Source organism: Seriola aureovittata, chromosome 2, assembly GCF_021018895.1.
Source record: "Seriola aureovittata isolate HTS-2021-v1 ecotype China chromosome 2, ASM2101889v1, whole genome shotgun sequence".
Taxonomy (NCBI): Eukaryota; Metazoa; Chordata; class Actinopteri; order Carangiformes; family Carangidae; genus Seriola; species Seriola aureovittata.
In genome coordinates, this window is record NC_079365.1 from 26,195,717 (window position 1) to 26,326,327 (window position 130,611).

The 130,611-nt window shown below is 39.6% G+C and overlaps 4 protein-coding genes across 7 annotated transcripts; 2 read left to right on the plus strand and 2 right to left on the minus strand.

The window, feature by feature from the left end:
* Window positions 1-219: 219 nt before the first annotated feature.
* Window positions 220-2,042, minus strand: wu:fb55g09 (uncharacterized). Its single transcript, XM_056363216.1, has one exon. It carries the CDS (start codon window positions 1,586-1,588, stop codon window positions 875-877), a length of 714 nt encoding a protein of 237 aa, XP_056219191.1. The 5' UTR covers window positions 1,589-2,042; the 3' UTR covers window positions 220-874.
* Window positions 2,043-4,756: 2,714 nt separating this feature from the next.
* nisch (nischarin) lies at window positions 4,757-30,075 on the plus strand. Of its 4 annotated transcripts, XM_056403123.1 has the most exons (28): window positions 4,757-4,949; window positions 6,317-6,400; window positions 7,377-7,559; window positions 8,992-9,040; window positions 9,878-10,041; window positions 10,160-10,255; window positions 11,065-11,160; window positions 11,258-11,410; window positions 11,907-11,975; window positions 12,443-12,628; window positions 12,782-12,910; window positions 13,296-13,409; window positions 15,101-15,317; window positions 17,124-17,242; window positions 17,679-17,797; window positions 18,700-18,975; window positions 19,754-20,040; window positions 20,858-21,069; window positions 21,292-21,755; window positions 22,376-22,560; window positions 22,686-22,749; window positions 23,349-23,487; window positions 24,147-24,297; window positions 24,698-24,817; window positions 24,947-25,108; window positions 25,430-25,602; window positions 26,077-26,249; window positions 28,126-30,075. In XM_056403123.1, exons 1-28 carry the CDS (start codon window positions 4,869-4,871, stop codon window positions 28,451-28,453), a joined length of 4,593 nt encoding a protein of 1,530 aa, XP_056259098.1. In that variant the 5' UTR covers window positions 4,757-4,868; the 3' UTR covers window positions 28,454-30,075. The 4 variants fall into 4 exon arrangements, with proteins under 4 accessions (XP_056259098.1, XP_056259107.1, XP_056259117.1 ...); XM_056403132.1 differs by lacking the exons at window positions 17,679-17,797; window positions 18,700-18,975; window positions 19,754-20,040; ... (9 more) ...; window positions 26,077-26,249; window positions 28,126-30,075 and having other exon boundaries at window positions 15,101-15,325; XM_056403142.1 differs by lacking the exons at window positions 15,101-15,317; window positions 17,679-17,797; window positions 18,700-18,975; ... (10 more) ...; window positions 26,077-26,249; window positions 28,126-30,075.
* A 7,513-nt stretch (window positions 30,076-37,588) lies between these two features.
* Window positions 37,589-106,151, plus strand: stab1 (stabilin 1). Its single transcript, XM_056395170.1, has 70 exons — window positions 37,589-38,206; window positions 41,306-41,433; window positions 42,078-42,193; window positions 44,563-44,648; window positions 44,955-45,024; window positions 45,215-45,310; window positions 46,205-46,318; window positions 46,734-46,921; window positions 47,768-47,904; window positions 48,087-48,214; window positions 48,845-48,921; window positions 52,038-52,160; window positions 56,107-56,244; window positions 57,137-57,208; window positions 57,475-57,588; window positions 57,689-57,742; window positions 58,658-58,738; window positions 58,852-59,010; window positions 59,123-59,185; window positions 59,651-59,743; window positions 60,123-60,209; window positions 60,306-60,417; window positions 61,169-61,355; window positions 63,232-63,325; window positions 64,052-64,210; window positions 64,732-64,827; window positions 65,526-65,621; window positions 65,888-65,935; window positions 66,060-66,193; window positions 66,963-67,074; window positions 67,725-67,802; window positions 67,927-68,028; window positions 68,137-68,241; window positions 68,826-68,960; window positions 70,205-70,333; window positions 71,977-72,030; window positions 72,355-72,468; window positions 72,772-72,967; window positions 73,602-73,697; window positions 73,800-73,845; window positions 74,794-74,873; window positions 74,981-75,106; window positions 75,457-75,530; window positions 76,792-76,863; window positions 77,372-77,491; window positions 77,593-77,640; window positions 78,255-78,335; window positions 78,604-78,750; window positions 79,523-79,657; window positions 79,766-79,825; window positions 81,101-81,277; window positions 81,629-81,718; window positions 82,606-82,752; window positions 84,143-84,199; window positions 84,295-84,463; window positions 84,976-85,125; window positions 88,212-88,316; window positions 89,039-89,155; window positions 90,098-90,230; window positions 90,379-90,439; window positions 90,736-90,880; window positions 91,899-92,032; window positions 93,477-93,642; window positions 94,070-94,176; window positions 94,751-94,870; window positions 95,519-95,653; window positions 95,903-96,007; window positions 100,028-100,177; window positions 101,243-101,347; window positions 104,670-106,151. Exons 1-70 carry the CDS (start codon window positions 38,159-38,161, stop codon window positions 104,736-104,738), a joined length of 7,650 nt encoding a protein of 2,549 aa, XP_056251145.1. The 5' UTR covers window positions 37,589-38,158; the 3' UTR covers window positions 104,739-106,151.
* LOC130181222 (E3 ubiquitin-protein ligase TRIM35-like) lies at window positions 52,171-56,050 on the minus strand. The gene is made up of 2 exons (XM_056395184.1): window positions 55,080-56,050; window positions 52,171-54,943 (listed from the first exon to the last, which is right to left on the minus strand). Exon 2 carries the CDS (start codon window positions 54,924-54,926, stop codon window positions 53,526-53,528), a length of 1,401 nt encoding a protein of 466 aa, XP_056251159.1. The 5' UTR covers window positions 54,927-54,943; window positions 55,080-56,050; the 3' UTR covers window positions 52,171-53,525.
* Window positions 106,152-130,611: the final 24,460 nt, after the last annotated feature.

Sequence of the window (130,611 nt, forward strand, 5' to 3'; positions counted from 1 at the left end):
GTTTTTCTTTACTGCTCCACTCAACATATTGTCATGTAACCTGGTATTGCGATGCATGTGAGCAACACTGGGTATTTATTTTTTACATGGTTTGACTGTGTCACTCTGAGTTCCCCTGATGACTCAGTGACACATTGACCCTGCTGACTCTGCTAACGCTTCAAGAAAAACTCATCACTCTCATTTATATCCACAAAGACAAAGATCACTCAGCCCCTGTTACATCAATAAGATATTTATTTGTTTGTTTTGTCTTTTTATTTTGTACAGTAAAAGGCCTTTTTGTTAATGACAGTCTGCATCAGCCAATCCTCTGCAGTCTAATCCAGTCAGCACGATTCTGATTGGCTGTTTGGGCTCACTCCCACCACCGAGCCCATCTCCCTTTGTGTGCAACAACAACAACAACAGAAAGGCAGCACTTTACAGCACCGGGACACATTGTACATGAACCAAACATGAACTGTAAAAAAAATCCATCTTAATAAAGTCATTTAATCTTGCATTTAGTTAAAGTTAATTCTTAAACCCAGAAAAATGCTGACAGGGTGAGATAATTCCACTTTCTCTCTGTGCTGTTTTGCTTGTTGTTTTCTAAAGATCAGTGCTAGTACCTCAGTAAGGCAGATCACTGCAGGAATGTTAAGAAAATGACACTTGATTTAAAAGACATATTTTTAAAAAGTTTATTCCTGCTGGAAACTAATGGAATTATCTCAGTCTGTGAGCAGATTCTTCAACTTTTAAGGCTAAATGACTTAAATAAGGGCGAGATGTTTTTATTTTCTGTGAACATGAAGCAAAACAAACCTGTTAAGTCTGAGGTTTGAGTCTCACAATGCTGGGAACAAAATGGCTCCCTGAAAGTTTCCCTTCAGGATGTCAGGATGTCACAGAACTCAACAAAGTCTCTCTGCATGAAATTCTGGCTCTGCATCAGGTCGTCTTCAGAGGGGAAATACTGCATGCTGTCCTCCTGCAGACGCAGACTGTCCTCCTGCAGACGCAGACTGTCTTTGTGCAGACGCAGACTGTCTTTGTGCAGGCGCAGACTGTCTTTGTGCAGATGTAGACTGTCCTCCTGCAGTAGCAGGATCTGTCCTGGTGGCGTTGTTGAGCCGTGTGGGTTGGGACTGTCTAGGAGGGCTCCTCTGGCATTCTCCAGGACGCCCAGGTATGAGTCCATGTCAGTGAGCTCCATGTCACTGTCCGAGCTGCTGCCGCTGTCGCTTCCCACTGAGTCGGAGCGCATGTGCAGCATCTGGTACTTCTCGTGCATCAGAAACTGGTTGGTGTTCTTGGGTGCCCTCATCCCCCTCGCTCTGTTTCCCTTAACGTTAATGGGTCGGAGCGACATCACCGGCCTCTGGAGGTGTCGGGGATGATGGAAATGATGACGTTGAGGGTGTTGATGGTGGTGATTGCGCCCTCTTGGCCTCCCTCCCCCTCCTGTCCTCCGCCCCTGTGGGCGCCCCCTGCAGCTCTTGGACCAGCAGTGCTTCCTGCGGCTGGCAGCGTCCCTCTGTGGAGCCTCTTTTCCATCCTGCTGCTGCTGGCAGCTCCTCCTGCTCATCATCTCTGAGAGCATTTTCTTGTCTTTCTTTGCAGTCGCCTCCCTTCCTCCCTGCCGCTCTCCTTCACATCCTCCTCCCCGCACGGTGGCCCACACAACAACAAAGAGAGGCTGGTTTCTGTTTTTCTGGCTCAGATCACAAATGACCTCCCTCTAACTCAGAGTCTACCTTTTCACTATTCTGTCGCTTTTTTTCTTGACCTCTGGCTTTGGCTGGTGCATAGCCTGCTCTTCCTCCCCCTGCAGAGGCAGCTTGCCTGATCGGCTGGCTCCCTGTCACGCCCTCCTCTGATTCTCTAATCTCTCTTCTTCACCTCTCTGAAAGGCAAATCAGCTCCTTACAGCTCTGATTAGTGAACTGAGGTGAGCTGTTGAGGGGTGTTAAGCGCCTTCTAGCTGATTTAAAGCTGTTTTTTTTCAGAGTTTTAGGCCAGTTGCTGTAGTGCACTCAGCTCTGACCAGCACTGACTGTGGCTCTGCCTTCCTCTCAGAGCCTGGATAAAGAGCTGGGAGGATCCATTCGTAGGTTTACCAGAAGGAGGGGGGGCAGTGTTTGCAGGGTTCTCCACAGACTATTAATAACAATGTAATATGACAGATTTTTATAACATATAATTTCTACATATTAGTATAAGCTATTTGAACATAGATGTCAGCCTGCAGGTGCCCCAGATTGCGTTCTGTGGTTGTTATAAGCATTAAGCCGCTCCCTGCAGCAAGATGGTTCACTCCGCCTCAGTTTTAGCAGCTGAAATCTGATCCACAGCTGCTGCTGTTACTGCCCCCCCCCCCCCTCTGACAACAGACACACTGTACAGCAACAACATTCAGCAGCACTGAGCAGGACGACAGTGGTAGCCACCGCAACAGCACTAACAGTTGTGGGTTAGTTATTGTGTCATGCATAATCGAGTACCCAGCTCATGTGAACTTAGAATACCATCACAGAGGTGAAACTTTCGTCTGAAAATAACCCAGTTTCTTATATAACATTACATTACAAACAAAACACTTCTGTCATTTTCTGTCCCAAACTCTACAAACTAAATGTGGTGTGGGTCTGTGGACGGCACTGTCCGTGAGTTGGTCCAGCACTTTGGTCCAGACTGAAATATCTCAACAAATAGGCCTAATGGATGGATTAATATGAAATGTTTTACAGGCATTTATGGTCCAGAGCCAATGCACCTGACTTTTATTATGATCTCCTGAATTTTCATCTGGTTCCACTATGAGGTTTACATTTGTGGTTTTAGTGAAATATCTATTAACAACTATTTGATAATTTGACATGAAATTTGGTTCAGTGACATTCAGCATAAATTATAATGACTTTTGTGATCCCTTGGATTTGCATCTAGTGCCATCATCAGGTCGAAATTTTAACTTGTCCAACACTTTGACTTTTTTATGACCAAATACTTGCAACACTATTTTTTTTTACTTGTGTTTAGTACTAATGTTTATAAAATGGTAAACTAAGATGGTGAAAATGTTATACCTGCTAAACATCAGCATGTTTACATTGTTATTGCAACTATTTTAGCATGCTGATGTTAGCATTTATCTCAAAACACTGCTGGTCCTAAATACAGCCTCACAGAGCTGCTCGGCCGTCGACTCTTAATCTCATTTAACATCATCCAACCAGAAAAACTCAAGGTTATTTTGCTAAATCGTGCAGCTCTTAAATCAACATATAATGAGCACTAAAACATGAACTATATCTCTAGGGTCATCTAAATCACATGACAGTCTTTCCTCCTAAAGGAAACCGTTAAAACTAGTTCTTATATCCATAGCTACCACCAGCACAGCTGCCTTGCAATTAGGATCAGTTCAAATATATTTACATTAATGAAGTTCAATTATGTTCAAAAAATCACAGATCATGAAAGACCATAACAAGTCTTTAAGTTTGCAGCTGCACTACTGACCCCATGTGGCTGTGATATGTAACACACAGAATAGTTAGAATAGAAGGAGGTGGGTCCATGTTCAGTCCATCCTGCATAGTTGGATGGATTAGAATAGACTGCCTTGCTATACTTAGAGCCTTACCGTTAGTCTATCATTAAATGCAACATAAACTGGCAGTAAACAGTCCAAGACATAGTGAGTTCAGAAAGCTGAATGCATTTATTGTGAAAATGGAATTTAATTTGATTTATCATTGTAATGGAGTTCTGAATCAACTTAAGAACAGAGTAGAAGATGATTACATCAGCTAATAACCTTGCTAATGACACATACAGTACACTATGCACTGCCTATTTTGATCCAAGAAATCATCACCAGCATCAACAAGGTCATAATCCTGCTAATATTAGTTGCCGGAGCAAGTTGAATTTATTCGGCATACAGCTGGACAAAGTCGTCTCTTTTAATGTTATTTATAAGTGACAACTATTAAAAAAAACATATTATCAAATCACATATTAGGCAATCGGTTATTTTTGGGTAAAACACTTATTATCAAAAAACAAAATAAGAGTAAATTAATAAATTAAAATCATAAAATATAAATTACATAAAGATGGAAATGACTGACACAGCTTATATGTCTTCACAGCTTAATTTGCTCTTTGATGAGGATACAGTCTTAATATAAGAGCTCATATGCAAAAAAGTTGTAGTTTTACTATTTAAAACGCATTTTTATGTAGGCTAGTAAGTAATAACGCCGAAAAGGACAATTAGTTCTACTGGACGTGTCAAATGAAAAACTCTCAACTCAACGGTTAACCATATTTTATGCCCATTCAGTGCCTATTAAGAAGAATGTGTGATATTTCTGATGTAGCCTACTTATCTGTCTTCATGATATTCTCAAAGAATTATGGACTACTGCTGTCAGATGGCAAGATATCAAGTCTATGACCTCATGTTACATCTTTGTTTGCCACTGTCACCGCTGTTACTGAGCTGCTGTTAAATAATAAATAGATATTTGAAAGATCGTCGAAAGTCTGTCGTTTTATTCCTTGATTCCGTTTAAATTGGCCTTTATTTTAATTACTTAGTCGGATTGTTCATGCAATGTTCGTATGTTTGATAAATGTTCAACATTCAAAACTGATTTTAATGAAAAGAAAAAGTGTTGAAGTAACTGTCACGGAGCGACTGTAAATAAAGTTTCTTTGAATGTAAGTCAGCTGCTTCGGTTCAGGATCACAACAAACATGGCGTCGGGAGGCGGCTAACTGAGGGCAAAGGCTGCACATCCTCCAAACCCGTTTTAGTTAGACGTTTTTGCACTAAATAACAGATCATATTTGTTTGCCACGATCTCAAGATGGAGTCCGCCCCTTTTCCAGCGGAGGTGTCGGAGAGAAAAGTGTGTGTTGTCGGGTCGGAGCTGGTGGAAAACTACACTGTAAGCTATGTTCGGTTTAACGTCAGTTAGCTTAGCTTGTAGCTAGTTTAGCCTTGGGTCTGTTCAAGTGACAGCGAGTTATTGTCGAGGAAGTTACCCTGTCAATAAATACAAATTGTTTAGTCATTATACTTCTGTTTTATGCTACCCCCCGTGTCTTTATCCTCCTTATGCTGGACTAAAAAGAAGGACAGGACTAACAAGCTAACGGCTAACTGCCGTGCTAACTGTTTCAAACAGTTTCAGAGTGATCACATCGTGTCCTCTGAAGTCAGCAGACCTCACAGACCACTGCGGCTTGTATTTCTCTGTCAGGAATTATACTTGATGTCTTTATGGTGTAATACTCTTTACTGTTAGGTCTGACAGACAGTAACCACCGACACTGCTGATAAAAATCATGATCGCGGAGCCCCACAGCTCCACTTATTTTCTGACCATAAGTTAAACCAAGTCGCTTGGAAGCAATTTTCTCCCAAGAAAAAAAAACAGTTGGGTTTGGGATGTTAATTCTAGCACATTCTGACTTTCTACGTTAATGATGGGGAAGTCAAACATTGACTTTCTAAGTTCAAAATGATAAGCTAATCAGTGTGTAAGTCATAATTATGAGGTGAACTGAAAATAAGGATGCTTTCAAAAATAATGCCACGAGTTTTTATTTATTAATCAATTCTTAGTCAGTTTACGAAATCAGTTTTATGTTGGGCCACACCCATTAGAAAATAGAATAAAGTATTCAGTGATGGCGACTCTCTAGTTTATCTGATTTGGCAGTTAAATTTGCCGTTTGCATCAACATAATCAAAAACGTTGCATCTCAAGTCGGTCTAACTATGGACCAAATGTGTTGCAGTTGTCATCAAGACTGAAGACAAAGCAAACTGAAAGGTTTTTGCAGTCTTAATTATTTGCCCCAGACAGCTGATGTTTGTCTGTGTTGCAGTTCAGACTCTGATTGATCTCTGAACCTTACAACAAATCCAACTTCCTTATTTTCCACCAGTTTCTCTCTCTGTCTCTCTAAAGCTTTGGGATAAGTGTGAATTTTCATCCTTCATGGTCAAACGTGACCCCCAGGGGAAATTTGCATGTACTCGATTTATTCCATCATGTTGCCATTTAAATTTGCTTCACACTGAGTCTGAACACACCTTTAAGAAAAATATTACTATTTAAATCAATTTGAAGTAAATTATTGTTGGCTTAAAATGGTCCACTGGAAAACTTTACCTTCTACACTTTAAAAAAAATAATGCCATGAACATTTATTATTTAATCCATTGCATCTCAAAAACCAGCTGGATCACAGCAGTGTTTAATTCAGTCAGATTGTAATCACTGTGTGTCCTGCTTTGGTGTTTCAGGTTTACATCATCGAGGTGATGGATGGAGAGCACAGATGGACTGTGAAGCACCGCTACAGTGACTTCCACGACCTCCACGAGAAGGTGAGAGACCATTCTTGTTTTGAGTTCAGTTTGGTGCTGAATGAAATAGTGTTTCTTACCGACTGAGGATTGAGAGTGTCAAGTTTTTTAATGCTGCAGAGCGCTAAACATTAATAATCAAATGTATTCAAATACAAAGTGTTAGATTTTTAGAGTTAAGGGCCAATAGCAATAATTGTGTGTTTTGCAGTTGCAAAAATGTAATAAATAAAGGTTAACCTTTCTGATTTTTTTCCTACTCTTAATACAACCATTGCAAACAATTTTTAGTTACTGTAAGTGTGGCTCTTTTCTTCTCGATCTTGGTGTTAATTCACCCCCACAGCTGTTGTAAGAAAAGGCTCCATGTGACTGGACATAATTATTGGCTGAAGTTCCATTATCGGAACACTAGTTAATAATTCATATTTCTCATTCATCACAGGATAATACATTAGCCACTGATATATTGTTCATTGTATGTTTCGACACAGCATAGCACCACAATGCATTACATCAATATCTGAAATTCACTGTTGGAGTACATTGTTGAATAATTTAGACCAAAAAAATGTTTACTAAATGTGGACTGTGATTGATTTTCAATCTGAGAAATGGTTTTGTAAAAGTGTAAAGAAGCTATGATTTGTATTTACTGTGCTAAAACATAGAAATGACGACAGCAGGAGTTTGAGTTCACAAGTGAAACAGAACAGAAAACAAGTGTTTCAGACTGCTGAGAAAAACATCTGTGGGTTTGTACTTCCCAAAGACAGAAATGGAGAGACCAGACTAGGTCTATAACTATTATTCTTTTTGATTAATCAATAAATCTTTAGAATGGTAATGCCCGTCACAATTTCCCTGAGCCCAAGGGCTGTTGTTTTGTCTGACCAACAGTTCAGAATCCAGGGATATTCCATTTATCTATCTAATTGACGATCAAGTAATTATGAAACTAATTGTTAGTTTTATCCCGATGTGTGTTTCCCTCCAGCTGACTGCAGAGAAGAAGGTTGACCGACGGCTGCTTCCTCCTAAGAAAATTTTAGGAAAGAACTCGAAGAGCTTGGTGGAGCGGCGGCAGAAGGAGCTGGAGCTCTACCTGCAGACGCTGCTGCAGCAGTTCCCACAGGCCACGCCCTCGTCGCTCGCCTGCTTCCTACACTTTCACCTCTATGTGAGTACGCCTGAGGCTGTTATTACCTATAACCTCAGAACATGTACTGTTATCATTCTAGTACTACACCTGTACTCACTCTACTGGTACCTCAGTCATAATGGCATGTGCTTGAGTATATGCTCGCATACTGCAGCCAGCAAATAGACAGCAAGCAGCCAGATGTGACGGTTGAACATGTGAATCCAAAGCTGAGGTCAGGGCTTTGTGCAGACCAGTTCTTCAACAACAAACTAGGAAAACCGTTTCTTTCAAGTCCTGGTTTTGTGTACGAGGTTAATATCATGTTGAAACAGGAAAGAGCCTTCCTCAAACTGTTGACATAACCGTCTTTTTTGAAATCTGTCTCGTGTGAGTCTCCTAACTTTGTTGAAGCACAATGATAAATTCCTGGAGTACCCCTTTTAAAAGGCCACTTTATTACTTTAATGTGGTTCTCCTATGAAGCTATATTCCTTTATAAAAGCAAAAATGCAAACCATTCGTTGGTGACTGCTTCCCCAGTGGGATGATTTGCTTCTATTGTGTTGTTAATATAATTGGTAACTGAATATCTTTTATGTTTTGGACTGTCGGACAGAGGATGCTCTCTTTTGCTAAATACTGTAAAACAGTCTTTACTACAGTAAAAGCTTTTTCATTTCAGTTGCCTCAGTTGTGTCTCAACTCAGGGTTGTGGTGCAACACGGTGATCATGTCAACACTGGCTGAGCAGCAGAAAACAGTCATAGGATCATCTCATAGGATTAAGTGTAAATGAAGGAACAATTCTATGCTTGTATTGTGAGTAAATGATGATTATTCCCTCTGATGAGAAGCACTGCTCCAGTTCGGTTCGGCTTTGTGATGATCAGTGACTGTGATCACATGACGAAGACAGAACAACAGACCAATGTTGTCTGAGTCCTCAGAATTCTGCAGATTAAACAGCCGAGGGAAAGCCCCTTCTCATGTGATGTGAAATGATCAACACATGACAGTCCTGGACGATTAAGATCTGGATGTTTATTATTCAGCTGCATTAATGCTGTCTCGCCATATAACTATAACCTCTTTGAAAAAAACAGTGGAATTGGTTCACTGTCTGAGGTGAGGTTCAGGCCTCTGCAGGTGTTGCTCTGGACCCTGCTCTTGTGGTTTAAGTAATCCAGGTTAATGTCACGTTATCCAGATAAGTAATCTGGTTAATTATCAACCATCTAACTTTTCAAACACAGTCAGAAGTTTTGATTTGTTTTTCTTGGATGAAGCAATCTTCAAAAACAGTGTATTGCAAAACATTTGTCAAGAAAGGCGACGAAGAGTAAAGAGTTGAAACCGCGATCATCTGTTTGTTGAGCAGATAAGAAATTAGATGATTTAATTTAGTCTACAAACGTAACTTTTATTTTGAAGTGAATCCAGGTTTTAACAGACCTTTTGTCTCTTTCAGGAAATTAACGGCATCACAGCAGCACTGGCTGAGGAGTTGTTCCATAAAGGTTAGCTTCACCTCTGACCTTTGACCTGTTTTCCCTCATGTAGTGTTTCGAGAACTGTTAAAAATGAATGAAGCTGCTTCAGTGGAGTGGTGTGTCTCCTCCCTGTGTAGCTGCAGAGGCTCTCTCACTGAAGCTCTTACTGATAACTGTTATGAAACACCAACTAAGTGAAGTGTGCCAGAGCGTTCTGGCACAACACTCCTTGGCCTCGGGGAAATTGTGATGGACATTACCATTATAAAGATTTATTGATTAATCATAAAGAATGAACAGATTCATTATAGTTATAGACCTAGTCTGTAACCTAGAATGATCTGGCACTTCATTTATTCATCAGGGACAACACATATCAATTGACATCTTTTGGGTGTTATTGTGGTAGACAGTCAAATGGCTGGTTTTCCTCCAAAAATCACTAAAACTGAGTTGACTCCTTGCTTGCACAATGACATGGTGTGAAACAGCTGTCTATAGAAACAGCTGTTAAGTTTAATTTCTCCATATTAGACTCAGCACTTTTTGTTTTTTGGGTTGCACAGAAAACATTTAGATACTAGTTTTAATAGCTTATTATCTGTTGCAGCTGAATAGTGTTATGGTGTGAGTAGTTTCCTCTAAATAACTGTTAAAATTTAATTTCTCCTTGGTCGCCTACACTTCATGTTTATACAAATATAACTTGACTACTATATAGAAAAACTGTTGCAGGTGTTTTAAACATCTGGTTTGTAGCAACACCAGTCGTGAAAACTTAACTGACTACTCTGCAAAAATGTGAAATGTTGAGATGTGTTGTGTCTTTGTTTGTTTGTGTGTTTGTCTGTGTGTGTGCTGCAGGTGAGCAGTTGCTGCAGGTTGGCGAGGTGTTTTCTCTGCGCCCTCTGCAGCTTTACTCCGTCTCCCAGCAGCTCCGTCTGGCCAAACCGACCTGCTGTAACGGAGATGCCAAAACCGACCTTGGGCACATCCTCGACTTCACCTGCAGGCTGCGATACCTCAAGGTCACACAACTCTTTATTTAGCTCAAACCCACATCGTACAGTTTATTGTTTTCTCCTGAAGTCCCTTATAGCAGCAGAGGTGTTAAACTTTCTCACTGGTTTTGTCTCTGTTGGTCAGATCTCTGGCACCAGAGGTCCAGTAGGAACCAGTAACATCCTGGAGAGCAGTCTCCCCTTCGACCTGTCTGTTTTCAAATCATTGCTGCAAATTGAGGTAACTGTCTGTTTGTCCTCAACAAAACTCATGTTTGATGATGGCTAATTAACACAAGGTCTTCCCACATTTTATCCATTTATTCCAGACTATTATCCCAGTTTAGTGCCCGGTTAATTCATTTGTGCATATTTGCAAAACAGTGCTGGAAACTTTGTGATGTCACAACAACCTGTGTTTCTTGCAGGTGTTGGTTGTGGTTAATTTCATTTTTGTATGAACACAGAGAAAAGCTCTACTGGCGTTGATTGTCATGTCAAGTCAGGGTTAAGTAAAATTGGATGTTTCAATATAGCTGATATGATAACTTCTCATTTTGGATTCTCATGCCCCCAGATAAAATCTTGAGAACTGAAAACATACTTAAGGTGTATTCTAGAGTTGTTTGATTTGTTTCAGTGTGATGATTGTAGAAAATGTTTTTCAGCTCGACTGAGGTGAAGAAGTTGCTTAATAGATAAAGAAAACATGTGATAGGCTGATGGAAACGCACTTTAATCTTTAATACTTTACATTGATGTTATAGCTCCTGCTTCGTCAGCTGTAGACAGAGCAGCAAAAACAAAGAACACATGGGGCGGGAAAGTGATCTAGGACACATAACCTACTACTTATACATACTAATAAACACTGTTCCTGGTTCAAGTCTGGCTACAGACTCAAGATGCATGTCATGTCTTCTCTGTCTGCGTAGTGGTTGATATAGACGAGACAAAGTCATGTCATCATATTAACACAAACGTGATCACCAGCAATTAAATGACATGATGTATCAGAAGATCATAAAACCTGCTTCTGTCTGTCTTCAGGTCAGTGAGTGCAACTCTCAGCAGATTCAAGGTTTGTCATCTCTGAGGTCGAGTCTGGCGACCATGAGTATCCACCGCTCCACAGAAACCATGATGGTAAAGTTGAGATTAAATACTGTAGTATACGTGTTTATGCAGTGTATTGTCTGTTGCATATTGATTTGTTTATTGTGATGTGTACGCTGTCCTCCAGTCGGTCCTTGTCCCAGAGGCGAGCGAGTTCTCACAGTGGGAACCCGAGGGGGCGGAGTCTGGCTGTCCTGTCACCGCCGTCATTCCCACGTGGAAAAACCTGACCACGCTGGACATGAGCCACAACTGCATCAGCACCATCGACAGCTCAGTGGTGAGACACACACCCACAGACAAACTGCAGCATGAGTTCGGTCGGTAATGGTTTTAAAAGTCAGCACAGGTATTTAATTTTTTTCTTCACAGGAGAAATACTGACTGACTCCAGTTTGTCTGTCTCACACTCTCAGAAATAAATTATCAATCTATATATTTGTTTTATTTTTGTCAGTGTTTAATACAATGATACAACAAGTCAATATCTGGAGTGAAAGGAAACATATGAAGCCTCCAACCCTCAGATTTCAACCCTCTACCGGTCTAGACAAAAATAAAAAATACATGATGGTCAATATAAATACTCAGTACAAAGCTTTGCTGGCTCCTCTGCCGGCACTCATCTAGTTCTTGCATCTGGAGGTCAGCGCACTCTGTCCTTGATATCACCCACTCTGTCTTTGCAGCTGGGTATATGAATAAAGGAATAAAGAAAAGTTTATGCTCCATCCATCAGTCTCTGTGCGCTGACACTGAATTTTTCTGTGTTGCAGAAACTGATTCGTAAGGTGGAGTTTCTGGATCTGAGTTACAACCAGCTGTCCTCGGTGGAAAACCTCCAGGTATGTGGCGGCGTGATGAAGAACGCATCAGCTCTGTAAACTCATCACACCGTCAGTATCATTTCTAGGGCTACAACTAATGGTTACTTTTATTGTTGAATAATTTACACAAAAGAAATATACACAATGAATCCGAGGTGACGTCTTGTTGTGTCCAGTTTATGATCAAAGAGACTTGAGATGGGATCAAGACTTTCTGAGGAACACACACACACACACACACACACACACACACACACAAGAGCGACATGACAATGTTTTCATTAATCAACCCTGTGAATTACAGTGTACATACAGATGTCGTAGTGTGAATGTAGTTAGAACATCACAGTATTTACTTCACAGTCAAACTTGCACTCAGCCGCTGCAACACGCAGCGGGTCCTGCAGTTAAAATAAAGACAACCTTACAGATATGTTGTCTGTCATTATAAGCACAGTACAGAACTGGTTGTTTTGTGGTTGCAGCACCTGTACAACCTGGTCCACGTGGATCTGTCCTATAACAGCCTGCGGGTCCTTGAAGCTGCTCACACCCGTCTGGGCAACATAAAAACCCTTCGCCTGGCTGGCAACCAGCTGGACCGACTGACCGGCCTCACCAAGCTCTACTCTCTGGTCAACCTGGACCTCAGCCACAACCAGCTGGCCCAGGTAACTGTACCAAGGATATCCTGATGGTTCTGTGGTCCAAATGACATAGATACATAAACAAAATTGCATCACAAGAAAAAAAGAAAACTGTTGAGCTCTTGTAATAAGTCCTCAATTTAAAGCCAGTGTGTGTGTGTGTGTGTCTGTTTCCAGTTGGAGGAGATCAGGAACATCGGCTCGCTGCCCTGTCTGGAGAAACTCAACCTGTCCAGTAACCCCATGTGCATCATCCCAGACTACAGAACCAAAGTCCTGGCCCAGTTTGGAGACCGCGCAGCAGAGGTACACCACCAAAACCCCCACATCGTTCACATTACTACTGTACTCTTATTACTATTACTACTCCTGCAGCAGGGTTACACAGCCAGCAACAGAATACTTCTCTCTACTGTTAATATAATACTGCTAATATCACGACTGCAAAGACAAATGACCAACACTTGCTGCTAATGCTGCTATTACTGTAACTGCAAATACCACTACTGCCACTAATATGGCAGCTACTCATATTACTACTAAAATCACTAGTATATGTTCATTATTAGTGTAATAATACTACTGCTACAACTGTTTATGCTACTTTATGTTTATGCTGTTATTGCTATTAATTCTAAAGTTGTGTGTATGTGTTGACAGATGTTTGTTTATCCTCTTGTCTCTGCTTCAGGTTTGTCTCGACAGTAAAGTGACGACAGAGAAGGAGCTGGACACAGTGGAAGTGTTGAAAGCCATTCAGAAAGCCAAAGAAGTCAAAGACAGGATGAGCAGCAGCGACAAGAAGGTAAACTCTTGTCACGCTGAAGCCTCCTGTCTTCATTTATTTAAAAATGTTTTAGATTATTTTGCATTTTAACTGTATATTGTTGATACTGTTTTGTAGTGTGTGACTGTGTCTGTTGTTTATAATTATTTTTGTATCAGTATTTTGATGCTGCCCCGTGGCTGCATCTCTTTTTACCTGGTTAAATAGTGAAGAATGAAAAGCGGTCAGTGTTAGTCAGTGTTACCATGATGATATGGTCAGTTATATTGACAGTTTGCACATTAAAGATTATTAAATAGTTCAGATATGTTAAGAGTTTAGATAATTAATTGATTCATTTTTCGTTCGTATTTCCAGTGTAAATAAGTCATTTTTGAATCTCTTTTAGGACTGTGGGACAGCAGAGCTATGAGGATTTTACTTGACAGCACTGAATATTTTATTTTAACACTGACACTGTCAAAGGAAATGAACTCATGTTGTGCACTGATTTGGCAACTAAGACTTCAACGTTTGAACTCTCATGAGCAGTACACAACCACTGTTGGATGTTAATCTTTGTTAGTCGTAGACTATTCTCGTAACTTTCAGATTAACTAACCCTGAAAGCTGCTGTAGTGGTTTTATAATCCTAACCTGATCATAGACCAATCAGAGATCACCACAGGACAAAATTACCAATTACAGGTGACTAGTAGTGGTTCTGATATCAAGTTAGTGACTAACATATCTGAAGCCTGAAGATTTATCAGCTGTTACTAAAACCATCAGAGCGTCCTGATTTATTGGCTACCTGTGCTAACTACATGCATGTTTGTTGGAGTCAGAATAGCTCCAAACCAATAATTAGACCTTTTTAGATAAGAGAGACTGTGCACATCAGCAGCAGAGTTAATATGTAATGAAAATACAGTCAATAAGTCGAACAAGTATGGGCATGAAAACATGTCTGATTAGGTGTGTGAGGTTGGGAATCTGACTTGGAAACCAAATATAAACTGATCTGTGAAATTCATCATCGAAATCTGTGTGTATTTAAAATGTTTAAACATAGCCTGCAAAATTGTGTTAAATGCATCCACACACAATCAGTGAAGTTTGTTTTAGATAAATCCTGTCTTATTTTGAGGCCTTGCGTGTTCTGATTTACTTTGACTAGCATGCGCTCTAAATAACAGTCAAGCCACATGTTGGTCCAACTTTTAAGCAGTAAGTGCTTTTATTTTGAAGACTGGGCAGACAGTTGGAAAGTGATCTTTGTCATTCTTGGTGGTTTTACTGTACATCTTCTGAGCCACAAATCTTAATGAGGTCGCAGGAGAAAACAGCTGTCCACAGATGTTTTCAGGGGTTCACAACAGAAACAAGCTCCACTCATGTTTTTTTATGGATTTAAAGAAAACTCTGAAACCTGTCATGGTTCATTAGGTTGTGTTTAAACTTACAACAAACAGATTTAGCTCTTGAGCTTCACAGTTTGATGATGCATGTGATTGTACAACTTGAGCCGAGGCTTTTTGTTTCAGTGGAACAGTCTGTGTCTTTTAAATTGGCTGAAAATCAGTTTTGACATGTCTTTAGAAAGTGCGGCTGCCTGTTGCTCTGCTGCTGATGGAGCTGCTGGTTGCAGGTGTTTAGGATGTGATCTGCTTGATGATGTAGGTGACTGCAGCTCTCTGAAGGCTTCCTCCTCTCTGTCCTCTCGTCAGATCAGTGAGGAGACCAGGTTGTCTACTGCTGCACCTCCTCACCTCTCCTCCTCCTCCTCCTCTCCCCCCTCCTCCTCCTCCTGCTGCTCCTCTGCTGTTGCTCCTCCCGCTGTCACCACCACCTCCTCCTCCTCCTCCTCCTCCTCCTCCTCCTCTTCCTCCTCTTCCTCTTCCTCCTCTTCTTGTCCGGCCCAGCAGGCTACCTGCCCCAGCCAAGGTAATCATGTATGTATCAGGCTGTGCAGGGCTGAGGGAGGGATGGGGGGCGGTTGTTTTTATTTTTGCTGTAAGGCAGCAGCCAGACAGGAAAGTGTGAAACTGTTCCCTTGCTGTTTGTCTGGAATGTGAAACAGGCGATTTCCCAAAACAGCAGCTGGATAAATCCCAAACACTGGAGTAGCTATTGGAACAAGAACAAACTGACGATTATTTTCATTACTGACAAATCTGCCAGTTGTTTAGTGTTTAGTTACTCAGAGACGGAAGTGACGTTTTGTTCAACCAGCAGCTCAAAACCCAAAGACATTCAGTTTACACTGACACAAAACACAGACAAGTCGCAAATCCTCTATCCTCAATCCTCTAATTAATGATTTTTTAAATAAATTTTCTGTTGAACAACTTATTTATTAATTGGCTATTCATGAACCGCTGTAGCCCTCTCTAATTTAAGTCTTCGCTCCAATTCTTTCTCTCTGTTTGTAAAACTGAAACATAGAGTTCAATCCCTGGTCACTAAATGTTTACCGTTGAGGCCGTCAGCCTCCCAGACTCTGACACATCTGACATTTCACTAACCACATTTATTAGATATAAAACTTTTATGTTGTGAAATAGTTCCTCTGCTCTTCATCACTAAAGTTTAATGTTTTATTCTATTAAAGTGTTTTTATGATGTTTGGGAAGGCGGCCAGGAAACCCTGCATATCTGTTTAGCCTAGCTTAGCACAAAGACTGACTAGCCTAGTTCCATCTGTCTGTCTTACGTGTTGTATCTTTTTTTATTGAACAGCTTTAGAAACAGAAATGTAAAAAATTAAAACATAGTTTGTCTGGTTGCTGCCTTCAGTGAAGATATTCTCTAATTTGAGATAAACGGCCTTTGATCAGTCCAGTGGATTTAACATGAAACTTAATGTTTTCTTCAGATAATGATGATTAGCATTATTGCAGATAACAGACGTGTTTTTCCACTGCAGCTATGTGTTGCTGTGAGTCCAGTTAGGTAGATGACTGCATCAGGAACTGTAAACATTGGGGATTCATGCTTAAATTAAGAAACAGGAAATCAAATGCTGCAGTGGGAAACAATCACAACGTGTATACCAGACGAGGCTGATGAAGCTAATCTTCTTCTTTCACTCCTGATAGAGCACGTCTTGTTTTATCCTCTAACCGAGATGTCCTCAGCTTTATGTTTCATGTTGCAGATTCTTTACTACTACTATAACTTTAAAAATGTCGATCAGTTACAGGAGAATAATTAATCAGAGACAGATACTCACTAATGTTTGGTGATCATGTGACAACCTGCTGATGCTCACTAACCTCCTTTTGATAAACTGTTGACTAATAATGTTTGTTCTGGCTTAGTGCAGGCTGCGTACTGTGTGTTTAAATCTATAGAGTAAAAACTGAATGCAAATCGTTTTTAATTGAAATTTGTGTCTGATTCAGTCAAAATGTTCATGATGAACATGATCTATATGAATGCATGAGTGTGTTTTCTATAGAGGCTTGGAGCAGCCATGGAGGTTTATAATTTTAGGCCCATTATTCTCTTATCAAAGTTAATTAAAAACTTAAAAGTAATATTTTTTTCAGTGTAGACATTCAGCGTCTCATGCTGGCAAAGAAGAACATTGTCAGGAAAATCGGTGAAATACTGAAATTATTGTGCACAGAATCAAATCATTTCAAAAATAACTACATCAGCCCTGAGCAGTGTCACATCAGTCAACTTTCTGCAGTCTCTGCAGATGTTCTTGTCAGCGTCACTGATCTGTTTGGTTTCCTGTTGCAGAAGTGATGAGCAGAGAAGAAGCCGCAGTTCCCCCCAGTGTTCTCCCTCCTGTGGACGCTGCACCTCCCCCTGAAAGCTTTAACACCAACACACACCTCCTGTCTGCTGAACCCACCCAGGTCGTCAGACACGCACACATCAAACACCAGGGTGGGGGGAGGGCCTGTTACCACGACAACCAATGGGATATCAGTTAGGAAGAGAGAGGCAGTTTCCAAGAAGGGTTGAATCAAGGGCAAATGGACTTGGTTGTAGATGCTTGATGACGTTTCACCTCTCATCCAAAAGGCTTCGGAACAGAAGAAGCCTCTTTAACGATCTACATTTTGTCGACGTTTATCGGCAAATTTGCATTTCACCAAGTGTTAGCATGCCATAGTAACATGGTAAATGTCATCAACATAACCAGCTAAAGCATGATTACAATGTCACTGTAAGCAAGTTAGTGTGGTAAAGTACAGCTGAGGTAAGGGGCGTACAGATGCAGGCAGAATTTGTTTGGATGTTTGTTTACAGTCACCGGGTTCTAATGTTGCTCCATGTGTTTATCTGCAGAGACAACAACCTGCTGTCAATATGTCTGAACAAACACAATGTGGAGCTCCCACAAGTATTACTACCACTACAACTACTACTACTACTACTACTACTACTACTACGGCCACGACTGTCTGGTCAGTATCAAAAAACAAGTTACTTGCATAATAAACAATTCCAGTCACTTTTATTTCAAAGCTTTTGCGATTGATGTTAATCTTACCGTCAGTGAATCTACTTCAATGTTTCTAGTCACTCGATGGCTTTTAATGTGAAACATATTTACAGGAAGTGTTGGGTTTCAGCCTGTTCAGCACTGACAATATTTTAACAGCAGTAAAAACAAAAATAGTGAGTGAATGATATTTTTTGTGTTAATAATATCACCTTAGAGCAGTAGAGGGGAGAGTATGACATAACTTGTTGCACTGAAGGAATCAGTGCTGTGGAAATGCACATTTTACTAACACAGGAAGTATTAAGTTTGCAAATTAAAACAGGAGCAGATCAGAAAACTAAAACCCCACCTGCTACTATTTCGTTTTACTACTACAGCTGTAACTGTTACAACAAGTACTACTAATAATACAGTACTACTCGTACAGCAGCTGTAGTTTCTCCATGACTGTTTTTCAGGCAGCTCTGTGTTGTCGTTCAGGCCTCTGTAACAAGACCTGCAGGAAGTCAAGATGGAGGCAGGTGTAGTTCACCATGTGTCCAGCTGGTGGCACTGCTGCCCTCCACAGGAGAACAGCATCATGACAAGTCAACGTAGTTAACACGATGTTACTGTGTTACCCCCAAATCTCTCATGTTCTGCTTTTTTTTTCTACCAGTTTAATTGAGTTTATTAACTTACAACAGGACATTTGGTTAAAGATGGGAGGGCTGTGTATGAAAGTAAAATGAGCTGATTGGATAACTGAAGTGAGTGAATGATGTAGTGTAATGAAGTCATATTTAAACAGGTGTTTTGTCTCTGTTCAGGACATAATGGAAAACCTTGATAAAGCCCCGTTTCTGTCTCTCTGTCCTCCAGTTGTGTCTGCTCCTCTTCCTCCTCCCGACCAGTTGAAACCAGCTGTTTGACGTGCAGCGCCACCTGGTGTCCTCTGCTTCCTTCTCACCTGCTCTCCCTCTCCTCCTCTAACAATGACTTCGTTACTCAGCTCTCCCAGTGTCTCAGTGCCACCTGGAGGGAGCAGAAAAAGAAAAAGCAGGAAGAGGAGGGAAAGGAGGAGAGGGAAGAGGAGAAGAGGTCTGAATCCAGAGAGGTTCAGTTCCGTGTGGAGGGCACCGAGGTCGGCAGTCCCAGGTAATTCAACCAGAAACCCTCTCTCACTGCTTTCTTGGTTTCTCAAAAGTTCTCAGTCAATCTTACTGGTTTCTGAGATCCCCTTAAAAGTCCCTCTGGTTTCTGTGATTCACATAAGGTCCTGTTGGTTTTTGGGTTCCCAATAGTTTCTCAGATCCAATTAAGATCACACTGATTTCTGGGACTCCTTATGGTTTCTTACAGCCCTTAAAATGATCACTGGGGTCTGGGATGGCTTAAAATTCAGACTGGTTTCTGAGATTCCCTTAAAACTGGTTTCTAGGATCCACTAAAAGTCCCTTGGTTTAGGTGATTCTCATGAGTTCCACCTGGTTTTTGGGTTTCCAAATGGTTTTCTCAGATTCCCTAGAGGTCCCACTTGTTTCTGAGATTCAGACATTCCTGCTGGGGATTTTGACTGGTTTCTGAAATCCTAAAATTCACACTGGTTTCTGAAATCCTGTGAAGTTCTCACTGTTTTTTGGATTTACAATGACTTCTGAGATCCTTTAAAATTCAAACTAGTTTCTGAAATCCCCTTAACTTCCAATTCCAGGACTGTTGCAGCATTTCCAATACTTCCACATATCTGCAGCTGTTGCAGCCATGAGAGAAGGACTTTATAGATGACTGTTATTATAGACGGTGGAGGTCACGTACTCCATCATATACAATTAATTAAGTAATAAATCATCTGACATTTGCTTATAAAGATAAAGGAAATTATTTCAAGTACAAAAGAATGACTCATCCCCTTGCTTTATGCCTGTTTATCCAGTCCGGGCTCCAGGGACGGATACTTTGAGATGGGACTGGATGACACGGTGGAGGAGTCGGTCTGCTCCTCCTCTACGTCACTCGCTGCTCCTCCTGCAGAGGAGCTTGGTGGCCACCAAGGAGAACTGTCTGAGGAGGAGGAGGTGCACGTCAGCAGGGTGCTGTGGTGCTACTGCCTTCAGGTAGAAGAGAAGGTGGAGCAGAAGGAGATGTGCCTGGTGCTGACAGACCACCTGTTGGGGCTGCTGTACCTGTCAGATGATTTCACACGGACCAATCAGGACGCAGGTAAGCACACAGTCAGCCTCAGTTGATCTTTCTTTTTATACTTCATGCAAACAAATACAGAAGCTGTGGTTGCTACTCTTGCTTTTCATATTTGTTTATGTGAATTGTGTTTTGCTACTTGTCTTGGATTGAATTAATTAATCTAAGTTCATGTCAGACCCTTTCTATTTTTTTCGTCCTCACAAAAAATCTTGAATGTTCTGCTGCTGCAAATTTGAGACACATTCATCCTTTCTAACACTGTTGGGCTTTTTTTCAAAGTTCTGTGTTCGACAAAACAGACACAGATCTGACAGACAGAAGCATCACCAGGCCTGATGCAGAACTGTGTTCACTAGCAGGAAGTGAAACAGAGCTGGACTTGAGACGTTTCAGTCTCAATCTAGTAACTTTTCCCAAGAAGTGAAGAAACAACAGTGGTCAGATTAAGTTAAAATTATGAACTGAACTGTCAATACAAGGATATTTATTTTTCCACTTCTTGATTTCTGCTGTTTTTTCTTCCTCTTTTATTTTTCATCACAAAGCTCAACAAACCAGACAAGAAACTTTGCCTCACTGTCAAAATGAATGGCTGCTGGTTAATACTAAGATTATAAGTGGCCAAATCAAGAATAATACCAACAGCAAGACAAACATTCAACTTGGTGGCCACTGAAAGTTTATGTGATGAGCTTCTACAATGTTTCATGTGATGAAACAAAACAAGCTGCGTGAAGATGGAACCAATACTAACTAAAACAATAATAATAATTATTATTATAGACAAATCATTTTGTTGCGAGCTGAAATGTTAAGAGCGATCTGTTCTCCTCAGACCAGGAGCAGAGTCCGCCTGTGAGGGAGGTGCTGTCAGGCCTGCAGATGGACCTCCTGCTGCCTTACTCTCAGCTCCTGCTGTCATCCCGAGGCGAGCTCCCTGACTGCTGCCTCGCCTTCGGGCTCCAGTCTGGTCCAACCCGCTGGTACATCTTCTCCGAGGCAGAGGAGCTCCGGCAGACCAGGGCTGAGCTGACGGCGCTGATCCAGGTCAGAGAGCAGCACAAGATCCAACTCGCTGAACGGGTCATTTCACACAGTTCGGTCAAACCGAGCTTTAACATATAGATACCATAAAGAAACATATAAGAGTGCACATTGTGAAAATGATGAAAGAAGAATGATGCAGACATTCGTGAAGCATAAATCGAGCTGCAGTCTGACACTGTGTGAGCACCTGGAAAACAAAAACCTTGTCCCTTGTTTTTCCAGGCAGCAGATTCTCATACCGCCCCCAAGGCCTCAGACACTCCTCAGCTCCTCCCCCGTTCACTCATCAACTCCTGGGAGCTGGAGGAGAGCCAGGGGGCCCAGGGAGGCTACCCTGCCCACCTCCTCCCCTCCTTCTCCTCCTCCTCCTCCTCCTCCTCCTCCTCCTCTTCCTCTGCCCCAGACCCCCACCCTCTCCTGTTAGACATCTTATCCCAGAAAGAAGAACCCCGCCTCCCTCCTCTCCTCTTCCTCACCCACCGACACCTCTGGGTGCTGAAGATGGACTTCAGAGAGCTGGCTGAAAGAGAGAGGAGCAACGCTGACCTTCATCTCACCTCCTCCTCCTGGTGCAGGCTGGTCCGCGTGCCCCTCGGCTCCGTGGTGCTTCACCCCAGGGAGAGAGCTCCTCAGGTCGGGGACAGATCCAGTCACACCTCCTGCCCTGGAGCAAATCACCACCACAGGTACAGAGGCTGTGACTGGATGAATGCATGATCGAAGTACTTGCCTCTCTGCAGCAAACTTTCAGGGCAAATAAAGGAAAACAGTAACAAGTATCCATGTCGGGTTTGGTAAATTGATAAATAGTATGATATTACATATATTTTGTATCTTATTTTTAGTTTGGATTCTGTTCATATTTTTTTTTTTACCCCTGAAAGAAAAAGAGAAATTTAAATTCCCCAGAATAAATTCTCATAATTTAATGTTTAATGTTATTTAACTGACATAAGTGAATTATCAGGCATTGGTCGCATCAGGAGATCAGATCATTATATTTAATTTCATAATTCGTTTGTCTCCTGCTTCAATATTTGCAGTTTTTATTTGTTTCAGTTTCGGCAAACTTTAATGTAAATAATAAAATAAACCTAAAATCGGCATCATTAACATGCAATTGTATCAACAGTTCTTAAAAATGTATCATTTTATTGATTGATAAAAATCTTAAATTACTAATATTAATTCAATGTCTTTGTAAAACAGAACAGTAAAATTGATCATCATACATTGTTTGTTCTCTACTTTAGTTTCCCTGCTTTTGAATATTGTCATTATCTGTATTTTTACATGTTGTGTCCAGGAGGAGTCACGCTGTGGAGCTGCTGCTGGGAAATCAGAGGCTGCTGCTGCTCTTCCCTCTGGCCCAGGACAGGAGCTGCTTTTTGGTGGAGCTGAGCCAACGGAGAGCGTCCCTGGAGGGGCTGAAGATGTTGGTCCTGCCCAAACCCTGCAGGCCCTGTCCACACCAAGGAGAACATACACAAGGTGAAGATCTCTCAGATCTCATCAGCCTCTCTTTCAGTTGATTGTGTCATTTAGTTTGACCCCTTCTGGTTTCTTCTCCCAGTGTTACGACTTTGTCTGACACCTCCTTGTTGTTGTGTTCTCAGAGCGTTGCAGATCCAGAGACCAGTGCTGTTGTACCAGTACCAGGAAAGCACACAACTCCAGCAGGTAGAGCTCTGAAGCACGTCTGTGTAGTTGAGCGTAGATTACTTTTTTTTACATTCTTCTTGTGAGCAACGTGCTAATGTCAAAGTTATTTTTTGATCAAGGCTTTACAATGTCCAGCTCACAAAATGTCACGGTCACAATTCTTTGAAAAATTAATTCAAGGGATCCTTTTCAAAAATGTGTGTTTATCTCATGTTTTTAATGTGACAAAAACTAATATTTTTTAAAGTTTTTAAACTCTCAAATAACAATATCTGAATCCGCCATCCCAGCTGTGTGAATGCCGTGTCATAACCGACATTTCCACATATCTCAGCCTTCCATTGTGAGAATAATTAATCGAGTAGAAATACACAGCCTCATCTCAGACGACGCTGATTAGATTTTGGTGAAATGTAAGCACATGATCCAATTTGTTTTTCTCAAAATCGTGCTGATTGGCCTCAGGGGGGCACTACAGGGTCTTCGTCATCAGTCAACAAACATCAGGGAGCACAGCGTGTCATCTTCTTCTCACTGTGGAATTGTAACTGTTGTTTCTTATATTTACGTCATATTTTCTTCACTTCTCCTTCCTCCTCCTTCCTTCTCCCCCTCAGCTGGGACTCTTCCCGTCTCCAGCTGGAAGAGAACCAGCCGTCCCCCCACCTAATCCCGGGTCTCTCCCCAGGACTGAAGCTCCTGGCTGGGTTCGGAGGAGAGCAGCTGTTGGCCTTCTTCCACAGATACATAGCGCTGGTAGGACACACACACACACACACACACACACACACACACACACACACACACACACACACACACACACACACACACACACACAGTTATGTGCCTGTGCTCTCTGTGTGTCTTTGTATTATCAAATGCTGCATTTCATTTAAGTGTAAAATCACCTGCTGACTGTTTTCCTAAGTAAACTGCTGTTAAAGGCTTTAATTTTAGTGGGGCTGCAACTAACAATTAATTTACCGATTATTTTCTTAATTCATTTTTAATTTTTTTGTTTTCTTGAATGTCAGCAAATAGCAAAATGTGTCAGTCAGAAATTTATCTTAAAATGTCAGAGTCCAAACCCAAAGAGTCCGTTTGCTTTTATAGAGACAGAAAACCAGCAAAGAAAAAGCTGGAGCCAGAGCTTTTTAATAACTTAAAACTTTAACTGATCGTCAAGATAGTTGGCAATTAAATTTCTCTCAGTTGATAATAATAACATGCTCACCGCCCTTGATATCTTGAGAGAGAAATTGTCAGTCAGACGACTGAAGTCAGGTTTTCTCAGTTGATTTTGGACCCAGTTGTTCATTTGTCCATCTTCTCTACATCTTTTAACGTTGCAGTTCTTGTGCTGTCTTTTTAAAAATTCCAGTTTAACTTTTACTGTTATTTGCCACTTATATCAGTCTGAGGCGGAGGAGGTGAGACAGGTCTTGTGGCTGTCTGTGGTTCTCTACAAGTCTCCGGAGGCTGAGCTCACCTGCTGTCTGCTGCTCTCCACTGATACAATCTACTTCTTGCTGGAGGACTCCGCCTCCACACTCGGCCATCACACAGGTAGGAAGAACAGACATGATTGGCTCAGTCCCAGTGAGAAAAGATTGCACTTTAAATTTTATAAAGTCATGGGAGTCGCTGCTACTTTACAACTTCTGCTGCTGCTACAGTCTTTACTTTTGATTTACATAATCACATGACATTGTAGTTATTTTTCCCAGTGGACATCAGGAAGAGTAATGCTAAGCTAGTGGACACATAAACAAACCTTACTTTGTTTTTACCTCTAAAATGGTACAGATCATAGAACAGCAGTGTTTGTCTTTATTTAGCTGTTTGTTTCCTGTCATGTAGTGAACATCACAGCCTCAGAGGATCATGAATGTGTCTGTAGGCTTTCAGTTTTGTTAAATCTCTCCTTCCTTTTATCGCTCTCCCTCTGTCTGTCTCCGTCCGTCAGTGTTGGAGATAACAGACTCTGGAGATCCAGACGTCTGTCAGTGCTACTGTCTCTCCATCAGACTGTCTGAGCTGCTGTCCGTCAACGTGGGACTGTTCGACCAGTACTTCAGGGTCGTAGGTCAGTGGATTCACACGCACGTTGTCTGTGTCCGCAGAGGTCATACAAGTTTTAAATATTGAACTGCTGCTTAATGTTGATATTACTCTGTGTCAGCTCGTTGTCTCTCCATGGATCCTCTCTCTGCAGGCCGTTCGGCCGACCACATCGTGTGCTGTCTCAGCAGGGACAGTTATGGGACGGGCGTCTTTCTTCAGGAGCTGATGTCAGCTCTCAGTCTGCAGCAGCAGCTTCCTCCTCCAGAGCCGTCAGATCAGGACTTCTACTCCCAGTTCACCAACACAAACACAGGTAACCGTGCTGGCACACTGTCAATCAGACAAAATGTAATATCCTTCTTCATATCAAATCCAACCTTAAAGTCCCTTCCTCTCAAAAGTGCCTCTTGCCTGTTGTTACTTCCCTGTGCAGAATGATTATATTGTTTATATAGTTTGACACTACAAGGATGTTTTCCCATTCATCTGCTACTACTGTGTTTAATAAATAATAAATATACTTGTCTTTGTCCTGAACTTTGGATTTGTTCTTCTCCCTGATTACATCTGTGCGCAGTAAGAACAAATTGTCTGATTTATCAGGTGACAGATGTGAATTTGTCTCCTCCTGCAGGTAAGATGCAGAACTACGAGCTGGTCCACAGCAGCAGGGTGAAGTTTATTTATCCCAGTGAGGAGGAGATGGGAGACCTGACCTTCATCGTGGCAGAGAGGAAGACTCCGGCCAGCGCAGCGTCTTCATCATCACGCTCCTTTAATGTCCTGCTGTACCTGCTGGTTTTCCAGGTCCGAATTTCTTTCTCTGTAATTTGGGATTGTAGGGGAGTTAATGTGCTGGAGCTATTTCTAGACAAACAACAGTCCGTCTGCACAGTACTGCTGTTTAGTGTCTGCGGCTACAGCTCAGGTTGTTAGAAGTATCTTTAATTGATTGAATTTGTGTGTAGTGATGATTTCTTGTTCTTTTCTTGCTTTTTTGTTTCCACTGGGGCTGCAGGAAATTAAAAAATGATGATGTAATTTTTGTTGGTTCCTTTACATCTGTAGTTCCACAACACTTATGGTGCTGACAATGCGCTCCTGCAGCTCCTGCGATTTGGATATTGCACTTGACCATATTGTGATTTTGATTATATTTCCATTAATTGGGCATCCCTAATTTCCACGCTTGGAATTTGCATTTTTTTTGGTTTGTTGTTTTAAACTCATGTGTAAAACAATAATTATTCTCTCTTCCTGCCTTTTGTTCCTTTCCTCCAGGTCCAGATCCCGAGCCAAGGCTCTGCCCTCTCAGGCCCCTCCTCCTCCACCTCAGCCCCGTCTCCTGTGCTCCAGCCCAGGACCCTGATCCTGACCAGCACCGATGTGTTCCTACTGGACGAGGACTACATCAGCTATCCTCTGCCCGACTTTGCCAAAGAACCTCCCTCCAGGTGAGCACACATAAACCCCTGCCCCCCCCGACACCACCATTTTACAAAGCCAGGTGAGTCAGTTAGAAGCAGAACTGGTCCCAGGCCGACAAACAGTAAACATTAATCTTAATCAACATGATGCCTCCCCTCAATGTAGCAGAGCTATAATTCAGCAGCAAGTTAAAAAAAACAAAACAAACTGTTCCCTCGTGTCTCTGCTCGTCTGCTCCAGTGGATTATACAGACTGTTATTTTAAAATCTGTTCATTTCTCATTATTAGTCTGACATTGTGTTCATCTGAGTTGCTTTCTGTTTGTGAAGGTGGGTTATTTTTGCCCTGACCAATCAACAGTGATTGACGTGTATCTCCTATTTACATAATTTTGTTTATAGGAGTTATAGGAGTTTAGTTTATAGGAGCATTTGTGGTGCAGATCAAAAACCAAACTGCAAACATCTCATCTCCAGTAGTCGCCATTTTTGCAACCATTTCCTGGCTGTGGCACAGGACAATGACATTCTTTATCCCACCAGCAAAGCTCTGATTTGCTCAGTTGTTTTACCAACTGGGGAAACAGCCGTTCGTGAGCAATAAAACCAGATCTATTTGAATCACTGACCACATCAGAGGTTGGCAGCGATTTACAGGTGTAGTGCTGTTGTATATTAGTCATTATGAATCACAGTAGGAAAATATGACCCAGTTTTAAACTTGTCTCTGTTTATCTCCCTCATAAACAAAACATTGTAAATCTTAAAGGCAGTTTTTAATGAACAGCAGCACTTCAAAGATCCACCTGAGAGAAAAGCTGCTGAAACAGAAGCAGCAAACAGTTTTATCAGCCCAGAGGCAAGCAGAGCTCATCTGCTGCATCACTCTCTCCTACTTCCCTTATGGTGGAGATCATTAACTGAAACCGCTGGTGTGTGTTTGTTTCTGTTGCTCTGCAGTTTCCTGACTCACAATGTTGTTCATGAAGAAACTGTTCCAGTGTTTCAGAGCACATTCCAAAAATAACTGGAAACGGATTGAGCTTCATACAGCTGATACAGATCCAGTCAATAAAGGGGCTATTTGTTTTTTCTGCTGGGAGCAGGTGGTGGTGGTGATTGTTGCTTGACAAGAGCTTCAGCCATTGTTGTGTTTATAAGACAAGAGGTCATAACACGCTCTGTGAACAGCGCTACATTAAGTCTCTATTAGAAAGTGACAAGTCGGACCGGGGCTAGCTGGTTAGCGTGATAATTTCAGTAGAACAATGGTGTTGCTTCCCACTGCTGGAGACAGCTCTTGGTGAGTAAAGGAACGAAATTTGATGCTGAACTCGCAACTGGCATGTAAACAGTTGGTAATGCTAATGCTCGCTATGTAGCAATAGTTAAACTTACAAATACCTTCTTTAATCCAAATTATAGGCATATCTCCATGAACAGCAGTAAGGAAGTTACTTTCTATACACCACAACTCTACACTAGCTACAAGTTCAGAGCCTGATCAAGCAGGTGCAGAATGATTTGCTCCCTCTACCAGCTGCAGAAAATGTCTAAATTTCTTTTATTAGGCTGCTTTTATTGATTGCCAAGAAAATCTGATTGCAGATGAGCAAACTATTGGTTTGCTTTTACTTTTTATCCCAGGCTTTCTGTCTGGAAACTGGGAAATGTTATGGATTTCCATAGAACGTCTGATACACGTTAAATGTCTTTGGGAACATGTTGAGAGTCTCTGACACATTAAATGTGATAAATAAACATTTTCCTCAAAGAAATGTAGGATTCTTGTGTGTGAGACTGAAGTGACGTCTTTCAGGTTATCATGATGGTCATTAACAGTATGGTTTCAGTCACTCTCATCATAGTTTTTCTCGTCATCTTTGCCATCATGTCCTGCAGGGAGCGGTACCAGCTGCGTGAAGCTCGGAGGATCCGGGACCTGGACCGGGTCCTGTTGGGCTATCAGACGTACCCTCAGGCTCTTACCCTGGTGTTCGATGACCTGCCCGGCCCTGACCTGCTCTGTCACCTCACCATGGACCACTTTGCCGCCGGAGGGGAGGAAGTCCTGCCCAGAGGCGGTGGAGCCAGCGGGGGCGCAGAGGGTGAGGTCCAGTGGTGTGTCTTCGTCCCGGGAGCCGACAGCAGAGAGAGGTTGATCTCACTCCTCGCTCGCCAGTGGGAGGCGCTGTGCAGCCGGGAGCTTCCTGTGGAACTCACCGGCTGATTGGTTGACAGGGAATGACGGAGAGACGGGTGACTTTTCAGCCCCTCTTTGGTTGGTGGGAGCTGACTGGCGGGTGGAGTCATCATTTGACTGGGATAATTTACACATGGATTCAGAGCTGGATTAGTTTAAAGGCTTCAGTATGCTTCAAACGAAGGCTTCAGTCAGCACACGTGATTAAAGTTCAGCCAGGTTCAGCTTTTATTGATGAAGTTTCTGTTCGGCATCCTCACTTAATAAGATCTTCACTTCAAGCGTGAACTAGTTCATATGTCGACACATGAAGTCGAGGTGTCTTTAGTCTCAGCATCATGAATCATTCAAACGGAGATAAAGTCACTCTTTTTCAGACAGTGTCTCCACGAAGACATTCATAATGACAGAAGTTACAACCTCACCTACTGTCCACACACCTGGACAGTCACTGCGTAACGTGGGTGCAATAGTGAATTGGTTAAAGTTATAAAAATGTGTCTTGATGTGGTGGGAGGTAGTTTCAGATGCTGTTGGACGATCCAACAAGCACTTTGTTTGAAGCATACTGACACTTTTAGGTTTACTTCTTAAAGCTCGGAGGGGACGTGGCTCTGCTCACACGCTCTTTGGTGAGCAGGACCCAGTGGACACCAGACTGCCATTACAGACAGTCGGAGGGACCTGTGACCTCACAAGAAACTGAAATAATGGGATTTCTTGGCACAACCTCACCTTGCAAAGTGTTGCAGATTTACTTATTCATTGGTTGACTTGATTGACAGACAGACAGACACACTGGTATTGCACAGCAGGGGGCGCTGCAGACAGTCCACAGGAGTTTCTACTTGATTTTATTCATCATTACCTTAAATGAACAGTTTGTCATTTCTGGTAAATCCTCTCGTTCTCTGTCTTGTGTGTGTTAAGCCTAGCTTAGCTCAGAGACTGGAAGCAGGAGAGAAAACTGCAAGCCTGGCTCCATCACAAGTGTAAAAAAAAATGTTTGAGTTAACATTTTGTTATTTATGTAAAGTTGATCTTAAAACCAAAACTCACTTTAACATATTTTCATTTGTACATGTTCTGTCTGAATCCAGGTAACAAGAGGATTTTCCAAAATGTTGGACTGTTGTTTTAAGACACACACACACACACACACACACACACACACACACACACACACACACACACACACACACACACACACACACACACACACACACACACACACACACACACACTGCTGCTCAGCACAATCTGCTTTCTGAACATTTTATTCCTTGCACATTGTAATTGAAGCAGTATTACTGAACTGTATACTAAAGCTTTTTATTAATATTATATGAATATAATTGTTGCTTTGGGACAGACATGTTTTCCATCCTGAAGATGATTTTGTACTAAACATGAAGGACCTGATGATATTTGCAACATGAACTCTGAAATGACATATTTAGTATTATCATTGAGTATTATTTTTTATATTTTCTTTGTGTTTTGTTTGTCATGTTCTTCGTACATTACTGTTGACAAATGGGAAGCCAGCCACTGTTGGACCTCCCCACTCTTCACCAGTGTTGTTTACGTTACATGTTGTTGTCTTGTTAAAGGGGAACGCCACTGAATTAAAGTAAAAATGAAATCTCCCCATGTAACAATAATTCCTGTTTGGTTAAGCGACAGTGGTTTGGATCTTCGAAAATCAGCAGGATTCAACCGCAGACGGCGCACTGTTCAGCTGATGCAGCGCTTAAGCTAGAAAACCAGTCTGACTGTGGGGCCAGCAAAATGTGAGTCATTTCAACTTAAGCTGACACCATGATGGACACAGTCGCTGGGAAAGTCTGTCTGAACAGGTGTCTGCCATTGGTGTGAGATTCAACTCACAGAATACAAATGAAGGTTCAAAATTTAATTTTTTTTTTTTATAGGGGTGCAGTGACTTTTAATAATAAATTATTATTAAATTGATCTGCATTATTCTGTAATAATTACCTTCATGATAAATTCTTAGAGTTGAAAAATCCTGTTTTGGTGTGTGATGAGCATTAGACTGAAAACAGCCCTGCATTAAAACAGCATGAGGCTCTGTGTCGGTTTGCCAGTGTTGCTTCAGGTGCTGCCGAAAGGCAACTTGGTGAGGGGTTACTGATAGAAATAATAGACAAAACTACCAAAATAAGACCTGAGCTGTAATAAAGCAGAATTTAATCTTAAAAGACCTCGAGGAACAGTGTGACTCAGAGAATGACTGAATTACCAGTTTAAAATGACTCAGACCTGAAGTCCTACATGAATGGACATTAATCCACTGAGGGTCCAGCACTCATCAGCTGAGGTGGCTTGTAAACAGCTTGTACTCTTTTCAATTAAGAAAGAATTTCACTATCGTATCTGATTGAAAGATTTCAGATTTACACTCGGTGATGAAGATTACAATCAACAGTCCTTTGAAAGGAATGGAGAAAGAGCTGCTTTTTATTATATTATTCAGGCCCGGTCTTGAACCTACTTTGTCTCCTGAGGAGGAGAAGATCTCCTCTGGTGGAGATTCTGCTTCAGTGAAGAAATGTGTTGTAATGAAAGAGCAGAGGAGATGAAGAGGAGCCATATTGTTTGCCATATTTTAATGATCTGCTGTATTTGATCATGTTTTCCCAGTTTAAACGATTCTACTTCTTTAGGATATTACATTGGTGATACTCTTGAGGCTTCTTATCTAAGATATTTAGTGTTTGCATAATAATCCAATAGGTTTTAGTGTGCTATTATTAGCTTGTCCCCAGGTTGTTAAGCAGTATCTAATGTGTGAGAAAATTTTACCTGCACCAGTGGACATGCATTTTCAGGTAAATCTGAAGTTACGTGTTTGTTCCCCAAATGAGCCACCACAGCACTTTCGAGTTGATGCAGATTGCTTACATATTTTTTGCGGCAACGGCATAAACCTTGTGAAGCAGAACCTTTTGTCTCCTGCAGGGCCTTAGCTACCATTGAGGACATGTACTTCAAATGTTTTTCTTGCGGCATTTTTTGGCTGATTTCAGTATTTAAAGACTTCATCTCGTTGCTTGACTGCTTTTAGGTCAACAAAATAAAGGATTTAGAGTTTATAAGTGAACCGCTAACTAAATTAAAAAGTATACAAAAGATTTAGACAATTGAAAACTTTAGAACATTTTTGAGTGGAGGTTGCTGGGGATTTCGATTTTTAAACTCTTATAGCTTCAGCCCTGTTGAGAACCATGTGTCTTTCAGAAGACACAAAAAACATCTTAAAAACACGAAAAGAAAGAATTCACCAAACGTTCTCGTCAGCAGTTCATCGCTCTACCCGCTCAGTGAGGTTTTGATGACTTGGTGATTCAGCAACAGGAAACGCAATGCCACCTTTCAACTCATTCAACTTCCTCTATTTCCTGTCTGTTGGAGCTGCTCGTTATGAAGTTCAACTGATTTCCTTTTTGGGGACACTTAACAGGCCCAAGGGCAGAGATACTGTACCAGGAAATGTTTGATCAGCAAAACTGGCTATTTGACCTCTGATTGGCGTTCGGTGGGTTCCAGTAGGTCACCTGTCCAATGGGAAACAATTTGAATGAAGCTACAGTTTTCATGTAAAGAAAAAAAACTGAACCGTTATCACACGGAGAGGTTGGATCCAAACAGGATTCCTGTTTGGAGCAAAGTGACATTGAGCCAAGACGACATGACAATGCATTTTCAAGAGCAAACAGGTCTAACAGTCAGACTGGGAACTACTCTGGAGGACAGTGTTTGTTCGGCAAAAGCATGTAGTGTTTTTGTCTCATTAGTTTGTTAGCAGCATATTCATTTAACTTCTCAACATATTTGAATTGAATTTGGCTGAAAGCACAATTGATAGATCGTTTGAATAACTGATTCCATGTAATCAGGAATTTTTTGAAGCTTTTCTAAGCTTTACAAGTTGGATTGTTGCTGATCATCATCGTTAGTCTCATATTCAGATGCAGTTTAAAAAAAGTTAAAATTTTCTGTTACTAAAATAACAAATTTAGTGGATTCCACTTTAGTGGATTTCTAGTATGAAATGCAAAACCTGGGCCTCCATATAAAGTTACTGGAGCAACTAGAGGAAACCACGGGATGTCAGAAAGATTGTACCCAATCTGAAAATGACCTGTGACTCCTTTGGTTCAGGTTATCTGAAATGCTCCAATTTAACAGTTTTATATGCGGCCCTGTATGTGCACTATTGCACACCGCTGGCGGGGTTATTTTTTTCTCTCTCTCGCTCTCTCACCTCTACCTGTAAGAGGGAAGCAACTGAACGCAATTAATGACTTGATAGAAGAGAAAAGGAGGGACCCGAGGAGACAGCCTTGCACACTGCTTGGGGTGGACTACTCTCCCCAGATTGCCCTTTGTTTCCCAGTATGGTCCAGAGTGTTGCGTTTTTGTTGTTGTAGTTTATTACTTTGGTTTTGGGCTGGAGATCACTGGTAGGTCAGTTATCAGATTTTGTTTTGGTATAGTCTAGTTCAATTGTCTTTAGGAAGTTTAAGGAGGAGTACCGAGGTGTGACAGCCCATGGCGTAGCTGGTGCAGCGGCCTCCCCATCTTCTGTTCTTTTAAGCTGAGATTTTTAGCTCTTGGGTGTATTGGGTCAGGTTTGCAAATGGTCCAGTTTAGCAGCAAACTGTTATGTCTGTTATTTTTTTTTAAATGAAGTTAGCTCACAGAGTGAATTACCAGGGTTTAACTGCTCAGTTTACTAGCTAAAACTGTTTACATTGACAACTATAACAGGCACATATTAGCTAATGGCCCCGTTCAGCAGAAAAGGTTAGTTTATGTTCCAGTTTATCAGCACGAACCTTAGTCTGGGTTAGTTGACGGTCCAGTTCAGTTTAGCAGTTTAAACTGTTTGGTTAAGTGTAGTTAGCAGCTAATCTTGCTAGCTAACAGTTGTCTGTCAGACTGGCAGTGACAGGTTCAGGCCAGTAAACAGTTCAGCTAACAGCAGAAACCTTTGTTCAGGTTAGTTGGTCCAGTTTAGCAGCAGATTTTTAATTCAGCTTGTCTAGTTTTGTTTTAGCAGCTTTAACAGTTTGGTTCAGTTTTACAGGTACAACAGTTGACTTTAGCAGCAGATAATTGGTTCAGGTTAGCTAACAGCTAATGGATTCAGGTTAGCTAACAGCTAACACTGACAGGTGTAACAGTTCTACTCAGTTTTACAGTTAAATTTTACAGCTGTAACTTTGGTTCAGATTAGCTGCCAGTTCAGTTTAGCATCAAAAACACAGGTGTGGTTCAATCAACGACTTCCCAGGAACCTGGCTCGTGGAGTTTAGGGTAAGTCGTCTTTATTTTGTACATGATTTAAGTGAGATTAATTAATTCACTGTTAGTTCCACTGCACATTTTTCAGCCTGGTAGGTCAACCCATAGCTGGAGAACCACTGCCAACACAGTGAAGGTGAAAATTCAAATTCATGGTACCTGAGTTAATCTGGATGTTCTGTTGAGTTCAGTTTAAGTGTCATTTTGTAAACAGCTGCAGCAGAAAGACACCAGGGAACACCAAAGGGATGTGACACTGATAGTAAATCCTTTCTCACTTCCTCTTATCTTTCATGGTCTTTCTCGTCTGCTCGGCTGTTTTCCGGCCCAGAGTGCTGATTGAAGGTATTTGTTGAGGTTGAGACGGTCACAGGGACATGGGCCGAGAGATACCCATGACCTCTGGCTCAGGCTCCTGTTTCTCTCTCTTTACTCTTGATTAATGTTTTTCTCACTTTTTAAGTGAGTCAGCAGTGTGTGTGTCTGTCTGTGTGTGTTTGTTGGTGTTATTATGCAACACTCAAAGATTATGATTATCATACTGTCCTTCACGCAGTGTTTTAATTCTTTAGGTTCATTTGACATGGACTTAATCAAACAATGTCAAGGCAACACAGAGATGTGACCTCATCACAGCACAAGACCAAACTACATCTAAGTCATACGCAATATCAGATAGTCAGCAGCACGCAATTTTGTCACACTGTTGTCTAAACATAAACATATAAGTGATATAATTTTGTGAGGAAGAAACTTGTTTGGTCTCTTGTCCTGTAACGTGTCCGTGTCTGCGGTAGTTTCTGGCAGCACTGAATTAAGCCTCGTGCTGTCAAATAGTAATCTGTCTTTGTCGGTCCGCGTTCTCTGTGTAATGTTAATGTGTAAAATACAGACTTCATGTAAAACTGTCCACATTTCACCTCTTTTAAAGGCCTTATTATTACATCAAACATTGTACTTTCCAAACAAATTCCACCCAGGGTTTAGATTTTGAATATTTTTTAGTGGCATGTCTTCCGTCTGTTTTTTGGTCCAGACTGAATCATCCGTATCTCCACAATTATTAATGGGATTGTGGTGAAATTATGTACAGATTTTGTACATTCATGGTTCCCAGACTGATTGAAGCTCTGACTGAAATGTCTTGACGACTGTCGGATAGATTGCCATGAAATTGTAAAAGTTTGGTAATCGTATCTCGATCGTATCTCGATCATATCTCGATCGTATCTCTCACAGTGTAACAGACTCAGCTGTCCACACTTTTCCATGGCAGAGAAAACTTTTTTAAAAGGTTTTTCCATTGTCAACCAGTTTGCATCCAACTTGATAACCCAGCACCAGTAACCCAGTACATGTAAGTGTTACTCTGAAGCTTTGAGCCAACAAATTTAAGACTTGATGTTGAAATTTCTTTCTATTTTAATAAAGCTTAAAACAGATATTTGTGAAGGCTTGACAAAACAGTTCAAAAGTTGAAGATAAAAAAGATAAAAATCTACTGCTGGAGAGCCAGTGAGCAAGGCAGTAAACTTCTATAGTGGTTTACTGTCAGCCCCTGAGTTTCAGCCTGCTTCCTGCTATTGTTCTGTTGGTATGCAGTTTGACCTTTGACCCTCTCTCTGGTCTGGCTCACCTCGCTGGGCCTGTCATCTGTTCGTCGAGTCAAACTAAATTAAAACAGGAAAGGAACTCAGATTTCACATTTGTTCCTTTTCATTCTTAGAAGCAAACGAGCACTTGTCAGCTGACGAGGAAATCCGTCCAAATCACACCGCCCCACTGGGACGTCCAGGAGGGGAATTCCGCCCGAAACTTCCTGTAAGGAAGAAAGAAGATTTCTCACAACCACTCTTTCTCTCGTTTTGAGTCGACCTTATAATAAGGGGCCAGAATATTATAATATTACCTGCTAGTCAATTATTTAGCCGTAGCAGTGATTAAAGAGTTTTCTTTTTCTGTCAATACAGCCACTTTATTTGCATCATGTCTCGAAGGCTTTATTTCACACAGCAACAGTAACAACTCCTGACCGAACTCGCTGCTACAGCTCAGAGAGAAATTTCCCGTCATCAGACTTTCTGGTGAGCAGTAGGCGACCTGTGAGTGAGAAAAGGTAAATTACCAAAGATGAACAGAAAATGTGGTAAAATTATCAAATGCAATAGCCAAGCAATGTTTTCTTTAATCCACGGTTATGATAATAAAGAGAAGTAATATATCTAGAGCTGAAACCATTAGTAAATATAAAAAAATGAATCTGTTATAATAATTGATTAATTGTTGAATTGATTTATTTTATTTTATTTTTTAAGATTTGGGTTTCCTCCTCTATTAATTGGACAAAACAAGATATTTAGAGATATAGACTCACATTTTAGGAAATTCCAAAGCCAAACAAAATGAAGACATGAATCAATCAATCTTGAAATAATTGGCAGATCAATCGATAAATAAAAATCCAATAAAATCTAGAACAAGCCCAAGAAACAAATCCAGTGAGCGGTTTATAACTGACAAACATGAACTAATCTTTATTTGAAGAGTTGTTCTGAAAACAGCTTTAAAGTGATAAACCAGAGTGATTAAAACCAAAGGTCGGTGTGTTTTCTGTGACTGTTCCTCTGGCTGCTCCAGGTTCATACTGTATTTCTAACTGAACTCTGTGCAGTGTCCTTTTGTGTCAACTTTGGTGTTTGAAACTTTGTAATCGTGCTACAAAATAAACTCCTGTTTACCGTAACTACTCTTGCAAAGGTGGGAGGTAACTGGGTCGTCATCAGTTTGAGACAAAGGATTAGTGTTTACGGTGGTGAACTGTGTAATATAGTACAACAATAAAATCTACTACACTGCCTTAGTAATTTAAAACTGACATTTTAAAATCTTTTTAATTACTTTGTATGTTATAAACAACTTTGTCCTCCCTTGTTCACATTCAGGAGCGGATCAGAATATTAGAAACACCTCTGAATATAATGTAGTCTAGTAAAACACCATCACTTCCAATGACCTCAGCGCTGAAGCGTACAGTATAAATGAATGAACGCCTCCATGACTGTCAATAAAATGCACATTATTGGCATCATAACAGTAAAGTTTATAGATTATAAATATATTGGATTGTGCAGGTGTAACTGATAAAGCAGTCATTGAATGTATGTAGATATATGTATGACTCATAAATGATATATACACAAATATATGAAAACATATGCAGGTGTGTGTGTGGGTGTGTGGGTGTGTGTGTGTGTGTAGTCAGGCCATCTATTGTGTGGTCTTGGTGAGTGGTTCCCAGCAGATGAGCCTTTATAACCATGTCATCCCTTCTCACAGGTCAGGTTTATCTGTGATGGTCAACCTGAAGGACGTTCTCCTCTCTGATTGTTTCATTCAAATGATTTGAATTGAAGTTTCATGAAAAGTCAGAAAAATAACCAATATTACATGCATCTATAATGTTTTTTTAAAAAATCCTATTTCCTTACTTTGCTGATTATCTTGTGAGCCCTTCGTGGGTCCTGGCTCCAAGGTTGGGGGCCTATAGGTGCTGTAGTCCAGGTAGAGAGTTCAGAGCTCTGGAGGTTGGAGATGGACAGAAGGGAGTAGTGACTTTGTTTTTGATAAGTTAATATACTTCTGCTGCAACTGTATACTGCTGCTAACATTGCTATTGTGACTGAAATGTGCTACTGTTACAGCTGCTAGCTCCCCTTTATCAGTGCTATAACTGTTACTACAAGTACTGTTGTGTTACTACGAGGGGAGCAGTAGGAGGAGATGACCTCTGCTGGGAGGTTCCAGGAGCTGCCAGTTTCTGTTGTTTTTTTTTCTTTCTTTTTTCTAGATTAGAGAGGAAAAGACATGACGCCAGCAGTCGCTCCAGCCTCTCTAGCTGCTCTCTGCCTTACCGGACACTAAGCTGAGAGTTAATTTGTTAGTTGTTATTTGTTTGTTAGGTCTCACATAACAGGGATTGTTGCCTTCAGATTGCAAATGAGTCAAGAACACTGCTGATAATAAGAGCGCTGCCTGGATCCACCCTGTATTTGTTATTTTTTAATTTTTTTCACATTTTAAGTAGTTATCTTAGTTTTTCCGTGTAACAGCAGGTAGCTTTGAGTTTTCTTACACTCATTACTGCTGGAATACGAGTCTATTGTTTTCTGATAGTTTTGTTGTCCTTGCACAGAGGATGTTGTTATATGTGTGTTTTTTCCTGTAGCTAATACAGCAGGTTGTGCTCGAGGTTCAGTCTAGATATGAGAGGAGAAAACTAGGGTAAGATCTCACAACCTGGACACATTCTCTACTTTTTCTACTGATTTTTTTTTACTATTGACCGAGGAGGACGCTGGGTCGGTGGATATATATTTCCCCCTGGATGTGACACTTTTAGCCATGCTTCTGTTACTGCTGCTGCTCTGCGTGCAAACTTCATTGCAAGAGGTAACACACTTCCAACTCCATTACACTGAGATACTATATCACCTGTTTATTCTCTTTAGATTTTTAAATTATAAGTAGATTGCTTGACTCTGTTAAATACAATGACACCACTCATTGTTTTCCTTCCGGAGCCTGAACTCAGAGAGCATTTGTGTTCAACTGTACAGACCCTAATCCCACTTTTGGTCACTGAATGAATGAAAAGTTATGGGTCATGTAGACTCTAGCTAGTTGACTCTAGCTTTTCCATTAGGTGAAAATTTAAGGGGTAAAGTGAAGGCCTGACATAATAATGGATTTATGAGGTTGCTTCCTGCATGTTGGGAGACTCACATGAGACCCAGACCTGGATCTTGACCTGATATCCTGACTTTTCGTCCCTAGAAAGGATCAGACTCATTAGTAAGAGTCTCTGTGAGGCTGTAGTTAAGCACATATAACTGCAGCCATATTTATCTTGCAATTTATGCTTAATTTAGTGTGTTGGCATACTAACATTTCCTAATTAGCACTAAACACAGAGTGCAACTAAGGATGACGGGAATGTAATTTTGCAGGTGTTCAGTGATGAATTTAAATTTCAACCCGATGATGGTCAGAAGATCGCCAGTTATTACAATTGATCCTGAGGGGAACACGACTGTGTGTTTGACCTGCTGGTGGTGCTCGAGGGAAAGCCAGGGGATCACCCATAGGGATCACCGCAGTCATTATGGTCCATCCCCTGAGGGCCATGACTGTCTGTGCCAAATGTGATGCTTTCATTTATGTCTGCACATTGATTTTACGTGACATGACATTAATGCTGCCTCTAAAATGTCACTGTATTTGTAAAGCACATCTGACCCTCAGTCCTTCACTGAGCAGCAGATTGCTGGTCAAGCTGGAGATGGACAGGTGTTCCTCACCTGGACAAAACTGATATTCTTCAGTTGAGGACATGCAGCTTCCTCTGCCAAGTCCAATCCACCATAAAACACATTTTAAAATGTGGCATTCAACTGACTCTGGGTCGACCAACAGGTGAAACTGTTTAGATTTTGTCAGCTGACGTTGAGCTGGTTTGTTTTTGTCAGTCATTGTGAACAGAGTGATTTTGATTTGAGGTGTGAATCTTCCATTAAAAAGGATTCCCAGTAAAACCAGCTTGGCTGTTGTTGTAGAATCCCAGTCTGTCCGTTATTCACTGTGTGTGGAGCTGATCCAGGAAATCATCACCACAGTGTCTCTTTGCTGCTCCGCTTTGTTAAAATTAGAGTTAATTATTTTGGTTGCTAGTAAGTTGATATTTTGATCAATTACTTACACATACATTTCCTGATTTTGTAACGTCACCCAATAGTGTCCCCAAATCTCAAATGTTCCTCACAGCTCAGGGCTGATGTTTTGAAGTCACTCTGTGAACTGAGTCGAGTCTCAGCGTCTCACCTGGGAGAAAATGCTTTGTCACTTCCTGCCCTATTTTCTGCGTATTTCTGTGACTCAAATATAATCACCAACACAAAAAAAAAACTCATTCATAAAACCAGTGACCTCATTAGAGGCTCACACTGGGGCTTACTGAAATACAGAGTGTGAAGGTGAACAGTCGAATCAGTACAGGACCAGAGAGAGCCACTAAATGCCAATATGTTCATGCAGTTACGTCAAACGACAAATCTTAAAGCTCAGTGTTATCGTTCATTCTGACCTCGATTTTGAAGCTCGCATCAGAAATGTGACAAAATAATCACTCAGAAGAGATTCCCTCTGTCTCTCCAGGCTGATACAGAGACACGAGTGCATGTTGCTTATCACCAGCAGACTTGATTATTCTGATGCTTTCTTGTAGATAATAAAACAACTAAGTCCATCCATTGGTTACATCATGGACATTTTTAAACATGCTGGTGAAGTGCCTCTATGGTCGGGGGTGTTGGCCGGGGTCAGTCCAACACGTTGGTGCTATTGGCCACCGTTGGATGGGTTGCCTTCACGGTGTGTTCAGATATTCATGGTACCATGGTGATGAATCTCAATGACGTTAGTGATTCCTTGACGTTTCCTCTTTTTACGTCAAATGTCTCAGCAACAGCTGGATGGATTGCCATTGAATATGATACACACACTTTGTCCTCTTTATGATGAAGTCGTCATTTGTGGTCCACTGATTGTTCATCTAACACAGTCATCAGGCCAAACTGTTTGTCCAATGTTTTGGTTTATGACAAAATAATAAAAACTAATATGATTTCCATCAGCCTCAGATGCAGAGGCTCAGATGAACTGCATGTTAGCTTACTGACATTAGCACTTATCTCAAAGCACGACTCTGCCGCCTCACAGAGATGCTCGCAGGTCTGCAGACTCTTCGTCTTGTAACACAGATGCAGGCAGCATGCCACACAAAACTAAACTACAATTTATTTTCATCAGTTTTTCGCTCTATAAAACACTTTGAATTGTTTTGGGGTTTTTTTATTAGATTTTGTTCGACAAATAACCTTGCTCTTCAACTACAGTACAGCTGTACTGCTACTTTAAAACCCTTAATGTAGCTGAGGTCTTCTGACCTAAATCTGTTGGCTGCTCTGCAGCTCAGGCTGAAACTCGGGGGGGTTACATCGTGTATAACAGCCTTCCTTATAACATCTGGAGAACTACCCACTACTGAAACTAACTGTGTTGTGTGTAGATCTTAAATGTCTTTTATGTAATTTATTTAAGTGTTTCCATTTTACACCAATTCATATTAATACTCCTCTACATTTCATAGGGAGATATTCTACATTTTACTTCACTATATTTGTTTTACAAATGAACTTACTAGTTACTATTCAGGTTAAAGTTTTACATGCAAAACGTATAATCAACAAATAAGATGTGATTCATTCTTATAAAATTGCCAAACAGTATACACAGTAGTTAAATATAGCTCCACCTCAACCAGCTGCAACATTAAAATACTGCTCACACAGTTACTGTTACTTTTCAAGGTCTCAGATTTTTCCTGAAAATGTTTTTGAGTCCTTTTCACGTGACAGATGAGTGTAGACTTCAGTTCAAGTATCATGTGCTTGCTTGCTGCTGTGCGGTCACACATCTCCTCTGTTCCCTCAGACTCCTCCTCCTGGTCGATGTGATATCTCACAGAGGATGGATGTGTACACCTCCTGCACTTCCTGTGCCGCAGCTGTCAGAAGCAGCTGTCCCCACACCTTCAGCAGAGTGGGCACCGCCAACTGCAGGTACATACCAGCCAGGATATGTATTATAGTTGGAAGTAAATGAGTGGAGTTACTCTACTTTAACTTATTTTATTTAATACTTTTATCAAATGTATGTATCTATCGGATTAAGATTTCCAACCTTTTGGCTTATGACCTTGAAAGCAGCGTGTAGCTGAGGCCCCTCGTCACATTTCAGATGTCTACGAGTTGTTAGCAGTTCCACTAGAGACATTCCCACTCTAAACCTCTCGCACGGTTTCACATTCTGCTCAAAGTTAAAAAAATACAATACAGATTTGTGTTTGGACCCACCGGACTGAACTAGCTAACTGTATATAAAGTATTTAAACGAGCTCCACCTCTACGAGCTACAGCAGTGAAACTGTGGTTACATAAAAATAATAATAATCTAATAATGTGTTGTATAATACAGTGTCAGGCAGTAAAGCATCTGTATTCTTCATCCACCGCTGCTACCAGGTTACATATCCATAGTTCATCAAAGCAGTGAATGCTTGTTTTCTCCTACACACACACACACACACACACACACACACACAGACCTGAACTCCATGACTGTGTCACGGATGTAGTAGCAGTGGTAGTATTATGTGGTGTGAATGAAACAGCTTCTTCACCTCATGTTCCCTCGTGTGCTGCAGTTACGTGGTGCAGATCGGCGGCACAGAGATGGAGCTGGATGGATGTCAGCACATCTGTGTGAAGAGGTTCATGCAGCCACAGTGCTGCCCACAGCACTGGGGACCGCTGTGTCTCTGTAAGACACACATGCACACACACACACACACATGCACACGCACACACACGCACTCATGGTAGTTTATTTTGTCACATGAATGGTATGATTCTGCTGTTTACCTGGAGATCGTGGAGATGGGGAATGAAATGATCCCTGCTCATGATTTTATGAGCTTCTGTCGAGGAAGATCGAAGGTTTTCCTGTGATTTAAAATAATTTATAATATTTATATTATAAATAATTTCGCTTGAAGAATACATGTCTTTAAATTTAGTTCAAATTAATTATAACATTACTGCTGATAATAAATCGTACGATTACGTTTATTCTTATTTTCTGATGATATTCCTTAATTTTTCTTAAGAATATTTGGTCATATTTGTAGGACAAAAACACTCCCTCTTAAAAGCAGAACATGCAGATGGACGAACACACACATGCAAAACGTCCTGCGATCTCTTTCCTGGGAAACGGGACCAGATTTCTACTGGGATCTCATCTCCCTGTATTGCACTCTACTGTGCCGTGTTTGGGTGTCTGATATAAGCCTTCACTCTGTATGAGTCAAACTGACCTGCCTGAGTGTATTTTATCTTCTCACCTCTAATACACAATAACACAGCCCATTGGATTTCTTTTTTTTACTCCATCGCTGTTTTCTGTCGTTTTTTCTCTGCCCAAAAACAAAAAAATAGAAGCTTTTAGAAAAATGGTTTCCAGAGTGGATGAATCTGAAAACAGAGGCCACATGTTTTTAGTGTTGATGAGGTAAACGGAGCTTTTGGAACATGATTACGTACGCATGGTCTGATATGTGTGTCAGTCTCCTCGAACGGCCCCCGTGATCGCCTGTTTTCAGTGTCAGTATAATCAACCACACGGCACAGGTGTTATTTATTTAAGGCAATAACTAACAGTCACACATTTCATTTACACGGGGAAGCCTCACAAGACCCTGAGTTTTTTTGTTGTTGGGTGCTAGGCAACCACATTATCATCTGGCAATCAGCTGTCAGCCTGTAGTGTCGGTCACCCAGAGATTTCAAGACAAGACAGAGGAAACATTAATATTGTCAAAAGCAGAGCGGAGCTGATGTGACCTCCTCAGCTGAGTCTGATAGGCTGAGACAGCTGTCAGTCAACCAATCACCTTCCTACAGCTACAGCGCCCCTTAACAGTTAAAGTCTTTGCAATGTATGAAGAGAAATAATATTTGTAATCATTCTGTTCTCGGAAACAAGTCAATATGTAATTGTGACATTTAACCACTGCTGAAAACTTAATGGGAAATTTAAATCCCACTGTATTTTTAGAATTTAAATATTTTGCTCATCTAAATGTTTTAGAGCTGAAACAAACTGTCAATTAGATGTTTGAAAATAAATCCGCCATTTTCAGAATTAATTAATCAGTTAAGTCATTGTTCGATTTTATAAGTAGATTGATCAATCAGTCAGTCGATCAATAGGCAAATAATATTTTATATATATATTTTAATAATGATTGATTGTTATACTCACTTTTCAAGCAAACAAAGTAAGAATAAAAACTGACATATTTTCAGGTTAAGTTTGAACAAAGTGGGATTTGCAGTTTATCTTGTCATGTATGACAGGAAACTGAAAGCTCTTGGTTTTGGACAAAACAAGACATTTAAAGACGTCACCTTGGATTCTTCACAGTTGTGATGTTTTTTCACTGTCCTTTTGATATTTCATGCATGAAACCATTAAAAAATAAATGGCAGATCAACAATGACAATAATCATCAGCTGTGTCCCTGAAACATAAAATAAAATGAATTTCAAAGAAGCAAATACATGTCACATCGATTAACGTAAAATATTTCAATACAAAAAATTCAGTGGTAATAAATAAGTTATAAATAAGATTTTATTTACTCATTTCCACACAAACAAACAATAAAAAAGTAAAATATCCACTAACAGACTTACACTGCATGTGCCATTTTTCAATTATGTTAAAAAAATCAGCTGATTGGGAAAAGGACTCACCTGATTTTTAGGTGCAGATGGATGACAGTCGAGGATGACTCGTCGCTCTTTAAGCTGTAGTGCTGTGATTCATCAGATGTTCATCTCACAGTTTGACATGCAATCAAAACTGATCTCCCACAGAGTGACACAGATTAAGACCATGACTTTATCAGATCATCTCATGCAGTCTGACATGACGTGAACATGCACGGTGGCTGTATTCACACAGTGTGTAGGAGCCTTAACAGAAGCTGGAATGACACACACTTAATCACCTGTCTCTCCATCTTTCCATGCACTTTGTCTGTCTGTCTGTCTGTCTGTCTGTCTGTCTGTCTGTCTGTCTGTCTGTCTGTCTGTCTGTCTGTCTGTCTGTCTGTCTGTCTGCAGCCTGTCCCAGCTGGTCAGGGAAGACCTGTAACTTTCACGGAGCCTGTCTGGACGGAGACCTTGGCAACGGGACCTGCGTCTGTGATGTTAGTATCCTGCCTGTCTGTGACTGTCCTACCTGTTTGTTAAGGAGTGAAGAGATCAGTATTGTTTAAGTCTTTGTAGGGGACTGTGCCCTTAAATAAACATTAGCACTGATGACATTAGTATTCCTAACTGAGACACTTGACCACTTTGGCTTTATGTTGGTCAGCCTCTCCCTGTTTCTTCTGTGTGTTTGGGTGGGGAGGGGGACACTGGGGAAGAACATATTCAGGTTTTGTTTTTTTGTTGGGGCGATATTGCAAAACAGAAACTACCAGTCATAAAAAAACAAAACCTTCTCCTTCTAGGACGGATTCTCCGGCTTTGCCTGTCAGGAGTGTAAGAATCAGAACGCATTTGGAGAAAAGTGTGATAAAGGTAGGTGCTCTAACTTCATGACCTCTGACCTCTAAAAAAAAAAAAAGGGGGGGGGTCATGTCTTCAGTCAAAGAGAAGAAAACACAAAGTAGAAAATATACCTCCACATTGGAAGATTATGTTTAAAAGCTGCAAGAACGTCGTACAGCTGTTTCATAAACTGATACTGCCTGTCAATGTGTCTGTGCAGAGTGTGACTGTGTGCACGGAGTGTGTAATAAAGGTCCAGAGGGTGATGGACAGTGTTTGTGTCAACCACCGTACACTGGGAAGCGCTGTGACCAAGGTAAGAGCATGATAGATTACATAAACCATATGAGGCTATATCAGACTGTATTGTTGCATGTTATTGGGTCGGGATTATTGGGTAACTGGTGCTTTACTCACAGAATCAAAACACAGAAGTACTACTGAAAACTATGTGAATGCTGTTTCCTGCATTTACATCAACGTAGTAAATAATGTATGAAAGTGTCCACAGTATTAATGGTAGTCGAGGTTCGGCTGGTAGAGATAGCCAAGCTATGGAAATAGCTGTATTATTAATTCAATATCCACACTGAAAATAATTAGCGTAATTGACAAAGAACATGTAATGATAGATGATGTTTTATTTGCCTCTGTACTGAAAGGATAAACATCTCATCTCTGATTGATATTCAGTTCTGCGCTTGTAGGAGTAAATTAAATTTACTCCTCTCAATCAAAATAGGGGATCACATTTTTTTCCCCCACACAAAACAAGCAGAGGAGGTTACAGGAGCTTTTCCAGCCCTGAGTAGTGCCTGCAGATCTCCCTTTCAGGCTGCATACGGCCCCTTCAAGCTCCACCAACTAGATGATTACATGAAACTGGGCACAAAGCGCTTGTTGCTGCTTTGGGAGCTCACAGCAACAGTTAAAGGCGACTAGATGACAGTATCAGCTGAACTGACCGGACTTTGGCAGCTAGACCGTCATAGGACACTAGATTTTAGTGCGTCACATCAAACTGAAACAGTTAAAGGAAGGGGACCATGAAGGATTTTAAACTGTGGGGTGGGGGTGGGGGGGGGGGTCTTGTTATCCGGGTGTCAACTAATGAGACTCAAGGTGACACACATTGCATTTATTTACCGGTACCTGTTTGCTGTCTGTATGATGTTTGCATGAGCTGCTGTTGTGTTTGTGTCGTCGGCAGTGAGCGCCAGGTGCAGTAACTGCAGCCCCTACTCGTTCTGTAAAGGAGAGGGAGACACGGCCGACTGTGAATGCTTGCCCGGGTACAGGAAGATGGCACAGGGCAAATGCGCAAGTAAACACACAGCTCCACGCAGTCATCTCTGATTTCTCTGTTTGATTTGAACAGTGCTTTTACTTTCGGTCTGTTGGTCCATTAGTCCAGTTTTGTGTTAGCATGCTGATGTTAGCCAAACCTGGAGTTCAGCTTAGCTTCGCTGAGGGAGAGATTTCAGACACAGACCGGTTCTTCTCTCCCTAGAGCGACAGGTCGACAGTCTCTCTATTGCTGTCGAGATACAGAACGAGAATTAGGACAGGAACTTGAAACATGTTTAATAAATGATTGGGACCAGAACCAGAACCAGAACCGGTTCCTATACCTCCTATCACTTTTTTTAGAAATAATTTTTTCAGTTCATTGAAATAAAACTAAAAACAAGAGTTAATTATCTTTGTGTCTCATCTGGACTCTTCACTTTCCTGTTCAGCTATTTGTTCACCGAAGGACTGTGACGTCAACGCCCAGTGCTCCTCGCAGGGGTCAAAGGTCAGCTGCGTCTGTAAGCCCGACTACCAGGGTGACGGCAGGATCTGTGTACCCAGAAACCCTTGCTCCGACAACAATGGAGGATGTCCCATCAACTCCACCATCTGTGTCTTTAAAGGACCCAACAAGGTGAGGAGATCAGAGCCAGGACCAGACGCAGATGGAGAGAGACGTCAACAACAAAACGTGTCCTTGATTAGAACCAGAAACAACGGCACAGAGAGATGATGTCAGAACAAACATTCAGGAGAGTCTGGATTACAATTACAACCCAAATAAAAAACTCTCTGTCTGTCTTTCTCTCTGTGTCTGTCTCTCTGTGTCTGTCTCTGTGTCTGTCTCTGTGTCTGTCTCTGTGTCTGTCTCTGTGTCTGTCTCTGTGTCTGTCTCTCTCTGTGTCTGTCTCTCTGTCTCTCTCTGTCTCTGTCTGTGTCTGTCTCTCTCTGTGTCTGTCTCTGTGTCTGTCTCTCTGTCTCTCTCTGTGTCTGTCTCTGTGTCTGTCTCTCTCTGTGTCTGTCTCTCTGTCTCTCTCTGTGTCTGTCTCTGTCTGTCTCTGTCTCTCTCTGTGTCTGTCTCTGTCTGTCTGTCTGTCTGTCTGTCTTTCTGTCTGTGTCTGTCTCTGTGTCTGTCTCTCTGTGTCTTTCTCTGTCTGTCTCTGTCTCTCTCTGTGTCTGTCTCTGTGTCTGTCTCTCTCTGTGTCTTTCTCTGTCTCTCTCTGTGTCTGTCTCTCTCTGTGTCTGTCTCTGTGTCTGTCTCTCTCTGTGTCTGTCTCTGTGTCTGTCTCTCTGTCAATCTCTGTGTCAATCTCTGTGTCTGTCTCTGTCTGTCTCTGTCTGTCTCTGTGTCTGTCTCTGTGTTTGTCTGTCTCTGTCTGTCTGTCTCTGTGTCTGTCTGTCTCTGTCTGTCTCTGTCTGTCTCTGTCTGTCTCTGTCCGTCTCTGTCTGTCTCTGTCTGTTTCTGTCTGTCTGCTCTCAGTCCAGCTGTGAGTGTATGTCAGGAATGTCCCCTATAGGTGGCAGTCCCGAGTTTGGCTGTCAGCTGGTTTCTGCTTGCTCTGCAGACACCTGTGACCCCACAGCTGTCTGTCAGACTGAACTGGACGGACAACCCAGGTCAGACACACAAACACTGTCTATTTGTCCTTATGCCTGGATACAGAACTAGAGCCAGGTCTAAAGTAACAGCTGATGTGAGACACAGTTCATCTCTATATCTTCAGCTCCCTGTTAGTTTGTACAGTATGTGTGTGTATTGTAGTATAATTAGTCCCCCCCCCCCACCCCTTCTCTTTCAGGTGTGTGTGTGAGGCAGGTCAGATCGGCGATGGCCGCCGTTGCTATGGTAACCTGATGGAGCAGCTTATTGAGCTTGGCAGGACTGGAAGCCAGAAAGAAAATCTTACCGAAGCCGTCGCCCTGTTCGGTAAAAAAAACAAGAAATTCACAGTAAAATATGTTTGATATGTACTGTGCTTTGTCAGAGGTGTTAATCACTGGCTCAATTGAAATTCAGTTTTAATCAAAAGATAATAAAAGACCATTAATTATTCTGCTTTGGAAAGCACAATTACTGTAGAGCTAAAATTGTAAATTCATGAACTAAACCAGCAATATGATAATGATTCCCCTCCATGGTGGAAACAAAGATTATGTTTTTAACATTACTGTAAATTAAAAGTTTCGACTAAGCGTTATTATTAACAGATCTTAAGATGATAAATCTTTTATATTCAATAAAAAAATGAAACAGTTAACCACATTTCTTAAGCTGTGTTTACTGATGTTTGCATAAACTGCACTGAGCACATGACACTAACTATACAAACTCTCTCTTCACAGGACTCCAGTGTGTGTTTTGTTTTAGACTGCTGACTACATGTTCTGTATGCCTCGCACTAATGTAAATTGTTGTTATTTTGTGGTGGTGTTTTGTTTCTTTGCTGTGACCTTTGACCTTTGGTGTATATGTGTGTGTGTGTGTGTGTGTGTGTGTGTGTGTGTGTGTGTGTGTGTTGTGTGTGTGTGTGTGTGTGTGTGTGTGTGTGTGTTGCAGAGAAAGGCTGTTTGCTGCTGCTGAGTCACAATGGACCGTTCACAGCTTTCATCCCCCTGATGTCACGACCTCTAACTGTAGGTCACCTGTCTGTCCGACTGTCTGACTATAGGTCAACTGTCTGTACCATCTACCTAGTTATAGCGAGGCCTTGTAAATCATCAGCGTCAGCAGATGATAAAACAAAGAGTGTCCAGTGATAGTACATATAATTTACACCTTCATCCATCCCATCACAACTCTAACCACAACCTAAACCACTGAACCCAAAATCAGCTCTTGTCCCCAACTCTTAATTGGTCTTTTGTCTGAAAAATGCTCCCAATAGTAACCTTTGCCAGACTCTCTCTCTCTCACTCTGTCATCTAACTCTGTGAAGTTTGGGATTAACGAGTCAAATTTACATTTAGTGCCAAGGGTGCTCCGCTCCGAGGCACTCCTCTACAGCTAGAATAGCTGAGAGGAGCCCCATGGCACTAAACATCTTTTGATATTCCTCATACTTATTATTATTCTTCCGCCAAATTGTGGCGCATAACTCGTCCCGCAGCCTTGAGAAAAACCCGGTACTATACATCAAAACATGCGTCTTGATCCCGAGAGAGGTGCTATGACTTTTGGTGTTAAAATTCCAATTTTTCCCAAAGTTATTCCCAAAATACTGGGAATAAATAATGCATTAGGAATGCATTGGAATTTTCTTTAGAAACCCACAAAATTTCACCTTTTTTCTGAGTCACCCAGCTCTCTCATACCTGCACGTAGAAATGTGATTCAAACTATAAAACGGAGGAAAACTTCTGCTCTCTCCAAGACACAACAACTGTTTTTACATAACACGTAAACTTTTCAAACTGTGAGCACTCAAAGGAGGAGTGCAAATCACTTTTTCTTCAAAGTTAGAGTGAAAGCGTCAGTTGGTTAGAGTGCGTGAAGCAGTAAAAAAGAACCTTTATTTTTATTTTTATCTCGAGCTCACGGCAAAACCGTAAAAAGGAGACAAATAATTCTTTCTCAAAATGTAGACATAGTTGTTGGGATTCATAAAATGTAACTTTGACAGGCAGGGTCTGCACAAAATTTAAACGGGGGTGCCGAGTCCGGCAGCAATACCTGTCTCACTCTCATTGACACCTAATGTAATCGTCTTTTTTTTTCAAAAGAATGTCACTCTGTCTTCGCACTGAGCTTACGCACTAATTTTAAGGAATATCTGAATAAAATAGAGACTGTAAGAAACTTCTGGCTTCAGTGTCTCTCACGGTGTTTTCGGTTTTTGAAAAGAAGGAACGGTTTTCTCATAATTTGCAATTGTTTGAAGCCATGTAGAAGCCAAATTCTGGGCAGATTTTCACATTGCCATGGCAACGGCAGCTCCTGACCTGACCTCTGACAGCCAAGGGCTGCGTGATGTCATCGCTACAGTGACACATAGAAGATCTTTTACCCTAACCCTGACCCGGCAGTAGCCCCCGTGGCACTCAAAATTTCCCTGGAATTTTCTAGTTATCATTATATTTTAATTATTTATTTATTTTATATATTTATTTATTATATTTGTCACATTTTAAGAGGAAGTGCATCATCTCAGTCTCTAACTCATCTGTCGTGAAGTGACCAAAGACCGGCGCCTTGTAGGTAACCAGGACTTCCTGTGTTGTTCTTTGTCTTTGGTTAGACTGTGCTCACTGAGTCTGTATTTGGTCAGGTTTGTCTGTCTCTGCTTTGTAACTCTGACAGTAAAGAGATACTCTGCCAATTTATATCCAACCCATGGTTTAGGGCCAGAGGATCTCTCTCTTTCTCTCTCTCTCTCTCTCTCTCGCTCTCTCACTCAGAGCTCGGCCTCGAAACAGAAACAACTAATGACAGATGGTCAGAACAAACTACAAACTAGATCAAACTAGAGTGTCAGGCCTCTGGGCACACACACACACACACACACACACACACACACACACACATACACACACACACAAACACAAATACACACACTGTGAAATTGGAAGTAACCATAGAAACCTGAGTTGGAGATTTTAAATTTTGTGTATTTAAAGCAAGAATTTAAAGAGAAGACATTTAGAGGAATTTAAAACAGTAAAACACTGTCGACTGTCTGTGAAGGGGAAATGTGGACTCGAGGTACGTGATGGACTTGAGTCAGACAAATGGTCTCCATTTCAATTTGATAAAATCAATGAAGACTTGTGAGTCAACCATGCCTCCCTGATAAAATCTTTTTTTATGTTTTTACTTTATTTGTTTTAGATCTATTGCATTTAAACCCATAATGCGAGGTATGTTTTTTGTTTGTTTTTCCGGCACCAAAATCACAATTCCTTGAGCACAACTCTGCCTCTGACAGGTTTATAGATGTGACTGGTGAAATCAGCTTTGCAGGTTGGAAACACTTCATAAACTCCCCAGGCCCAAATGATGATGTGACGCTCGGGGACAGAGCAGACAACACTATGAATTCTTTTTAATTCTTTGGATAATTAAATTGATGAAAAACTGGGACTGTGGGACGTGAATGTCGAGACCAGTCAGAAGATGTTAATTAACATATCTGGAAAGTGTAGAAATGTTGACACTGAGCGAATCAGTAAAGTGTTGCCTCATCCATTTAATTTGTTTTCTGTCAAAATACCTGATCTTGTAATACACTATTTACTCATACTAACTATGGCATTTTTAAACTCTCTTGGCACCCACAGCACTTGGTGGAGTTTAGGAAAAGATCATGGTCTGGTTTAGAGAAATAAAGTCTGCAGTGGCAGGACGGTGTCATTTACATTTAGTCGAAGCCACAGTCTTTCCCAAACCTTAACCAGAGCTTTTGTCGCCTAAAGCAAACCACACATGAGTCTCAGGATGTAAATGCCCGGACTCTGGTGTCAAAGTCATCTGCTTTGTATTCAGCGTCAATGATGTGGCCCTTTTCAGAGTCGCTCAGGTCTCAACACCTGCATCTCTCAGCTACCTTTAACATTTTTGAGCCTTGAAATATTCATGAGACATTTTTGTAAAGGAAGATTGCAGATATCCTTGAGGTTCCAGGGCTAACTTCCTGTTTGGTTAAGACCCATAACATGCAGTTCACCTCTGATGCATGTTTTCACTAACTAAAAAAAAAGAAAAAGAATAAATTAATTACAGATTATTGATCTACTCGCTTACGCTATCTCTACAGGGTGTTAATGAGGAGCTGGTGTGTAAAAACCACCTGATCCTGGGTCAGCACCTCTACAAGGATCTGGAGGGACGAGACTTCAACATGTACGGAGGAGCCAAGATGAGGAGCAAAGACAACAAGGTAATACTTCCTCTCCAAACGCCATAGCCCCCTTAGGACTTTCTCTTTCACTCACAATTACTGCCTAAGGTAAAGTTCTCTTAATCCAACGTCTTCAAAAGTTCAAACAATACTGTGGATATTTATCGTTCACAGAAGCCAAACTGAAGATGGAACAAATATTCATGTGATCATAAAGATAGGAAAAGTCCTCATGAGTTAAAATTGTTGAGACTGTCTTAATATTTAAAGATTAACACACAACGTACAGTAAATATAAACTGTTGTTTTAACTTAATTTTTATTGGTCCCACAATCAGAATTACCCAAAGAAAAATGAGACAAAAATCACAACAACCTATAGATTTGGTTTCTGCTGTAGAAAATCATCAGTTTTGTTGACATTAATAGCTTAACACACATTTTTAAGTAACGCCGCCCTTCTGTCTGTCCTATGAAACAAAAACTCCCTCTTCTCATCAACTGTTATTCCTCTGATCTCATCCTCTTTCAAAACTATTTACACCACACAAAGAAAGTAAAGAGACAGTGTCACACTATCTGTAAAAATGTAATCACAGCTTCGTTACCATCATCACTAGTACGACCAGTTTCATTTTTGATCCAAGGTTAAAATACCTGGATATGTTCAGCTCCAAAGCCAAAAAATCCCTTATCATATCTTTAGCTTATCTAGGTTTGATGGTTAATTATCACAGTTTCTGTTAGTTGTGTTATAAATGTGATTAGTAGAAGCTAAATTCTTAAAAATCAAGATAAATATTAAAGAAAACAGTTGAAATTTGTTTTGTTTCAGCATTGATTTAAAGAAGCTGTTTGTAAGTTTTCCCTTCCACTGAACGTGGTTTCTTGCCAGGAGCGTTTGGTGGTGCGTCATCCATCGTTACGTTTACAAGACATGAGGTTATAACACGCCCTCTGAGCAGTGCTTCGTCTTTGGGGCAGATTGGAGGCTACAGTGAGTCGCTGTTGGAAAGCGAGGACATGGGCCTGGGGCTAGCTGGTTAGCGTGCTAACGTTAGCTATGTAGCGATAGCAAAACTTACAAATGGCTCCTTTTAAAATAAAAAAAAAAGATTCCCAAACAACAAACAAAGCATTAAAAAAGGCTTTCTTTGTTAAACAGAAGAGGATTTTGTCGAGAAATATGTTTATATTCCTCATAGTAAGGTGCTGAAATCCTTTTGTATAGGGTTAGGATTAATTTCATTGATGTATCAATATTCAAAATCCAGCACTGCCCACAGTTGTCTAATACATAATGAAAAAGACAGCTTGGTAAAAGTAAACAAACATCTGTGACATCTTACAAGTTTCATCTCACAGTAGATATTGTCATATTTCCCAACCCTATCATAATAATCTCTAACTGTGCTTTTCCACCGTCACACAGACCTTCGCTGGTACAATCCTCAGTGGGAGGCGATTCTCTGTGTAAATGTGTGGAAACACGGTGCCAGTGAAAGTGTGTTTGAAAGTGTGTATGCGTGTGTTAGTATCAGCATCAGAGAAGGACAGCATTCCTTTGTCAAAGTCCAGCTGAACTCTGACCCTCTGGAGCTTCTTCTTCAGTGGCAGGTCGTTCTCTGAGCCTGAATTAGAGAACGCTGTGAGTTTCCCGTTGGAGAACAAAATTCTGCACTGTAGCTGTTTGTTCATCTGGATCTTGTCTCCCAACACGCCCAGTTCCCAGTACTTGTTTTCTCCCACATCAACGTCCCAACTGTGAGTCCCTGAGTTGAAACCTTCAGAGCCGCAAACAGAGCAGGAGAATTTGGTCCTCTTTGGATTTTTTGGAAGCTGTTGTCGATCTCCAGATCTCACATTGGTCAGATCCTCAGACACAACGAGCTCTGGGTCGGCGGTGTTGGGATCCAGAATCACAGGGCTGTAGGAGACCATCTTCTTCATCTTGTTCCAGATGTTGAAGGTCAGGTTGCCCAGGTGTTTGGCCACATCTATCAGAGCTCCTGATAGATAGTCCAGCTGTGGATCATCCAGCAGGAGGCGCTGCTGGACTCTTCCCACTGTAACCTTGTAGTTCTGCAGGAATGAGACGTCTTCAGCTCTCAGCTCGTCCGCTGTGGCTCTGACTGTGTGTGACAGAGCTGCTATCTCTCTGCTCAGAGCCTCCATCTTCCTCTTCATCCTCCAACTCTTCTGCTTCTCTTCCTCCCTCAGAGCAGTGATCCTGGCCTCCTCTTCCTCTTGAAGAAACTGATGAAGCTTCTTAAACTGCTCCTTAATCTGCCTCTCTGTGTGTTGGGCCTGGACCTTAATGTGTTGTGCTGTTTGATCACAGTTTCCTTTAACTTGTTCAAACAGCTTCAGTTCCTCTTCTAAAGGTTTCAAAGTTATTTGGAGCTGCTCTCTGTGATCCTGTGCAGCCTCATCGATGGGTCTGAATTTATGGTCTGTGTGTGTTTTTGAATCTCTGCAGACGACACACACTGGCTGCTGATGGTCCAGACAGAAGAGTCTGAGTTTCTCAGAGTGCAGACTGCAGAAAGGCTCAGACGCCGCTGAAGCTCTCTGATTGCTCTTCAATAAAAAGGCCTCACACAGATTCTTTAATGCCAAGTTACGAGGTGGATCGGTCTTTGAAGATCTCCTCATGCAGCACGGACACTCCCGTGTTTTTTTCTCCCTCCACCATCTCTGCAGACAGGCTTTACAGAAACTGTGGCTGCACGACAGAACAACAGGATCTTTGAAGATATCATGGCAGACGGGACAGGAGAGATCCTCGTCTGGTCTGGAAGACATTTTGTCTCTGATAGAAGCTGAACACACAGAAAACAGACACTGAAGTCAGTCTAGAAAGTTCCTTGAAAATTACTTTCACTTTTGAGTGTTGGCTCTTCCAGTTCTTGGTGTGGAAACTGCAGCAGGTTGAAGTACAAGTATTCCAGTACTCACAGTAATCCCAGCGTTCCCTCCTGCAGCTGTCCTCTGTTAGTGGATGTATGTGTTGGTGTGAAGGTGAATTTTATTGTCTGTCGCTCACTGTGTGTTGGTGTGTTTCCTCATGAACAAGGAATGGTGTGTTTCCTGTTTGTCTGTGTTGACTCAGAGAGTGGGTGGAGCTTTGCTCAGACATATCAGAGCTGCTCATGTTTATCACGCCAAGTGATCAAGCAGCTTGATTAAAACACCTTGTATTGTTGTGAAATATATTGGTGCGTAAAGACAAAGTCATTGCAATTTAAAGTGAAAGGTTCAAGTCTATTTTATTACAATAACCATGTGTGACACATGTTTGTAAGTTGAAAGCATTATTAGTGTCTGTAATCATTCCTCTACTGTAAGAGATGGAGACGATATCCCCAACCCTCCTTCTGTGTAAATCTGACTAGAGCGACTAGAGAGAAAATGTGGCTTCAACTTTCAAAGTTGCAGTTTTTTTAGTACAGAATTTCTATCCTTTCTCGGGTTAAAATCTTTGCCCTAAGCAGTTGAAAGCCTATTTACAGATTCTTTTGTAACTAATTCATCTGAACATGAAAGAAGAGGAAAGGAAAACATTCTCACTCTTCAGTGGAGTTACTGCTTGCTTTTTAAAATACTTCTTTGAGTCAAATGTCTATTGAAAAAACATCTGTTATTTAAACTCACTTCTTTTTTATGAAAACGGCAGAAGAGTTTTTTACTGACTGTGTGAACATGTCTGAATTTATAAATCTGTTTTAGCCATATTCTGGATTGAAGTCTTTTGTAAAAGAAGATGCACAGTACAGACAGTGATATATAATAATCACCTTTCTTCCATGCACATTTTAAATGATAACACCTGGTTAGGCAGCAGGTGTCTACAAGTAAAACTTCCCACAACGTAAAAAAAAAATCAGATTATTAAAGAAATTCTCAACCTCCAGGTTACATGAGTCCACATAAACACACTGACGGTCTCTGCTGTGGTTTCTCTTTCTCTCTCTCGTTGTTGTAGAAGTTCATCCTGATGGACAACCCCAGGAAACTATACACCGTCCTCCAGGAAGACCTGCCAGCAGCCAACGGCATCATCCACATCATCGACCAGCAAATCACAAACATGATTTCCATGAGGCCTGCTCATGACGAACAGGTGAGTTGAAAGGTCACTTCACCAAATATGGAAAACGTCCTCATAACACAAAATACAACGGCTACACCGAGGAACTCGAACAAAAACAAAATGCTTCAACGAAAATCTTCTCTGTACTTTTTGTATGTTTGTAAAAATGTATTAGTCTTAATTGTATGACTATTTTACTTTTATGTCAGGTAAGTGAATAAAATAAGATGACTTCCTGTGACACCTGCATTGTAAATATGCAGTCTGATTTTACAGCAGCTCATTGTCAGTGGGAGACAAACAGCAGCCTGAGGAACAAATCTGTCCCTGCAATAAAAATATGTGCCCCCTCTGACAAGTTGTTAGTTTTCGTTTCCATCAAAACATTTACATATTTTTTCATAAATCTTCTGGTAATGAGAATGTGAACACAATTCTCATGTAAATCTGAATAAATTGACCTTGTAGCATCTTGATATAATGATCAGTTATTTTGCATTTCAAAATTAAACCAAGGGAACAACAATAAATCCATAACAATATTTTTACTATTCAACCATAAATGAAGCAGAGCCTATTCATCGTATGTGGATAACTATAGCTTGATAGACGAATATCAATACACTGTATTTCTGCTGCGACTCTGCAGATTAAATATAATAAATTATATCTGCCCGCAGGTACAATCCTCAAACATCCAATTGAATAAATCTGTCTTAAATGACATCAAATATTCAAAAATAAAATACAATAACAAACAAAACATTGATATCATTTTAAACCTGCATCTCCATCATGCCTGTAAAACTATGTTGGCCCTCTGTTGAACAATGCTGGAAAAAACTGGCCCGTGGTTGAACATAATTGCTATGAATGTCAGTAATTAGATTTTTCTTTTTTTCCTCTTCTCCTTTTGTTCCAGTTTTCTGACAAGACGATCGGAGAGATTCTGACTAAGAGTGGACAATATAACCGCTTCCTGTCTCTGGTCGACGTGAGTATTTTTGTTCTGGCCACATCACAGAGACTTTTATCTCCACATGAGAAGAAATGAAATGAAACAGTCCTGATATTCAGGACAGTTGACAGCTGGTCGTACCGCTCCCCCGAACAACAGTGGTGGAAAGTTTACTCAAGCACTGCACTTGTACTTCAGTATTTCTGTTTTTTGCTCAACTCTGTTACAATTCAGAGATAAATATTGTATTTTTTACTCCACGACAGTTAACAGATCTTTATCTGATCTTTATGTGTTTGTAGAACTGTGGGGCGCCGCCTCCTCTGAAGGGGCCTGGACCCCTGACCGTGTTCATCCCCACCAACCAAGCTGTGGACCGAGCCCGAGACGGCAGCATCCTGTACATGCTGAACGATGTAAGGACACTTTTCATTTATTTTATTTATTAGCAGTTTTATTTCATCTTGGATTGAAGATTATCAGATTTTTTAAAATTATATTCTGCTCTTTTTCAAGGCCAAATATAAACTTCAGGAACTCCTCAGACATCACGTTTTCTCCCAGGCTGTGGTAAGACACCCCCAACCCAACGCTCCCTCCATCAATCTATCCATCCTTCATTCCCGCCTCTTTTTTCCTTTTTGCCTTTGGTCCTTTTTTTCTCTGCTAGTGAAGAAAGAGATGCCTTTCTGTCCAACATGTTGGTCCGCAGCAAGATATCTCACGACAACGTACCTCTTGATATGAAAGGTTAAAATCGTGATCTGGTGCTTTGATCCAGTTCCCGTTCTGCAGCGGATGAAACCGTTAGATTTAAAAGATAGATTCACAGTTTCTCTAGTCCGTCTTAAAACGAGCAGTTTGAGGTCCTGAGGTCAAGCAGAAGTTTTCTGTTCATATCCTTCTACTGCAGCTAATCGGGGGAATTACAGAAGGAATTTTACACTAAAAACACTTAAATTTGGAAGACACTTACTTGACTAACGCAGCAGACAGGCCACAGTTTTTCAAAGGAGGACTGTGAATTTTGATCCCTCTCACTTACTGAGATGTATCTTTGAGAGTTTGACTTTAGAAACATGTGATCTATGGACCACCTTGAACTGAATGGATGCTGAATGCGTTCTTGAAAGTATTTTTGATCAATCCTCTCTCCTGATCTTTAAGCCCAGGTCATCCTGCCAATGCCTGCTTCAGTGCATCAACAGATGTAGTTTGTAGAGTTGATCTGATCTGATGCCTTTAAGAGAAGGATCTGTGGGAAACAAGTCACCTAAGTTTTGTTTTAAGACGGACTCCTTTCATGACTCTATTATCTTTCCTCTAGTGCCATTTTAAGGGCAAACATTTTAGCTTCGCAGTTGCTGAGGTACCAGGAACAGTGAGGTCATCAGGATGCTGTTCATTCTTTCCAATATGATGTTTGACAACTGGGACTTTGTCAACCTTGAACGTTTTAGCTGATGATCTCTTCTCTGTCTGTAGCTGACAGTCGACGACTTGGCCAGACTTCCAAGGATCCTGACGATGGCCAATCAGATCATCACCATTTCTGTGTCTGATGGTGTAAGTGTCTTCTGATTGGTTCTTCAGTGTCCGCCATAGTCGGTCTCATCTATTGACTAATTCACATTAAATATTAGCAGTTTCAATGAATACTACCCTGTTTTCTCTTGCAGGGTGAGATCCTACTGGGGGAGAAGGGTGTCCGTCTGGTCACCACCAACATTGTGGCGTCCAACGGGATCATCCACATGATTGACGGGCTGCTGTACCCGCCCTCCATCCTCCCCGTCCTTCCTCATCGCTGTGACGTCATTGAAAGCAAGATCACCGTGGTGAGAGGAGGGAGGCTGAGAGTCAAATTAAACTGTGCAACAAACATACAGAGGATATTAAAAGTAGAGACTGTAAGTGTTGTTGATTTGTGTGTGTGATCGTGTGTTTTAGGGTCCGTGTGTCCACTGCAGTTACCTCTATGAGACAGAGTGTCCAGATGGCAGCACTGAAATGGTAAATACATCATTGTTACTGCCATGTGAATGGATGATAAACTGTGCAGTCGCTCAGCCTCTCAGAGCTGTGTATTAACGAGACACTGTGATACTCCTCTCTGACTATTAATTCATATTTTATACGTAAAGATAAAGTGTGAGGGAGTAGTTTGACATATAAACAATCAGAAAGGAAGTGTTATGAAATGATTAACTCTTCTATTCTCTTCTAAGTCTATTAAGTATAGAAGATATAGCAGATGTTATTTTCTGACACCAGGTAGAGTCTGTGCTTTCATTTACCTGGAGTGACAATTAAATGATGTATTTCATTACTAAAAACTTTCTTTTAATAAGAGCATTTTGTTTATATAAAGAATTATAGTTCATTGCTTTTATTGTGATTGCTTTTCTACCTCTGGCCCCTGGTTGGCGATATAGACGAGAACAGACAGCCAGTAAATCAGTGTGTTTGTCTCTTCAGGACAGTCATCAGACCGGCTGTGATTACGTCACGTCTCCTCTGAATCCAACACTTAGTAAAGGCTGTGCCAAATACTGCAACACCACCAAAAAGGTGAGAGTGGAAACACTGAAACCTCCAACAGGAGCTTTATTTTTAACTCCATCCAGCCTTCTTCCATCTGTCTCTACTGCTAAAAGCTCCTTCAAATGGGAAGGTGTTCACTGTGTTTTCTGACAGAGTTTCAGAGATCACTGGTTCTGACATCTGCATACTCTTTTACAAATGGTGGCACCTGTGGAAGTTCGTATCTCCTTTTCGTGCTCTTCTCTTCTCTCGTTCCTCAACTGCTGTTAAATCCACAGGAAAGCCGTTTGTTTATTTACATGGAAACAGAGTAGTAAAAGGAAATAAACCTCCACATGCACCAGCCATCAGTCCTTCTCCCACAAAACCTGTGTGTGCATGTGTGACTTGTTTTTGTTTTTCACAGGTAGCAGAGTGTTGTGATGGTTTCTACGGTCCCGACTGTAAACCCTGTATTGGAGGATTCCAGCATCCTTGCTACGACAAAGGACGGGTGAGCAACAAACAAACAACTCTGTCACAGGAGCCTCGTCTCTTAACTGATGTGTTTTATTGTTATTTATTTATTTATCTATTTACCACATGCCAGTGCTCTGACGGTATCAACGGCAACGGCTCGTGCAGCTGTCAGTCAGGCTTCAAGGGTGTCGCCTGCCACATCTGCTCAGATCCAGTCACGCATGGAGACAACTGTGACCAAGGTAACAGCTCCTCCTCGTTAACACTATCAGAGCAACTTAAGGCCCGTTTCAGCTTGAACACGCCCCATCACATGTTCGGACAAGACCTGCACCTGAAGCTATTTGGTAACTGCCAAAAACTCTGCAAGAAGAATAAATTATGTGCTTTAGCAGTTTAGTTACAACAGTAACAACGGTCCATGATGACAAACGTATGAATCAGTCATGTTTATGAACTGTGAGCCAGACAGAAGTTTTATCATCTTCACAGACTCTCACTCGCACCGACAGATCAATGCTCTCACAAATTACAACTCTGATGGGGCTGCAGAAAATGTATCACCGCAGTTATTTCAGTTCATCCTGAGGGGGATATAAATGTCTTCAGCATATTTCTTGGCGAAGCGTCCAGTAGTTGTTGAGACGTTTCATTTAAAACGCTAGAGGGAACGTAAGGGAAACACCAAAGGCATTAGGATTCATCCTCTGTGGAGACGATGATGTCTTACCTCCTGTCACCAGATGATTACCTTCCTCAGTCCAGTGGATTACAATAACACACATATATATTATTGTGTTGTTTGTAATGTTGTCTACTGCATCATTAACTTTAAATGTACAACAAGGTCCCAGTGATCAGTTTTTTGTTGTTCCACTATTGTGACTGACTAAACTGAAACACACAGTGTGGATACGTGCATGTCTTGTGTGTGTGTGTGTGTGTGTGTGTGTGTGTGTGTGTGTGTGTGTGTGTGTGTGTGTGTGTCTTCAGAGTGTCGGTGTGTCCACGGTGTGTGTGATAACCGTCCTGGCAGTGGTGGTGTGTGTCGGAGAGGATCTTGTTTCGAGGGATACTCTGGAGAAAGCTGCGACAGGACGGCCACGCCCTGCAACTCTGATGGACTGCAGGAACACTGTCACATCCACGCATACTGCACACACACAGGACTGCACACTACGTAAGATACTACTGCTACAACTACAACCAGTGTCAATTAGTCTCTTAACAAAAGTGTGTATAAAATCAGTTTTATCCAACAAAAACCTTGTTTTAATCTTCTTAGTCTTCAGCAGTGATTTATGCTTTTACTCTTGTTCTTGTTTTTTTGTTTTGTGCGTTTCCAGTAAGCTCTCTGCAACCAACTTGATATTTACAGTGTGTTTGCAGAGTGTCGACGTCGGTCTGTTCTGCAGTAACACAACAGACTGACTCTCCTCAGTGAATTCAGCTGTCACCACTAACTCTGGCTGTGTGAACAGAGCCGCTCACTTTGTCGTTCTTGCAGCAACATGTTTTCATCTGCAGAGCAGATTGTCATTCAGATATGGATTCACTCAGTGCACCTTCATGACATTGACGTTTGTGGAGTGGAGTGAAAAAGCTCAAAAGCTGTTGGTGTCACAATCAACAGAGGAACCCAAATGCAGGACACATGAACACAAGGGAATTTATTTCTCTGTAGCGAGAAGTTGAGGGGGGAGTGAGGGTCTTGGGGCGAGGAGCACAGGGGAGCGGGCAGCAGGCTGGGATAAGGCATGCGTTGGCGTTTCTGTGTACAGAACTGTGAAAATTTCCCCTTGGGGACAACTAACTGACTAAGGCGGCGTGGAGAGTGAAGAAGTGGGGGCTGTTGTGGTCGGATGGGGATTGAGCCGCTGAGCGGGCAGAGGAGGTCTGAGAGGCTGGAGAGCGGCACCAGTGGCGGTACAACCAGGGAATATACGTATAAACTGCTGCGTCTGATGAGCTGATGAACTGCAGGTGTGCTGGCTGAGTGGCAAACAAGTGACTGAGAGAGAGAGAAAGGGAGAATGAGAAAGAGGGAACGCCACACCCAACACACACACACACACACACACACACACACACACACACACAGAGACAGAAGAAAACAGAGGGAAAGAGAAAACACCACAAAACACAAGGGAAAAAACTGGAGTCACTTGCTGTTGCCATGACATTTGGTTTAGACACCGTGATGTGCCCCAGAGAAAGATTTGTAAAAACTTTGATCCTCTGACTTTTCATCTTGTCACATCATGAGGCCAACGTTTCTGTTTATCCTTTGGTTTATGACCAAATACCTGCAAAGCTAAAACAGCATTTCCTCCAGCCTCAGCTTTTACTTTGTGTTTAGTGCCAGTTTACAAATGTTAGTATGTGAACACGCTAAACTAACAGGATAAACCTTACACCCGCTAAACATCAACATTATTGTTATCATTGTGAGCACTGTAAGGATTTAGCCTGAAGCACCACTGTGGCTAAGCACCAAGACGTCTCCATCCAGGAAGTGACTGTGGTGTTGTCGGCTCGGACGGCGGGAAAACCTGGACTGTTGTTGTCACCAAAGAGGAGCAGCAGTCGCTCCTGTACAACATCAGGAGGAGTCACCCTTTCCTCACTAGGGAGGCAGCCCAGGTGTTCATCCAGATGCTTAACTCCCACCTGTACTCCTGCAGCCCCCCCCCCCCGCCATGTGTGTTTGTAACCTGTTGGTTTACAATGACACCTCAGGCAGGAACGTCACCAGCACCACACCGATCATCTGATCGTTCACCCAATCACTGTATTATGATATTATTATTATAATATTATAAAGAAAAGGTCTAGACCTGCTCTATTTGAAGTGCCTTGATATACTTCCCGTTGTGAATTGGTGCCATACAAGTAAAAACTGACTTGACTTGACTTGACTTGACTTGACTTGACATCCTTTACCATGATTTAAAGCATCATTCATTAATTCTTCTGTTCGTCCTCCAGTAAGTCATCGGTTCCCTGAGCAGCTGCTGAGTTTGTTCAACATTTGATCTGCGTGTGTGTCGCACCAGGTGTGTGTGTAGGGATGGATACGAGGGTGACGGCCACTCCTGTTCTCCCATCAACCCCTGCCTGCAGAGCAACCGAGGAGGCTGCGACACCAACGTAAGACTTTGTTTGTGTGTGTAGATGGTGATAACTATTTAAACCTCCCCAGAGTTATTAATATTTTCATAGCCCCACACCCAATATCTCAAAATAAAGAAACAGTATTGAGCCAGTGCAAATCATTTCACCATTTATCAATAAAGGCCCCTTTTAAACATTTATAATCTGATTTTTTCTTTAAATATCTTTTTAATGGGGTGATTATTTTCATAATAACCATTAATGAGCACATTAGAGTTGAAATAAGCAATTATCAGATTCATGGAAGAAGTAACAAAATGGTGTGTTTCATTTATCAAATACTATTCCTTTCATCTATTTTTAAAGTGAACTACTGAATAACAGTATATATATATATATATATATACAAACTGTTTTATGTAAACAAAGAGTAGTGGTCAGGTCAAGAAGGCGAGTCCATAAAAAAACTTATTTCACAGTCACAAAGATATAAAAGACTGATTTTTTAAAAAAAATTTCAGCATTGCTCTAATCTGATCTATTTGATCTTTGTATTTTTATGATAAATCTCACAGGGCAAAACTAAACTTACATGTAAACATGGGGAAAAAAAGGCCCTGCCCTGCTCTCCATAACAGCCAAAAGAAAAATGATGTAATTCGCTCTTTTCTGACCTTTCGGAGACTGAAAACTGGGATTCAAGGCCGTCTGCCTTCATAACACGTCCTCTCTCTCCTTCCCTCCTCCTTTATGTCTCTACAGGCAGACTGTGTGTACGCCGGTCCAGGCAATGCGTCATGTGTGTGCGTTGAGGGTTGGACAGGTGACGGCAAAGTGTGTGTGGAGATCAACAACTGTCAGCTGGAGAGTCGAGGAGGCTGCAGCCTCAATGCCGACTGTAACCACAAAGGACCGGGGCAGGTCAGTGAGAAAACTTAAAGAGGAGTAATATTAACTGCCTTAACAGTTACTAACACTGTTTATACTTTTCTCTCTTTCTCTTTCTCACATGTTTTCTTCCCTCTGCCGAGCAGCTTCCTTTCCTTTTGTGTAAAGGTCAACTGACAGTAGCAGCATCCCCCCCCCGAGTTTTAAGGTTTTACTGATTACTTTTAAAGCACTTCATGGATCAGCTCCCACTTACGTTACTTACGCAGCCTCAGATCCCAGGCAGTGCTCTCCTGCCTCAGTCCCGGCTCAAGACTAATGGAGACCGGGCTTTTGCTGTCAGGGCCCATCAGCTCTGCGTCTCCTGAAGAACTGAGATTAGAGAATCAGTGACATCCTTTCAATCACTTCTCAAAACGTATCTTTTTGAAAAGGTCTGGTCTGTTCTCTCGCTGTTTATGTGATTATTAGCTAATTAACCAATCAGCTGTGTGACTGTACAGATTGTAGAAGACTGTTAAAATCTGTCTGTGTGTCTGTCTGTGTGACTGCAGAGTGAGTGTGTCTGTAAAACAGGTTACATGGGGAACGGGATCAAGTGTGACCTCGTCAACCCCTGCCGCAACAATAACGGGGGCTGCCATGGCATGGTATACACACACACACACACACACACACACACACACACACACACACACACACACAGTATTTGTGTCATGTCATGTCAGCCATGAAGAAAGATTTGTTTTATTTACTGAGGATTTAAAGGATGGGTTTTATTTTCATGATTGTGGCCTTCCTGACTGACTGTGCACTCAGCACCTCTCTTGTAGAGAGTCAGGAAAAACAACATATGTGGGAACAAGCAGCTCAAGGCTCCTGAAACTTTCCAAATAAACTTTGATGTTGTATAAATTACTCGAAATTCTTCTCACTGAATCCAAACAAAAGTAAACACAGAACTCACGATCTTTGCTGCTTTTCTGCCTCCCCCTCAGTGAGTGGTTTGTTTTAGTCAAAGCTCCCAAAATATGATTAACAGTGTCCCGATCCTCTTCTGCTTCTTCTTCTGTGTGGAGACAGTTTGTGCTCATTCTGTGATAATAGTTCTCAACTCTTAAGACTAATGTCTGTGGAGTAGGTCAAATATCTTCAGATGTCTCTTCCACAGATTAAAATGGTGATTTTTCTACATCTGAAAAACTTTGATGTGCAATATCTTTATTTGTGTTTTGAGTGAAAACTGAACCGTAAAAAATATAAGAGCACAGTAAGTGTTTGTGGTCACTGTGATATCAGCAGGACAGATACATTTGCCATGATCCCCATCTGCTGTTTACTGTGTTAGGCGAAATGTGAGCTGAAAGAGGGAGGCACTCACACCTGTACCTGTCCTGACGGCTACGCTGGCGACGGAATCATCTGCTATGGATCATTACTGGATGTAAGTCTTCAGATCAGTTTAATATAGGAATGTCCTGATCAAGTTTTTTTGTTCCTGTTGCCAAAATTGACATAATGTGATCGGCTGGAGAGAAGACGTCTCACTCTGTTGAAGTTGTTACAACTACAGAAACACCCACGGTTGTACATCATTGTTACAGAGTGGAAAGTCTTTGTACACAAAAGATCTTTGCTTTACTAACTGTGTGTGTGTGTGTGTGTGTGTGTGTGTGTGTGTGTGTGTGTGTGTGTGTGTGTGTATTGTAGGAGCTGGACATGAACTCAAAGATGTTCAGTTTCTACCGACTGACTCAGGTTTGTACATTTAAACTTTGCTGGGAGACCAAACTCCAAAGTTCCTGCTGTGGGGATAAATAAATTTACTCATCGTCGAAACCATCCATTGCTCTGAAAAATGTGTGTGTGTGTGTGTGGTCAGAAGTACAATCATTTCCCTGAGGACCTGAGTGGGAACCTCACCATGTTGGTTCCGTCCAGAGAAGCTCTGAGGAACATGAGCGTGGAACTGGACTTGTTCTGGACCAGCCGACACCGCCTGCCTCACTTCCTGCGGTCAGTCACCTCACACACTGATCAAACATGTATAAAACACACACACACACAAACACACACACACACACACACGCCCAGTTTACAGGTCAGAATCTGTAACTCCTCTTGTTCTCTGTCTTGTTCTACTGTCACATGAGATGATGGATGAGTTTCAGTTTCCTCTCCGTGTGTCTGATACAGGGAGGCGTTCAGAATGTGTTTATCCTAGTTTAGCACAAAGACTGAAAGTAGAGAAACTGCTATTCGAGCTGTCAGTCGTCTCATCTAATTTACTAACAAAGATTTCCCAAAAAGCCTGTCTGTTGTTTTACTTAAAACTAAGTTCAGTGTAGAAAACTGATCTTTTGCTTCATCATCTCAGACAGACACACCTGTGTCATTGAGCTCAGAGGTCTGAACTTACCTGTGTGGTAGCAGGTGTTTTCAAGGTTTTCCTCCAGGCCAACATGAACTCGATGAGACAGACTTTTCATAACAGAATAATCCATTAAACACCATGCCCGGAGGCTGCTACAAAGATATGAGATACTCCCATAGTTTAAATACTTATGAAGTGATGAAAGTCCTCCTTGGTCTTTGAGTCATGCGAGCAGTAAGATGCATCTTTTAAAGATTATTGAGTAACTTTTTTTACTGTTTAACATTGGACTTGATGGATTGCAGATCCTTCAGGCTTGAAATGGCATCCACGATCTCCCAGGAGCACGTTGTGAGTCTGTGTCCGGTGAAATGAGTTGTAACCATTTCCTTTTGCTCCTCCTGGATGCAGGGCCCACATCCTGCCGGGGATGTACTCCATAGAAGATCTGGACAGACTGGTGGGAAGCAGGCTGCCCACCCTCAACCCTCCCACCTCCTGGGAGATCAACAACAGCAGCGGGGTAAGTATGGGGTAATTGTGACTGACCAACTGACTACACATGCAGGTGGATTTACTAACACTCATGCAGCTAGTGAGGAAGGATTGAAGTTGCACTGCAGCTCTGTGGTTTGTGACTGGTAATCGGGTTACAATCAGCTTTCTCCAGTTGATTTTTTTAGCGTCATGTAAACGAGAAATGTTGTTTCCATAATCTGTACAGGGGATTAGAGAAACGTGATTATCCCGGCCAGATTTTTCCCCTGCAGAAATAAGTTTCTTTCGGCAAGTACAATACATAGTTTGTCTCAGTAGGAGTTGAACTGCAGCCTCAGTAATGTTATAAAATCTTGTTATTTCATTATTGAACACGTCTATGCAGCATCACATTATTATCTGACCTCGGCGATCTCAGGAGAATCTCACCTCTCTACTGACCCCTGCTTCACTTATAGAGACTGGAGGGTTCAGCCCCAGGTGCAGAGGAAGTGTACACGAAGTGCTGTCTCAGCTAATCAGGCGCTAATTACACACAATTTGCGAGTGTCTGGTCCATGCTCTGTCAAGACTATCGCACATTATCACACCTGACATATCTGAAGCCCTAGTTCAGAGTTACACACACACACACACACATATATTGTATATTTGACTATTATTATTTTGTTCCAGGTGGTCCACGTTGGAAATGCCTCCATACTCGAACACAACATACCTGCAATCAACGGCTACATTCACATCATAGACCGGGTGAGAGTCGGCTTCTTAACAGCCACGAGGCTGAGAAATGAATACCCTGGTGATTTCTTAGAGTTTTACCAGTTGTGTAGCTGGTTGGTCCTGATTTATTGTCTATTTATTTGGGTGTTGTCAGGTTCTGGCCCCTTCCCGCTCAGATCTCCCCCCCGAGCCTCCCAAGCTGATGGCATTACTGAACTCCTCCTCCGACTTCACTCTCTTCAGACAGTACGCTCTGGTAAGATTGTCCGTCTGTCTGACTGTTTATCCATCCTTCTGTCTGTCTGATCAAAACCTTGTTTGTTTGTTTTTTAAGTTAAGTGTACGTGTGTGTGTTTTCTCACAGATGTACAACCTGTCACAGGACTTGAGTATGTTTGAATTCACCCTCCTGCTGCCGACAGACGACGCCATCAGGCAGCACCTCAGCAGGACGAACTCCTCCCTCCTGGTAGGTCCAGATGATATGAGCCAGTGCACAAGCTGATGCTGGCCTGGGTTACTCCAGCAGTGTTTGTTTACAATACACACTGAAGGAATGCTTGACTGTACTGGGCTGGATATTCTCCTTTTTCATGTTATGCAGATGCAACAAGCAATCTAACCAAACATTCCCAACCATCATCTTGTCTTTGAACTCAGCATTTTCAGAGTTAAGGGCAGTATACGTGTCCTTGCCTTTAAGCATTTAGCAAAATTATTTTTGTTGCTAGCAGCAGCTAACATTAGTCATGTGAATCAAAGAAATATGTTGATTTAAAAGTTGTTATTTCCGTTAGTTCACCTACAACAACCTGTACAGCTGCAAATATCTCATTCAGAAATCTTTCGGGCTCCAGCACATGAAGTCGACTTCCTCATCCTTAATTCTACCTAAACAGCTCTGATTGGTCAGTGGTCAACTGGACAAATAGCTGCTAATCAGTGCAACCAACAACATTGGAATTGCCAAACAAATCATTAAAACATAATGGTTTATTAACCCCCTTCACCTGCCTGCATCTTGTTTATTCACCTCTGCGTCTATCCGTCCAGGACTCTGATGTGTTCAAGTACCATGTGATTCTCAATGAGCTGCTCTTTCCTGACCACCTGTCCGATGGCACGTTGAAAAGCACTCTGCTGGGCAGCGACCATCAGGTCCATTTCCACTTTAACGACAACAACCAGGTAACAACAACCAACACGAGCTTCACAAGCTTTCTCACACCAGAACATTGAACAGTCTGTTAGTTCAGGGACTACACTGCTGCTTTTGCATTCCTGTCAGTTCTTAGATTGATTTTCCTCCTTCCAGGCAGCCATGTTTCCATGTTTCCTGTTTCCAGGTTCCAGTTAATTTCTATGAAAATCAACCTGCAGAGAGGTGGATGAACGAATGAATGAATGAATAGTTTTGAATAGTTTGTGTCTGGCCATTTGCATTACCCATTCCTCATGGAAATTTTCAGACACATTAATAAGAAACAAAAAATATGTACATAAACCCACCAGCGTCTAACAGCACAATATACTGACCTCATACAAACACAAATAGCCTACACAAAATGTCCCAGAACATAAACAACAGTGGAAATCAAATAGAAATATACACACAGCCTCAAAGGTATAAACATAATATATATAAATTTAAGCAAACATAACAAAGAAAATCAACGTCTGCATCCATTTGTGTCGGTTTATACCATGTATATGTCTGATTCAGTTCACAAACAGTCTGTAATCCATATAAAATGAGTTATTTCTGTCCTCCAAATCCATGCTTTAGAAACATATTCAGAAAACACATCCTCTATTCTAATCAAATCTAAACCTGGAACAGAAACGTTTATAAATGTTTGTCATGAAATGATCCATCCATTCAGTTTTGTCAAAGTTGTAGTTACATTTTCTAATATTGGTGTTGTGTTCAAGCGCATTCTGATTTATGAGGTCTACTGAACAAGGACAAGTAAATTTACATTTCTCTTCTTACTATCTGCTCATTGTTTATCTTCTAAGTTTGATTTCATGGCAACAGAGATTGTCAGTGAAATGCATTTCAGCAGCTGTAAGTTCTAGGATGAGCTCTCCACTGTGGAGAGTTTTGAAAACAGTTCCTGCTCACAGCTGCATTATCAGGTGGTGATGCTGAAACTCTGACAGAAAATTAAAGCTTCCTAAATGTTGACTGTGATGGATTATCTCTCTGCCGCAAGATTAAAGTCTATGCAAATTGATTTTTCATAGAAATGAACAGAGATCAGTGGCTGCCTGGAGAGAGGGAAATCAATCTAAAAACTGAATAATTTAGAAGATGATCAGTATGTTTGTGAAACATGCAAATACTCCAGTATGGTCTTTTAATAATGTGTATATGTAAATCGTTACCAGCCGGGTGGAGTGAAAAGTCTGATTTGTTTCTCGTCCTCCAGACACTTGTGAACGACGTTCCTCTTGACGGCAGTTTTATTGAGACGCAAAATGGTGTCATCATAGTCCTCACTCAGGTCCTCAAAGTCCGCCGCAACAGATGCAGCAAACAGGTCACCCTGCAGGTCAACGTAAGGAGAGAGGGAGGGAGGGAGGGAGGGAGGGATGGAAAGAAGAATAGACTGATGCATGAGTGGACTGATGAACGGATGGATGGACAAACAGATCAATGAATGGATGGATGGATGGAAGGATGATCCTGTTGTTTCGTGTAATGTGTGTGCTGCAGTGCAACGTGTATCAGTGCTGGGTAAAGTGGAATATAGATCACAGGATGTGGTGATTAATTAATGCACTCTCAGCCTGTCACATCGATTAAGCATTGCCTTAGCTCAGGCTTGTATTGGCTGATTGGCTCCATTCATTTGCAGTATGCTTTACAATGACTGATTGGTGATTCAGTTGTACATCGTGGACATTATAACCTGACACTTCCTCACTATTATTCTGTCGATCATGCTCAAGCCAGCTCCTCCCATGTGGCATGTGATGCTGTTAATTTAAATGAAATTCATTTATGGGGGATTGGCTCTCTCAGCAGAATCCACATCACTAGTTGGATTCATTGGGAGTTCTCTCAAACTAAAGGGTCTTTTCTGCCCAATCTAGCTTTACAACCGTTCGACAAAAATGGTCACTTCTTTGACGTAAGTGTCTCCGACTGGACTGATTTCATTGCTCTGAAACAGCTACGCCAATCACAGTGAGGTATGGAGGTATGATAACTTGGCCTGAAAAGTAAAAACACCACTATCTTCAGGCAGTCATGCAGAGCGTCAGTGACGATATAAATAATTTAGAATAAATTCTAACAGGAGGTGGTGAAGCTGTTCATACGATTATATCAATGAGATGCTTCTTCATTTTTCATTTTACTGTATTTCATCTCCCTTAAATTGTCAATAATTGATGTGACAGCAGCATTTGCACCACAATGCATTTGGAGATAAAAAAAAATTGGAAAGGAAAGATTGATGCACAGGATCAATGAGTCCCAGTGATCTGATGTTTACCAAATAAACAGAACTTATAGCCAATCAGTCTGATGTTTGTAGGTGTGTACGTTTATTTTGTTGTAGCCTGGTGTCATTTGCATCTGTTTTACAAGGTAAACACAGTGAACAACCGTGTGTAATGTCCCTGCAGTCTGACACTTCTCCAATCGAAGGCTGCAGGTGTGTGTGCAGGTTCACATATTGATCCTGCTGTCATCAGATGGCTGCAGGGATTTCATGAGCAGAAGAAGGATTTCAAACAGTATAAAACAGTTGTGGATAATAGATACTGTAAGAATCAACCTTGTTAAATTATAAATCAATGCAGACTTCTCCATTGACATTCCTGCTGTAACCACATTAGACTTAATTTGTTGCTTTGGCAGAGTTTAGCTGAAACACTTTTTAATCATTATTCTGTTATTGTTGCACATTTGCTCCAAGCATGTAATTAAACCTTGTGGACAAAATCACCAGATTGGCAGTGGAGTGACTTTGCAACAGAAGCCGACATAGTTATGATCCATAAGAGCCATTTCCCACCAAAATACCAGCTGTCGGGAAGCTGGTTGTTGTGAAGCCACAAAGATAGGGACCTAGAATATTTGTAGTTTGCAAATACATCAATATGGACATGGATGGATGGATGGATGGATGGATGGATGGATGGATGGGAGTTTCTTCCTGTTATTCCAACCCCTCTGTCGTCCTCTCTGCAGGGAAGGTGTTCAGACTGTGATGGGCCACCTCGATGCCTCCTCAACTACAAACCAGTAAGAAAGCTGTTGGTATACAGGCGGTGGACTCAATAACATGGACACACGTTTAGCATAATAATCCAAAAACACGATCCTCAGAGTTAAATAAACTACAAAATTGTGACATTCACAAAGTGAAGATCAAGAGGAGTGTTCATGTTATTTGCACCACACACTGTGGAAAGAAATCTGTTGTGAATTGTGTGTTTACTTTTTAATATTCAAGTTGGCAACATAAAGTCAGAGCTGTATCTACTTGCAATTTTTCAGCCATCCGTCACCTCTGTAGTTGCCTTTGTTCTTAGATTTCTACTGTGTCTCAAATGTGTTCTACTGCAGATCAGACCACAGTTTCCAACCAACATGAGGTCCAACTGTAGATACAGGAAGCGGGTTGGATCTCGGAGGAAGTCAGTGCAAGGCTGCATCATCAAATGTCTCCGGGTTACCATGGTCTGCTGATATTACTTCTACTGGTTCTGCCATTATAACTACTACCACTTCTGTTCAGTGCTGTAGATTAGGTTGGGTATTGAGAACTGGCTCATTTTCAGACTTAGTCACTGTTTTTTGTCATGAGTTGACTCTCAAGTAGCAGAATACTCAGAAGACATAATAAGCATTTACATAATAGACACCCAAGTCTGAATGACAAAAAGCCTTCACTTTGAGCGGATGAAGTCAGCCATGTTACAGATTCCAGGTTTGAGAAAGGCTTAATAATGACAATAATAATACTGACGGTCTGTCCTGCAGGATCACTCATGTTGCCCTGGTTACTTCGGCCACGAGTGCTTCAAATGCCCTGGGGAAGTCGGCAGCTGGTGCTCCAATCACGGGGAGTGTCAAGACGGTAACCATGGCGACGGGGAGTGCCGTTGCTACGAGGGTTTTCATGGCACTGCGTGTGAGGACTGTGAGCCGGGACGATACGGTGTCAACTGCTCCTCCAGTGAGAACACTCATCCTGACAGAAACACTCCTGAGCACACAGTGTTTTTTAATCTTTGTTAAGACAATAAGGTGTTCAGATTTTACCCCCCTGTACACTCGTGGTCGCTCATTTATCTTGGAATATGGACAGAAAACCTTGGAAACATGTTTCTGTTTCTCAGAAAGATAGTGGATACTAAAGCTGGTTATATGAACTCATAAAAAATGTAGTAAGACTAAAAGTAAATGAGTTGCAGCAGAAAAAATCTTGATGCCAACAAACCTGACAAACACACGCTCTGAAGAAAGCTAAGATGCTAACAAACCTGCAACAAAAACAGCAAGACTAACAAATCAACAAAGGTAACACCATTGCAAAGACAAAACTCTTACGAGGCTAACAAACAGGCAGACTTAATAAAATCACGATGCTAACAAGCCTATGATGCTAACCTGCTCGCAAGGCAAACAACTTACGAGGCTAACAACCCTGGCTAGGCTAACAAACCACAATGCTAACAAACAGGCTAAAAGTCCAACAATGCCCATGACACTAACAAACCCTTATGACTGTGTGTGTGTGTGTGTGTGTGTGTGTGTGTGTGTGTGTGTGTGTGTGTGTGTGTGTGTGTGTGTGTGTGTGTGTGTTGCAGAGTGTGTTTGTGACCATGGGAAGTGTGAGGACGGTCTGGCAGGAAGCGGCAGGTGTGTGTGTTATAAAGGTTGGAAAGGAGTGTCCTGTTCTGTAGGTAAGACACACACACACACACACAAACTTAATTGTAAGATCACTCAGTATTTTCTCTTACCTGATATCTGTCACCTGAAATCTTTGTCTGTGTGTGTCTCAGAGATCAAGGATGACGCCTGTGGAGGTGTGTGTGATGAGAACGCCAAGTAAGTCCTGCTGTTGTTGTGCCTATAGCTGAGTTGTGTGTGTAATAGTGTGTTCACTATTTTGTAATCTTATTTAAATATCGAGTGAGAATTGTTAAACTATATATCAGAGGACTTGTATTGTCATGGCGTCACTAACTGAGATCATTGTGCATGAAACTAAATTCTCTGACATAAAGGATGAACTGAGTGCTGTGTTGTCAACCATACTGGCCACTTTATTAGATACACCTGTACAATGCAATGCAACAGTTCAGCCTTAAATTCTACCTTTACAAAGCTTATAAATGTTTATTTTTTCGTTGACACTGTCATAGGTGATAATTCTACTTCATTTTTATTATTCATGCTATAGTGGGTGGTGAGAAGAGAAGAATATATTGGGCAAAAACTTAGGAAACATAGGAAGTAGCTAATAACTGTTAAAAAGGTCTCTAATCATTGTATAACACCTGTCACACTCAAATGTGCATACATATGAGATATGCAAAGTGATTGCATCAATATGAGATCAAAAGTTTTAAAAAATCTCAACATTTCCAATTAATGAAGCAAAACTTAGTTGAACTGACTCAAACTAGTTTTATCATTTCCTGCTGTTACGTTGCTTTAGTTGCCACCCAGTGCGACGGTGTGTCTCAGCGATGTGTTGTTAATTGTCTTGGACAGTGATGGAGCTCTAAGGAACAGAGGGATAAGATGCATCAGGGCTCATGATATTTCAGTAGGATCAATGACAGGAAGGAGAATTCAGAATATCAACTTATTCTGTAACACAGTAAAATAGAATTGAATAGAATCTTTATTTTCATTGCAGAGTTACAATTTGGTAGAAAAATGAAATAGCAAAAATAGAGCCACAGTAAGATAAACAATCGCAGACAAGAGAAATCATCGGAAGCAGCTTCAGTATGTCGTCAATATTGAACAGTTTGTGCTCTGCTGTAGCTGTATAACAGGGCCGAAGGGAGCAGCTGCTGCTTGTGTGTGTGTGGCTGGATATGAAGGCAACGGAACCTACTGCAAAGGTAAAAACATACACACACGCACACACACGCACGCATGCACACACACACACACACACACACACATAAAATCTGATTGTTTTCTCTCCGTCTCGCCCCATGTCTGTCAGAGCTGGATTTGTGCAGCAGGTCTAACGGTGGATGTTCAGAGTTTGCTGTCTGTATGAAGGTGTCGGCAGGAGAGAGGACCTGCACCTGCCAGGAGGGGTACACTGGAGACGGAGTCGTCTGCCTGGGTTCGTTGTCCTGACCCCTGGCCCCTGACCTCACACCCCTAACCTGAAACTCCTGAAATCTTACTAAAATATCAGGAATTTTGTTAATTCAAGCCCTTAAATGTTTCTAAATACTCCAGAGTCAGATGAGAAGATGGTTATCAGTTTCACCTTTGTGGGTCCAGAACAGAGATAGATCAAGGATGTGTTTACCTTAGCTTAGCTTAGCACAAAGACAGGAAGCAGGGGGAAACTGCTAGCCTAACTTTGCCAAAGGAAACACAAACATCATCCAACAACTCCAAAAGCTGCTTGATTTACAAGTTGTGAATGTCTTAAAAATGAATATCCAACCTGTTGTGTGTTCACAGAGATGGACGGCTGTTTGGTCAGAAATGGAGGCTGCCACCAGTCAGCAGACTGCATCAGAGCAGGCCCCAACATTGTAAGACAACACTGTCCTGCAGTAAAATCTGAGTTACTGGTGGCGCATAATGTTAGACATGACCCAACGCTCAGTCATTACGGTTTCATGGTTTCTTTAAAAATAAACTTCAGTCTATTCAGTTAATCTTGGTATTATTTTTTATAGATCTGGCCACCTTTCCTTTTGGTAATGAAGTTTATTTTACCAAGTCAAGTATGTCCACACTGAGCTGATTAAATATTATTAAATCTTTTCCTCTCAGTTTTAGCCCTCTGTCCAGACTAAAATGTTTTTTTCCCGTAAAAACCAAGATTTCCTGAACGGCCTCCAGAGCGCATAAATCTTACAAAGCTGGCTTGGTGTTTCAGTGTGTACAAGGAAAACAGAGCTTTTCCAAAATGATGATGTCAGCTGCCCATTGAGGGTTGGGGGCTGTATGGCAGTTAAGTCACTTTTCTCTGTGATCATTCATTTTAATGTCTGTATAGCCCAACACACAGCGCAGCTGTTGTCATTAACCAGTGTATATGTTATATTTATGATTTTGTCACATGACGTCACAATTATAAAAAAGGATTTTTATCACAGCAGCGCAGCAGCTTGGGAACGCTGGTTAATACGTGATGTTTATGAGCCAAGTTTAAATCACTGTTTCATACTCATCACGCTGACAACAGGAACAGACAAATATGTAAATTAAAAACAACTATACTGTTAAAATGGCAGCATTTAAACACAGTCCAGGTGACAACAGAGAACAGGACACTGAATGGAGGTTAAATGAATGGAGTGGAATGTGTGGCAGGGAAATGAAGATAACTTTCTGTAGCGCCCAACTTTCTCTGTGATCACACATTTAGATTTTTAAATGATGATAAATCAGCTATTATTTTGTCAGACGACGTCCCGAGCATGAAACAGGATTCAGCCGGGCTGTCGGTCCCACTCCTCACCAGGTGTTAATGTGCATGTCCGAAGCAGAGGAGATTAAGCTCCGAGTGACATGAGTGCAGGATTACCAACTGGGCGAAGTGGGTAACTGGTCCGAGCATGGCCAGTGACCTCTTGTTGCATCATGACCTGTAGGAAAGATGGTCAGAGCTCTGAAAACAGGATTTCGATCATGTCTTTAATGCTTTTCCCCCCAGAAACAACAGTTTAGCTCAGAAACGCTGCTTTGGTGAGGGGGGGGGGGGGGGGGGGGGGGTGACAGACAGATGGATAAAGTGATTGACTGTTTTAGTGACTGTTTTTTCTGTCTGCTTTGTTGTGTTTCCAGACGTCATGCAGGTGTAAGCTGGGCTTCCAAGGATCAGGGAGGTTTTGTTATCCTGTCAACCCCTGCAGAAATGTAAGTCTGTTTATTCTCTCCTGCGACAACACACTGACACTCAGTTTCTGAAAAAAAAAACATGAAAAACATGGGAGCAACTTGAATTTAACTTTTTTTTTCTTGTGTCAAATGATATATGCCATATTTGTGGCAAAATATCGAACATGTGTGGCGCTGTCTCTGGAGACGTTTTCCCCAGAGAAGCTCTTCTGCTCTCGGCTCATTAAACTGTTTGCTGTGTTTTAAAGGGTTAAGGAGGATGACAGGAGCCGAGGTGATTGGCTGTTGCTGAAGCTCACTTCAACTTGTTGTTGTTGTTGTTGTTGTTGTTGTTTGTGAGGGGGGTATATTTTGAGTTTGCCTGTTAGACTAGAACTGAGTCTGTGCTGAGACATATAGAGAAAGATTGATGACTCAAGTAATGACAAACATTATCAACGACTTTATCAAAAATGAAAATGGCTGCAGGGCTGGTAATGCCTGTATCATCAATTAAAGATATGTGTCTGTGTCTGTCTGTGAGCAGAATAATGGCGGCTGCAGTAAGTATGCTCGCTGTGAATATATGGGTCAGGGTCAGAGGAACTGCTCCTGCTTCAGAGGCCAAATCGGCGATGGCTTTGAGTGTCGGGGAAACACCAACAATGTGAGTCACTTGCCCTTTGACCTCCCACTTACCTCTGACCTCGCAATGCCACGCCTCCCCCCTTCACAAGACGTTGTGTTGTCTATGTGTCTGTCTTACAGGAGCTGTTCCGACAGACAGAGAATGCCTTCTTCCATCAAATGCTCTCAGTGAGTCGCTGTCGGTTCCATTAAAATCCACTCAGTTTTTAATTTGATGCTACTTAGTAAAAAAATATGGATGGTTTGTTTAAAATTAAAGCGTGACCCCACACAGGACTACAATATATAACAGCTGGCCAATCAGAGCTCCTGCTGCTCTGTGGGTTGGACTGCTCACACATGATTAAAGTTAAAACATGTGTCTCCTAACCATAATAATTCAATAGCCAGCCCAGCAAGAAGTTAGTCTCTCACCAAGATCAAGTATTTCCTCAAGACGAACGAACGAATTCCATCGTGCTACTTTCTGGTGTGACTGGGCCATTGGACCTGTCTGTGAGCTCAGCACTTTGTGGCAGATTTATACGCTGCTATGTGAATTGAACAATGGAGTGATGTAGGGAGCACCAAGGTTTCAGTGTGAGTCATGCTAACTTTGCACTCACAATCTGGGTTCCTCAGATGCAGAGGAAACACAAACAGGAAAGCACAAAAGTTCCTAGATTAGTTCCTATTATTAGTTTCTCTTGTTGTAGTTCTTGGAACTTAAGTTGAACTTGTTTTGTGATACATACACCAGATCCATCATCACATAAATTGACTTTGTTTTCTTTGTTTCTCAGCTATCAGAAATTCGTAATCTTTATGGTGATGGACCTTATACTGTCTTTGTCCCTGTGGCGGAAACCAACAACCAATCCACTGTCAGTACAGTATCTGCTTTTTGTACATTATCTAATGCAACAACAATATTACCAATCTTTTTTTGAGCCATGTTTATCTCTAGAAATACTATATGACCATTTACAAACAGAATCACAATAATATAATATTAATATTAATAATAATAATCTTGTATGTGAGTCATAAAGCTGCCTTCTGTGTACATTATTGACTTGTGTGTGTGTGTGTGTGTGTGTGTGTGTGTGTGTGTGTGTGTGTGTGTGTGTGTGTGTGTGTGTGTGTGTGTAGATCCTGGAATGGAGAGATGCCGGTCGTCTCGATGAGCTGGTTCGTTACCACGTCGTTTCCTGTGAGACTTTGACCTTGAGTGACCTCAAAACAACTGAGCGCGCTGTCTCACTGTCAGGAAACATGCTGCACTTCAGCCTGCAGCAGGTAAACACGCGCACACACTTGTCATGATGTTGGCTTTTCAAAGACAAACAGGTGTTGGACTGAATAAATCGTTCATCAACTCAATGTAGCAAAAGTAAATACACGTCTTTAAATAATGTTTTAGTGTGAATGAAATTTAATCTTTTACTGTCACTGACTCGCTCTCTGGAGTCTTAAAGGGAGCCTCTGAATTTAGTTCAATTTTATTTGTACATACATTATCTCAAGGCACTTTACAGAGTAAGATGAAGACCTTCCGATATTATATGGGAAGTTGGGGGGAGATATGATCTCTTTTCCTTGTTCCTCGTTCAGCTGGAGGCTTTTCACTGAGTTACTGTTACATCCTGATAGAAAAGAATTACCAATTAGTTGTTAAAGGACCCTCATTGTAATCATAACTGTAAAGGGATAACGTCTGTCACAGGTAATTTAATTTAATTCATATCTTATCTTGTACATCTCCAATGCCTAAAAACTTCTGTTATGAAACCAGTATTAAAAAATAATAACTTTGACCCAAATATTCTGTCAACCTCAGGCCAATCTGGAACCTCACCTTCTAATAATGATAATAACATATATGACGAATACCAGTCTGGATTTTTACACCTCTCATAGCACAGAAACTACTCAAGTAAAAGTTGTTAATGACCCGAGGATCAACAAATACAACAAAAAAGATCTCAGTTCTTGTGCTTTTTGACCCAAGTTCAGCATTTCGAGCGAACACGATGTACAATGTGAGGACTCTGTCTGTCTCCGCCTGCAGGGTTCAGTCTGGATCAACAACAGATCGAGGATCGTGAAAAGTGATTACACCACAACGAACGGAGTCATTCACCATATCGACACGTTGCTGACGCCTTACAGGCTGCAGGACAAACCAAGCCTCGAGACTAAGATGGTGCGTGGAGTTTGATTGGGGTGGGAAAATGATTGATGCTATCGATCAGATTCAACAGGCAGTGTGAGCTCTCTCTCGCCCTCTCTCTCTCTCTCTCCCTCCGTGTAGATGAACTTCACCTCAGCAGCTACGTTTTATGGCTACAGTCGCTTCTACAATCTCGTGGAGGTAAAGAAATGTGAAGTGAAATAAATGTTGTGGTGCATTGTGTTATTGTGCTATTGAACTCTGTTATCAGCAGTGGTGGAAAAGGTAGTTAGCAATACTACAACAATTTAGCTACAATTTAAAGTCATTAAAGTTTTACTTCAGCAAAATGAACTTAAAGTCAAAAGGTTGAGAGTCACAGTGGGAGGACAGGTGTCGAAGGGCGTGCAGTTGTAGTTTGCAACATGTTACAGACAAATTCACAGTAAAAGTTGCATTTTATTGATCATTTCACTCTGGTAAAATAAATCGCAGAGCAAAACGAAAGAGGCAAAACTCTAACAAATATGAAAGATGTTTTGTGAGTTGAATATCTCTCTATGTCTGTTATACCAATTGTGGTCAACCAAGTCCTGCTGTCTCTAAGAGCTTTACAACAGCAGCGAAATGTCTTGAAGAACCTCACACAACTCCAGCTGAGTTATATAACCTGACCTACTGTAGAAACTGTCGCTGCATTTTTCATCACTGACTGACTTTGTGGCTTCCTCTTGTTCAACGTGAGATTTGTTTGCAAGGTGTGAGAGCGTGAGACAGAAGCTTGAAACACAGGTCTCTCACACCAGATATGTGAACAGGCAACTGATTTATTTTCATTATTGATTAATCTGGTGATTATTTTCTTGATTAATCTAATATTATTTTGGTCTGTAACGTAATGAAAAGATTCCCAGAGCCCAAGGCGACGTCTTTAAATGTCTTGTTTTGTCCAACTAACAGTCCAAACCTCCAAAACATTGAGTTTTACAATTACAACACATTAGCAGCAAATTCTCAAACTGGAGAGGATGGAACTGGCTCTCTGGCGTTTCTGCTTGAAGAATTATTCAAACAATTAATGCAGATTCACTGACCAATCTTTCCAGCCCTATTGGCAACTCTGCAGTTGAGGTTGCTGGGTATGTCATTAGTTTTCCAGATATTCACCATGAACTCAATGTTGACCTCATGATGGCACTAGAGGAAAAGTCAGAGTCATCCTGAGTCATCCTGAGGTGAACATGAATAACAGATTTCATGGCAATGCATTCAGTATTTGTTGCAAAGCCCTGCTGCTAGATTGGCTAACAATATTTTGAGATAGAGAGAAGTTGTATTTTTTTTCCATTCACTTTATATAAATAGATATAAGATCAGACTCTCAATATAAAAGGAGTTGGCAAAAAAGCAGTGACTACATATTATACTGGTAGTGAAAGTTTTGCTTGTAATCTGTACTATGAAATCTTTGTGCAGGATGCAGGGTTACTCCCTGTGCTCCAGGAATTGATCCACCAGCCGTATACCATGTTCTGGCCCACAGACCAGGCCTTCAACTCCCTGCCGGCTGAACGACGGCGCTGGCTCTCCAGCCCCGACCACCAAGAAGAACTGGTTGCTACTTTGAAGGCCCACATCATACGCAGCTATAGGGTAGGAAAAGGAGAAGTCCCTGAAAGATGAAGAGTTCAGCCCCAAAGGAAAAAATTATTAAGAAAAGCTTTTGTGTAATGCAGCAACTAACAATTATCTTCATTCATTATTCTTAATCACTGTGTGTATAAAATGCTTGGCCACACTTTTGCACATTTACTGCTTAAGCTCATGACATAAAGTAAGAGTTCCTCACATTTGAAGGCTCATCTTTCATGTCTGTTTGCTGCAGGAGTTGTACTTACTTTTTTTTCGCTTCAGAAATCAACAAAATACGGAACGTGAACATATCAACCTGATTGTGTGTGTGTGTGTGTGTGTGTGTGTGTGTGTGTGTGTGTGTGTGTGTAGGTGATGGGTATCAGTCATCCGGATAAATACTCGTCATTCCGCACCATGCATGGATCCACCATCAAGTACATGTGTGACAAGACCCTGGTGGTGAGACAGTAGTACACACTGACACAAACCAAACAGGTAGCCATGGTCTCTGGCAGCACCTGGCAGCTGCGTTTCATGTTACCATGGTAACGTTGGAGAGTACACAGTTTCATATTTACAGTGATGACATCCTGGATTCCAACCCTGGCGATCAGTTTGGTTCATGAGGTCCAGACCAACGGAGAAAATGATCCATTGTTGTCTTTTAGTTCTGATCTGTTTCATGCTTACACTGGCTTTTTACAAAATTACCAAGCCAAGTTTTTGATTGGTGCTTCATCAGAGCTACACGGCCTAGAACATGGCCATCACCCCACAAAAAGTAATTGATCATGAGCATTATTAATTGAGACTGAAACTGGACCTGGTGACAAACGAGCAGAAACAGAGACAAAACGAGACATTTTGTTCAGTATTATTATTATTATTATGACATGTTTTCTCATTATTACCAGAATAACTTTATCTTGTTAACAACCTATCATGCTATAATGAGAAAATTTAGTTTGAATGAGATATGTTGATTTTCGTGAAATAACGAGGAAGTTTTGTGAAATTTCAAAATAAACTGATTATGTTGCCATTGTCAAGGTTGATGGTAAAAGCAGAATAATCTGGTGTCTAGTAAAGAGAAATGTGGAAATAATAAAAGTTCCTCATTATAACGAGAAAATTGTCAAATAATGTTTTCGACATGGTGGCAGCAGTACACTGCCATACTGTTTAAATGTCATATCCACCATCATACAATCCTGTAGTTGCTCTGTTTTGTTTTCACATCACAATTCAGCTGCATCAGAGTACGTCCGGACCTGCCTTTTCTGGTAGCCTGATTCTTTCTTTAAACAATGGTTGATTTTCTTCTGTGTGTGTGTGTGTGTTTTCAGGGGGCTGTATTGATTAATGATAACGCAGCCAGGGTTGTGGAGCGCTACCTGAACTTCAAAGAGGGCATGGCCTATGGCATCGACCAGTTACTGGAGCCACCGGGCCTCGGAGCGCACTGTGACAGCCTCGAGAACAAAACTGTTAACGTTAGTTGTGTTAATACTATTACACTTAAAACTGCAACTGCTTTAATACTCGCAGTACAAATGTTGATACTTTTATTTGTTGTTACAGAATTTTTACTTCTCATTTACCAGGATTGTCTTTTGAGATCAGGCACAATTATTTATCTTAAGACACAGTCCAATGTAACATGACAGTGTGAGCTGACAAAAAGTACAAACACAATTCATAGATAGCTACAAAATACGAACAATACTCAACAAAATCGACTAATTGCAATGGAATCGCTGCGGTCAGTGGATCACAGGTGAAGTAAATCCATGTAAATCTTCCCACTCAGTTTATTTTTGAGGAACTTCATCATGCACATTTATGGCAATGGTGAGCTGTCTCATCAATGCTGACCTCTGAGGGAGAGAAGAGGAAGCTATCGTGGCTTGTATTTAAGCTCTTCTGTTCAAGTATAAAGTGATTCCCGAAAGAGGAATGGTTTGCAGTCAACTAAGAGACGGGAATCGACGGTACATATACGCTACGGCTCAAGAGTTTGCAGTCACTTACAAATGTCCTCAGAAATGTTGAAAATGACAATCAATGATTAATGGAATCATTAATCATAAATCATCCGAATCAACAGAGGCCCATTTTCAGCAAACATCACTTCTGTCTTCCAGTGGCACTTTGTGTTACCTAATGTTAAGAGGCTAATTGATCATTAGGGAAAAAAAACCCTTGTGCAATTAGCACAGCTGAAAACTGTTGTGCTGATTAAAGAAGCAATTAACTGGAATAGTTGAGTTTCTGGAGCATCAGCCTTTGTGGGTTTGATTATGTGATTATATAATATGGCCAATCTTCTGAAACTCGTCACAGTATTCTGGTTTGGAGAAATCAAGACAATTTTGTGAAAGAAACTGCAAAAAACTGAAGGTGTCATATAACAGTGTGTGCTACTCCCCTCACAGAACGTTGCAAACTGGCGATTTTTCTGGTTGACCCCAAACTTTTGAGGGGAGGTGTATGTCTTTGGAGAACACTGTAAACTCATTGTCTTAGTGTGTTAGTGACTGATCTAACAAGCTTGCTAAATAACAATAATTCTAGTGAATTAAATTTAGTAAAATCCTGAGAACTAAATACAAGAGGGAGGGGGGGGGTCACGTTAGCCATGTCACCGAGCTTCTACGACGAAATATTTAATGAAGATTTGTGGATGAATTTCGCTGCTGCCACTTTCTGGTGTGACTGGGTTTTAATATAGCTACCACCAGAGCTGTTGTTGTTACAAGTGCCAGTGTTTCAAGTATGACTCCACTTCGCAAATATTCATCCCACACTGCTGCGGTTATGAAATTGATCTCAGCCTTTGTCCTTTGTCCTTTGTCCTTTGTCCTCTGTCTTAAAATGTCTCAGGGGCGCTGTGGGAGCTGCATCTACCCTCCATCCTGTCCCCTCAGACACCACGATACGGTAAGATCTGCCTGTCTGCTAACAAATGTGAACATCAGCAGCTTGTGCAATACATAAACTTTGTAGAAGTAAATGTCATTCCTGCCTTCTTCCAGGGAAAGACGGAGCGCTGTTTAAACTTGCGCCACAGGTATGCGATTGGGTACCGACGTTGGTATCCTGACCTGGACGATCATTTCACCCGAACGGGCTGTAAGAGAATTTGTCAGTTTCCTTCCTGGGTCCAAAAGTGCTGCACCAATCACTACGGCCGAGACTGTCAAGGTAAGGAGGGGAGGGGAGGGGATACATAGGGATGCTGAGTTCTTGTCCTTGACTTTATCTAAACTGAGATTTGACAGCGTCTGCAGCCGTTCTGACATTCTCTCCAAAACCTTTCTACTTCCTTTTTTTTTAAAGTGTATTTTTTGGGCTTTTTATGCCTTTATTTGACGGTGCGGTGGGGGGAGACAGGGGGCGGGAATGGCATGCAGCGAGGGGCCGTCCTATGTGGGATTCGAACCGGGGCCAACTGCAGCGAGGACTGTGGCCTCTACACATGGGGTGCCTGCTTAGACCACTACGCCACACGACGCCCCCTTTCTACTTCCTTTTAACGATACAAAAGTCAACAATATGATATATCAACCATGTGTATTAAAAAACACATTAGTTTTTCCATCAAAACAAATGGCTAAATGTGATTCAGTTGGACTATAATTCTGTATCAGGGAGCTTGATGAGCTTTCCTCGTCCAGACTGTGTTTTTAACCCTCCTCCTTCCCTGTGTGTTTCAGTTTGTCCAGGTGGTGTTGAGGCGCCTTGTGGCAACCATGGATCCTGCGACGATGGTGTACGTGGTTCAGGAAGATGTAGGTGTTCCATGGGCTTCAGAGGAGTTGCCTGTGAACTGTGTAACACCGGCTACTACGGCCCCAACTGCACAGGTACAAACACAAACATCACTGTAGAGAAGGTTTCCCTCTTTCACTCAGCATGAGACGACTTCCAGAGCGCTCACACACACATGTTGAGTTAACGCTTGACGGTAGGAGTGCCTGACGCTTGGTGCTGGCACAATTGACATCACAGTTTCCCGCTCAGAGCACACAACATCAGATCATTGTCGGTCACGGATGCTGATTTGGTGCCATGCTAGCTGCCTGTGCAGTGCTAAAGGGAAGTAAACAGGAAATAACTTCACGACAAGAAAAATACACACCAGATTCACCAACTGCCCCACCACCTCCCTCCAGGGTTTATTTCTCCGGATTGTGTGCCGCTATGTAAATAAACTCTGATCATAGAGAACAGGGTGATTCCCCACCGCAATAATCAACCTCTCCTTGGCGTTGAATGCCAGGCTGGATCTGCACCTACCGTGCTCTCTCAGGATATTTGCAAGGTGATTTAATTGGCTAGTGTCTGCCATTTGAAAAATGTAACTTTTCTCAACTTCTACAGCGCGCAATGCGAGCACAGTGAAGTCTACAGTCTGTGTATAACCTGCAGCAGATTCAGACGGACGTGCTGTCAGTTTAGAGAAGCAGCCGGGAGCACCGGCACAGAAGCCAAATCTACTGTAGGTAATATACTGACTATAGCATTGCTTCGGCAATTTCCTTCATCATTCAGCTCCCAAGTTTTGCTTTTACATTCCTGATGTCTGTTCAGCAAATGATTTCAACTTTCAGCAGTCAAACTGCATTTTCTTCAGGCAATGCAATTTCTAGTTAATTTTATATTGCTGCTGTATCCACCATAGTTGTATGTTAATTGACCGAATTAACTGACAGCGCTTTTCTAGGCTGCAGTTAACGATTATTTTCATTACCGACTAATCAGCAGATTATTCCCGATTAATCAATTAATAGTTTCTCGTATAAAATAACAGTGAGAGTGACACTGACAGATTCTCAGAAGCCAATTTATGTCTTTAATTTGCGAATTCACATGACAAAGAAAATCAAAACATCTCATTTGAGAAGCTGAAACCAGAGAAATTTAAATTTAGTTTGAAAAATAACTGAAAAACTAGAAAATCGTTGCTGATCTAATTGTTACAGATCTATAACCACCCCCCCTGACTAAAAAAAAAAAACATGAAGTCAGCAGACAGTCTCACCTCCATCAGCTCTCCAGCAGTCTGTCGCCATAGCAACGCTCCACACTCACCATCACACAGCTGGGTGTGCTTCCAGCTCAAGACAAACCTGCCAGCTGTTTTCACTCAGTCTCCCAAAGATTAAACAGCTGCTGATTATCTTCTGCGTAGGTTCTGTGAGCTGTGATGAATTCAGAACTTGTTGTTGCAGTTTTTGCCATGGTTTCTGAATTCATCCTGAGCTGATCCAGAATCAGAGAGTTAACTGATTACAGCAAACCCAGACCTCAGGTAAGACCACCCACTTAGCACCTTAGGTACGGCTCCATCTTCCCCACAGCTTTAATCCAGAATGAGTAGCCATAAGAAAAAGGCAAAAGATACGGGGATGAAATTGTGCTATTTTCCGCAGCATGTGGCTGGTGGCAAGAAGGTTCAGCCGCTGTCAAGCTTAAACTTTCAGAGCGAGAAGATCTATGTTCAGCAATTTTATCCAAACTGAAAATAATTGCGGAAAGGAAAACAACAAGAAACTGAATACATTGACAAATGCCTCTGCCGCAGTGGAGCGAGCGGTGGATGGAGCAAGTGCAAGAGTGACTGAGGTTGAAAAACTGCGTTAGCATGGTAGAGGATGGAGGCCTGCGCTCTGACCAAGCACTAGACGATCTGCTGTGGCACGACAGGTTTCTCCGTTTTCTGGCTGAACAACAGGTGATCACAACGGCATGCAATCTAAAAACTCTGTAGTTCAAAGGGAAGAAGATATCAATGGACCCCGACTTCTCCACAGCACCACAGAGGAGACAGGACTACAAGATCAAAAAACACCTGAAGGAGAAAAATAAAAGTTTCAAACACTTACTCAAAACTCCTTATCTGGCGGTGTTGAAAGTACGCCTGAAAGACGGTGTAAACTCTTTCAACTCAGCGTGGAAGGAAGGCAGCGGAAGTTCTGCAGCCACTGGGAATTTCACCAACAGTCTCAGAGGAAGGGAGACTGGAAAAAGAACTTCGAATCAGATGGTAAACGACAAGTGGGAAACACTTGCTGATGCTGGGGGCCATGGATGAACCGGAGGGTGATACATCTGGAGATTAATGAATAAACCTGCAGGGAGTTAATTGATTTACCTACACACTGCTGAGATCAATAAGAGATTGAAGTGGACTCCAGAGCGAGAGAGCGATAACTGACCGGACTAATATAGAGCTTTGATTTTTGTGAAACACCAAATTCCTCGTTATGATGACGCAGATTACTTGTGTACCTCTGGTGACTGATATTTGATCAGATATGAGAAATACATATATCATCTGCCCTGTCGAGCTCTAACCTGATCTTAATTTTACTTTATTCATTTTTCTTTACTCTGTTTACACGAGGATGGAGATGGCAGAAGGTTATGGCTACGAAACAAGTATAGACAACTAGCAATTCATATAGATTCCCAATATGGGTCTTATAAGTTCAGATGCTTTGAACCAGGAAGTCAAATGTATGTGAATGAAACGGTATTAATAATATTTCACTACGAATCAGCCGAATACATCGGCCAATTTCCTTAGCCACAAGTGAGACAGAGATGGATGACGTGAGCTGATGGCACGCCTCTGCTGTCATATGCTGTTCCTATTTACATTTTTATCACTATTGTTTACCTGGTAGTTGCACATTGTGACATGCCTGATATCAATATCTGACACAGATCGTGAACCAGGACTCTATTAGACCCATCTCGCGCAGTACGACAAACAGTAACACAACTTCATTCCTCTTTCATACCGATCGTTGTCTATGAGGAAATGAACCAGACTGTTACCGCAGGAACCCCGGTTGCCTGAAATAACTCCTCCGTTTTAACTCTGTTTATAGATTATCTTAAATTACCAGAGTCAGGGAGGTTGAGTCATGTTTTTCTCTCTCAGCCTGTAGCTGTGGGCAGCAGGGAAGGTGTGATGACGGCATTGAAGGTTCTGGACAGTGTGTCTGTAAACCAGGCTGGCTGGGTGATCGCTGCCAAACAGAAATAGGTGAGTTTCCCTCCAGAATGTGAAAGCCTGAACACATTCAATATGAATCCAGGATGTTTAAAAGGAAAAGTCTGTATTTTTCCTATTCTCAACAAATCCCATGGGAAGACCAAAGCCAATAATTAGTCTTTAATACTTCCTGACCCTGTTGATGGCTCTTAGCTCCAGGCCCATTGGTTCCAATTGAATATGTTAATTATACAAAAAGACTCACAAATGTACAGTAACCAGTGGCAACAGAAACCAACGTGTCACCCAATGCAACAGCGTGTCCCATTGATGTGTTTTTACACAACAATGGAGCTGTTTGGCACAGAAGAAGAAGAATAACAGGCTTTGGATGCACACATAATAGTTGTTTGTTAACGACAATAATAAGAGAAAAGAATAAATCTCCAAATCTGTTTCACAGATTTTATTGAAATTCGGTGGAAAATTTGGCCATGGGACATTTAACGAATGATCACTTTTTATTTTGTTTCTGGGTTAATGGCTCCACAGTACAGCTATTTGATCATTCTTTGTACAGTAAACATTTATACACATACACGTTGTGCAGCCTCGTTGGACATGTCTGTTCTCTGCATGCTTTCTAGTTGTTACTTGTCAATAAGACACGTAGCTTATATCGACTCTTGAACTTTATTTTTACAGTTTTAAAGCCCTGTTTACCTTCTTACCTTCCTTCTTTGATGAATCATCCATCTGTCCGTCTCTCTAAGCCTCGATCCCAGAGGAGTGCCGGCAGTGCCATGCTCAGGCTGACTGTGTGCCAGGTGCTGGTTGTCAGTGCAAATCTGGATTTGAGGGGAACGGCACCTTCTGCAGCCCAGAGCCACGTGAGTGTTCTGCTGCTCAGGAGGACGATTGACCAGCTGAAGATACTGAATCTCTTCAGTCTTTTGTCCGCATGATGATAGTGACTCTTAAAGAAGTTAAAGGGGCTATTTGTACGTGTTGCTATTGATACACAGCCAACATCAGCAATAACAGCTGTTTACTTACCAGTCTAGAAGAAACGTCAGCATCAAACTTTGTTCCTTTACTCACCAAGGTCTCCAGCATTGGAAAGGAACCGTCTTGTTCTGCTTCTATTTTTATCCCTTCTTTTCTTCTACTGAAGTTAGCATGCTAATCATCTAGCTGTGGTCCAGAGTTGAAAGTAAAATATAATGATAATAATAATAATTATATTTATAATGACAATAATAACTTATTCAAAAACAGATCAGAAAGTGATTTGTAGCCACAAAAGGAAGAGAAAAATCCTGGAAACAGAAATCTGACCTATAAAAGGTAAAGTCAGGATGTTAGATCACCCTGAACTTTCCGTGGCTCACAGAAACGACTTCAGACATTTTCTTTGTCATTGAGATGGAGAACACTCCTTCTATGGAGTTAAAGGGTTGACTGTCAGCTTTAATTTGAAGGTGTTAACATCGATATTGGATCAGCAGTTTAGGAACTGGAGCGCTTTTTTTACACAGTTAATTTTAGGGAACAAAATGTAAAGCAGCGACAGACATGATTATTTATTATTATAAAAATATCGAGTATTGCCACATCAAAGACATGGTTGGCAGATATTTCAGTTGTCCGAGGTGAAAAATCAGTTGATATTGAAAATCGCATTGTGCTCTCTGCTCTTAATATTCTGCATTATAATGAGGATGTGTAAATTTTGAAGATGACTCGTTTACAGAGCAGATACAGAGCAGAGCAGATGTTCTGAGTCCACCATGTGAGCAGATCAGATTACAGTTTTATTAAACACCCTGCAGCTCCAGACCTCTGCTCTGAGTACAACGGCGGCTGTCACCAGAACGCAGACTGCAACCAGACGGGACTTGTCGTCAACTGCACCTGTCACAGTGATTACCAAGGGGATGGTTATTCCTGCGAGCCCATCAACAGGTGGGCGTAGCATCATTTTTTCTGAATCACATTCCTGTTCCTTTTCTGGTTTTCTCTTCTTGATCCAAGATTATTGATATTAACTAAAGACGTTCACAATTATAGATGTGACATCAGGCTGCTGTATATCTGTTTGTCCTTATTCCAGGTGTGTTGAGGAGCAAAACGGTGGCTGCAGTGACTTTGCCTCCTGCAAGTTCACTGGTCCAGTAAGTAAAAACCTTGCAAAAAAACCCCCAAAAAACACTGTATATTTATATTTTTTTCATCTGTCCTTTTGTAAAGGTCTGTACATGCACTTGAGTCATCTGATTATTCATGTCTTTCTGTAGTAATATAATTTCTGACCTTGCACACACAACTTTCAAGATTCCCAATCAATCAATCAATCAATCAATCAATCAATCAATCAATCAATCAATCAATCAATCAATCAATCAATCAATCTCCCAGTAAGATTAAGAGGAGTGGTGTTCTTTTTGTTTTTTTAATCTGGTTCCTCCAGAACGAGCGTGAGTGTGAGTGCCTGGCAGGATACGTGGGTAATGGAGTCCAATGTCTGGAGAAGGTGGTGCCCCCTGTCGACCGCTGCCTGGAAGACAACGGAGGCTGTGACCCAGTGGCCTCTTGCAAGGACCTGCATTATCATGGTAACACATTTTTAATGACTTCCATGACAAGAGTAACAGATACATTATGATCTTTGTACCATATATACTGTACATACATATATATATAGTATATACAGCATATACATAATAAATATATATATATATATATATACATACTTGGGTAAGAGATCTGCAATGACTTTTGTTACCATGGTTACACACCGGTAGTAATGTCTGTTACCATGGTAACATACCTGTACTGCCTTTTATTACCATAGTAACACGTCCACAATGACTTTTGTAACCATGGCAACACTTTCATAATGACGTCTGTTCCCATGTTAACTCACTGCGACACATCAGTGACAGTAGCAGTTGCCTCTGCAGCACGTCCATAATATCCTCCCTGTAACACATCTGAAATAAGCCAGCAGCTGCAGTGTAGTCATGTGTTGTACGGCTTTTGTTGAGCGGGTGCCATTTTGTCCTACAGTCCTACTCCAATGCAGTTGCTATGGTAACTGTAGATTCTAGAGTAGCTGACCTTTATAGTGTTCGTGTTACCATGGTGATATTATGAAGGACATTCTTTATTAGTTCTAGGTTTGAATAGTGATTTTTCTGGGACTGGTAAACAAACAGCAACAAGCACTCAGTGGGAATACAGCAAGCAACGCCCAGAGCTCGTTAAGGCCCAGAGCTCGTTAAGGCCCAGAGCTCGTTAAGGCCCATTGAACATGGGGCTTGTTGAGGCTCAGAGCCTGTTAATACCCAGAGATGATTGGTACCTGGTGCTCATTAATTAGGGTGTATTGATTATGCAGAATTCATAATACATACTGGAGTTTTGTAATAAAATGTTTTCAATACAGCGATGGAAGCAAACACCAAGAGACGCCACGACTTCCTTTAATCAGTTTTCATATCAGTATATTTTTCAGCCTCAAAGTGAATTGAATTTTGTTTTCACTTTTAAAGATTAAATTGTTGTCCTGAGCAGCGCAGGAGGACAGTAATCTGAGGTAATGGTCAAAGTAACATGGTTATTGTGGTTCAGCCAACACAGCTGGAGTGTTCCACCTGCGCTCTCCAGAGGGGAAGTACAAGATGAACTTCAGTGAGGCCGACGCTGGCTGCCAGGCTGAGGGCGCCACGCTGGCCAACTTTAAACAGATGGGAGATGCACAGCAGGTAAGCCACCAACTACAGAAGGGGTTTCCATAGAGACAGCAGGCAGGTCAATACACCTTGCACATATACATACACTATATTTATTAAAAACATATTTGCGCAAACAAAGACTATGACTAAGATTATTTTGCTGGAGAATGCATCTGCACTCCCCTAAACAGCTGCCCTGTTTTTGAGACGTTTTGCTCCAAAGATTTAACTACATTCAATTTGATCCTAAAGATACCACCCTCAGCCAGACAGGAAGTGGTATTTCATTAGTGCCGAGCCTGACTGTAAAGAAGAGATATGAAACCACCTCTTTGATCACACCGGGGCTGAATTGGTGCGAATCACAAGCAAATATCAAGAGAAGATATGAATTTTTATGAATTTTTTTGGATTGCTCAGGCCTTCATTAGCAAACAAAGCCACAGAGCTCCACTGTTGTCAGAGAAGTATTAAAACACATAAGTCAGCAGCACTGTTACATCGGATGGCATATTCCTTCATTATCACGAACACACATACTGTACTTTATTGTGACTCAATCTTACACATTACCTACCTGCTGCTGGAAATACTCACAAGAGCAACAAATGTATATTATTCCACCGCTTCAAATAGTCCCAAACAAATTCACAATTTACTCCTGTTACTGCTGTTCCAGAAAACTGTTTGTTGATTCATTAATCCACTAATATTTATCTTCTCATCTCACTCTTGGAAGGAAAGCAAAAAAGTATATTTCCCCAAATGTTGAACCAGGAAGCCAGATTTATTCTTGACGTCAGGGGTTAATAGAAGTCGAGCTGTAGATAACACAGTGTAGGTTTTGATTAATAGTCCACCTGCTGATAGAACCAGCGGAACAAAAGACAGATGTACATGATCAAACTATATTGTGCTTTAATTGTATTCCTCATGGTTACTATGTTTTCATTCTTTCATTTACTTTGTGATACAAGCGACTTCACTACTCAATATGAAACTGCTCTCTGCTGGCACCGTATTTAAGTGTTTGCAGTGGCGATGTCTTTTTTAATGAAAATCAGACAGAAAAATGTCTTTCTTTTTTTTTTTTCAACTTGTTTGATGTTTTCTTCCCTGTCAACAATCTCCACCAGAAACTTGTAATTGAAAACACAACTAGCCAATCGCAGTTCCTAGTCCCCACATGGTATCTCTGTAGCTGCAGTAGCCCTGATGTGTAGTTACATTATTTAGTTACAGGACTGAAAACTGAATATCTGTGGCTGTCAGCTGTCCTTCGAACAGCTGAGGTCAGATTCAAAATGCAACCTGTGTGTTCATACACAGTATTTACAACCACATTGTAACAACCTCCTCCAGTTAATTGTGAATTACTTATTCTCACCTATCCTGTCCACACCACAGCAGTGCATGCTGGAACTTGTAATCAGTCATTTACCCTGCCGTTGTCATTCTTCTGTGGTCCTGACAGATGGGGATGCATCTGTGCGTTGCTGGCTGGATGGAGGGGGGTAAGGTGGGATACCCAACACGCTTCCCCTCAGTCAAGTGTGGAGACAACCACGTGGGTCTGGTTATCTACAAAGACCCTGTGGACCAGAGCAGCAAGTACGACGCCTACTGCTACAGAGTCAAAGGTACTACGGCAACACAGTCTCTGTGTTCAGGCAGAGGCAGGTCCACCCTACTGACAGATCTGTGGAAATAATGAAAAAAATAAAAAATGTATTACTGTTGCTCATAGTACTTGAACAGCATCTATTGTTTTATATGAATTTTTAAATTTGTCTTCTGCAGAGTGACCAACCTCTCTTTGGATACAGTTTAACTCCAAACATTAACAGGCTGTTTGTATTGGCTTTATAATGCAGAGCTGAAAAATTTAAATTTTGAAAATCGAATGAAAAAAAGAAAAGAAAAACAGAATTCAATCATAAAACAAAGAAAACAAGAAACCTCACATTTGAGAAGTTGGAATCAAAGAATATTTGGTGTTTGGTCTTGATAAATTATTCAGAAAATATATAAATATAAATATATGAGTGATGTAATGTATGTGTGCAGATGTTGAGTGTACCTGTCCCGCTGGTTATGTTGGAAACGGAGACTTCTGTAACGGCGTCCTGACCAGCGTCCTCGCAACCTACAGTAACTTCTCCACCTTTTACAAGGTGAGTGTGACAGTTGGACCATTTAGATGTTTAATAATTCTAGTTTATTATTATTTGAGTCAGTTCTTTCAGTTTTGCCGTCATTCCTATCAGTAATAACAACATTCAGTGTGTTCATATTTAGAGCATGGTGCTGTGCTTGCATTACCTGATGAGGATTTTCATTCATGATCCATCAGGACTATGTGGATATGGTTTGATCAGATTTTATTGACAATGGCCCGGAAACATAAGCAAACAACTGCTGTCACATTTTCATTAGTTGTTGTTAAGTCCTGGTTAGTGCACAGAAGTCGATATTTGTACTCCCAAAAACCAGATGACCTGAGCTGACCTGAACCAGGTCCATGCACTGTAATCTACCTCTGTGGTCTGTTCAACTTATTAACTTTGGATCCTCTGTTCAAAACTCTAAATTTGTGATGTGTTTGTGTGTTGTAATAGTTGCAGGATTTTACAAAATATAAGCGTGAATCACAGATGGACTATCACGGATGGATTTTACGTCTTGACTGTAAATCTAAATAACTTCGCTGTCCTCTCCATCTCTCTCTCTCTCTCTCTCTCTCTGTAGTTGCTGTTGGATTACAGCGGCTCGACCTCAGGTGGCAAACAGCTCGTTGAATTTCTTTCTCACAGGAAGTCTGAGGTCACGCTCTTTGTTCCTCATAATGCCGGCTTTGCACCAAATCAGGTGATGTACAACCTCAACACTTCAATAGTTATTTAATAATGACTAAAAGGGTCTTTAACATAAAAACATTTAGAAACACAAAACAAGACATTAAAAATATAAAAATAAAAAAAACAATTTTGACATATATGTATGTTGACTAATTAAAATATCTAAAGATTAAAAAAAGAGGCCCACGGATTGAGCCCTGGGGTACTCCATACATCATGTTGGTTGTTGCATTATTTAATTTGTTAACGATAACGAGGATCTACATTTCCAGTATCCAATAATTGCCTTGCATTTCTGATTTAATTAATATTTAGAACAAGTCACCTCTGTGCTTGTTCAGATGTATGCTATTGAGCCTGGAAAGTATATGAGTATTTCAATGTTTTTAATGTGTCTATTGTGTTTCATATTATATATACTTGTAAGTAAAGGATTAAAACAAAGAACATGGACGACAGAGTTTCATTGAAATGTACATCACCTACATGCTTTGATTTTTAAGAAAGAGACGGATCAACACCAATGCATATTAACTATATTAACCTAATCAAGTTTTTAAGGTTTGGAACTGAATTATTTCCATCAGAATACCAGGTTCAAACAGATGGAACGGTCAGTGAAATCTAACGTGTTTCTACTCTGTGTTTGTGTGGTTAGACTCTGTCTGGTAGAGATCTTGAGTATCACATCTCAGCCAATAACAGCGTGCGACCATTCATGGATCTGAGACATGAAGAAGTCATCACATCGTGGCTCGGGTTCAACCTGACTGTTACCCATGGCAACAATGAGGTCAGAAACACACAAACACACACACGCACACGCACACACACACACACCCCTCTCTAGGTGTCTGTGGTTCATTACCAGGTGTCCACAGGAGAAGTTATAGTTGTTGACAAATATAATAACAAATTACTATTACGTGTTTATATAAAGCTTAGAACTGCTAAATAAGGGGACTCAAAGTGTTTCCATGTTTATGTTTATGTTCTTAAAGTTTGATTTTGCGTCTCTGTTATTGTAAATTATCTCCCTCAGAGCTATAAACTGGTGAACAAACGGCTGCTGTTGGAGTGGGACATTCCCGCTGTAAACGGGATCATCCATGTCATTGAGGCCCCGCTGACGGCCCCCCCGCCACAGGTGAGTAAAGATGGTTTAACCTTGAGCTGCTGACAATTAGGACAACTTCTTCCTCTGATTATGAACCAGCAAGTCACTCACTAGATTTCAAGCCAAGTGAGTTTCAATTTACCATTATGCAAATATTAAGAGTTGGTTTGTCAAGATAAACACAAACACACAATGAGATGAGGTCATTAAAAAAGGTGCAGTCAAACCTCAAATAATGAAAAACTATTTAGAAAACATGATGGAAATATGACATTTCTGTTCTGTTGGTTTCATGTACAAATGTGAGGAATTACAGTCTCCTCATCGGTCCACACAGATCTCATGTTTTTGTCTTTTTGGTGGATGTTTTAAGTCACATTCTTCATGTTCGTTAAGATTAATTCACTAAAGCTGTTCCCATTGCTCTTTAATTTGCAATTTAATTTTATTGATAAACCAACATTTCTATCTCAGACAAGCACCAAATTTAATTTGAGATATTTCTTTCCCCTCAGGTTTATTAAAGCACAAATTGAAAACGCACATGAAAACAGGTGGATGGAAACCCACCTATTGAAACACAATGTGTAAAACCTCATACGCCCACTCACCCAAATCCTCCTGACTTCAACTTTTGAGTGACCTTATCTTAAATGTCCATAAATCCACTTTTATGATCCCGTCAAACACAGTCACAGCAAACATAAAGAAACTTCGCACTTAGCAGTTGTAGGTCTCTTGGGATCTGGTTCCTGATGCCTGTTTGTGATGGAAATCTTGCGAGCTGGCTGCCTCGTGATGGAAGAAGTTTCAGGAGACCCAGATGTCTTAAGCAGAAGTATTTATTGAAGCGTCGCCAAGGAGAATGGAGATGAGCAATACAAGTTAACACTGTGAAATGCCGTCCAATTCTGAAGGCTGTTGTTACAGGGTCTGTTTAAACCCAGACTAAACTCACATAACACTTGCTACATGTCCAAATAAGGATGTTCTTTATGTTGGGTACCAAATCCTGAATATGAATTACATTCACTTAAGTGTATAAGGAATCTCAAGGTAAGACAGCCTGACCCTGAGCTGAAGGACCCCTGTGTTATGACTATTCCCTCCCTAGGCCATATCTTTACGACCTTGGTTGTTATGCCAACTGGGCCAGCTGGATCCTGGTAACTGGACCCGTCATTGACGTAGTGCATTCCCCAGCCCCTTGCCTAACCTTAACCGTCACAACTGAAAGCCTAACTCTTACCCTAAAACGCTCAAACGGACATTTACCCCACAAAACTGTCGGACCCCGCAGGTATCATGGGCTCCGATTAATACAGTAAAGCGAGCATCATAAATTGATTATTTTTATCATTCATAAACTTGTTCGTGGACTGTTGCAGTTCTGACCACTGCCACCAGAAGGCGCCATGGCAAACTTCTCTCTCTGTTGTTGCTAGGCAACAGTTGTAGCAGATAGCAGATGGCTGTGTTTAGTTTCTTGGCAAAGTTTTCAGTAAATCAAGATTTAATTAGCTGAGTTTTAAACATTTCCATCCTGATAAAGTCACAAGTGATCAATTTTCATGATGTGAGGATGAGATCACAACAGATTAACCTGAAAGCTTTGGCTAAATAACAACTATATGTCTGTTTCCCCAAATGACTAATGTTCAGTGCTCAGCTTACTTCCTGTTGTCCTCGTCCCGACCACGTCCTGTCTGTGGACTGAGTCAGATTACTTTGATCTCAGATACACCCTGGGCAAATTACATGTTTTGTAGATTTTGTGATTTTTGAAGTACAAAGAAGTGAATACAACCCCTGCAGCAAACAGACATTAAAAAATAAGCCTGTCTTCAAATGTTAATACACTGTTAGTTTTTATTACATGACGTAAAAAAAAAAAAAAATCAAACACTAATTGTGGCATGAGGTTAGGCACTCTGCTAATTAGTGGATCCTTTTATCTTCAGGTTTTGAATTATTTTCTTTTGAACATTCTCCGACTACATAAACTGTGAATAGGCGTCTACTTGCACCCACATTCTGTGAGAACACACCTTGATACTTCTGTATTTTAATCATTCAGAAGCCTGCAGATGTTACTGCAGTGTAATGAAACATATTTCACACTTCACAGTTCGGTTCCTGTATGACCACATGATTACAGTGATGCTGACACAGCTCAGCAGCAGGTGGAGGCCGTCACATTTTGGCCAATATCACAGATCATGTGGTGACGTCCTGCTGTGATTCACAGTGGAAACAGGAATGAACGAGGTGTAGCTCAGACAGCTGGGCCGTACCAGTGGAAAGAGCTATGTGACATAGTGAATAAATAATTCAATTAATTATTACATTGCTGTGCATCGCTACACTCTAACAATACTGAGGACATTTTCATCTGAGTGTTTTTGTATTTACTCAATGACTGACGAGTTATATTTGTTTTTCTTTTTGCTCTTTGAACGCATTTTCTTTGACCTCCCTGGAACTAATTTTAGAGGAAAACACTGCATATATAACAGTGAAGAGGCATTTAATCCATTTCATTTAAACTCAGCTTCGGAGTTGTGGAACTCATCATGGTTGAGAACAAACCTTAGTTTTAAAAAAGGCCTTGACACAGTTGTGGTGTAGGAACAGACTGCACATTACTGAGCTGCTTGCTATCAAATAAATCATGTGTACAGTCTGTGGGAAGGTCAGGACAGTAGAAAACTGTAGATTATGACAAACACGGCAAATATCTCCTGAATCTCTTTGTTAAAGATTCTTTATTCTTATTTTGAGCACATCCTCCAGTGTCAGAGTAGAGACGTTGCAGAGCCTCAAGGATTAACCAGAAACAGGCCTGAGTGCTGCTGTTTTATGGTCTCCTCCTCTGAGCGTCATCACGTTATCACACGTTTACACAAGGTCACTGAGTTCTCAACAGCACTCAGCAGCCACCGACACGTTTCCCTCTCGGCGTGAAAGAGCCTGATCACATGGGAGTTTAACACATTTTGTATAAAATTGTGAAGCACTTTAAAAACCTTTTTGACCACGTTGACTCCACCAGGGTGGTTTATTTAAATCCTGGTCATAAGTGATTGATCATCGTCAAAATACTACATATTTTTAGGCCATGTGGATCATTAAAGGAACTTAAAATTTGTATTATTTGATGAAAAAATGAAATTTGATTTTGTTGTTATATACTCTGTCTGAACTGTTGATGCATTAAGATGAACACAAGTCAAAACAAGCATCTATCTGAGAGAGAGATGAAGATAATTTAGCATATTTCAGTTTATGTCCTTCACAAAAACTCAAATCCTTGTGTAAACTGCCATGACCTCAAAAATCTGTAACTCTGTCGACGTAACACTAAACCTGTTCAGTTTGATGAGTTATTTGGACATGTGAAGTGTTGGTGGCCTTCTACCTTTACTCCACATACTTTTAAGTCAGTCTGTATGTATTGATATGTTTGAAGTGTTTGACAAACGCGTTGCATTTATTGGTATTCTGCTTGTAAATGTGTTATTCAATTACCAATATTATGATTTATAATGTTTTGTAGAAATTATTTAGTCGCCCAAATGTTATTTGTTCTCTTCAATACCAAACTGTCCGCTAAGGTTTCTAATAAAGGGGCGTGTCGAATCATTAAAAGACTTAGTTGAAGGATTTGTCTCATGTGGCGGCCTAAAAGAAACACGATGTCCGGGTCAACAGGGTCATGGAGCTAGAAACGACCAAATAAGGGAACCTGGATGTTCCTGTGGACATGTGACATCGCCCCTGTCTGTCTTCTGATTGGAATAAACCATTAATTAATCATTTTAACTGGCTGAGATTTTATCTTCCTCTGGGGAAATAACATCTCCATGGCAACAGTGCAGCAAAGTGTAGCTGTTGCCATGGCAGTTAGAGCTGGACAGATAAAGAGCGAATGTGTAACAGCCACTGGTGAGGCTTAAAAGTGTAATCTGATGTCCTCACATATGTAACAATGCTTATGTGTGTTTGTTTTTGCTTATGTGTGTTTGTTTTTGTTGCACCTGTCACCTGCAGATTTCCCATGATGCCTCCCGACAGCACGCCCACTCCAGCGGCACAGCGGCGGCCATCTTGGTGTCGCTGTTGCTGGTGTGTGTGTTGGCTGCACTCGGCTACTACGTCTTCAAACACAAGACCGATGCTTTCCGCTTCCACTACTTCAGAGTGAGACACACACACACACACACACACACACACACACACACACACACACACACACACAGTTGCAGAGCTGGTGTGAGCTGATGTTGTATCTGCTGATGGTGACCTTTAGGTTAAAAGAAGTGAAACTGGCTTAAATGTTTCAGTGGCATCTTTAATTAGTGCATGAATTAATTAATGACCTTATTACAGGAAATATAATAACCTTGATTATAAACTGACATCCCCTCTAGTCATCATGAATTTATTTCCTCAGCAAAACACAAAACCTGAACCTTCAGAAACTCCTGAAGGTTACAATTTATGAAACACATCCACCAGAAGCAGACTTGTAAACAATCGCTGGCTTTGCAACATTAAGGTTACAAACCACCTATAACTCAACACTGTGTAAAGAACCTGATTGCTACTGATGTTGTGAACGTGTAATTGTTTAGGCCTCGAATATAAGACGACCCCACCGTCAGTCCTGCAGGTGGTCGGTCAGTCCACTTTGGTCCAGACTAAACTATGTCATCAACTACTCAAACTGAGCTCCATGGGACGAATCCTACTAACTTTTCTGATCCCTCTAGCGTCATCAGCAATTCAAAGTCTTTACTAATTCCCTGTAGCGTCACCATGAGGTTCACATTTACGTTTTTGAATGAAATACTGCTGGATGGATTAGTGTGACATTTGATACACATGATGAATTATAATCAGTTCCCTCAACTTTTTCTGCAGCGCCATAAATCAAGTCAAAGTTTTCAGTTTGTGCAATGCTTTGGTTTATAACCAAATTCTTTCGCACATTTTAGCATGCTAACACACTATACTGATAAAATCACAATTATTCAGTCTGTCTTAAAAGAATTAGTGGATGCTCATATGAATGTTGAAACAGGTTTGATCATGAGGGATTGAGGGAAGTGTCTCGGCACTTAAAGGAAGATGTAGAGCAGATATTAATGTCGGGAGTGTTTGATATTATAATCCTTTCGTTAGAAAAAAACAAACATGGTGTTAATCAGTGATTCAGCTGCTGCTAACAGCTGACACTGCTTCCTGTTGTTTCCTCCGTGACAGAATGAGGATGAGGATGGTGCAGCAGGCGGCAGGACCAAACCCGCACTGGTTTCAATCCCCAACCCTCTGTACAGCGGCTCCAGGGCCTTCACAGAGCCATTTGGGGTGAGTTGACTAATCTGAACATTCACGTCAGGAGGAGAGTCTGAGCTGCTCGTTTGTTTTTTTTTAAACTAAACCACGAGGATCCCGACAAAAGTGGCTGTTCAGATGGAAAACAGCTCTGTGTTAGAACAATGCAAGGAGCTGTTTTGGTTGGGGTGTGCTGGTTCAGGCACTGGTGAGAAAGGAAATACAATCCAGAAAAGTCCAGTTTCAGTAACAGATCAGTGAAGGAGCAAAAATATCCAGGGCGGATCCTCAGGATTGGCCTCAGTGCTGCTGATCCAGGCGTATTTTATTTAAATGAACCAGTATCAGCTGCAGTAAAGCAGATCAAAGTCCTCTCTTTACTCCACTGTGTTTGTCCACGTCAGCCTGCTGGTGTTGCAGCGTTACACTGCCACAACTTCATCACATATTCAAGTGAAAACTTGAGTGTGTGTGCAATTATTTGGGTCCGCCAGTTACTGACAAAGTTCAGACAAAGAGGTCAGTAAATTCATAGATTCACTCAAATCAGATGCAAATTATAATGAGTAAAAATAAAGAAGTTTGTTGCTGCTGTTCATCGTGCTTTGTCTTTATATCCCGTTTATTTCTTTATTACCGCTGCAGGGACCAGTTGAATAAATGATCTCTGTCTGTGACTGACTGAGTGGAGCCCATCCCTCTGGAGTTTGATTTTTTCTTCCTGCAACTAACCTACCAATTAAAACTTGGTTGACTAAGACTCTTCTTATCGACTTATGTTTGGTCGACTATTAGAGATGAAAGATTTTATTCAGATTGAACTGCCAGCTGTGGCGGCTTCCCAGACATTTTGCCAGTGGTTTGTTGTCACTTCTGTGGGTTTTATCCATAGATCGCATATAAAGATAGACGTAGCCTCCATGACGTCACCCATACGTTTCTGAGGAGTGGTTTTGAAGCTCAGAGTGGGCTGCTCTGCTGTCGCCATCTTGGCAGTGCCTGACGCATACGCTCACCCACCTGTCACTCAAAGCGACACACCCTCAATTATGTATAATATTGCACTTTAATAAACTTTCTACTGTAAAGTTGTGCATTTTAACATGGGAGTCTCAGGGGATTGACTTGCTTTTGGAGCCAGACTCAAGTGGCCACGTGAGGAACTGCAGTTTTTGGCACTTCTGTGTCGGCTGTATATCAGCGTTGATCCCCAATTCACTTTGATTCTTGATGATTCGGTTATATTTGATAAATACCAATGTTACGTGAAGCGTATCTCAGAATTTAACTTCAAATTCTTCTACATTCAGCAAGAGAGCATCTTTCTTTTGTTTCCTTGAATATAAAACTATGAAAAATATTGTCTAAACTGTAAAGACCTGTTTGGTAATAATAAAAGAAAACCTGCACCATTGTCATCATTATGCATATTTAAAAAAATTAATTCTGTCACATACTGATGCATATGGACTGTCAGTGGCAGATGCTTCGACTAAGTAGACACATCCACTTTAATTATCACTTGGATCACAGGACACAAACTGAAAGTCTAGACTCTAATTCATCTGCACTGTTTGTGTTGACAAGACATTAGCCTGATATCTGCAGACAGCTGTTACACAGTGTTAGCTCTCCGGCAGGAACAGACTGAACAAACTACAATCCACACACTGTTCACTCCACCTCCACAGCCTCACATCTCGTAGCCAGGGAGGATATATAATATATATCTCATCAACACTCACAAACAGAGCTCAGATCAATGTTCAGGCTTTTGCCAGTCCATCCCTCTTGTCTATATTCATTACGAGCTATCCAGAGTCACCTAACCATCCTCAAACGTGAACATTTTTTCAGACGCTCCAGGAGCATCGCCTTGTACGGTCCTTTTCTCTGGGATCCCATAAGGATGACAGCAAAAGGTCGCAAAGCTGGTTCACGTCCTGCTGTTAATTATTTGTTATCATGTCAGAGCATCGGCCTGTCCGGGTTTGAGAAGAGTGTGTTCTGGCCAATGTTCATTCTGACACTTTTATTGAGAGAGTTGAAAACGCCATTTGACAGATTCTGAGAGTGGAATCTAAAAAGTGGAGGTCGTCACTACATGGACACAACATTATGGTTATTCCCATATGACATGAAGGCGGGAAAAGTCACCACCATGACATCTCACCTCTTTAAATGGCAGCTCACACACACACACACACACACACACACACACACATACACACACACACACACACACATACACACACCACACAGTATATGTGGACAGAGAAGACATGAATTTAAAATAAGGCTATAATTGTCATGATGTATGAGATTTATTGGTACTTAAATTCTGTCAGATCTTGTCGCTTTGTTCATAAAGCTAGTCTTAATATCCTTTTAAATTGGCACATAAATAAACTGACAGCATAAGAATCCTGGTTATTTCTGTTTTTGCAAAAAAAAGCAAAAAAAAATATATTCAAGTTCTTTAAGTTTAATAACTAATAATGATTTTTCGTTATTCATTATATTGCTCATAGATTTCAGTACAGAGTCTTTTGAATAAATAAAAATGACAAATTAAATTCACGTAAAGATTAAAAACAAATATCTGAGGCTGGTTGGACACAGACACTGCTGCGTTATTACTGTTGTTTACTGTGTGAAGGACACGCTGCAGTCTCCACTGTTCTCAGTGTCTCTCAGTAGTTTACACATTCCTTCTCCATCAGAGAGCAGGCCGACTTCACTTTGTTCTCAGCTGTGTGCATTAAACTCTGATCCTGCAGGTCTGACAGCAGTGGGATCAGAGTTATACTCCAGTTTAGAGTCAGCTGTTCAGCCACTGTGGCTGCTGCCTGACACGATCTGGGGTTTCTATCCACATGTAGAGCAAAGTCAGTGAAAGAAATTGTTAATTAATGCACATTTCCTTCCACAACTGTTATGTGAATATTAGGAATTGGTTCGTCGAGATAAACAGCTGGCGCCTAATTTTCCCGTCGGGTGTCATTAAACCATTGCAGAGGAACAGGGTGCAACGAGATGACGTAATGAACAGAGCAGCAGTCAAACTGTTGTTTTCATCTCTTCAGTGGAAATTTAATTCACTTTTTTGCATTTTCTTTTTTTTGTTCATTAACTGAATTTTTAGGAACATTTGTATTTGCTTTGTAGCGGAGAGTTAAATCCAGACCACCGTCATATCTCACTGTTAAATATATGCGTACAGCCAGGACACCTACTGCCCGACTGGATTAATCTTCATTCATGTTACGACCAGAATTATTTGACAGCCTCCACATACTCAAGTGTACATTTGGTGTGGGCTCCCTGGTTTGATCATTTTCTCTCCTTCCTGCAGGACACCAGTCAGGGGGTGGAGCCGGCAGAACCTGAAGAACCTCCAAAGATCCTGGACTTTGACCAGTAAAACCAGCTGAACCAGTGAAACTGGAGCTGTCTGTTTACAAACCACAATAACCTGCTGGCTGCACGGTTCAGCTTTTTGCAGTTCATTTATATCCAAATAACAAATAAAAGTTGTCGGTTTACTTAACCCAGATGTTCTCGGGAAGGAAAGCCAAATCAATATTTTTTATTATCAATCAATCAAATGATTCCTGTTTAATATATAAGTGTCTCTGGTAGCTGCAAACCGACCAGCTGATTTTTTTAGGCTCTTTTAGCTCCAAGTTTTGGTTTTATGGCACATGTATGTCTCAGCAGCAGCAGGCAGCTGTTTACAGAGAAAAAAACTTTCAGCAGCTGAACCTGATGTTTCCCTCAGGAGTTGGCGGAGATCAAAAACAGTGAAAGGGAATGAACATTGTATTTCAATTTACCAGGTGGACACAAACACGACTCCAGTGGGACGATCATAACCTGTGTTCACCGGGTATGAAAGGCAGCTGTTTGCTAATAAGTTAGCCACAGCTACTTTACGCTTTTATTGTTAAATAAATAATTCATTCATTTGTTAGACTCTTCTATGATGAGACAAACAGCTTGGCTTATAATTAGCTTATGGCTTATGTGTCACCAAACACATTATCAGCCCGTTGAAGTTGTTTTTGTTTCCACTCGAGTCCATCGTGCAGAGTGACAGAACGATGTAAACAGATGACAGTGTAAGTGCTTCAGCAGCGCTCCTCAGTCAGTCACTGTATCAAACCCCCCGCCCCCTTTTAGATAATTGGTTTTGATGGACCCGACCTGTCCCAGGACGGAAGTAAATCTGTTTGAATTGGAGGGGGGCCCGACCCGTCTATGAGAGCAAATAAACATGAGCTCGCTGATTAGTCTGGTTTCCATGGAAGTAGAGAGTTGATTATTAATTCAAAGACAAAGCCTGATATTAAAGCTTTATTCCTCTGTGCCTTGGAGCTCCATCACTGGATGACATGTGCCTTCCTGCCCATGAACACACACACTAGTTTATTTTGACCCATTCCTACATACACCATCCTGCTGTTGGAAATACTCACTGCAGGAACAAATGTGGATTAATCCGCCATTGAAAATAGTCCCCAACAACTGTGCTATTCCCATCTGTAACATCTGATTAAAAACTACAGTTTTCAGCTTTTTCAGGAAGTCACTGAGCTTTTTTTTTTTTTTTTTTTATAGAAATTTGTGAGCTGATTGTAAAGATTTAGGTCTTCAGAAGAAACAAACAGGATGGGAGGAACACCAGCCTCATCCTTTAACTCGTTCATACAGAGAAACTGGCTGAACACAAAGTACTGTCACACTGGAGCAGCTGCATTTCCTCAAACCAACAACATGTTCACCATTGTTTAAAATCACAACCGCTGAGAAGACATTAAACTCAATCCATCTGACAGTCTGCTGTGTTCTGGTTTTTGTTTTTTTGTATTTGTGCTGAGTTTGTCAGAAAACATTTACATTACATTAGAGGCGGTGTGGAGGAAATCAATGCAGGCTCACCTGACACCGCTGACCAGTCATAACAAGGTTTCTGTAGGTGAACCTGGGGAAGGACCATCACTGTTGTTGAATCCAAACAAAATGTTTAATTAGTTAAGTAAAAAAAAACATAACTGCTACTCTGTGCTACTATCAGCAGCTTCAACAACTTCATCTTGGAAAGAAAAAAGAAATTCATAAGACTTTGCTCAATGAAGTCACTTTCATTAATTTCATTAGCTAGCTTAATACGATCACCTGTAAAGTTCATAAGCTGCTTAGGAAGGACGGGGACACAGGCAGGTTCAGGTTCAGGAGCAAAGGCACAAGCAGAACAGGAAGGAGGCAAAAACTGAGTCTGCAGAATGAGAGAAATGATGATTTATCAGGGAACAAGTCCAACTGACAGGTTTAAAATACTTAGAGAACTGACGAGGAAACTGGGAACAGGTGTCTGACAGGGTGGGGAAGGTCAGGTGACTGGGATCGGAGGGAAATCCGGGGGCATCTGGCGGCCGGATGGATAATGGCAGTTGCTGGAAACTTCCAGAGAAATGCAGGACGTGGGGAAGTCAGACTGTGACGGAGGCAGAACAGAAAACAAAAACAGGACGGAGGCAGGAATCATGACAAATGGTCCAGTGGTCAAATTCATGCTGATAAAGCAATGCAAAGATCAACTCTGCTTTTTAAACACCACAGTTTTGCAGGTGTTTGGTCATAAACCGAAATATTTGCCAAATTCAAACTCGACCTCATGGTGGCGTTAGATAATATAATAATTTATTCTGAGGGAACAATAGAGATCTGTTCCATACTTCAACCTAAAGGTCAACCTTATTGGTGGCTCCAGAGGAAATGAAGGGGATCACCAAAGTCATCAGGTTTCATCCTTTGGAGACCACAAATATATCAAGTTTCATGGCAGTCTGTGAAACGGTTATTGACTTATTTCAGACGGACTGGCATCCCCATCCTGAGAGCTACGCTGCTAGTATGGCTAAAAATTGAAAGATGAATCGATGTTATTATTTTCAGTCCTGGTGTTGAAGTTGACGAGCTGACAGGGTTTTCAGTTATGATCCTTTGTTGGCTTCTCCTTCATTTCTTCGCTGCCAGAGCTGATTTTTTTTTTTTTTTTTTACCTGTTTTGTTTACATGAAAACCACAGAAATCTGCTTCAGTCTTCACTCTGATTGTATCTGATGTGTCTGTGTCTCTCATCTGCCTCTACATCTGTTCCTTCACCACTTTTGTTTTTCCACGTGACCGCCTGAACTGAAGAGATGTGTTTTGTTTACACAGCCAGCAGGTTTTTTTTCCTTCACTCAGGTTTTCCTGTGTGAAAGCAGCCATGTTGTTTATGAAGGAGGGAACCAGTTTGTTTCTTCTCCTTTCTCTCCTCGGCTCCTCTGTTCAAATCTCCAGGCAAAAAAAAGAAAAGAAAAAGAAATCGTTGTTATTCTGCTGCGTCTACAGCTGGCTCACACTGTAAAACCCCAAATGCTTCCTCTCTCTGTAGACCTTCACTTTAAATAGCTTTCCTACTCTGCTGCCGACATTCAAGACACAAAAAAACAAGCCTGACCTCCTCCCCCCTGCTGTCCATGTGGCCGTCAGACAGTTTAATGGCTTGACAGCTCAGCAGAAAGCAGTGCACACGAGGAACATGGAGCAGTGTAATTCTACATTTGAGCCGTGTTGAGATCAGAATATCTGTGATGAGGTAACCTTTTCAAAATGGAGCGCGAGCAGTTGTGGAGGTTACTGTTCCGGCTGTTTCCCCGCCTGCTGAGCTCCCTTCCCCCAACGCACAAAGAGCCAAGCTGCAGCACTGGCTGCACAGCAGAGCAGCTTGGAAATGGTTTTGCCTGAGAAGCAACGCTGTGGGGGCAGAAAGGGGGCGGGTGGAGTGAAGACCGGAGACTCTGACCTCTACTGCTGCAGGCTGGCCGGCTGGTTTGCCGCCATGGCCGACCTTATTTACAACCGGCATTGTCGGTTCACATCTGACCTCCTGTCTGAACAAACATGTCCTGATCAGATCTGAGACAACGCTCTGTCTTTGTTAAAGAGCTGAGAGTGACAGCTGGTTACTGTGCAGAGGAAACCAAGGAGCTTATGTCTCGCAGTCAGTCTCTCTTTTGTGTCTCATGAGCCTGACGCCCGGCCATATTTGCATTTTGCACATAATTTACATACTCAGCTCTGATTGGGCAGTAATTTCCTCATGTCTCCAATTCTGACATATGCCTCTGTGACATCACCCATAGGTTTCTGAAGAGTGGTTTTGACCGCTGTTGCCATCTTGGCAGTGTCTGACTCCACTGAACTCCTGGCTAATCCAAAAATGGTCAAAGAGGAGGAGTGCGTGCGATGTCAAGACTTCGGTGCATGCCGGCTTGTGGCAAGCACACTGTCTCACTTTGGGAGTGAGCCTCAAGTGGCCATTCAAAGAAGTGCAATTTCTGGTACTTCCTTGTTGGCTTCATTTTTCAGCCTTGGAGTTTGCCGCTTGCCGTTAAGCTCTTGAGTTGATTAAAAGGTTTCTTGGTTCCAGGAAAAGTTCCTGTAGTAGAATAGGGTTGATAGCTTTGCAGAAACTACTGGAAAACACAGCAAACTACTTTTATCTCCTCATGCCAAGCTGGCCAGTAACCCGATCAACACCCCTGCACAGGTCACATCTGCAGAGGGGCGGCCACCTTTTCAAATATGTTCAAACTAATTAGAAGTGGCATATAATTAAAATACATGTAATAGTTTCTGGTGCCTCCTCCTTCACTTGAGGTGGCAAACTAGCAGGTGTGTCCTCAAATTTGCTATCGTTGTAAAGTAAGGCAGCACTTTTTACAAAGTCGGGTTGTAATTTTGCCAACTACATTGAAGAACCCAAAATTCTTCCACACACTGTTTCTCTGATTGTTTCTGTGTTGTGATTTTTCGATCAGCACAGCTTTGCCCACAGATGTTCTCCTCCAGTTTTATTTACTAGCTTAGTGTGCAATACGCAGCAGGTCAAGCTGATAGTGAATTCTGCTGCACCACAATGCAAACTACTTCAAATGCTCTGATTCGCTTGTAGATGGTAAAGTTTGAATTCGAACAGGTCAGTTTGAATATTGTCCTCGCTCACTTATTGGGTTGACCTGATGAACCCTCCAACAACCAATTTGTCAGTCTGAATCCCTAATGTGGTTCACTGCTCTAAAGCATGTCAAACAACCTTTATAAACCAAAACACCAGACTCAATACAAACTGTTCTCCTGACCAAAAGCAGAGCAGCAGGCAAAACTAATGCTGTCGGCTAATATGCCAGTGACCCATACAGTCATTTTTTTGTGAATGAAATATTTACTTGAAAGTCCACTTCCACGTTAGTATCAAAAGATTTAAATACCAGTTTACATGTTTGTGCTGCTGCCCATCTGTTTAAAACCCCCTCCAATCAAAATCAAGTTTTTAACATTGTTAAAATGTCCATATGATGTTTTTTTATATAATACAAGACATATCATGAGCGAAATAAGAAGTCAACGCCATGACTACGTTTTTCCACCACGTTTGAATCCCAGGCATTCGCACAACCGAGAGTTTGCATGTTTGTCAGCCACGGCCAGTTACAAGCTAACAAACAACATAAATATCTACGCTTACTGTTCTGATACGTCTTGTAGTCTCTGATTCTGGTCTGAACAGACTCTGCAGTCCTCTGATGTTTCCTCCACTAACCATCTTGAAGCTCACTGCTTTTTCCCCTAATGCAAGCAGCAGTGTTGGGCGGGGCAAAGGTCTGATCTAGAATTTCTCAGTGAGGAAGTTAACATGTCCTTGCAACCCCAGTTTTCCATTTTTTATTTACTTTTCATCTGGGAAAACAATGTTAAGCAAAATATTAACCATAGCAGAGTATTTTTTACATAGTTTAAAACATATATGGAGAGGAACTTTAACATGGTAATTTTCAAAAAAGCTTGAATCAGCTGTTTCCTCAAATGGAAATGTCCTAAAAATGTTGTGTGATTCTTTGCAGTTTTCCTGAATGTTCTGAGGAAGAAACAGAAGTTGATAATTTTATAGCCTGCACTGAGTGTGTGACTGCAGCTGGTCTGTGGTGAGAAAATCTAAGCTGAGGTCGTCTGACAAACACTCTTGAAGGTAGAAGACACAGGAAACACCAGTACGGCCTGTTCTGAGAACATGAGTCACACAGGTCAACAAACAGCTTATTATCACACTCCAGCTTTACTGCAGGAGAATAATTACAGCTGGTTTGTTTCAGGCACTTAGCCGAGCTTAATGTTGAGGTTTTGGCTTGAATTTTTTGCCATTTCAGCCCTGGTTTATCACCAGTGTTATGGGCTTAATTCAAGTATCCACATTTCCCAAATTTCCATGCTTGGACCAAGAATGTTGGTATTAGAAAAGCCTGCACACTAACTTCAAACCCCAAATTCATTTAAATGGACAGTTTTTGACCCCAGTCATGTCTTCATCATTCCAGTTAAATAAATGTGTGGTTTTGAGTCAGTGTACAGACTTTACTCTTGTAATTTATGGTGATTTCTAGTGGCCCTGCGCCTATGTGTCATGCTCATATAATTAGGCTCCTTTTAGGATTATAAAATGTGACTTTTCCATTAGGATCACCAACAGGTCAAAATGTCTACTCATCTAATTCTTCAGGATTCATGTAAAACTAATGACCAGATCACAGCTACCTTAGCTAGCTGTAGGCTACTCTAGTATGCTAACATGCTAGCTGCCAAATGCCCAAAGTTATGACCCGGCTCAAGATTAAGGATAAAACAGAACAAATTACTAATGAGTTGTAATTTTAAATGTTTTAACCACTTTTGTAAAGTTCATCTAAAACTACTGCAGACTTTTTTTTATTGATACTTTTGTGCTGAATCACCTTTATGATCCTGAGGGTGTAGTTTGTGGTGCTGTTGAACTGTAGTGCTTTATACAGAGATGTGATTATGTTATCTACTCTTGTTGATGTGAATGGGGAGAACAAAATATAAGAAACACCTGTCAGTGTTATACAGTTCAACAGCACCACAAACATCAGCCTCCAAAATGACCATACAGTTGATTCAACACCTTTCTAAATCTTTTAAATAAAAACTGAACATTATAACCTTTGTGAAGAAAATGATTCATTACAAGACTGGAACGTGACAATGGACTACTCGCTAGCAGCTGTAAACAAACACTGGCTGATGTGGCTGTCAGCAGTTAGCTACCTGCTGGTGTAGCTGGCCTGTAGTTCACCCAGACTTGCTTTAAGCTGCTGGTTTCACTCACTGAATACACAATTTCAGCCAGAGCTTCAGAGCGTTGAGGAGGCAACAGACTAATGCATGAGCCTGAAATTAAGACCAGAACCTGACCAGCTGCCAAATCTGAGACTTGAAACTAACCCGATGTTGACCATCAGCTCGCCAAGTTAATGCAAAACACTGGCTTTCCTTCTTTCCACTCGCCATTGTGAGTCTACTTTCATCAAACAATACACGTGGTCACAGACAACCAGTCAGAGAGAGAATCAAAAATTGCTCAACAAATTTGAAAATATCCAAACCTAACAACATGTTCACATTGACAGCAGGGAACTGATTTTGCTGCAGTAGGTCTGAGAAGTTTCTACATTTTGACATATTTTCTTCCTCTTACTCTGGATTTCCATAACAATCCACTGTAACTGCTCTGAATCAAAGATCAAAAACCAGCCATCTGAGCATCTTGCTTTTCTCAACATGCAGCCCCCCTCTGTCACTTTTTTTTTCCCTCTCTGTCTCAGATTTCTGGTTCTCCACCTGCTCCACCTCCCACAGCAGACATGTCAGTGAGCACTGACGTACAGCACTGAAACAATAAAAACAGCCCAGCATGACCCAGGGCCCCTGTCCAACGCCACCCCCGAGAATCACTCAGGGCCCACACCCCCACAACATGACGCCACAGCTACGGGGTGAGCCTGTCACCTTGGTAACAAGATTTCACATCAGCAGGATGGTTGAGCAGTGATTGGACTGGGCACACAAGGAAAACAAAGACAAACACATCAGAGTTACTGTGAAACAAGTAAAACAGATTCATCAGCCGCTGATGAGGAACTCTATCAAATGGAGCTCATGCTTTTGAGTTGAAATCAGGTACTGGAGGAAATATTTTACTTTTAAAGGGTTTGGTTTAGTTAAGGATTCATTTTAAAATGGATAAATAAGTAACTCTCACTTACTTCTTGTGGCATTTAGCCCTGAAGATTAGTATTTATTTTTTAATCTAAAAAACCTGGGCAAACAAACAAAAACTATCTGCAAGCCTGGACGCTACTAGGGGTAAGTGAGGAAGTGTTATTACTAGGCACTTGACAAATTTAGGTACTTGATTGTTATTTATCTAAGGAAAGAAATACTATACAGCTGAGATAAAGGTTGTATAATTAAACATTTTCTAAAACTTACTTCTAAAATCACCTGACGGACCTGAATGCGGCACTGCGTCTGGTTTTCAGTCAGCCTAAAAGGGCTGCTGCTCATTGAGCTCCACTGGCTCCCCAAAGCGGCTCAAATCAAGTTCAAGTGACGAATGTTTGCCTTCAAAGTGACTTCTAGGTCTGAACCCATCTACTCAATCATACAGGCTTATGCTTTTGGCACTGCCATCCCGACACACAAGGCAGTCTCAGTCCAGACTGTTCTCGTTTACAGCATTGAACAGATTTAATACTTGGTGCTTACTTCAAGGTCTCCTACTGCACTGAAGCTTGAGTGTTGTTTCCCACTTGTAGGGAAAGCATATGCAAAATGAGTAAATGTATATGATGGCTGACTACTGGTAGATTATTAAGCATGACCTGGATAATAAGAGTAAGAGGAACTTGTCAAAAACTGCAATTGAAAAGTACTATAGTTAAGTTGAACATGCCAATGAAAAATTGCAGCCGATGCACATATGCTTTATGCTAGCTGGCACTTTAGCAGCAAATACAACCACATTACAATGGTTAATTTAGTAGTAGGAGTAGTATCCAGCGCCAAAGAAAGTTACAAAATTATGCACACAACAGTTGGGAACACGATAGTTGCATAAAAAGAAAATAAAGAGGAAGAAAGGTAAGTACTGAGCTGCAACTGCCTTAACTAGCTGCTACTCCTGCTGCGCCATCTTGAAAATGGTCTTAACTCAAAGATTTTAAATTACACAAACATAGAAATGGAAATTGTGCTCAACAACAAAATAATTTTGTTTTCAGCATTACTTCATTTTTGTAATTTACTGTTGTGTTTTGTGAAGTCAATACAGTTTTTTTTCCATTTCACTGAACCTAGGGTGTATCCCAGAATAATGTAATGTAATAATGTAGTAATAACTTCAGAATACTCATGTAATAATGACTGCTGAGTATTCATGTTATAATGTAGTAATAACTACAGAATACTCATGTAATAATGACTGCTGAGTATTCATGTAATAATGTAATAATGACTGCTGATTATTGTGTGATAATGTAATGAGTTTGAGTGTGTTAACCCTGAGTTAAAAATCTGCAATTTCAGTTTCAGTTAACACTGTGGTAACTTACTCTGTGAAACCTGACCTGCTTGCTGGCAGGTTCTCTTCAGCAAACTCTCATTCTCTCCGTCTCCTCCTGCAGAGCCCGAAGAAACTTCTGACAAACAGGGCCGGTTTTAGTCAGTCATTCACCACCAGCTGGAGGGGCACCGAAGAGGAGGAAAAAATATTTTATTAGTGCTCCTGATCTACTTTTAAGAACAGATCACTGCACGAAACGCCTGATGCTGAGAGGAGCCTACAGACATAAAGAAGAAGGAAACTCTGGTGGGGGCTGAATCTCCATAACCTGCAGTTTTTCCACTTTTCAGAGCCTGTGGTTCATTTGCTCACACCACTATGTAAAAATCACATGAATAACCAGGTTATTTTTGTTGCATGCAAACATTATAATATGATTCACGGTAAATGATAATCTGGATAAATACTGTATGTGTGCAGGTGTGTCCTCAATTCAAGTCATGTAGTCACTGAGTTAGGTTTAACAAAAGAAAACCTGTAAGAATAAACAATAATGCTATCCTAAAATCAACATGTCATTGATGTTGCGAGGCAAATCCAGGCATTTTGATATTGAGTAGAAAGCCTATTAGCTTGAAACCCAAATAGTCCTGGAATGACAGCTGTCAAAATGTCCACACTGTGCTCCATTAAAACACTGAAGGCTTTGGAGTGAGTGACCCGCTGAGCTTGAAAATTAGCAAGAGCTGCGTCCTTAATCTGGCTTTTAATTGAATTTTAATTATGTATCTTTGTAGTTATTTATATATTTTAAGATGTTTTACTGGTATTTTATTCTTGATTGGACTGTTTTCTTTTTAATACTGTACTTTTTTTATTTTATTTCTACTTTTGTTTTTAGTTTTATTCTCTTTCAAACATATCCTCTCTTTTAGAATTTTATTATTTTATGTTTACTGCTTTGTCTTAGATTTTTATGTGATTCTTACTTTTCATTTCTGGTTTAGTTCCCTGCAATACATGTCCTGTGTTTTAATATTTTATTATTTTCTTTGTTACTTTAACTTTATCTTTTGCTTTCCAGTCTTCAGTGTTTCCTCTATGAGATTCATGATCGTGTTGCGTCACTTCCTGTTATTGTGATCAATATTTTTTGTGGTGTTGTTATCCCTTAGTGCTCTCTGCATAAATGGGGGTGACTGTGTGGTTGGGGGTGGGGTGAGGTTCTTTATACTGCTTCTATTCTGCACCTTGTGTAACATTGTATGTATGAAAATTGCTATACTAATAAAGTATGATTGATTGAATTTGTCATGGGGCATAAAAAGTATGGTAAGGCATAAGACATAAAAATGAAACATAAAAACATCATTGGCAAGTAAAGCATGAAAATTTCATTGCATAGTAAAGGCATAAAACAGACATAGAATAGTAAGGTATAAAAAATCAAAAAAACGGCATATTATATTAAGGCTTAAAAAGTCATAGTAAAGTAAGGCATAAAGGCATAAAAACATCATAGTATTGAAAGAAATTTAAAAAATCCTAAAACTGTCATTGTATAGTAACACATAAAAATGTCATAGTATAGTAAGGCATAAAAAGTCATAGTAAAGGAAGGCATAAAAAGTCATAAAAACTATATAGTATAGTAAGGCATAAAAAGTCATTTTATAGTAAGGCATAAAAAGTCATAAAAACGTCATAGTATAGTAAGGCATAAAAAGTTATAGTATAGTAAGGCATAAAAAATCGTAAAAAACGTCATAGTAAGGCATAAAAACTCATAAAAACGTCATGGTATAGTAAGTCATAAAAACGTCATAAAAACGTCAGTATAGTAAGGCATGAAAATTTATAGTATAGTAAGGCATAAAAACGTCATAAAAACGTCATAGTATAGTAAGGCATAAAAAGTCATAGTAAAGTAAGGCATAAAAAGTCGTAAAAACGTCATAGTATAGTAAGGCATAAAAAGTCATAAAAACGTCATAGTATAGTAAGGCATAAAAACGTCATAAAAACGTCATAGTATAGTAAGGCATAAAAAGTCATAGTAAAGTAAGGCATAAAAAGTCGTAAAAACGTCATAGTATAGTAAGGCATAAAAAGTCGTAAAAGCGTCATAGTATAGTAAGGCATAAAAACGTCATAGTATAGTAAAGCATAAAAAGTAATTTTATAGTAAGGCATAAAAAGTCATAAAAATGTCATAGTTATAGTAAGGCATAAAAAGTCATGAAAACGTCATAGTATAGTAAGGCATAAACAGTCGTAAAAAGGTCATAGTATAGTAAGGCATAAAAAGTCATCGTATAGTAGGGCATAAAAAGTCATAAAAACGTCATGGTATAGTAAGGCATAAAAAGTCATAAAAACGTCATAGTATAGTAAGGCATAAAAAGTCGTAGTAAAGTAAGGCATAAAAAGTCATAAAAACGTCATAGTATAGTAAGGCATAAAAAGTCATAAAAACGTCATAGTATAGTAAGGCATAAAAAGGTCATAGTATAGTAAGGCATAAAAAGTCATTTTATAGTAAGGCATGAAAAGTCATAAAAACGTCATAGTATAGTAAGGCATAAAAAGTCATAAAAACGTCATAGTATAATAAGGCATAAAAAGTCATAAAAATGTAATAGTATAGTAAGGCATAAAAAGTTATAGTATAGTAAGGCATAAAAAGTCGTAAAAACGTCATAGTATAGTAAGGCATAAAAAGTCATAGTATAGTAAGGCATAAAAAGTCATTTTATAGTAAGGCATAAAAAGTCATAAAAACATCTTAGTATAGTAAGGCATAAAAAGTCATAGTATAGTAAGGCATAAAAAGTCGTTTTATAGTAAGGAATAAAAAGTAATAAAGACGTCATAGTATAGTAAGGCATAAAAAGTCATAGTATAGTAAGGCATAAAAAGTCGTAAAAACGTCATAGTATAGTAAGGCATAAAAACGTCATTTTATAGTAAGGCATAAAAAGTCATAGTATAGTAAGGCATAAAAAGTCGTAAAAAGGTCATAGTATAGTAAGGCATAAAAAGTCATAGTATAGTAAGGCATAAAAAGTCAGAAAAACGTCATAGTATAGTAAGGCATAAAAAGTCATAGTATAGTAAGGCATAAAAAGTCGTAAAAACGTCATAGTATAGTAAGGCATAAAAACGTCATTTTATAGTAAGGCATAAAAAGTCATAAAAACGTCATAGTATAGTAAGGCATAAAAAGTCATTTTATAGTAAGGCATAAAAAGTCATAAAAACGTCATAGTATAGTAAGGCATAAAAAGTCATTTTATAGTAAGGCATAAAAAGTCATTTTATAGTAAGGCATAAAAAGTCATAAAAACGTCATAGTATAGTAAGGCATAAAAACGTCATGTTATAGTAAGGCATAAAAAGTCATGAAAACGTCATAGTATAGTAAGGCATAAAAAGTCGTAAAAACGTCATAGTATAGTGAGGCATAAAAAGTCATAGTAAAGTAAGGCATAAAAAGTCATAAAAACTATATAGTATAGTTAGGCATAAAAAGTCATAGTATAGTAAGGCATAAAAAGTCATAGTATAGTAAGGCATAAAAAGTCATAAAAACGTCATAGTATAGTAAGGATTAAAAAGTCATAGTATAGTAAGGCATAAAAAGTCATAAAAACGTCATAGTATAGTAAGGCATAAAAAGTCATAGTATAGTAAGGCATAAAAAGTCATAGTAAAGTAAGGCATAAAAAGTCGTAAAAACGTCATAGTACAGTAAGGCATAAAAACGTTATAGTATAGTAAGGCATAAAAACGTCATTTTATAGTAAGGCATAAAAAGTCATAAAAATGTCATAGTATAGTAAGGCATAAAAAGTCATGAAAACGTCATAGTATAGTAAGGCATAAAAACGTCATTTTATAGTAAGGCATAAAAACTCATAAAAACGTCATAGTATAGTAAGGCATAAAAAGTCATAAAAACGTCATAGTATAGTAAGGCATAAAAAGTCATTTTATAGTAAGGCATAAAAAGTCATAAAAACGTCATAGTATAGTAAGGCATAAAAAGTCATAAAAACGTCATAGTATAGTAAGGCATAAAAAGTCATAAAAACGTCATAGTATAGTAAGGCATAAAAAGTCATTTTATAGTAAGGCTTTAAAAGTCATAAAAACGTCATAGTATAGTGAGGCATAAAAAGTCATTTTAGAGTAAGGCATAAAAAGTCATAAAAACGTCATAGTATAGTAAGGCATAAAAAGTCATAGTATAGTAAGGCATAAAAAGTCGTAAAAACGTCATAGTATAGTAAGGCATAAAAAGTCATAAAAACGTCATAGTATAGTAAGGCATAAAAAGTCATTTTATAGTAAGGCATAAAAAGTCATAAAAACGTCATAGTATAGTAAGGCATAAAAAGTCATAGTATAGTAAGGCATAAAAAGTCGTAAAAACGTCATAGTATAGTAAGGCATAAAAACGTTATAGTATAGTAAGGCATAAAAAGTCATTTTATAGTAAGGCATAAAAACTCATAAAAACGTCATAGTATAGTAAGGCATAAAGAGTCATAGTATAGTAAGGCATAAAAAGTCATGAAAACGTCATAGTATAGTAAGGCATAAAAAGTCATAGTAAAGTAAGGCATAAAAAGTCGTAAAGACGTCATAGTATAGTAAGGCATAAAAAGTCATAAAAACGTCATAGTATAGTGAGGCATAAAAAGTCATTTCAGAGTAAGGCATAAAAAGTCATAAAAACGTCATAGTATAGTAAGGCATAAAAAGTCATAGTATAGTAAGGCATAAAAAGTCGTAAAAACGTCATAGTATAGTAAGGCATAAAAAGTCATAAAAACGTCATAGTATAGTAAGGCATAAAAAGTCATTTTATAGTAAGGCATAAAAAGTCATAAAAACGTCATAGTATAGTAAGGCATAAAAAGTCATAGTATAGTAAGGCATAAAAAGTCATAGTATATAGTAAGGCATAAAAAGTCGTAAAAACGTCATAGTATAGTAAGGCATAAAAACGTCATAGTATAGTAAGGCATAAAAAGTCATTTTATAGTAAGGCAAAAAAGTCATAAAAACGTCATAGTATAGTAAGGCATAAAGAGTCATAGTATAGTAAGGCATAAAAAGTCATGAAAACGTCATAGTATAGTAAGGCATAAAAAGTCATAGTAAAGTAAGGCATAAAAAGTCGTACAGACGTCATAGTATAGTAAGGCATAAAAAGTCATAAAAACGTCATAGTATAGTAAGGCATAAAAACGTTATAGTATAGTAAGGCATAAAAAGTCATAGTATAGTAAGGCATAAAAAGTCATAAAAACTATATAGTAAGGCATAAAAAGTCATAAAAACTATATAGTATAGTAAGGCATAAAAAGTCATAGTATAGTAAGGCATAAAAAGTCATAAAAACACCATAGTATAGTAAGGCATAAAAACGTCATAGTATAGTAAGGCATAAAAAGTCATAAAAACGTCATAGTATAGTAACGCATAAAAACGTCATTTTATAGTAAGGCATAAAAAGTCATAAAAACGTCATAGTATAGTAAGGCATAAAAAGTCATTTTATAGTAAGGCATAAAAAGTCACATAAACGTCATAGTATAGTGAGGCATAAAAAATCATTTTAGAGTAAGGCATAAAAAGTCATAAAAACGTCATAGTATAGTAAGGCATAAAAAGTCAGTAAAATAAGGCATAAAAAGTCGTAAAAACGTCATAGTATAGTAAGGCATAAAAAGTCATAAAAACGTCATAGTATAGTAAGGCATAAAAAGTCATTTTATAGTAAAGCATAAAAACTCATAAAAACATCATAGTATAGTAAGGCATAAAGAGTCATAGTATAGTAAGGCATAAAAAGTCATGAAAACGTCATAGTATAGTAAGGCATAAAAAGTCATCGTATAGTAGGGCATAAAAAGTCATAAAAACGTCATGGTATAATAAGGCATAAAAAGTCATAAAAACTATATAGTATAGTAAGGCATAAAAAGTCATAAAAACTATATAGTATAGTAAGGCATAAAAAGTCATAGTATAGTAAGGCATAAAAAGTCATTTTATAGTAAGGCATAAAAAGTCATAAAAACGTCATAGTATAGTAAGGCATAAAAAGTCATAAAAACGTCATAGTATAGTAAGGCATAAAAACGTCATAGTATAGTAAGGCATAAAAACGTCATAGTATAGTAAGGCATAAAAAGTCATAAAAACGTCATCGTATAGTAAGGCATAAAAAGTCATTTTAGAGTAAGGCATAAAAAGTCATAAAAACGTCATAGTATAGTAACGCATAAAAAGTCATAGTATAGTAAGGCATAAACAGTCGTAAAAAGGTCATAGTATAGTAAGGCATAAAAAGTCATAAAAACGTCATAGTATAGTAAGGCATAAAAAGTCATAGTATAGTAAGGCATAAAAAGTCATAGTATAGTAAGGCATAAAAAGTCATAGTAAAGTAAGGCATAAAAAGTCGTAAAAACGTCATAGTACAGTAAGGCATAAAAACGTCATAGTATAGTAAGGCATAAAAACGTCATTTTATAGTAAGGCATAAAAAGTCATAAAAACGTCATAGTATAGTAAGGCATAAAAAGTCATAGTATAGTAAGGCATAAAAAGTCATAAAAACGTCATAGTATAGTAAGGCATAAAAAGTCATAAAAACGTCATAGTACAGTAAGGCATAAAAACGTCATTTTATAGTATGGCATAAAAAGTCATAAAAACGTCATAGTATAGTAAGGCATAAAAAGTTATTTTATAGTAAGGCTTTAAAAGTCATAAAATCGTCATAGTATAGTGAGGCATAAAAAATCATTTTAGAGTAAGGCATAAAAAGTCATAAAAACGTCATAGTATAGTAAGGCATAAAAAGTCATAGTAAAGTAAGGCATAAAAAGTCGTAAAAACGTCATAGTATAGTAAGGCATAAAAAGTCATAAAAACGTCATAGTATAGTAAGGCATAAAAAGTCATTTTATAGTAAAGCATAAAAACTCATAAAAACGTCATAGTATAGTAAGGCATAAAGAGTCATAGTATAGTAAGGCATAAAAAGTCATGAAAACGTCATAGTATAGTAAGGCATAAAAAGTCATCGTATAGTAGGGCATAAAAAGTCATAAAAACGTCATGGTATAGTAAGGCATAAAAAGTCATAAAAACTATATAGTATAGTAAGGCATAAAAAGTCATAAAAACTATATAGTATAGTAAGGCATAAAAAGTCATAGTATAGTAAGGCATAAAAAGTCATTTTATAGTAAGGCATAAAAAGTCATAAAAACGTCATAGTATAGTAAGGCATAAAAAAGTCTAAAAAACGTCATAGTATAATAAGGCATAAAAACGTCATAGTATAGTAAGGCATAAAAACGTCATAGTATAGTAAGGCATAAAAAGTCATAAAAACGTCATAGTATAGTAAGGCATAAAAAGTCATTTTATAGTAAGGCTTTAAAAGTCATAAAAACGTCATAGTATAGTGAGGCATAAAAAGTCATTTTAGAGTAAGGCATAAAAAGTCATAAAAACGTCATAGTATAGTAAGGCATAAAAAGTCATAGTATAGTAAGGCATAAAAACGTCATAGTATAGTAAGGCATAAAAAGTCGTAAAAACGTCATAGTATAGTAAGGCATAAAAAGTCATAAAAACGTCATAGTATAGTAAGGCATAAAAAGTCATTTTATAGTAAGGCATAAAAAGTCATAAAAACGTCATAGTATAGTAAGGCATAAAAAGTCATAGTATAGTAAGGCATAAAAAGTCATAGTATAGTAAGGCATAAAAAGTCGTAAAAACGTCATAGTATAGTAAGGCATAAAAACGTTATAGTATAGTAAGGCATAAAAACGTCATTTTATAGTAAGGCATAAAAAGTCATAAAAACGTCATAGTATAGTAAGGCATAAAAAGTCATGAAAACGTCATAGTATAGTAAGGCATAAAAACGTCATTTTATAGTAAGGCATAAAAAGTCATAAAAACGTCATAGTATAGTAAGGCATAAAAAGTCATAAAAACGTCATAGTATAGTAAGGCATAAAAAGTCATTTTATAGTAAGGCATAAAAAGTCATAAAAACGTCATAGTATAGTAAGGCATAAAAAATCATAAAAACGTCATAGTATAGTAAGGCATAAAAAGTCATAAAAACGTCATAGTATAGTAAGGCATAAAAAGTCATTTTATAGTAAGGCTTTAAAAGTCATAAAAACGTCATAGTATAGTGAGGCATAAAAAGTCATTTTAGAGTAAGGCATAAAAAGTCATTTTAGAGTAAGGCATAAAAAGTCATAAAAACGTCATAGTATAGTAAGGCATAAAAAGTCATAGTATAGTAAGGCATAAAAAGTCGTAAAAACGTCATAGTATAGTAAGGCATAAAAAGTCATAAAAACGTCATAGTATAGTAAGGCATAAAAAGTCATTTTATAGTAAGGCATAAAAAGTCATAAAAACGTCATAGTATAGTAAGGCATAAAAAGTCATAGTATAGTAAGGCATAAAAAGTCATAGTATAGTAAGGCATAAAAAGTCGTAAAAACGTCATAGTATAGTAAGGCATAAAAACGTTATAGTATAGTAAGGCATAAAAAGTCATTTTATAGTAAGGCATAAAAACTCATAAAAACGTCATAGTATAGTAAGGCATAAAGAGTCATAGTATAGTAAGGCATAAAAAGTCATGAAAACGTCATAGTATAGTAAGGCATAAAAAGTCATAGTATAGTAAGGCATAAAAAGTCGTAAAGACGTCATAGTATAGTAAGGCATAAAAAGTCATAAAAACGTCATAGTATAGTGAGGCATAAAAAGTCATTTCAGAGTAAGGCATAAAAAGTCATAAAAACGTCATAGTATAGTAAGGCATAAAAAGTCATAGTATAGTAAGGCATAAAAAGTCGTAAAAACGTCATAGTATAGTAAGGCATAAAAAGTCATAAAAACGTCATAGTATAGTAAGGCATAAAAAGTCATTTTATAGTAAGGCATAAAAAGTCATAAAAACGTCATAGTATAGTAAGGCATAAAAAGTCATAAAAAACGTATAGTATAGTAAGGCATAAAAAGTCATAGTATAGTAAGGCATAAAAAGTTGTAAAAACGTCATAGTATAGTAAGGCATAAAAACGTTATAGTATAGTAAGGCATAAAAAGTCATTTTATAGTAAGGCATAAAAACTCATAAAAACGTCATAGTATAGTAAGGCATAAAGAGTCATAGTATAGTAAGGCATAAAAAGTCATGAAAACGTCATAGTATAGTAAGGCATAAAAAGTCATAGTAAAGTAAGGCATAAAAAGTCGTACAGACGTCATAGTATAGTAAGGCATAAAAAGTCATAAAAACGTCATAGTATAGTAAGGCATAAAAACGTTATAGTATAGTAAGGCATAAAAAGTCATAGTATAGTAAGGCATAAAAAGTCATAAAAACTATATAGTAAGGCATAAAAAGTCATAAAAACTATATAGTATGGTAAGGCATAAAAAGTCATAGTATAGTAAGGCATAAAAAGTCCTAAAAACACCATAGTATAGTAAGGCATAAAAACGTCATAGTATAGTAAGGCATAAAAAGTCATAAAAACGTCATAGTATAGTAAGGCATAAAAACGTCATTTTATAGTAAGGCATAAAAAGTCATAAAAACGTCATAGTATAGTAAGGCATAAAAAGTCATTTTATAGTAAGGCATAAAAAGTCACAAAAACGTCATAGTATAGTGAGGCATAAAAAATCATTTTAGAGTAAGGCATAAAAAGTCATAAAAACGTCATAGTATAGTAAGGCATAAAAAGTCATAGTAAAATAAGGCATAAAAAGTCGTAAAAACGTCATAGTATAGTAAGGCATAAAAAGTCATAAAAACGTCATAGTATAGTAAGGCATAAAAAGTCATTTTATAGTAAAGCATAAAAACTCATAAAAACATCATAGTATAGTAAGGCATAAAGAGTCATATTATAGTAAGGCATAAAAAGTCATGAAAACGTCATAGTATAGTAAGGCATAAAAAGTCATCGTATAGTAGGGCATAAAAAGTCATAAAAACGTCATGGTATAATAAGGCATAAAAAGTCATAAAAACTATATAGTATAGTAAGGCATAAAAAGTCATAAAAACTATATAGTATAGTAAGGCATAAAAAGTCAAAGTATAGTAAGGCATAAAAAGTCATTTTATAGTAAGGCATAAAAAGTCATAAAAACGTCATAGTATAGTAAGCATAAAAAGTCATAAAAACGTCATAGTATAGTAAGGCATAAAAACGTCATAGTATAGTAAGGCATAAAAACGTCATCGTATAGTAAGGCATAAAAAGTCATAAAAAGTCATAAAAACGTCATCGTATAGTAAGGCATAAAAAGTCATTTTATAGTAAGGCTTTAAAAGTCATAAAAACGTCATAGTATAGTGAGGCATAAAAAGTCATTTTAGAGTAAGGCATAAAAAGTCATAAAAACGTCATAGTATAGTAACGCATAAAAAGTCATAGTATAGTAAGGCATAAACAGTCGTAAAAAGGTCATAGTATAGTAAGGCATAAAAAGTCATAAAAACGTCATAGTATAGTAAGGCATAAAAAGTCGTAAAAACGTCATAGTATAGTAAGGCATAAAAACGTTATAGTATAGTAAGGCATAAAAAGTCATTTTATAGTAAGGCATAAAAACTCACAAAAACGTCATAGTATAGTAAGGCATAAAGAGTCATAGTATAGTAAGGCATAAAAACGTTATAGTATAGTAAGGCATAAAAAGTCATAGTATAGTAAGGCATAAAAAGTCATAAAAACTATATAGTATAGTAAGGCATAAAAAGTCATAAAAACTATATAGTATAGTAAGGCATAAAAAGTCATAGTATAGTAAGGCATAAAAAGTCCTAAAAACACCATAGTATAGTAAGGCATAAAAACGTCATAGTATAGTAAGGCATAAAAAGTCATAAAAACGTCATAGTATAGTAAGGCATAAAAACGTCATTTTATAGTAAGGCATAAAAAGTCATAAAAACGTCATAGTATAGTAAGGCATAAAAAGTCATTTTATAGTAAGGCATAAAAAGTCACAAAAACGTCATAGTATAGTGAGGCATAAAAAATCATTTTAGAGTAAGGCATAAAAAGTCATAAAAACATCATAGTATAGTAGGCATAAAAAGTCATAGTAAAATAAGGCATAAAAAGTCGTAAAAACGTCATAGTATAGTAAGGCATAAAAAGTCATAAAAACGTCATAGTATAGTAAGGCATAAAAAGTCATTTTATAGTAAAGCATAAAAACTCATAAAAACATCATAGTATAGTAAGGCATAAAGAGTCATAGTATAGTAAGGCATAAAAAGTCATAAAAACGTCATAGTATAGTAAGGCATAAAAAGTCATCGTATAGTAGGGCATAAAAAGTCATAAAAACGTCATGGTATAATAAGGCATAAAAAGTCATAAAAACTATATAGTATAGTAAGGCATAAAAAGTCATAAAAACTATATAGTATAGTAAGGCATAAAAAGTCATAGTATAGTAAGGCATAAAAAGTCATTTTATAGTAAGGCATAAAAAGTCATAAAAACGTCATAGTATAGTAAGGCATAAAAAGTCATAAAAACGTCATAGTATAGTAAGGCATAAAAACGTCATAGTATAGTAAGGCATAAAAAGTCATAGTATAGTAAGGCATAAAAAGTCATAAAAAGTCATAGTATAGTAAGGCATAAAAAGTCATAAAAAACGTTATAGTATAGTAAGGCATTAAAAGTCATAAAAACGTCATAGTATAGTGAGGCATAAAAAGTCATTTTAGAGTAAGGCATAAAAAGTCATAAAAACGTCATAGTATAGTAACGCATAAAAAGTCATAGTATAGTAAGGCATAAACAGTCGTAAAAAGGTCATAGTATAGTAAGGCATAAAAAGTCATAAAAACGTCATAGTATAGTAAGGCATAAAAAGTCATAGTATAGTAAGGCATAAAAAGTCATAAAAACCTCATAGTATAGTAAGGCATAAAAAGTCATAGTATAGTAAGGCATAAAAAAGTCCTAAAAACACCATAGTATAGTAAGGCATAAAAACGTCATAGTATAGTAAGGCATAAAAAGTCATAAAAACGTCATAGTATAGTAAGGCATAAAAACGTCATTTTATAGTAAGGCATAAAAAGTCATAAAAACGTCATAGTATAGTAAGGCATAAAAAGTCATTTTATAGTAAGGCATAAAAAGTCACAAAAACGTCATAGTATAGTGAGGCATAAAAAATCATTTTAGAGTAAGGCATAAAAAGTCATAAAAACCTCATAGTATAGTAAGGCATAAAAAGTCATAGTAAAATAAGGCATAAAAAGTCGTAAAAACGTCATAGTATAGTAAGGCATAAAAAGTCATAAAAAGTCATAGTATAGTAAGGCATAAAAAGTCATTTTATAGTAAGGCATAAAAACTCATAAAAACATCATAGTATAGTAAGGCATAAAGAGTCATAGTATAGTAAGGCATAAAAAGTCATGAAAACGTCATAGTATAGTAAGGCATAAAAAGTCATCGTATAGTAGGGCATAAAAAGTCATAAAAACGTCATGGTATAATAAGGCATAAAAAGTCATAAAAACTATATAGTATAGTAAGGCATAAAAAGTCATAAAAACTATATAGTATAGTAAGGCATAAAAAGTCATAGTATAGTAAGGCATAAAAAGTCATTTTATAGTAAGGCATAAAAAGTCATAAAAACGTCATAGTATAGTAAGGCATAAAAAGTCATAAAAACGTCATAGTATAGTAAGGCATAAAAACGTCATAGTATAGTAAGGCATAAAAACGTCATAGTATAGTAAGGCATAAAAAGTCATAAAAACGTCATCGTATAGTAAGGCATAAAAAGTCATTTTATAGTAAGGCTTTAAAAGTCATAAAAACGTCATAGTATAGTGAGGCATAAAAAGTCATTTTAGAGTAAGGCATAAAAAGTCATAAAAACGTCATAGTATAGTAACGCATAAAAAGTCATAGTATAGTAAGGCATAAACAGTCGTAAAAAAGTCATAGTATAGTAAGGCATAAAAAGTCATAAAAACGTCATAGTATAGTAAGGCATAAAAAGTCATAGTATAGTAAGGCATAAAAAGTCATAAAAAGTCATAAAAACCTCATAGTATAGTAAGGCATAAAAAGTCATAGTATAGTAAGGCATAAAAAGTCATAGTATAGTAAGGCATAAAAAGTCATAGTAAAGTAAGGCATAAAAAGTCGTAAAAACGTCATAGTACAGTAAGGCATAAAAACGTCATAGTATAGTAAGGCATAAAAACGTCATTTTATAGTAAGGCATAAAAAGTCATAAAAACGTCATAGTATAGTAAGGCATAAAAAGTCATAGTATAGTAAGGCATAAAAAGTCATAAAAACGTCATAGTATAGTAAGGCATAAAAAGTCATAAAAACGTCATAGTACAGTAAGGCATAAAAACGTCATTTTATAGTAAGGCATAAAAAGTCATAAAAACGTCATAGTATAGTAAGGCATAAAAAGTCATTTTATAGTAAGGCTTTAAAAGTCATAAAAACGTCATAGTATAGTGAGGCATAAAAAGTCATTTTAGAGTAAGGCATAAAAAGTCATAAAAACGTCATAGTATAGTAAGGCATAAAAAGTAATAGTATAGTAAGGCATAAAAAGTCGTAAAAACGTCATAGTATAGTAAGGCATAAAAAGTCATAAAAACGTCATAGTATAGTAAGGCATAAAAAGTCATTTTATAGTAAGGCATAAAAAGTCATAAAAACGTCATAGTATAGTAAGGCATAAAAAGTCATAGTATAGTAAGGCATAAAAAGTCATAGTATAGTAAGGCATAAAAAGTCGTAAAAACGTCATAGTATAGTAAGGCATAAAAACGTTATAGTATAGTAAGGCATAAAAAGTCATTTTATAGTAAGGCATAAAAACTCATAAAAACGTCATAGTATAGTAAGGCATAAAGAGTCATAGTATAGTAAGGCATAAAAAGTCATGAAAACGTCATAGTATAATAAGGCATAAAAAGTCATAGTAAAGTAAGGCATAAAAAGTCGTAAAGACGTCATAGTATAGTAAGGCATAAAAAGTCATAAAAACATCATAGTATAGTAAGGCATAAAAACGTTATAGTATAGTAAGGCATAAAAAGTCATTTTATAGTAAGGCATAAAAACGTCATAGTATAGTAAGGCATAAAAAGTCATAGTATAGTAAGGCATAAAGAGTCATAGTATAGTAAGGCATAAAAAGTCATAGTATAGTAAGGCATAAAAAGTCATAAAAACTATATAGTATAGTAAGGCATAAAAAGTCATAGTATAGTAAGGCATAAAAAGTCATAAAAACATCATAGTATAGTAAGGCATAAAAACGTCATAGTATAGTAAGGCATAAAAAGTCATAAAAACGTCATAGTATAGTAAGGCATAAAAACCTCATTTTATAGTAAGGCATAAAAAGTCATAAAAACGTCATAGTATAGTAAGGCATAAAAAGTCATTTTATAGTAAGGCATAAAAAGTCATAAAAACGTAATGTATAGAAAGGCATAAAAAGTCATGGTATAGTAAGGCATAAAAAGTCGTAAAAACGTCATAGTATAGTAAGGTATAAAAAGTCATAAAAATGTCATAGTATAGTAAGGCATAAAAAGTCATAGAAATGTAAGGCATAAAAAGTCGTAAAGACGTCATAGTATAGTAAGGCATAAAAAGTCATAAAAACGTCATAGTATAGTAAGGCATAAAAAGTCATTTTATAGTAAAGCATAAAAACTCATAAAAACGTCATAGTATAGTAAGGCATAAAGAGTCATAGTATAGTAAGGCATAAAAAGTCATGAAAACGTCATAGTATAGTAAGGCATAAAAAGTCATCGTATAGTAGGGCATAAAAAGTCATAAAAACGTCATGGTATAGTAAGGCATAAAAAGTCATTAAAACATCATAGTATAGTAGGGCATAAAAAGTCGTAGTAAAGTAAGGCATAAAAAGTCATAAAAACTATATAGTATAGTAAGGCATAAAAAGTCATTAAAACGTCATAGTATAGTAGGGCATAAAAAGTCGTAGTAAAGTAAGGCATAAAAAGTCATAAAAACTATATAGTATAGTAAGGCATAAAAAGTCATAGTATAGTAAGGCATAAAAAGTCATTTTATAGTAAGGCATAAAAAGTCATAAAAACGTCATAGTATAGTAAGGCATAAAAACGTCATAGTATAGTAAGGCATAAAAACGTCATAGTATAGTAAGGCATAAAAAGTCGTAAAAACGTCATAGTATAGTAAGGCATAAAATGTCATAGTATAGTAAGGCATAAAAAGTCATAAAAACGTCATAGTATAGTAAGGCATAAAAACGTCATAGTATAGTAAGGCATAAAAAGTCATTTTATAGTAAGGCATAAAAAGTCATAAAAACGTCATAGTATAGTAAGGCATAAAAAGTCGTAAAAACGTCATAGTATATTAAGGCATAAAAAGTCATAAAAACGTCATAGTATAGTAAAGCATAAAAAGTCATTTTATAGTAAGGCATAAAAAGTCATAAAAACGTCATAGTATAGTAAGGCATAAAAAGTCGTAAAAACGTCATAGTATAGTAAGGCATAAAAAGTAATTTTATAGTAAGGCATAAAAAGTCATAAAAACGTCATAGTATAGTAAGGCATAAAAAGTCTAAAAAACGTCATAGTATAGTAAGGCATAAAAAGTCGTAAAAACGTCATAGTATAGTAAGGCATAAAAAGTCATAGTATAGTAAGGCATAAAAAGTCATAAAAACGTCATAGTATAGTAAGGCATAAAAAGTCATAGTATAGTAAGGCATAAAAAGTCGTAAAAACGTCATAGTATAGTAAGGTATAAAAAGTCATAAAAATGTCATAGTATAGTAAGGCATAAAAAGTCATAGAAAAGTAAGGCATAAAAAGTCGTAAAGACGTCATAGTATAGTAAGGCATAAAAAGTCATGAAAACGTCATAGTATAGTAAGGCATAAAAAGTTATCGTATAGTAGGGCATAAAAAGTCATAAAAACGTCATGGTATAGTAAGGCATAAAAAGTTATCGTATAGTAGGGCATAAAAAGTCATAAAAACGTCATGGTATAGTAAGGCATAAAAACTATATAGTATAGTAAGGCATAAAAAGTCATTAAAATGTCATAGTATAGTAGGGCATAAAAAGTCGTAGTAAAGTAAGGCATAAAAAGTCATAAAAACTATATAGTATAGTAAGGCATAAAAAGTCATAAAAACTATATAGTATAGTAAGGCATAAAAAGTCATAGTATAGTAAGGCATAAAAAGTCATTTTATAGTAGGGCATAAAAAGTCATAAAAACGTCATAGTATAGTAAGGCATAAAAAGTCGTAAAAACGTCATAGTATAGTAAGGCATAAAAAGTCATTTTATAGTAAGGCATAAAAAGTCATAAAAACGTCATAGTATAGTAAGGCATAAAAAGTCTAAAAAACGTCATAGTATAGTAAGGCATAAAAAGTCGTAAAAACGTCATAGTATAGTAAGGCATAAAAAGTCATTTTATAGTAAGGCATAAAAAGTCATAAAAACGTTATAGTATAGTAAGGCATAAAAAGTCATAGTATAGTAAGGCATAAAAAGTCATAAAAACGTCATAGTATAGTAAGGCATAAAAACGTCATAGTATAGTAAGGCATAAAAAGTCATAGTATAGTAAGGCATAAAAAGTCGTAAAAACGTCATAGTATAGTAAGGTATAAAAAGTCATAAAAATGTCATAGTATAGTAAGGCATAAAAAGTCATA

Coding starts and splice junctions, on each gene's coding strand:
- wu:fb55g09 (XM_056363216.1), bottom strand. CDS start 1,588: ATGCTCTCAGAGATGATGAGCAGGAGGAGCTGCCAGCAGCAGCAGGAT.
- nisch (XM_056403123.1), top strand. CDS start 4,869: ATGGAGTCCGCCCCTTTTCCAGCGGAGGTGTCGGAGAGAAAAGTGTGT. Junction 4,950..6,316: donor AGCTGGTGGAAAACTACACT/GTAAGCTATGTT, acceptor TTGGTGTTTCAG/GTTTACATCATCGAGGTGAT. Junction 20,041..20,857: donor ACGGACCAATCAGGACGCAG/GTAAGCACACAG, acceptor TGTTCTCCTCAG/ACCAGGAGCAGAGTCCGCCT.
- stab1 (XM_056395170.1), top strand. CDS start 38,159: ATGCTTCTGTTACTGCTGCTGCTCTGCGTGCAAACTTCATTGCAAGAG. Junction 63,326..64,051: donor GAGGAGGCTGCGACACCAAC/GTAAGACTTTGT, acceptor ATGTCTCTACAG/GCAGACTGTGTGTACGCCGG. Junction 78,751..79,522: donor TGCACTTCAGCCTGCAGCAG/GTAAACACGCGC, acceptor CTCCGCCTGCAG/GGTTCAGTCTGGATCAACAA.
- LOC130181222 (XM_056395184.1), bottom strand. CDS start 54,926: ATGTCTTCCAGACCAGACGAGGATCTCTCCTGTCCCGTCTGCCATGAT.